The sequence below is a fragment of the Sminthopsis crassicaudata genome, chromosome 4 (assembly GCF_048593235.1).
Source record: "Sminthopsis crassicaudata isolate SCR6 chromosome 4, ASM4859323v1, whole genome shotgun sequence".
Taxonomy (NCBI): domain Eukaryota; kingdom Metazoa; phylum Chordata; class Mammalia; order Dasyuromorphia; family Dasyuridae; genus Sminthopsis; species Sminthopsis crassicaudata.
Genome location: NC_133620.1, coordinates 455,955,145 through 456,098,018, shown reverse-complemented (window position 1 = coordinate 456,098,018; position 142,874 = coordinate 455,955,145). Strand labels below are relative to the sequence as shown.

At 45.5% G+C, this 142,874-nt stretch overlaps 3 protein-coding genes and 1 long non-coding RNA gene across 7 annotated transcripts in view; 2 read left to right on the top strand and 2 right to left on the bottom strand.

The window, feature by feature from the left end:
- Nucleotides 1-6,796, bottom strand: part of RAP1GAP2 (RAP1 GTPase activating protein 2) — a 221,458-nt gene extending 214,662 nt beyond the window's left edge. Inside the window, exon 1 of the mRNA XM_074263903.1 lies at nucleotides 6,585-6,796. The gene's annotated coding sequence lies outside the window, so the exon portion shown is untranslated. The remainder of the gene's footprint in view (nucleotides 1-6,584) is intronic.
- A 41,166-nt stretch (nucleotides 6,797-47,962) lies between these two features.
- Nucleotides 47,963-91,763, bottom strand: LOC141540182 (uncharacterized). Of its 3 annotated transcripts, none has more exons than XR_012481475.1 (3): nucleotides 91,584-91,763; nucleotides 49,124-49,263; nucleotides 47,963-48,703 (listed from the first exon to the last, which is right to left on the bottom strand). It is a non-coding gene; the product is annotated as an uncharacterized LOC141540182 (long non-coding RNA). The 3 variants fall into 3 exon arrangements; XR_012481476.1 differs by having other exon boundaries at nucleotides 47,963-48,705; nucleotides 49,128-49,263; XR_012481474.1 differs by lacking the exon at nucleotides 47,963-48,703 and adding an exon at nucleotides 48,896-48,954 and having other exon boundaries at nucleotides 49,128-49,263.
- On the top strand, nucleotides 66,768-89,784 carry CCDC92B (coiled-coil domain containing 92B). Its single transcript, XM_074260584.1, has 4 exons — nucleotides 66,768-66,917; nucleotides 75,724-75,771; nucleotides 89,060-89,361; nucleotides 89,416-89,784. Exons 1-4 carry the CDS (start codon nucleotides 66,788-66,790, stop codon nucleotides 89,782-89,784), a joined length of 849 nt encoding a protein of 282 aa, XP_074116685.1. The 5' UTR covers nucleotides 66,768-66,787.
- A 19,063-nt stretch (nucleotides 91,764-110,826) lies between the features above and the next one.
- Nucleotides 110,827-138,347, top strand: CLUH (clustered mitochondria homolog). Of its 2 annotated transcripts, none has more exons than XM_074263896.1 (26): nucleotides 110,827-111,080; nucleotides 119,150-119,334; nucleotides 122,970-123,141; nucleotides 126,359-126,502; nucleotides 126,903-127,030; nucleotides 127,207-127,361; nucleotides 127,572-127,697; nucleotides 128,186-128,333; nucleotides 128,583-128,675; nucleotides 129,446-130,140; nucleotides 130,386-130,591; nucleotides 131,051-131,155; nucleotides 131,377-131,477; nucleotides 132,070-132,222; nucleotides 132,314-132,376; nucleotides 132,532-132,776; nucleotides 132,987-133,071; nucleotides 133,167-133,320; nucleotides 133,422-133,561; nucleotides 133,696-133,776; nucleotides 134,075-134,200; nucleotides 134,280-134,401; nucleotides 134,855-134,948; nucleotides 135,029-135,163; nucleotides 135,248-135,321; nucleotides 136,749-138,347. In XM_074263896.1, the coding sequence occupies exons 1-26, from the start codon at nucleotides 110,981-110,983 to the stop codon at nucleotides 136,930-136,932; spliced, it is 4,014 nt and encodes a 1,337-aa protein (XP_074119997.1). In that variant the 5' UTR covers nucleotides 110,827-110,980; the 3' UTR covers nucleotides 136,933-138,347. The 2 variants fall into 2 exon arrangements, with proteins under 2 accessions (XP_074119997.1, XP_074119996.1); XM_074263895.1 differs by having other exon boundaries at nucleotides 131,048-131,155.
- Nucleotides 138,348-142,874: the final 4,527 nt, after the last annotated feature.

The following is a 142,874-nucleotide window of genomic DNA, read 5'->3' as shown; positions in this document are numbered from 1 at the left end:
TAAGCTTTGAAATGAGGGAGCTGGATGAGATGGTTCTCAGTTACTTCCGGCTCCGTGGATAAAGCAGGGATCTCTCCAGGCATTTCTTACCTAGGTTTGATCACTGAATGGGTGCAGTCTCAGGCAAACTGAGACCTGGTAAAGACCTTAGGTCTTTCACTGCACCAGGCCCATCTCCAGTCATCCTGATCTACATCTGGCCACTGGACCCAGACGGCTCTGTAGAAAAAAAGTGAGGCTGGTGACTTTGCACAGCCCTCCCTCACTGAGATCCAATTCACTTGCAAGTCATGGTCTCACTTCACTCGTGCTGAGAATGAAGGACAAACAACAGGTATCTCTCCATTCCAGGCTGGGCGTGGCCCTTCCCAGAGCTGAAGGTCCAGGCTGAATGGTCCCTGGGGAGACAGCCTTGGGTGTCTTCGAGCTCGTCCTACTCCCCATCCCCGAGATGCAGCAGGAGGAGGAGCAGAAGATGCTGGGAAAGCTGAGGCTGAGAGAGGAAGGAACGGAAGGGAGACAAGAGCTGTTTCATGGCAACCATCCTCTGTGCAGAGGAGCATCAGCCGGTCACAGGGTGGGCCCTGGGCTTTATAGACTGAAGTCAAGCCCTAAAGCATAGAGGTGAGAAGTGGAAGAAGGGAAGGACGGAGCAGGGGTAGGGACAGACAGCAAAAGACCCTGCGTGATTTGACTCTTATGGACTTCAAAGAAAGAAAAGATAGCTCTGGCAGATGAGAAGTTCTCCACCCCATCTTTGAGTCAATGACATTCTACATTACTTCGTCCAGCATGATCTACCCTCACTCATTCTATTACCTTTTGTCCCCCTAATATTGTAGCACATACCAGACAGCCGCTAGCCTGTCGTTCCCTCCCATATTCAAAACTGGGGCAGCTTGGAAGAAGGTTCTAGTTCTAGAGCCATAGAATCTCAGAAGCCATTCAGTCCAATTCCCTCATTTTTCAGATGAGGAAACTAAGGCACAGGAAGGTTAAAGTGTTGTGATACACTGGGAGTATCTGACAGGCAGGTCATGTGACTCCAGAGCTCTCTCTATTGTGCCCGCTTGGGACCCAAACCCCCATTCCATGGCATTCAGCTGGACTTGTCTAGCAAAGCAGATCATTCAGGAACTATCTGGTATTCCCCATCCAGGCTCCTGCCCTTCCCTTCTGATCCTGCTCAAACCCCAGATCCTTTTCCAGTCCCATCTGTGCTGCTGCCGACTCTCCTCCTGGAATCCCATAAACACTCAAGCACAAATGACTTCTGCCACCTCCATCTTCAACTGCCACCCGCCCTTCTCCACTTCCTCAGTCTCTTGTTTCCCACTGACCGCCAGCCGGCCTCATGCCCACGTCCATCTGCCCGCCTCTCTCCCCACTGCCTGCCAGGGCCAAATGCCAGCTTCCTTTCCTGCTTCTCCTCCTCCTCCAAGCACCTGTTTCAAAGCTACCCCTGCCCCCTCTGCCCTCCCACCACCCCATACCCATCAATCAGATCAGCCTTGCCTCAGCGAGACTACATTTCCTATTTTTTCCTCTCTCCCCAGAAGTCAGTCATAGAATCATGAAAAATGAGGTAAAAGGGAATTCAGGAGTTCAACCTCCTTATTTTTATGATTACAAAGCTGAGGTTTAGAGAGATTGATTGATTTGCCAAAAGTCACACAGTCAGAGTGAGAGGTGAGATTCGAACTCAGGTTCCTTGATTTTGAATCTCTCTGTCTCTCTTTGTGTCTCTGTCTCTGTCTCTGTCTCCATCCTTCTCTCTCTCTCTCTTTCTCTGTGTCTCTGTGTGTGTCTCTCTGTCTCTGACTCTTCCTGAATCCCTCTCTGTCTACTGTCTATCTCTCTGTTCATATCTCTCATTCTTTCTCTCTCTCTCTCTCTCTCTCTCTCTCTCTCTCTCTCTCTCTCTCTCTCTCTGTGTGTGTGTGTGTGTGTGTGTGTGTGTCTGCGTCTGGGTCTGTCTTTGCCTGAATCTGTGTGTATGTGTCTGTCTGTCTCTGTCTCTCTCTCTCATTCCTTCCCTCCCTTCCTTTTTCCTTCCATTTCCCCCCCCCGCCTTCAGTATCACAATCACCTCTGAGGACCCACCCCTGGCTTCATTTCTCAGCTAGGAAAGTCAAGACATGATCGGGGAAGAAATACCACTTCAATGAAACACCAAGGCATCCTGAAAGAAACAGGGAGACCCAGTCTCAAAAAAGGCTAAATTTTAGAGAAGCACCTTCTTTAGATCTTCTTTGGGTCTACACTGTAGATACAAAAGATGTCAGGTTCATTGACTCAACAGCATTTGGCAACTAGTTGGAATTAAAGAATGAGGGGGAGGGAAAAGCCAAAGAGTCCTCTGAGACTTTGAGCCTAGATAAATTGGAAGGTTAGTGTTCTGATTAACAGAAACAAGGAATTTGGAAAGAGGAGCACTATTTAAGAGAGAAGAAAAGTTTTGGACAAGTTTGAGATCATCTTAGAAATATCTTTGGGACCCTTAAATGTCCAGGGACTTGTCTAGGGTCCTAAGTACACATCAGCAGAGAGACCCAGGTCTTCCTGACTCTGGTCTTGCTGTCTAGCCAACAGACCATGCTGTGTCTCTTTGCATGTTCTAGGCAAAGCTGGAATGAACAACAAAGATCATCTAATCCAACCCACTCATTTTACAGATGAGAAAACATAGAGGTTATGAGATGTACTCAAAGTCACACAGATTGTCTGTGAATCAGCTGAGAGCTGAGTGCAGTCCCATGACTACTTTCCATGGCACCGTGGGGCTTTCCATGATCAATCAATCAATAAGTATTTACTCAGATTTTGCTTCCTGTGCAGCAGGCACTGTTCTAGGTTCTGGGGACATGAAGGCAAATGCAGTCTAGGAGCCCCTGTTTTAATGGGTGTTCAAGCAGCTGGAGATTTGTATGGAACTCAAAGAAGAAATCGAGACTGGCCATATAGGAGTCATCTGCCTGGAAATGATAACTGAAGACATGAGAATAGATAAGATTTCAACTAAAAAAGAGAATAGTCTTTGTTTCAGGAGCTGGCTTTCAGTGAGGATGTGGGGAGGGGGTAAATTTGGAAATGAAGTGGATGGAAAACTAAAAGCAAGAAAAATACTTAAATGGGGCAGGGGAGAGAAAAGGACTGGGGCTAGAATTTTGGGGGAAAATCTGCCAGTAAAAAAGAACAAGGACAGTCAAGTGGAAGGAAAGAGCAGCCACACAGAAGCCAAGAAAAAGAGAAGAAAGAGGTGGCTAGCAGTGTCAAAAGCTGCAGAAAGATCGACTGTAAACTACCAAGAAAAGGTCACTGGATGTGGCAATTAAGAGATCACTGGTGACCTTTAAAAAGAAAGCAGTTTCAGGCAAGTGGGAGTGGGAGAACCAGACTGCAAGGGGTTGGGGTTGGGGAGGGCAGAGTGGATAATTAAAGTGGCTGGTTTCTTTCCAGTTTAGCACTGAAGGGGAAGAGAGGTGGCAGACAATAGCTTCAGGGTTTGGCAGGGTCAAGGAAAGTTATTAGTGGGGAAGACTGAAACAGTTTTAGGTTGCAAGAAGAAATCAGTAGAGACAAAGCAACAGAAGATCAAAAGGAGAGGATGAATGGAATGATCGATAGCATGGCATCTCAGATTGGGGGGGAGGCGTGTTACGGAACCAAGGAAACAAGCAAAGGGCTCAGCCTTGACAAAAGACAAGGCACCTTATCTTTTGAGAAAGAGAAGTTAAATGAAACTAAAAAAGATGTAGAAAATGGAAGATTTCAAAGCTCCTGTTATCTGGTGCCAGTCTTCTCGGCAAATGGGAAGTCATCTTGTCCTATTTTCCTAACTCAACCCAATTCTCTTTTCTTCATCCTTACACTGCCATTTCCTTTACCATCACTCCACCTGCATATTATCCCTAACTCTTACTTACTTCCATCCCTTTCTTAGCCTACTGTACTCTCTGGCCCACACACCTGGTTCTCTGCCCCCAGTCTCACTTACCTCATCCAGTTCTATTCCATCCCCTCTCTAATTCTCACTTCCACTCACTCTATGTATCAATTTCATCTTTCCATCATTCTTTCCTCATCTATTGGACCCTTGCTGCCATCAAAGTCAGCTTTGAACTCATAGCATTCAGTTCAACATTGAGTTGATGAAAGAGTCATGGCACGCTAGGCAAAGGCTGTGTGGCAAGGTGCATGAGCCTCTGATTCATTCAATCTGGAGCAAGCTAACCTCTCACAGCCCAGGAAACTTTAAGAAGATAACTCCATTCAAGAAACACTTTGAGCTAGGTGGCACAGTGGATAGAGCAACAGCCCTGAAATCAGGAGGACCTGAGTTCAAATGCAGTCTCAGACACTTGACACTTCCTATCTGTGTGACCCTGGGCAAGTCACTTAACCCCAATTGCCTCAGCCAAAAAAAAAAAAAAAAAAAAGCAAGAAACACTTTGTAGGCACCTATGTGCCAGTGCTGTAAATTGCAAGGGCAGATCTGTAATGATGGAGGGCTTCTCCTCAATGGAAATGCCCCAAACCGATGAAACCATGGATCCAGTCCCCCCCCAAAAAAATGCACAAGGCAACATTCTAGGGGAAGATAGAAAAATGAAAGATGAAATGATGTCTGCCCTCGACAAGTTTCCCATCTAGTAAAGGGATGACCCAAGCAAACTTAGGGCAGACATTTAGGGCAAAGGGGTGCCCTGGGGAGGAGCTATAAGGAAAAGATATTGAAACAGAATTGTCTAACACACATTAGAAGATGATTGTGTTGTCAAGCAAGTAAACTTTGAGAAAACAAAAGAGGATAGACTCATATCTAGCAAGAGACACAAGGGATGGTCATCATGAGGGACTCCATACCTGAGCTGGAACTTGAAGAAAAAGGATTGTCAGTAGATAAAGATGTAGACAGTTAAATTATATGAATGTGTATTAGAGACCTACAGTGTGCCAGGCACTGTGCTATATGTTAGGGATACTTAGAGAAAACTGTTCCCAAGGATCTTAGCTTACAGAGGATGGGAAAGGAGAAGGGAACAACACATACACAAATAAGCAGGAAGAGGTAAAGAGGGCTTCGGATCTTAAGGCCATATATAAGAGGCCATACTCCTCAGTAGCTAGGCCCAGCCCCTGGAAGGTTTGGGTCAGGGGCTAAAGGTTAGCCTTGTGTTCATCCCTCACCCGGGGGCAAGGGTTAACCCCTGTCCATGGTACCTAAAGAAAACTAGAGGCCCGATGGGCTCAAAAATGTCCTCGGGGTCTTAAGTTGGAGAAAGAACCTAAGAGGTCTGCTTCCCAGTCCTGGAGTTTATTTTTCCTCAGACTCAGGGGCCCCAACTGGGGGAAATTAGCAGGAGTAAATGACTCTGATTCAGAGCCCAAACCCTATTTGCATGCAAATGCCCTTCTTGTTAATTTTTAAAGTGGAGGAAGGGGGAGGAGGTCAGGAGAGAAATGCAGAACCCAGACTGGAGGGAAGAAGAGCGAGAGGTTGCTTCCCAAACAGGCAGACTGAGGGCAGCTCTAAGATGCCAGACAGAGCTGTGGAAGGGCCAGCCTGGCGAAAGCAAAGCTGTATCTCGGGGCCTCGGCCCGGCTCGCGCTGGGCACCATCCCCAAGGGACGGCCACAGTGTTCATTCGAGACTCGGATCCAAAATCCCCACCCCATGGAATGGGGAAGGAAGGGCTATCCCAGGCAGCAGCTGGCACAGGGGAAGCCAGCCACCAGTCCTTGAGTCTGGGCTCCACCCCACCCGGGGCCCCACAGGGAGCGAGGCACTGGCTGAGAGGCTGGCATCCCCTCCCTCGCCTCGCCGTAACCTCCCCCAGCCGCAGCCTAGAAACCAAGGAGGCCTTCACAGGAAAGGGCCAAGTGGGGACGGGAGGGGTCGGGAGTGGGGGCAACAAATGCCCTTCGAGGAAACAAAACAAAACTCACCGAACAAAGAATGGAGCGTTTTCAGGGGCCCAACGGACTTCCCTCCTTCCAAATCCCAGACAAGCCCAGTCAACTCATCTTCCCCTGCCTTGAGTGGTCTGAGCAACATTCGCGCAAACACTGAACGTAAACGTCCAGCGGCAATCCGCGATGCCCTGGCCCTCACCCTCTCAGACACCCAACGTTCATGTCGCCCCCCAGCCCCGAAAATCCACGTGCCCCCGGCACTAGGCTTCAGACACCCTCCGGCTCCCCTCGGAACCCTGGATTTCCGGAGTCTCCCTCCTTCCCCTTCCCCGCCCGCCCGGCGGCCACACGCACCGCATTTCCAGCCCAACACCGAGCATCCTAGTCACACACCCGCATACCCACGCCACGGAGAGCCCCGCTCGGCGACTAAAAGCAGCCCAGCACAAGGAAACGAAGCATTTCGCCACGATCTTACTCCCTTCACCCGCCCCCCCCAATCACAGCAACCTGTGTCCCCACACACCGAGTGTTATGATTCAGATGCAGTACCCCCCGCACCCCCCCCCCGCACACCTCTCACCCCTCCCCACACCTCCCCCCCCCCCCCCCCCCGCACACTCCCCTCCCCACACACACACCCCGCTGGTTGTCTCGGAGACACGCACCCGGGTCCTGCAGTCAGCCTTGAATCGGGGGCCGGGGGGGCTTCCGAGCGCGTTCCGTTCTCCTCCGAGGGCTGCTCCCGGCCGCGGGTGTCCCCCTGTGCGGGCGGGCTCGGTGCGCACTGTGCGGGACAGCGCACCGACGCAGACGGCGGCCAGACAGACAGCGGATGACAACAGCAGCACGGGCGGTCCCTGGACGCTCTTCCTCGCTCTCCTCCCCGGCTCCGCTACTCTGCAGCCTCCGCCAGTCCCTGCCTGCCCCTCGGCGCCGCTAGCCAACGGCGAGCCGAGGAGGCTGCGCTGCGCCCCCGCCTCCTCCCGCCCGCCCGCCCGCCCTCCCTCCGGTCCGGTCTCGGGCTGCCCGGGGCGTGCGCTCTCAGCAGCCAGCCGGGGGAGGGGGCCGGGGGAGGCGGCCCCAACTGCGGGAGGCCTGGCTGCCCCCACTGCCCGGCCCGGGGCTCCTCGGGAAGGGCCAAAGGGAGAAAGACAAGAGGAGGGGACGGCCCGGGCCCGGGCTCCCCGGGCGCCCCGACACCCCTCTGCAACACAAGGTGAGCAAGACCAGCGCGGGTGCTGGAGGGACCCGGAGTTCAAAGTTTAGTCAGACGGGCCGGGCTCCCCGCGGCTAAGTCCGTGTGACCTTGGACAAGTCATTCCGTTCCTTTGGGCCTCAGTTTCCTGATCTGTAAAACGACCACCTAATCTCCAGAGTCTCTATGGATAGTCCTGGGATCCGCCATTGACAATCGGTAAACATCAAAGTGACATCTTTAAAGCCCAGCTCCAAGCACCTGCCCCCACCCCCACCCCCTTCGCCACCCATCTGCCCCTGCTTCCACTAGATCAAAGACAGTCTTCGGCTCAGCGCTTTCAACTCTCCGGGTTTCTTCCATGTGTCTCCTTCCTACACACCCGGTCTCCTCGCTGTCCCTCGCATCACTCTGTCTCTGCGTCCTTGTCCAGGCTTGTCTCAAGACAACTCAAAAGTGGTCTTCCTCCGGCTTCTTGGGATGCCAAAGTTCCTTTAAACCTCGCCTCTTCCACGTGATCCTTCTTGATTCCCCTACACACAGCCGCCAGTGCACTCCCAGCCTGAAATTACCTCTTAGAAAACTGGGTTTTGTCGCGGGTTCTCAAAGGCCCCTGACATCACAAGGCTTGATGTCTTGGCTTTCAATGAACTGGATTTAAGTGAGGTAGACCTTCAAAAAGTCACCAGCCTCACTCTCCTCCAGGCATCAAAGTCCAAAAGCAAGATAAATCAGCTCCAATAGAGCAGTAACGAACTGAACCAGCTACACCCAGCAGGAGAACTCTGGGAGATGACTCTGAACCACTACAGAGAATTCCCAATCCCTCTATTTTTGTATACCTGCATTTTTTATTTCCTTCAGAGGCTAATTGTACACTGTTTCAAAGTCCGATTCTTTTTGTGCAGCAAAACAACTGTTTGAACATGTATACATATGTTGTATTTAATTTATACTTTAACATATTGAACATCTATGAGACTACCTGCCATCTCGGGGAGGGGATGGGGGAAGTAGGAGAAAAGTTGGAACAAAAGGTTTTGCAATTGTCAATGCTGAAAAATTATCCATGCATAGATCTTGTAAATCAAAAGCTATAATAAAAAAATTAAAAAGTCTATTAATAATAATTTTTTAAAAGTCCAGAAGCAAGCAAAAAAAAGGCAAGATGGCCTGGGATGCGGTGGATAACCTTGGTCTCTTCCAGTCTCAGTTTATCATAGGCAACACCCATTCAGTGTCTAAGGAGCAGGTAAGGATTAAGACAAAAGATGGCCTGATTTGCCACCACCACAATATCCATCTGGGAGGGGGAGGCCCTCAAAGTTTCTGGCCAAAACAGAAAATAATTTCTGTTTACACTCATTCCAAGTTATCAAAACCCAATCAATGAGCCAGAGAGGAGGCCAGAGATGGTTAAGTGCCAGAAGCAGAATTTAAACAGGTCTTCCAGCAAGCTGGCCCTTTGTCCATTGCCACAGTACCACATTTTTGCCTAAGATGTAATGTGAATGAAAAGGCACTTACTAATTACTTCTCCCCATGCCAGGAATTATGCTAAATACTGGAAAGCCATCCAAGACAATCCCTGCTTATGTTCTCATAAGGGAAGAGAGCACGTTTAAGGAAGTGGTGGCTAGAAGGATACTTTGGTTTGGGAGTCAAAGTGAGAGTGAGTAGTCTCATTCAGGGCTATTGATCAACATGTCCTTCTTAGGGATGGTGTCATTGATGTGATCACTGGAGCAGAAGGGTCCTGAGGCTCAGCATGAAGCTGCCCAGAGGGCAGGACACTGATGAACTGGGGATGAACATCAATCAGGCACCAGGTGGAAACTGGGGTACTAGGTGGAGCTGGGCAACAAAACATGAAGGGGCTGGAGAGTTGTAGGAGCTTAAGAAATATCGCTTATATTTAGTTTCATCAATAAGTGATAGGTCAGTTATGTTGCAAAATGTGATGGCCTAGATGTAGGTGCAGAAGAAGAGATCACTTGGACTGCAGGATGATCAAAAAGAGCAGGCTAGTACAGCAGCAGGAGTTCAGTGCTAATGAGAGCTCCGACTAAGTTGGAACAAAGAGGGAAGGGATGGATGTGGAAGGTCCCAGTCTGAGGGAAGGGATGGAGTGGAAGGTCCCAGTCTGAGGGAAGGGATGGATGTGGAAGGTCCCAGTCTGAGGGAAGGGATGGATGTGGAAGGTCCCAGTCTGGGTAATTGTCCATATGAGAGAAGCAAGGGAGAGAGATTCAGTAAGAAGCCTCAGTGTAAACCACAGCTTCCTAAAAACTTTGTTGTACTTAATAATTGCTACTTCTTGATCTCTACCTTTCTCCAAAGTGCTTAAGACAGGGATTCCCCAAGATTTTGTCTGCTGTTGCCTTCACTTCTTCGCCTCTTCTTGTTCTTTGGCAATCTTATTTGCTATTATGATTTCAGCTCTTAGCATATGACTCCCAATTCTGAATTTCTAGCTCCCATTATCCATCTCCAACTGTCTGAGATCCATTTGGATGTCCCGCCAACACTTCCAACTCAGTGCAGTTATCCCTTCCACATCTCCCAGTTAGGGGTATGATATCCCCTTGAGATAAATCCAAGTACAAAATTTTAGTCCTCTCTTTGGACCAGAGAAGTCTGTTGTGTTATTAAAAGGTAAAATATGTTGATATCATAGCACATTTAGATAATGCATTTCTAAGTTTCTAAACTTTTTCTGTGCTGCCTGCTGGCTTTTGCATATCATCTGCAGCTCCTGAAAAACTCCCCCAAGATCCCTATATAATTTCTTATACTGACCCACAATATATGGAAACGGAATGGACAAAATGGGAGGAATAACTGTATATCCGAGACTACCCTGCCCCCTAACCTCCCCCCCCCCTTATAACATTTCTGTTTCAGTGCGTGCATTCGTTCAGGATCTCACATTCAAAGGTTTGCTGTCAATAATATAATGTAAGTTTCTAGAGGGTAGAGGCTATTTTAAAGGCTGTAGTATAGTGCACAGAATAAGAGGTAGATGGGACCTTAAAAGGCCTATACCTCATTAGAGAGATGAAGGAACTGGTGTCCACAGGGGTGAGGCTATTTATGTTATACTGGCTGACCTGTAGTAAAGCCTTTCTAGCTCCTACTGGTCTGATCAGTCATAGTCAGACACACCTTACCGTGATCCCAACATAGTGATGTCATTTTGGTCCTCTTTGAGGAAAGGGAAAGGGAAAGGGAAAGGGAAAGGGAAAGGGAAAGGGAAAGGGAAAGGGAAAGGGAAAGGGGAGGAGAGGAGAGGAGAGGAGAGGAGAGGAGAGGAGAGGAGAGGAAAGGAAAACAACCAATAACCAAATGGTACAAGTAGAAAGTGACAGAATTATTGAATATAATAATTTTGCAATATTTACAGTTATAAGGACAATTCCTAAAGAGTTTCTAGGCAGCTTTGCTACCATTTGGTACCATTTAATCTGATTTAATTTTGATACCATTAAATAATAATTATTTATTTAAATCATTTATTTTTTATCATCATATATGTTTATTTGAATTAATTAATTTAATTAATACCTAAGATTTATAGAGCACTTTGCAAATATTATCTCATTTGAACTTCACAACAAACCATTTTATAGAAAGTAGGGAAGGTAAAAGTTAAGTGACCTGCCCAGAATCACACACCTGATAAGAATACAAGGTCAAATTTGAACTCAGGTCTTCCCAAATGCAGCTCAGGTTCACTGTACCACCTAGCTGACTCTGTGGACAACTTGTTCCTCCTCCCTTCCCAACCACAATAGAGTATAAGATGCTTGAAGGCAGAAACTGAGCCATTTTTGCATTTCTGTTCCCAGTATCTAGCACACTTAATAAATGTTCACTTAATAAATGTTTGATGATTGATTAATTGACTTTGGGCAAGTCCCAGATTCTCCGAGGCCAGCTATCATCGTTTTTAAGTTAGGAAAGTCCCTCACTTTCCTCCTTTGTAAAAAAGACAGGCTTGGGTTCCAAGGTCTCTGAGATTCCATATAGGATGGCTCTCTATCAGGAAGAGTTGGGTGGGGATACGAAGCAAAATTAGACTTTGTAAAAACAAACAATATCAATAAAATTTTTAAAGACCCTTGCTGGTCATGTGATGGGGGAAGGCGAGAGCAGAGGAATATGAACTTGAACCCATATTTCTCATCTCCTACTCACAGCATATAGATTCAGTGCTAGAAGAGGCCTCAGAGACCATCCGGTCCAAACCTCTTCTTTTTTTCAGATGAGGAAACTGAGACCCAGCAAATTAAGTGACTTGCCATGGTTCACGCAGTATAGCATCTGACAAAGCATTTGAATCCAGGTTTGCTAATTGTGCAACTAATACTCTTTCCACTATAACACTAGTGCCATCTTGTTTCCTCATCATAGTTTCTAGTCCCCTCACCTTCCCAACTCCAATCCTCAAGGCTTTCTTTGATGAGAATCTGCTCATTATAGATTAAATATGGCTGAGCTAAGTAACTTGGAATCTTTGTGCCTGGTTAAGTACCGCATGATTATGGCAAAGGGCAGGAATAGCACCTCAGCTAGGTACTTGGATGGGCTACATGGAAAAGAAACAGGGACCCCAGAATACTGCACAAGGCCACTATTGAGAATATTGACTACAAGGGAAAAACAGCTGGGAGGTCAGAGTAGGAGCTCACCTTCATTCCTATTTTAACTATTTACTAAATTGATGATAGATTCTTTCTAGTTGTTGGACTGCAGGTCTCTAAATTCAATACCCTGGTACAAAGTCCCATTTGCTCTACCTTAGGCAGATCACTGGGCAAGTGGCCAGATTGGAAGAAAAAGTGGAACAAACCTGTTAACCTCATCTGCTACTGTTTCATCTCCCAAGTTTTCAGTGGCAACTGGCTATATGAGTCACAGAGATCGGAGGATATCAGTTCTGCCAGTACAGAGGGCAAGATAAATATTTGAATAACTTATAAAGAGCATACCATGCTTGTTTCTCTGATGGTACCAACTAGCAGCAATGCAAATCAACGTCTGGCAAAGGTGCTGGAAAAACTGTATTCCAGGTTGGCAGAGAGAATGAAGGGCTCCTGGAAAGAATGGAAGGCTTGTTTCAAGGAGAAAAAGCAAAAAGGAAGAAAACTTAAAGAAGAAAAAAGAACAATAACTGGTGTCAGGAGGTGGGAGGTGAGAAAAACCCAACATGGAGGAAAAATGGCAGAAGGCCCATTAGCCACTGAAGGCAGGTCACAGGAATGTTGATCTTCCTACAGAGGGGAGGACCTGAAACCTCACTTCTACCAGGAAATGATGGTAAAAATCCACAAACAACTATAGGAAAGGAGTCACCCAGCATACATTACAAGAAGAAATTATCTACTCTCAGAGAGAGGTCTGTGGGAACAACATAGCATTTTCACTTTTTTGTGGTCATTTGCTTGCATTTTGTTTTCTTTCTCATTTTCTTCCTTTTTGAGCCGATTTTTCTTGGGCAGCAAGATAATTGTATAAATATGAATGCCTATATTGGATTTATATGTTTTTATCATGTTTAAAATATATTGCATTATTTGCCATCTAGGGGAGGGGATGGAAGGACGGGAGAGGGGAATTGGAACACAAGGTTTTGCAAGGATCAATGGTGAAAAATTATCCTTGCATATGTTTTGAAAATAAAAAAGCTTCAATCAAAAACATATCAGATTAGATCAGAAAACTCCAATAATTAAAAAGAAGAAAGGAGAAGAAAGAGAGAAAGAGAAGAAGGAGGAAGGAGGAATGTTAGGATTACTAAGTGAGAACTGAGGTTGTCTGGACAGTGACAAGGTGAGAATTCAGGTTTTCTGGACAATTACAAGGTGAGAACTCAGGTTGACTTGATAGAAGGAGCAAGCCCATTGGCTGAAGTGGTTCTTCCCAGAAGCCCTTGCATTATCCCACGCCCATTCTCTGGGAGGATAAAGAGGACAGCACTCCAGGAAGAGAAGAAGACTCTGAATTGCATCAGGCTTGACGGGGCTCTCTGCAGGAAGGGAAGTCACTTCTTTGGACAAGAGTTAACAGCAACTGCCTGGAGACAACGGTTCGTTACAGGAAGAAGAATCTGTCGGAGAGATTTGAGTAGAAGACACAGTAGATCTCTTCCCAGAGAGCGATCCAGCAGCTTCTGGAGACGATAGCTCGCTACAATTGGCGCCCAACGTGGGGCAAGGACTTTTGCTTATCCTGACAAGAGGAGCTAGACCAGACCTTCGCAATTTGGCGCCCGAACAGGGACAGACACGGTCCTGATTCCAGTGGAAAAGCCTCCCATCCAGATCTCAGTCTCTCTGACCCAGAACCGTGAGTAACGAGGAAACTTTGTTAAAGATTAAGTAAGCGTGCTAATAGATAAATAAGGAACTTAACTTGTTAAGGGATAAACCAGGAATCTCTTATAGCTGAAATGGGGCAGATGTTAGCTATATTCAATCCCTGGACCTCAGCCGACTCAACCCCAGCCCCAGAAGCAACCTCAGCTCCACCCCCATTCAGGAGTGGTACTATAGAGAGTATAATCAACATAATTGAGGAGCAGAGTTTACTTGTAACCTGGGTACAGATTGCTAAACTCTTGGCTGCATTAAGACGCACATCCCCTTGGTTCTTAGAGGAAGAAAAGATAGATGTAGATAAATGGAAGCTAGTGGGATATGAAATGAAAGAATTTCAAGCAAAAAATGGGCCTCGTTCAATTTCTGCAGAAGTATTTTATATCTACAACATAGTTCAATTAGCCTTAAACTATCAAGCAAGTTGTAGGAGAAGGAAAAGTTTTAAAAATGAACAGAGGAGGAAGTGTGAGGAAAAAAGGAAAGATCAAGATCTTGCCCTAGAGCAAGAAGATTTAAATGAGGAATTATGGTATGATTCTCTTGAAGAAGCTTCAACCCTGCCTAGAGAACAGATTGACAGGCCTACATCAACCCCACCTTCAGAGATGGAGGAAGAAAGAGGGGAAGAGGCAGAAACACAAACAGAATTGCCTGTGAAGCAGCCTAAGCCTATGACAAGATTAGAAAAAGCATTGGTTAAAGCTAAGAGAGAAGGACAGGATATAAGTGATTTTATACATGCATATCCTGTGATTGAAGAGATTGATTCTGTAGGTCATAAAATGAGAAGATATGCACCTTTAGATTTGAATAAAATTAAGGATTTGAAAAAAGGTTGTACCCTTTATGGGACTACATCAGCTTATGTCAAAATGTTACTAGATGGTTTGTCTTATGAAGTCCTAACCCCGAATGATTGGAAATCCATAGCAAGGATATGCCTGGAACCTGGAGAAAATTTATTATGGCTTTCGGAATTTCACGAATTATGTAAAATTCAAGTCAGATGCAATTTGGAAATAGGAGTTAACACACAATTCACTTTTGAGCACTTAGCTGGTGAAGGTCAATATGGAGAGAATTCGGAACAGATTAATTATACCATGACAATATATGAACAAATTGCTAAGGCTGCAATAAAAGCTTGGGGTGTCCTCCCTGGACAGAAAGATCGTGGAGAGGCTTTCACTAAAATACAGCAAGGTCCCAATGAACCTTTTGCAGATTTTGTGGGACGTTTGCAAACTGCTGTCAAAAGAACTATTGGAGAAAATTCAGCTACAGAAATAATGACCAGACATCTGGCTAAGGAAAATGCCAATGAGATTTGCAGAAGAATTATATGGGGATTAGACAAAGATGCTCCTTTAGAGGAGATCATAAGACGCTGTGCTACAGTGGGAACAAATGCTTTTTACACCCAGACAATGATGAATGTGGAAAGACAGGGTCCCTCCTGGCAAGGGCCTTCTAGAGAAACTCGGCGATGTTTTTAATGTGGAAAAATTGGACATCTAAGAGCTCAGTGTAGGTATGGAGATACAGTGAGAAGACAGGGTGAAAGAAGACCTAAAACCCCATGTCCAAAATGCAACAGAGGACTCCATTGGGCATCAGAGTGTAGAATAATTCAGGGAAATGGGATGAGGGGCCCAGGTCCAGGGCCCCAGGCAAAAAAGACTTGGGGCATGATGGCAGCTGATGTTACACCCAAAGAGCTTTTAGAAGGTCAGGACTCTGATTTGATCAACCAGCAGAAAAGCAATCACATGGCAGAAAGGGATTACCTGATAAGTGAGCCAAAAGGCAATCAGATTGCAAAAATGGATTACACTTGGGGAGAATACAGGCCTTTTAAACCAACAGGGCTGTGTTCAATGCAAAACAATTCCAATGTAATTGCCAGATGATGAGAAGAGATTTAGAAAGTGGTAAATAGAAGGTAATTAGATAGGTTAACTGCCTTGGGGAGAGGGTTTGCTTGTATTTCTTCAGCAGGAAAAGGAATCAGATGGGTGCCAACGAGTCATATTTGCCTTGTCCATCAGAGAGAGACAGAAAAAGAGAAAGACCTCAAAATAAAGGAGAAGATCTAAGAAACATCTTACACCAAAAGAGCATGGCTAATAAGAAGACTGTTAAAAAACTTTAAAAACCAGCAGAAATCATTGGACTTCCTCACACAAGATGAGACTAATGGACAATGGACTTATGGACATTTATAAATTTTCAATTTATGATTATGTTATATACTTCTAGCATGTGTTATGTTACTATGTTACTATGTGCTTATGTAATTTATGTAATTATCTGTAATACTTCCCATATTGATGGATTTATGTTTCAAGGTCATGACTGTCCTATGTTCTAAATCAAAAGAAAGGGGGAGATGTTAGGATTACTAAGTGAGAACTGAGGTTGTCTGGACAGTGACAAGGTGAGAATTCAGGTTTTCTGGACAATTACAAGGTGAGAACTCAGGTTGACTTGATAGAAGGAGCAAGCCCATTGGCTGAAGTGGTTCTTCCCAGAAGCCCTTGCATTATCCCACGCCCATTCTCTGGGAGGATAAAGAGGACAGCACTCCAGGAAGAGAAGAAGACTCTGAATTGCATCAGGCTTGACGGGGCTCTCTGCAGGAAGGGAAGTCACTTCTTTGGACAAGAGTTAACAGCAACTGCCTGGAGACAACGGTTCGTTACAGGAAGAAGAATCTGTCGGAGAGATTTGAGTAGAAGACACAGTAGATCTCTTCCCAGAGAGCGATCCAGCAGCTTCTGGAGACGATAGCTCGCTACAGAGGAAGGAAGGAAGGAAGGAAGGAAGGAAGGAAGGAAGGAAGGAAGGAAGGAAGGAAGGAAGGAAGGAAGGAAGGAAGGAAGGAAGGAAGGAAGGAAGGAAGGAAGGAAGGAAGGAAGGAAGGAAGGAGGAAGGAAGGAAGGAGGAAGGAAGGAGGAAGGAAGGAAGGAAGGAAGGAAGGAAGGAAGGAAGGAAGGAAGGAAGGAAGGAAGGAAGGAAGGAAGGAAAGAAGGAAGGAGGAAGGAAGAAGAAAGGAAGGAAGGAAGGAAGGAGGAAGGAAGAAGGAAGGAAGGAAGGAAGGAAGGAAGGAAGGAAGGAAGGAAGGAAGGAAGGAAGGAAGGAGGAAAGAAGGAGGAAGGAAGGAAGGAAGGAAGGAAGGAAGGAAGGAAGGAAGGAAGGAAGGAAGGAAGGAAGGAAGGAAGGAAGGAAGGAAGGAAGGAAGGAAGGAAGGACAAAGAAGGACGAAAACAAGAAGAACAAGAAATCAAGAATGTTGGGCACCATCTTAACTGAAAGGTTCTAATGAGATTTTATGTTAGCTTGATCTGAAACAAGGGAGGTGAGCTCTTCTGGAGATGATATCCAGAATGTGGAGGGGAATTTCCTCAGTTTGATCAGAGCGTATGACTATTACTTTCTCTACTGATTCATGCAGAATCCAGAAAGCAATGTTGGGGAGTGTGGAGGCCTGGATAAGAGACTTTGGATCACGGTGGAATTGGGATTTTTTTACTCACTTCTGCTAGATCAGGGGCTTCAGAAGAAAAAGGCAGATTTGAGAACTGAACAAATCTGGGAACAGAACACAGTACCTGAGGATGAGATTTGGATTTCTGAAGCACTGGGCTTTAAGAAAAGGAAATTACAGGCTCTTGGTCAGGACTGAAATTCATCTAAAGAGGACTAGAACATATATCCTTGCTTGGTGATTAGTGGAACTGAAGAACAGGAAGGAAAGTCACCCACATATAACTACCAAACCAGAAACTATGAAAAGTATCAGCTCAGATGACATAAGGGAAAGTCTAGAGAGACAGCTAGGTGGCACAGTGAACAGAACACTGAATCTGGAATCAGGAAGCCCTGAGTTCAAATCTTCCTCATACTCCTAGTAGCTGTCTTCTGTCGTCAATTTTTTCATCTGTAAAATTAAATATCCACCTTCTAGGGTTGTGAGGATAAAATGAGATGATATTTCTAAATTTCTTTGAAAACCTTAAAGTGTTATTTAAGTGCTATCTTAGAATTGTGGTCAAGAAATATGATGATTCTCAGCAGACTTCATCCAAAAACAAGGGCAATAATAAATAGTATAGCATGAGCTACACAAACACACAAAATATAGGTGGTAAACAAGGAAACAAGAAAAACTGGTCATTTTAACAGGGGAAAGGAAATTTAGCCTCCTAGATTTCACTGAACCTCAAAGGGGATGTGATTCAAGAGCGGAACATGGTTTTTTAAGGGCATACCTTTAAATACAGAAAGAGCTGATTGCCTGGAAGGGACAGTGCAGAAACATTGGATGTTGAGAGCACTCATTAGGAAATCCATGAATAAGAAGTAGGAAAATGATAATCAGAGCGGAGCAAAGATCAATGGAAGAAGAAATAGGCATGATAGTGCAGTAGTACTGTACACAAGAATCTCCCCAAAGTCTCCCGAGCCATTTTGAGCCATTAAAATTTAAATTGTGTATAAGTTCAGAGTACAGATCACAAATTGGAACTTTAATCATCCAAATTTCTACTGGATTTCTCTCTGCTCAAATCAGAACAGTTGATAAATTCTTGTTTTGCCTCAGTGAAAATGTCCTTCTTTAGAAGGCAGAGGAAGTAACAAAGGGAACTATTCTAAACCTAATTTTGACTAAGAAGAATTGGTTAACAAAGCAAAATTGATGGGTACCTTGGGAGGAAATGGCCACTCTGTCTCAGAACTCATAATAAGGAAGGGAAAAGCCAATATGGACTCATGGGCACATGCACACACACACACACACACACACACACACACACACACACACACACACACACACACTTTAGAGAGTGGATCTCAAAGAATTCAGCAAAAAGCTAAGTAAAATCTCATGGCATACAGAGAAAGTCACTCTAAGAAATTACAACAATCCAAGTAAAGTAATTGTAATGAGTTAGAAAAGAAAGAACAATATTAGAGATTAGTATGGATAATTTGGGGATTTATCACCAACTCAGATTATTTTTAGAATATATAGGAGATAGAAGCAAGGGCAATAATTGAGTATGAATATATTAGTAGTAGGGACCTGTGAGCAGAATATCTGGAGCACTGATGTACAAAATTAGGTACAAAATTTTTTTGGCTGAGGCAATTGGGGTTAAATGACTTGCCCAGGATCACAAAGCTAGGAATATTAAGTGTCTGAGACCAGATTCGAACTCAGGTCCTCCTGACTTCAGGGCTGGTGCACTATTCACTGTGCTACCTAGCTGCCCCCCATATATTTTTTTTTAAAACACAGGGCAAGGAGAAATGTCAAAGAAGGGATAAAACTAATGTTTAAGTTTAATGGAACAATGATAGTGGATAACGAAAAGAAGATAAAACTATTCAACTCATATTTTGTTCCTATATTTTCTACCAAGAATAATTTTTGGTCTGGGAAGCACAGAACAAGAATGGCTAATAGGGATTGTAAATTCTCAATCTTAGGAAAACTATAATCTCCTAAACTGTATTGAAAGAATGAGTGAATTTAGCTCCTGCTGGAGACCTTTGAAAAATCAAGGAAAAATGTCTTCTTGGTGTATCCTTTTCTCACCCCATCTGTTTTTTAGATAATCATAATATTTTTGTGCCCTCTGTCTATTTAGACTTCTTCCAACTGCCCTAATAATGGTAAAGATCACATGCATCATCTTCCTATATATGAATGTAAATAGTTTTTATGCTTCTCTTGAGTCTTTTGTTTGAATCTCAAAATTTCTATTCCGCTCTGGTCTTTTCATGAGGATTGCTTGAAAATCCTCCATTTCATTAACTAGCATATAGAAAAATGCTTCTTAAGTCACTAATAATTAGAGAAATGAGAAAGAAAATGACTGAGATTTCACCTCATAATCCTAAGATTGGCAAAGATGACAAAAAGAAAAATGATGAAAAATGGAGGGTCTGTGGGAAAACAAGCATACTGACATATTATGTGAAGCTGGGAACTAGTCCAACCAATTCTGGAAAGCAATTTGGAACCATGCCCAAGATGTTGCTAAACTGTGTATACCCTTTGAACCAGAGATATTAATTCTAGCCATACACCCCCAAAGAGATCAAAGAATAAGAAAAAAGGATTCCTATTTGCAAAAATTAGTTATAGCAGCTCTTTGTGGTAGTGAAAAACTGGAAGCTAAGGAGTTCTCTCTCAAATGGAAAATGAACAAATCATCATAATAAAATATTATTGCACTGTTAGAAATTATAAAAGGAATGGTTTGTGGGATACCTGGAAAATGAGATGAATAGAACCAGAAGAACAAATTATGCAATAACATTTACTTTGTAAAGATCAACTTTGAAATGCCCAAGAAATCTACTCGATCCAATCATGATTCCACAGGATTCATGATGAAATATGCTATCTCATTCCCTGACAGAGATTTGGTAGATTGAAATTGCAGAATGAGAAATACTTTTTTGACACAAAACATATGGGAATTTGTTCTGCTTGACAGCGGGTCCTTGTTTAAAAAGGTATTGTTTTTCTTTTTTCTCAGTTGGGGAAGAGAATAAGGAGGTGCTGGAAACATGACTGACAAAAAAAAAGAGGAAGAAGAAAGTAGAGAGGGCCATCAAAACATGTTTTTGAATGGTAAAGAAAAGAAGGAAGGCCAAAAAGAAGCATGGAAAAGCTGGACAATTTTGAACGCTACAGTTTGAATTTATTAGGTAAGCTAGTAAAGTTTTGCTTTAAATTTTACTAGCTTAAAGCTATGGGATACTCCATATACTTAGAAAAAGAAAAGAAAATGAAAAAGCAAGCTGCATATAACATTTGCAGTTTTGTGTACAAAACCATTGTTTTCTTTTCTCATGTGTGCTCATTTTAATGTTTGTTCTTATTTTTAAGTGCTCATTTTAATGTTAGTTAAGTTTAGAAGCTTTTTAAATGGATAGATGAAAGGAAAATCATGCACAACAGATCATATTACAAGACCAGAAATGGGCAAATGTCCTAATTTCTTCATCATTTATTTATGGCATTTAAAAAAACTTTTTTGAATTCCAAATTCTCTTCCTCATCCCACTCCTCTTCTACTCACTGAGAAGGCAAGCATGATGTTATCAATTATACATGTGAAATCATGCAAAATATATTTCCCGTATTAGCCATATTAGAAAAAAATTAAGAAAAATAAAGTGAAAAAAACTTTAACTTATCCTCAGAGTCCATTAGTTCTTTTTATGGAGGTGGATAGCAGTTTTTCATCATGAATCCTTTGGAATTATCTTGGATTCTTAAATTGATCAGACTAGCTAAATCATTCACAATGTTGATTACAATATTGCTATTAGTATATACAATAATCCATTCTGCTATTCATTTTGCATCAGTTCATAATAGCTCTTTCCACGCATTTCATTTCTTATAGCACATCACATAACAATCATGTCACAATTTGTTCAGCCATTTCCACTTGATGAGCATTCCCTCACTTTCTAATTCTTTGCTACCATAAATGAATTGCTATAAATATTTTTGTACATATGGGACCTTTTCCTTGTTCTATGATCTTTTTGAAATATGGTCCTAATGATGATATTGCCGGTCAAAGGATATGAACAGTTTTATAGTCTTCTGGGTATAGATCCAAGTTATTCTCCAGAATGCTTGGACCAGTTCACAACTCTAGAAACAGTTCATTAGTTTACTTATTTTCCCTCATCCCTTCCAGCATTTGCCATTTCTACTAGGTATAAGGTGATACTTCAGTTATTTTAATTTGCATTTCTCTAATCAATGATGATTTGGATTTTTAAAAATATGACTATAGATAGATTTGATTCCTTCTTCTGGAAACTGCCTGACAATTTATCAGTTGAGGAATGTTTCTTATTTTTATTTAATTCAGTCCCCCATATGTTTGGGAAAAAGAGACCTCTATCGGAGAAACATGGTGTAAAAAATGTTGATATTACTTTATCTGATAACTTTTGTCAAAATGGACTTGCCCTGATTATCTCTTTCAATTATGTCTATTTTACTTTTGCTTTGTGGTTTCTATCCCTGCCTCTTTTACTTTAGCTGAAGAATAACAGATCCTGCTCTACCCCCTTATTTTAACTGTGTGTTTTCTTTCATTTTCATATGTGTTTCTTGCAAACAACATATTGTTGGATTCAGGTTTCTAATTCGTTCTGCTATCTGCTTCCATTTTATGTATGAGCTCATCCCATTCATATTCACAATGATTACTATTTCCCTCCATTCTATTTTGTTCTGTTTATACTTCTGTCTCTCTTTGACATGTTCATCTTCAAAAGTCTATCTTGCTTCTAAACACAATTTCTCTTAATTTACTTTCCCTTTTATTATCCTCTTCCCTTTCTCTTATTCCTTTTCCCTCCTGTTTTCCTGTTGGGTAAGATAAATTTCCATACCCAACTGAGTATGTAGATAGATAGATAGATAAATATAGAAATAGTTATTCTTCCTTCTGAGTCAATTCTGATGAGAGTGTGGAACAACCATTGTCTACTCCTCTCTGTTTCCCTTCCACTAAAAGCTTTTTTCTTGAGTGCCTCTTTTATGGGAAATGATTTTCCCCATTCTACCTCTCCCTTCTCCCTTCTCTTAGTGCATTCTTTTCTCACTCCTTCATTTTTTTAGATAATCCCAATATAAGTGATTCACTTCTGTACCTTTTATTTAAACTCCTTCTTACTGCTCTAATAATGGTAAAGATCTTTGGAATTATATGCATCATCTTCCTAAATGTGAATGTAAACAGTTTTTATGCTTCTTTCAAGTCTTGTGTTTGAATGTCAAAATTTATATTCAGCTCTGGTCATTTAACCAGGAATGTGTGAAAGTCCTCCATTTCATTAAATGTCAATTTTTGCCCCTGAAGAATTATATTCAGTTTTATTGGGTAGGTTATTTTTTTGTTGTAATCCTAGCTTCTTTGCCATCTACAATATAATATTCCAAGCCCGCCACTCTTTTAGCATGAAAGTTGTAAAATCTTGTGTTATTCTGACTGTGATTTCTCAACATTTGATTTGTTTCTCTCTGGCTGCTTGTGATATTTGATCCTTGATGTGGCAGCTCTGGAATTTGGTTATAATATTCCTGGGAATTTTTATTTGGGGATCTCTTTCAGGAAGTGATGCTTTCTATTTCTATTTTTTTCTCTGGATTAATGATAACTGGGCAGTTTTCCTTTCTAATTTTTTGAAATATGATGTCTAAGCTCTTTTTGTGAGCACAACTTTCAAGTAGTCCAATAATTCTTAAATTCTCCTTTCTCAATATATTTTCCAGGTCAGTTTTTTCCTGAGCTGTTTCACTTTTTCTATCTTTTCATTCTTTTGGCTTTTTTTTTTCTTTATGTGTCATAGAATCATTACCTTCTGCTTGTTCAATTCTAATTTTTATGGAATTATTCTCTTCAGTGAGCTTTTGTGCTTCCTTTTCCATTAGACAAATTTGGGTGTGTTTTTAAAAGATATTTTGTTGTTGTGCTCCTTTTACCAGGCTATTAATTCTGTCTTCCTAATTTTCTTACATCACTCTCATTTCTTTTCCCAAATTTTCCTCTACTACCCATTTCTTTCTTTAACTCTTCAAGGAATTCTTGCTAGGCTTGAGTTAAATTAGCATTTTTCCTTGAGGCTTTGGCTAAAGGTATTTTCACATTGTAGTCTTCTTATGAATTTGTGTTTTAATCTTCCCTGTCACTGCTGTAGTTTTATAATGGTAAATTCATTTTTTTTTTTGTTTGCTGCCTTTTGCAGCCTATTTCTTCATTTTGAACTTTATGTTAAATTTAGGCTTTGTTCACCTGGAGGTGAGAAAACTTAAAACTTTTTTATGCTACTATTTTTTAGCTAGTCCTGGAGGTCTGAAAGTTTTTGGTGCTTCCAAGGTGGAATAATCTAAAAAGTGTATGGTTTCAGCTATCCTGCTTTGTGCTCCTCTGTTTACCCAAGAAAGGCCTCTCTCCCATACAGCTGCATGTGCTAGTATTTCTCTTATCCTTCTTTTCTCTTACAGTTGCAAATGCTAATGTTCCTCTCCATCCTGGGATTGAGACTCCAAACAATTCTGGGCTTAGAGCTCCTGAAGCTGCTACTGTCCTCCTCCAAGGCTTGCCACTGGTGCTGTCATCTGGGCCAGCCCTAGTGTCACAGATTACTCTTGCTAACTTTCTAAATTTTCTCACCATAGACTTTGTTTTGCTCTGTTACTCCAAAATTCAATTTAAGGCATGACTTTAAAGTTGTTTGGAGGGGAATATTGGAAGAGTTTGCTTGGTTGCTACCTTTAATCCACCATCTTGGCTCCCTAAATTTCTTTCTAAAAACAAATGAGTTCATTCTTCAAACTATGTTTTGGCGAGCTTCATTCAATTTCTAATAAAAGTCCAGCATATATTCTTTAAGAAGTGGCTCATCAGAAGGTTTTGCAAGGGTCAATGTTACCCATGTATATGTTTTGTAAATAAAAAGTTATAATTTTAAAAAAAGTGGCTCATGAATATATTATCCTAATGTTCCAAGCCAGTAAGTCCTTGGGTTTGAACTGCAAGATATTGGTAATCATTTACTTGAAAGAGTCACAAGATTAGAAACGTTTATTGAAAGATACACCTAATCAGTAGCTCTATGATCCATCTGTAATCCAACCAGCTGTGGCAGAGCCATTCAGCACAGATATTATTATGTCTTGGCATTTTGCCTTCTGAAACATGAATTGAGTTCCATTAGTTCAAAATAAGATATTCTCCCAATACTGACCTAGCCCATGGCTCACCTTTGGGGAGAGTTTTTTATATCCCAGAGAAAGGATGGTTAATGTAATAATAAAAATTATTATAAACTTTTATAATTACATTATATTATATTATAATCATATAATAACAATAATAATAAGAAGAAGACTTGGAAAGTCTGGTACAGGTACTTCAAGGGTAAGAGAAGTGCCCATCATATAATAAATAGGTATCTCATATACCAATAGGAATTGTGGACTTAGGCCTTATGAGACAGTTCCAGAGACTAATCTTCAATAGCATTCTACATTACATCCCTATGTCCTGGTGCCATGAAGAAGGCCAAGAGAGACAAGGACGAGAGCCATTTTCCAACAGATAAATGTTCAAGGAATATAAACAAGAACCTTTCAAAAGAAGAAATATAAAGCATCAACAAACATGAGAAAAGAATGAGCCAAATGATTGATAAGAGAAATGAAGTCAAAAATAACTTTGAGGTTTCAGCTCATGCTCATCAAATTTGAAAATGACAAAAAGATAAAATAGCAAATGTTTTAAGGCTGTAGGAAGATAGTAATAATAATGCAGGGTTATTAGAATTATAAATTGATCCAACTATCTTAGTGGAAAAATTCATAATTATTCTTGTATCTCTTGTTAGACGTATACCGTGGGGAGATCAAACATAGTGAAAAAGGCATTAAGTATACAAAAGTATTTATAGCAACACTTTTTATAGTAGCAAAGGACTGCAAGAAAAGCAGATGCCCATTGATTGGGAAATGACTGAATAAATTATGGTCTATGAATGTAATGCAATATTGTCATATTGTAAGAAATGACTAATATAGAGAATTCAGAGATATTTGGGAAGAACTGTATGAAGTGATATAGGTTGAAGTGATCAGAACCAGAAAATAGATAAATCAATGACCACAATATCTGAAAGGAAAATAACATTGAAAAACATGGGGTAATGAGGTGGTACCATAGTGCATAGAGCACCAGGTCTGGAGTCAGGAAGACTCTTCTTCACAAGTTCAAATCTGGCTTCAGACACTTACTAGTGATATGACCTAAGCAAGTTACTTAACCACTTTTTACCTCAGTTTCATCTCTCTCTATTTTTTTTTTTTTCAAAATACATGCAAAGATAATTTTCAACATTCACCATTGGAACTAATGTTCCAAATTTTTCTCTCTCTTCCCCCCCTTCTCCTAGACAACAAGTAATCCAATATGAGTTAAAGAATTCTCCTAAACCTTTCCCTCCACTTATCATGCTACACAAGAAAAATCAGATCAAAAGGGGGGAAATGAGAAAGAAAAAAACAAGCAAACAAACAATAACAAAAAGGTAAAAATACTATATTGTGATCCCCATTCAGTCCCCATAGTCCTCTCTGTGGATACAAATGACTGTCTCTATCACAAGACCATTGGACTTGGCCTGAATCATCTCATTGTTGAAAAGAGCCACGTCCATCACAGGTGGTCATCACACAATCTTGTTGCTATGTACAATGTTCTCTTAGTTCTTCTCACTTCACTCAGCATCAGTTCCTGTCTCTCCAGGCCTCTCTGAAATCATCCTGCTGTTTCTTACAGAACAATAATATTCCATAACATTCATATACCAGAACTTATTCAGCCATTCTCCAATTGATGGGCATCCACTCACTTTCCAGTTCCTTGCCACTGCAAAAAGGGCTGCCACAAACATTTTTGCACATGTGAGACCTTTTTCCTTTTTTATGAGCTCTTTGGGATACAGACCCAGTAAAGACACTGATGGATCAAAAGGTATATAACACAGATTGATAGTCCTTTGGGCATAGCTCCAAATTGTTCTCCAAATGGTTGGATCAGTTCACAACTCCACCAATAATGTATTAATGCCCCCAGTTTTCCCACATCCTCTCCAACATTTATCATTATCTTTTCCTGTCATCTTAGCCAATCTGGGAGGTGTGAAGCAGTACTTCAGAGTTGTATTAATTTGCTTTTCTCTAATCAATAATGATTTAGAGCATTTCTTATATAACTAGAAATTTGCCTCAGTTTCCTCATCTGTAAAATGAGCTGGAGAAAGAAATTATTCTATTATCTTTACCAAGAAAACCAAATAAGGTCACAAAGAGTCAGACATGACTGAAAAACAACTGAACAACAGCAAAATTCTAACCAGAACCAGTGACCCATCGGGATTCCACAGGGTTGATGATAAAGTAAAATCCCTTCCTTTCAGCAGTCAGTGGAACCTAGGGCTCCCTATGACCTCCATGATGAATCTGACATTCATTATTTTGTATTTAAGGCCTCTTATAACCTGAATCCTAAAACTTTCCCAGCTTCTTTTAATTTATTTCCCTCCATAGACTCTATGAAGGAACTGCACTACCCTCCTTTCTGTCCCTCACACATAGTGTCCCACCTTCCATTTTCATGTCTTTGTCTCTCATCCCCAGAAATGTGCTGTTTGAAGAGGGCTGGTTGTTTAATTTTCAGTGTAAGCATTTACACCTTACACTGGCAAACATTACCAGTTAAGGCTTGGTTTAGATAGACCAAACTTTAAAGTGTGTCAAGTACACTGTTCCCCCTCCTCACGACAGCCTGTTGTAAAATATTTGCCAGTATACCTCTGCCCATACTTAAAATGGGCTTCCTTCAAGACTCAACTTAAATCTAACATTCTACAGGAAGTCATCCTTGCTCCCAGTGCCCCCCTCTGAGATTACCTTCCTTTTATACAATATTCAAAAGGTATTTTTAAAATTTAGTGCCGTTTTAAGCTACTAGCTTTTTTGTTCTTTGTGTTCCAGTTCTGACCTGTAGTAAATGCTTGTTAGTCTAAGATAAGATAAATACAAATACAGCTGTGTTTTCTACAGATGGCACTTTGACCTCTTTTGCCATGTCTGTGCCTTTGATAGTCAATTCTGGTAAGAGTTTCAGATGTTAGGGGCAGCTAGGTGGCGCAGTGGGTAGAGCCCCAGCCCTGAAGTCAAGAGGACTTGAGTTCAAATCCAACCCAATTTGGGATGTCTAACAACAAATATCTGCAGTCTTGTTAATGTGTCAGGTTAAGTCATTGCCGAAGTCTGAACTGACACCTGCACACAGACCTGTCTGATAGAGGCTGCTACTGAGCCTTTGGAGAGAGAAGCAGGAATTACTAGGAGCCAACAGGGGGTCATCAAAGGCAGGTCAGAAGCTCTCTTCTTTATTTAACGAGACTACGCACAGGAGGAATGTTGTGAGTCTGATATCTCTGTATTTCAGTGAGTCATTTCATGTGATCTTGGTGAGATGGGAACTAGATGATAGTACTGTTAGCTAAAGTCTAATGACTGTACCCAAAGAGTTTTCAAAGATCATACCCATGGAAACCCAAATGGAGGTCTTTAAAGGCACAGGACCCTTGCCCTTGACCCAATTCTTCTGAAGGGTTTTATCAATGATTTGGGCAAAGGTACAAATTGCTATAACTATCACATTTGCAAATGACCCAAAGTTGGAAATAAGGTGGGGATAACTAACATGTTGGATGACCCAGTCAGGATCTAAAAAGATCTCTGCACGATAGAGCCATAGGTAAGATTTATATATATATTTAGCTGAGGCAATTGGGGTTAAGTGACTTGCCCAGGGTCACAAAGCCAGGAAATGTTAAGTGTCTGAGGTCAAATTTGAATTCAGGTCCTCCTGACTTTAGGCCTGGTGCTCTATCCACTGCTGCACTGAGCTATCCTATTTTAAAAGAATAAAAGTGAAATCTTATGCTTATTGTTTTTCAAAAATCAACTGCACAAATATAGAACAGGAAAGGCAAAGGTGGGGGGAAAAGACCTGTGGATTTTAGTGTGCTGCTGGCTCAGAAGGAGTCCTCAACAAGAAATGACAGCCAAAAAACACATCTTGGTGGTGTTAATGGAAGTATGATGTCCAAAAGGGACATTCCAGTGATTCTCTATTGCCTCTGGTTGGCATTCAAAGCCCTCTGCAATTCTTTCCAAGTTTATTATACATTACTCTTCTCCCCACACACACTGCTGTCCAGCCAAGCTGGCCTTCTTTCAGTTGCTCACATACAACATTCCCTCTCTTTCCTTTGTCGTCCATGGCTCTGGGCTCCTGATGGGCTTTGAGCCTGAGTCAGGTCCACCTGGACTTTCACACCTTCTTCGTGCCATGCTGCAACCCACCCACCATTTTCATTGGCTGTGGCATATGAAATCAATTCTACCATTCCAGTAAAAGAAGAACATGACAGCCACCTTTTCCATGTGTTCATTCCCCATCCCTGTCACTTCCCGGACCCAAACACCCTCTCCGTGGCTACCATGTTCCTTCCTCTATGTGTCATTTTAATCTACCGGAATGTAAGCTCCTTGAAGACAGGGTCTGTGTTTTTGTTTTGTTTTGTTTTTGTATTTCTATCTCAAGCACTCAATGTATAGTGCACAAGCTAAGTCCTTTGTAATTCTTTATTTTTCTTCCTTCTTTCCTTCCTTTCCTCACTCCTTCCTTCTTCCATTCCTCTCTCTTTCCTCTCTCCCTCTCTCTCTCTCTCTTTTTTCTCTCTCCCTCTCTCTTTTCTCTCTCTCTCTCTTCCCTCTTCTCTCTCTCTCCTCTCTTCTCTCTCCCCTCTCTTCTCTCTCTCTTTTCTCTCTCTTTTCTCTCTCTCTTCTCTCTCTCTCTTCTCTCTCTCTTCTCTCTCTTTCTTTTCTCTCTTCTCTCTCTCTCCTCTCTCTCCTCTCTCTTCTCTCTCTCTCCTCTCTCTCTCTTCTCTCTCTCTTCTCTCTCTCTTCTCTCTCTCCTCTCTCTTTTCTCTCTCTCTTTTCTCTCTCTCTCTTTTCTCTCTCTGTCTCTTCTCTCTCTTCTCTCTCTCTTTTCTCTCTCTCTTCTCTCTCTTTTCTCTCTCTCTTTTCTCTCTTTCTTTTCTCTCTCTTTCTTTCTTTTCTCTCTCTCTTTCTTTTCTCTCTCTCTTTCTTTCTTTTCTCTCTCTCTCTCTCTCTCTCTCTCTCTCTCTCTCTCTCTCTCTCTCTCTCTCTCTCTCTTTTCTTTCTCTCTCTCTCTCTCTCTTCCTCTCTTTCCTTCTTCTCTCTCTCAGCTCTTTCAGAAAGGGGGTCAGAGATAAAGAGGTGTCAAATTAACTGCGAAAAATAAGGTCAGGACAGGTGATCCTTTTATAAGGTGCAAATTGGTCCTCTGAGTGAATCAAAAAAAGAAGTTCAACAGGATTAAAGTGACAATCCATACCTCCAGGTCACTTTTTAAAAAGACAGTCCTCTGGGTCTGGGAGACAGACAGAGGAACCTAGCAACTGACAAGATAGATGGGAAAAAGTAAACACTCCAAAGAAAATGAACTCTGGGAGTACAACTGTCTGGGCCAATCAAAAGGAGGGCTCCAGACAGAAGCTTTTTTGCTAAATTTACCCATTCACTCCTACTAGAAACCCCAAGGTGGTAATAATGTGCCTCCCTTCAAGTCTGTTTATCTTTCTTTGTTTTTAATGTTTACTATGTCTTTATAAATTATGTTCACCACAGTGTCTAAGTGGAGCATATTTATTGGGATATAATCAGAAGTAGTAAATTAAAAGGAAGCATTCCCAGGGAAGAGAGAAAGACATAGCTAACATTTATGGGTTTGGCCAAAGCCACTGTCTGAGAGAGACTCAGAGCTAGCAACAAGATAAAGAGAATTATGGATTTTTTGATAGGACTTCACAGAGTGATTCTAGGACAGGGTGGATTGGCAAATAGAAGTCCTGAATGAACTGGATCTCTTTACCATACCCTTAATATTGCTCTTCCTAGAATGAATTTCCTCCATACTTGTCCCTTTTAGAATCTCTAGGTTCCTTCAAAGTTTAGCTCAAGTAGCATCTCCTATGGGAGACTTTTCCTGATCCTCTCTACTAAGGCTGCCTTTCCCACCCTCAGGGATCTAATTTATGTGGAACAGGATTTTGGTCTGTGCACAGGTCTCCAACATGGAGGTTTCCATGTGGGAGATGCTTCTGGGATGCATCACTTTACCACAAGGCTGAGAACAACATCTTTCCATTCAATGTGTAGCCATGAGACTGGAATCCTCTTGCTCTCTCTCTTTCCACTGAATCCAGAAGGATTCTGATCTGCCAGGCACCATGAACTAAGCTGGGAGGAAAGCTGCTTTCCTCTTCTGCTCTAAGGCCATGTTGCCCTAGTAAATAGTCCTGGGGCTTTTCATTATCTTTTCTAGGCAGAGATAGTGGGGTCTCTGGACAAAGACTAAGTCATAATGATCAAAGAGGCAGGATTCCAAGCTAGATGTTGCTTTGAGAGAAGCAAGGAAATCCTGGGGAGCCAGGATACTTGAGAATCAGGCCCAAGGGGAGCTTTGGACCATGGTGGAACTGTACTATAGAAGAACTGAGCTAAACTGTGACCTTAATCACCTTCCCCTTCAGAAAACAGCACAATGGTGGGGGAATTATCTTTGCCTATTATTGGGAAGGAATGATATTTATTTGAAGTTTTAAAGTAAATATTCCTAAAAACTTATCTATTCAATTTCGGTTAAACAGAACTAAAATTAAGTGCCCTTCTTAAAACTGGGGAAATACCACTGGTGAGGATTTATGCCAATGGGAAAGATTAAACCCCAACATCCACCCTTTAACGGAACAGGAAAAGGTGAAACGTAACATATCTTGTTCTCATGTGGGGATTGGGGGAAAGCCAGGATGGTTTTTATTATATACTTGCCATCTCTCCTGATGAAACGGAAACAAGAACTGTCTTCCCAGTGCCTTACCCAGAGAATTATAAGGAGAATTATAAGTTTCTTGCACATTTTTATTTTTGTTATTATATCCCCAGTCCCTAAGACAGAGCATATACAAATAAAATTGCTATATAACCAATTTTTCCTATCCCCAGTGCCTAGCAGAATGCATAAAATAGGAGTTTAATAATGTTTGCTGATTGATTGACTAAAAAAAAATTAATTTTATCAGATGATGATGGCCAGTCATGAGCTTCTCTGATTAAGGACCCAACTGGTCACTGAACTGCCCAAATACAATCTGTCACTGGGCCTGACTCCAGCTTTCCAAACCTGGCAAAATCTACCAGTACTTGTATTCCACAGCACAGTTTTCCAGTACCGAGGGTCACTTCCCTGCTATGATGAGATAGCAGAACTTTGACCCCACGAGACTCATCCTCAGAATGGAAGAATGGAATCTTACTATAAGCATCTGTCATATTGGATTGAGCCTCTCTGAAGACCCTTCATGTTGTGCCCAAGGCAATCCCAAACCTTGCCTGCTCCTAGGCCCCAGCAGTTCCCCTTGTCTCCTTCTGGGGAAAGGGATGACGGTGGGCAATTTTACCTGGTGGGAGACTCGAGGTCAGCTCTGCTGAGGATTCGGTGTTGCTGGGGAGTGTACAGCCACTGAAAAGCAGTCAAGGTCCTCTCCTCTATCCGGAATCGGCCTTCCCGCACGTACCTGCAGGTAACGACACAGTAAGTGGGAGGAGATGTACTCCAAAGGCTTACTTCTAGTCCTGGCTCTCCCCTCTGGCTTACAGGGGGAGGACCCAGAGACACAATGAGTGGGAGACACAGTGGATTTTTTTCTAGCATGGGCTACATCTGAGACCACATGATAAAGTGGAAAGACCACTGAATGAAGGATCATGAGATCTGGGGCTGGCTAACTCCTCTATGTGCCTCAAGCACATCTAATCTCAGTTTCTTCATCTGGGCAGGTTGAAGAAATTAGGCAAATGATTGTTCCAGGGTTCTACCAGCTCAGTGATGGTGCTCAGACTTTTTTCAGCTTCTCCAAGGAGCTTCCGAATTCCCTGAAGACAATCAGGGAGATCCATGTCCTCCATTGTGGGGAGATGGAGAAGGGATCAATGCTTGAGATATAGGTATGAATGGGGAAATTCCAAACATGATGGACAGGCCAATAGAGTATGTATTTCCTTTTCTTTTTCTTTTCTTTTCTTTCTTTCTTTTTTTTTTTTTTTTTGTTGTTGTTGTTGTTGTTGTTGTTGTTGTGCTAAGGCAATTGGGGTTAAGTGACTTGCCCAGGGTCACACGGTGAAAAGTGTGAAGTGTCTGAGGCTGGATTTGAACTCAGGTCCTCCTGACTTCAGGATGCTCTAGCCACTGCTCCACCTAGCTGCCCCAGAGTATATATTTCTAAGCCAAAAATGGCCACCTATTTCAATCTGTCTGGTCATGAAGCCTTTCCTAATTGTCCCCAACCCCTAGCACAGTGCCCTCCCCCCACTAGATTTACCTAGCTTGTATTTAGTTTACATTTTGTATCACTTAAATTTATACATTGTTGCCCTCGACAGAATGTAAACCCATCAAGGGCAGCTTCCCTTTCATTTAGTGCAGCCTTCCCTCAGTTCACAGGGATGACTATTGCATTAGCTTTCTGCTTTCTCTCTGTCTCAACTCTCCCCCATTTCAGTCCATCTTCCATTCAACAGTCAAAATAGACTTTTAAAGTGCAGCTCTGATCACCCCTAAGCCCACTCCAATAGCTCTGTATTATCTCCAGGATCAGATCTAAAATCCTTTGTTTGGCGCATAGAGAAAGGGTTATTTCTTATATCAGTAATCAGTTATCAAATTGGGGTTAAGGTTTTCCCCCTTTCTATTTCCTCCTTCAGAAGTCTGTCCTTGTGGGCTATTCAGTCAGCCTTTGAAGTGTGGAGCTGAGATGAAATCTTAGGTGAAACTTGTCCAACTGGCAAAACTTCCATCTGCTCAAAAGGTAAATAAATTTTAATGAAACTGGGTGAAATGGTGAATTCAAGAACTGGGTTTGAGTCAGACAAGTACAAGTGGAACTGGACTCCCCCTTTTGTCTAAATTGCCCTAGTCTGGGGTGATCTGGGAAGAGATAAGTCTCTGTGTCCAGGATGGGGTGACCAGAATCATGTCCCCCAAACACCTATCAGAATAAGCCCATCTCTCATTATAATATTCATTCTCTCATTAATTGTTTTGTTTTGGATTTTGTTTCTGAGGCAATTGGGGTTAAGTGACTTGCCCAGGGTCACACAGCTAGGAAGTGTTAAGTGTCTGAGAATGGATTTGAACTCAGGTCCTCTTGACTTCAGGGCCTGTGCTCTATCCACTACACCACCTAGCGGCCCTATTAATTATTAACTAATTGAGGGCAGCTAGATGGTTCAGTGGATAGAACATCCAGCTCAGACTCTTACTAGGTAAGTCATTTAACCCCAATTGCATCACACACAAAAATTTATCAACCAAAGAGTTGATTGCTGTTTTTAAGGATACTACTTTTCAAAAGGCATGTAAGTGTTAAGAGGCCTTCATGAGGAGCATTTTGCTTTATGAGAGACAGCCAAATGATCAACTTTTTATTAATTACTCACTAGTCATAATTAATAAGATGATTAATCACTACAAAATTATGCCTTTCATATATCAGAGCATTTAAAGCACTTCAACCTTCTTATCCAGCTAGGGGGTACAGTGGATAAAGTGTCCAATTTAAGAAGAACTGAGTTCAACTCCTGACCTCAAACATTTACTACCATTATTTTACAAAAGTTCAGAAAAGGCCAGTGACTTGTCCAAGCTGACAGAGGTAGAGATAAACTTAGGATCTGCTGGAGGCAGCTCAAGGCAAGAGGAAAAGCTTAAATCTCTGTGTGAGCATTTACACTTCAGAAAATGACAAACACAGCAGACCAAGCCTTGATGTATTGTTTTGTTCATTTTCCAGATTTAAGAAGGTATTAAAATGTGTTACATTTTCATACTTTCCCAACCTGGTAGATTCTGATTGTTAAACATTTACTAGCACACCTCTGTATTGCTCTGTAAACACTGAGGTCCTCAGGACTTCAAGGAATGAAGTCATCACCAGATTGGAGACTTTGGTGACTATAACAAGAATGATGGTGATTGATGAATAATTGTAAAGTTCTGTCATCTCCAGAGACAGCCGATCACTCTCTGGGAGATCTGCTGTCATTAACTGCCACCAATTCTGACTTCATGTAGAGACTCTTTCTCTCCCTTCAGAGAGCCGCTTCAAGTCTGGCCCAGACAAGACTCTCAATCTCTTGAGAGCCACCCTCTTTTATCCTCCCAGAGAATGGGCATGGGATACCGCAAGGGCTTCTGGGAAGAAATACTTCAACCAATGAACTTGCTCCTCCTAAGCATGCAAGCTCCTCCCCAGCAGTTCCAAGGGGTTAAACTCCCAGTAAAGGCTGGAACTAGAGAATTGTTAAGTACCGACTTAGCACTTAGTAAGAACCTAATATCTCATTATCTCATTAGCACTTAGTAAGAATCTAACAGATAATGATATTAACAACAAGTAATAATAAGTGACAGTAATATAGCACTTAAACTTTACAAAGTGCTTTATGTCCATGATCTCATTTGAACCTCACAACACTCCCAGAGATTCCATGATCTTTGGCTGTTGGTCTAAGGCTCTTTCAAATACACCATGTTGTCTCCTGCCCTTTGAGATAGCTAGAACAAGTATCAACATCCCTATTTCATAGATGAGAAAACTGAGGACCAGAAGGAAAACTGACTTGTCCAGAGTTACATTAGAAGAAACCCCTTCTAAACCCAAATTTTCTGACTCCAAAGCCTGCATTTTTTTTATCTGACTTCTTTAATTCTCCTCCAAGTCTCTTTCTTTATCAGTGTTTCTTATTTTCTGCTCTTTTCTCTCTCTAAATCATTCTACCTATGTCTTTGAAATATTCCTTACTTGGAAACAGTATGATGTAGTCATTGGAGAGCTGGCCCCAGAATCAGGTTAGCCTCTCACACTTAATGGATGTGTGATTCTGGGCAGGTCATTTAACCTCTTAGTGCTACAGAGAACTCTTTAAGATCATGAAGTGTGGACCTGCTTTGGTACAGGATCTTCCTCATCTAGAATCATACCAATGAAATCACAGATCCAGTTCACCCTCATTCCTGAAAAGACAGATGAGATAATGAATAAAGCACTGGATCAGGAATCCAGAAAATCTGGGTTCAAATCCTGCCTCTGTCTGACACTAATTGTATGATTTGTGAACAAGTCTTGTAATCTCTCTAGCTGAGTAACTTTTTTGGATTTATCTACTGTCAATTAATGTATAGCTAGGTGATTGGTGAAGGAATTCCCTATTTCTAAGAAATCACAAATCTTTGATATGTTGACATATCATAAGCAAACCGGGAATGGAATCACAGAAGTTAGCCCTGGAAAAAGACTATAAAAGCCTTCTACTCCAACTGTTTCATTTTGGAGAGAGAGCAACTGAGGCCTAGAAAAAAAAGAGGGAGGTGCAGCTAGTTGGTGGATAGAGCACCAGCCCAGAAGTCAGGAGGACCTGAGTTCAAATTTGACCTTGGACACTTAACATTTCCTTGCTGTGTGACCCTGGGCACTTAACTTCAACTGCCTCAGCAAAAAAAGAAAAGGAGAGAGTCTTGACCAAAGACACAGAAAAGGAGGAATAAAATCCAAGTCCCCTGAGTTCCAGTCCAGAATTCTTTCCAAGGCACCATGTTGCCTCATATGTGAGCTAGACTCAGAATCCTACATTGAGAGTCAGAAAATATCTTAGAGGAAAATTACCTCATTTTATGGATTTTATAGAAACTGAGATTCAGAGAGGACTTGACCAACATCATACCTCTAGTTTTTGAGGTGGAATTTGAACCCATTTCTTCTTGACTTTAAGTCCAATAGAGACAAGGAAAAGATCAGGCTCAGGGTAAAAAAAATATATATATACTACCCAGGCACACCCTTCTTTAATATAATGCTCCTCAAGAGCAGGAATCATTATTTGTTTTTATTTGTTTGTTTGTTGTCTTGCATTCTGAGCAGTGGGACATAGTAGGAGCTTAATAAATGCTTGTTGATTAACTGATTGGAAATTGCCCAGAAGCCAGGTTCAGTCCTGCCAGGAGTGGAGAGAAAGAAAGGGTGTACCTATTGTTTGCTAATTTATGAGTTTTGTATCCTTTTAAACAAGGAAGCAAGAGTTCAGTCCAATTAAAGAGAAATGTTGGGGCCAGAAGGACCACTAGAAAAAGGTTAATCATTTGTAGATATAGGAAAATGAACAATTAGGGATAGGGATTAGACCTGTGATGAAGGTCATTTTTCAGTTCTGTCTAACTCTTCCTGACTCCATTTGGGATTGTCTTGGCAAAGATCCTGGAGTGGTTTGTCACTTTCTTCTCCAGCTCATTTTACAGATGAGGAAACTGAGGCAAGCATGCTAAAGTGACTTGCCCAGGATCACAGAGCTAGTAAATGTCTGAGACCAGTTTTGAACTCAGAAAGTTGAGTCTTCTGTACTCCAGACCTAGCCCTCTGCACTACAGTGCCATCCAGATGCCCATTGTAGGGCTCTCAGCAAATCTTTTAATCTCGTGGGTCTCAGTTATCTCATCTGTAAAATGCAGAAGTTGGGCTGGATAACTTCTGAGCTCTGTTCCAACTCAGATCTATAATCCTAACAGAAAACTATTTCGCTGTCATTTAAAATTGTCAATTCAAAAAAAGAAAGAAAGAAAGAAAGAGAATAAAATCAAATTGCCTAAATAAATAGATAAATAGATAGATAAATAAATAAATAAATAGATAGATAGATAAATAAATGAATGGATAGATAGATAGATAGATAGATAGATAGATAGATAGATAGATAGATAGATAGATAAAAAATTGTCAATTCGAAGTAACTGCATAGAAGATGACAAGTTCCCCTTGAAACCAATGAGGCTGGATTCTTCCCTGAGCTACTGCTGGACCAGTAACCTGATACCTCAGACTGACTCTGATTTCCCAGCCTCGGGCCCAAGGAGATGTCACAGCCTGAAGTGAAGGGGGTGGGGGGGAGGGTCCTAACTGCCCTAACCCTCCTTTCCGACAGGATCACTCATCATTTCCCCACTCATATCTTCAACATAAAGAAGATCTAACTCACTTCCACTTGATCAATGATGGACAGAAACAACTACACCCAGAGAAGGAACACTGGAAAGTGAATATAAATTGTTAGCACTACTGTCTATCTACCCAGGTTACTTATACCTTCGGAATCCAATTCTTACCGTGCAACAAGAAAATTGGATTTACACACATATATTGTATCTAGGTTATACTGCAACACATGTAAAATGTATGGGATTGCCTATCATCTAGGGGAGGGAGTAGAGGGAGGGAGGGGAAAATTTGGAAAAACGAATACAAGGGATAATGTTATTTTTAAAAATTACTCATGCATATATACTGTCAAAAAAATTATAATTATAAAATTTTTTTAAAAAGAAAAGAAAAAAAAATCATTTCCCCACTCTACCCTCCTTGGGAAGTCTCTTCCATAAGAACTCTACTAAAGGAAAGATTTGGAAGTATTTTCTCCAAGTCATCAGCCTTCTTCTTCCCACCCCAAGGGAGATCTCTACCCTCATTCTCAGGATGAAGGGCTCTCCAGCTCCAACCCCACCCACTCCATCAACTCACCTAATGCCTAAAGTGTTGGGAACAAGTGCTGAGAATGTGAGGAAGGAGATGACTGAGAGCAGGGCCTCCCCTTGAACTGACCTCTGGGAGTCAGGAGCAGACATGGGCTCAGGCTATGAACCCTGACATCACCTATCAAAGGGAGGGATGGAGATAGGAGCCGGAGGGAGAGTGACCTCCACAGATCAGGTGGGGAAAGTAGAACGAGGATGAGGAGGGAAGATGAGCTGGGTTGGTCAGAACGTTCCTTCACTTCTTATAATGAAAAAGGAAATGGAATTTGGAAAGAAATTCGGGACTCTTATCTGGGCTTGGCCCTGCGCTCTACCCCGACACACAGTTGGTGAGGACGCACAGAGGCAGTAGCAGAATGGAGAGAGGCGCTCTGGGGATGTGGGGACCAACTTTGTCCAAAGGGCACGGGGGAGAGAAGGCGGGTGCAGGGCTCGGGGGAGGTGGTCTGTGGCTATGGGCAGGGAAGGTGGGGAGAAGGGGGCAGGAGAACAAAGTCCAGGCCGCAGCTTCCTGAAACCCTGAATCTAACTAAAGCATCTCCTGGTTGGGAAAGTTTGAGTTTGGGCCGGAGAGGAGGAAGCCTTCGGGGCGCTCTGCCCTTCACTTTCCCAGCCTCCCCCCTTCCCAGGGAGCATCTTCTTGGCCAAGCCGTGGCAAGGCAGGGAGCCTGCCGCCGGCGTCCCGAGCCTCCTGCCCCCTGCTCCAGCTGCCGCCACCTCCCCCGCGCCTCTGCGCTCGCCCTTCACACGCCCCACCCTCCCCACTCACCAGCGCACCAGCTCCCAGCGCTTCTCCCCGGGCTCCCTGCGGCCCGCCATGCCTCGGGCCCCCGCCTGGCCCCTCTGGGCGCCTCCTCCCTCCTCCTCCCACCCCTGTCCGGGCCGGGGCCAGCTGGAGGCGGCGGCGGCGGCGGCTCAGACTGCGGCAGGATAAGGAGAGGGCCGAGAGCGCTCTCGTAAGGGATCCCGGGCAGGACTGATGGGGGTGGGGGGTGGGGGAGGGAGAGGGCGGGGCGGAAAGTGGGGACCCTGGCTAGGCCCTCTCTGCACCCCTCTACACCTCGAGCCTCGGCTTAGGCCGCTGCTCCCCCGGAGTCCGAGTTTGGGGAGCCCACTGGGGAGGGGAGAGTTCCCAGGATACCCCCGCAACTCCCCCTCCCCCCGCTGGTCGCATGGGGCGTGCGGATGGAGCAGCGCTCCGCCCCACCCGCAGTAGTGTCATAAACTCCCAACCTTCTCAATTTACAAACAGCCCCCGAAGTCCGGGAAAGCCCGGAGGGAGGCTTTGGGTCCCCGTAGTCCAGGGCCGTCTCCCAGGAGTGGGGCCTACTTTTGGTCATTTCTGCAGGGGGCCTCGGCCAGCCTCCCCCATTCTGCGTTCCTTTTTTCTTCCTTCTCCGAGATCTAAAAACTACAAAAGGGCTGCCCCCCTAGTGCAGTGTATTAGAAGTTTGGAGTTGAGGAGGGGGCTGGGGGGAGGGGTACCTCCGTGACCTTGGCCAAGCCACTCAAAGGAGTTTTCTCCTCTGGAAAAATGAACTAATTGGTCCAGATCATCAATTCTCAAAGTGTGATCAGAGGACCCGAGGTCCCGAGAAATCAAAACTATTTTTCATAATACCACCAAGACATTTTCATTTTTATTATAAATAAATATTGATAGGCATCACACATAAAAGCTCTTTGGAGGAGCTTCCTTTTTTCTTTCTTTCTTTTTTTTTTAAGTTCGAGAACTGGACTAGATTATCCCTAATGTACGATTTAGCTCCAAATTCTATTTCTGAAACTTTGCTGACATGTTGTGTGACTCCGGATTAGGCAAACACCTCTCCGAACCTCTCCGGCTACATTGAGCAGGCAGTGTGGTGCAATGGCAAGAGCATAGAGGTTGGAATCAGAGAGTCTGGGTTTGAATTTTTCACTCCCACTCAGCCTCTTGCATAAGTTTAGGTGAGCCTTCGATGACTTGAAAGTCCATTCCCGCGGGAAATCTGTGATCCTGTGACTTGGGTCTTCTGTGAGTTTCAATTTTCTTTCCCGTAATATTGGGGTAATAATTTACCCGAAATCAGAGCCTTGCTGGAAGTTTTCCAAAGGATGATGTAAATTACCCAACAAACTTCAGACATTCAGATGTGCCTTAGATTGGGTGACCTAAGATTATGAGGGGGAAAGGATGACGGGCTGCATCAACAAAGATTACATTGCATCTTTTGCTGTAGCCTTGGCCCAGACTTTTGCCTTCCTTGTGTGTATTGTCATCTCCCATTAGAATGTAAGCTACTTGAAAGCAAAGCTTTTTTTTTTTTTCTTGAATTTGCATCCCAACATTTATGCCCAGCCCATAGGAAGAACTTCAAAAAATGCCCCTTTCCTTCCTTTTTATTACAAGGAAAGAGAAACTGGAAAGAACATAGGAAAACACAAGACATTTCTGTTTGCTCCTCTGTGAAATGGTCAAAATCAACTCTTACCACTTTCCTCACCAGGCTGCTGTGATAAAAGTGCTTTGTAAACTCTGAAGTAGCCAAAGACTGTCTATTTCACTGACCCAAACAGAAATGGAGAAAAAAAAATGTGAGAGGTACAAATACAGCTTATTTCCGGTGATCATTTAATCATAAGAAGTGTTAGGAGGAATATAAAGTGTATGGTTAGAAAAGGAAAGAGGAGATCAGTCATGGAGGGTGGGGGAAGTAAAGAATAGACCAGTGGTCCTCAAACTTTTTAAATAGGGGGCCAGTTCACTGTCCCTCAGACTGGTGGAGGGCCAGACTGTAGTAAAAACAAAAGCTCACACTCTGTCTCCGCCCCTCAGCCCATTTGCCATAACCCAGCTGGCCGCATAAATGTCCTCAGAGGCCACATCTGGCCCAAGGGCTGTAGTTTGAGAACCTCTGATTTAGATAGACAATTTAAGTGTTCCACGAATATTTACAATATACAAAAAGGCCTTGAGGAAAGCTTCCAGGACATTGTATCTTTTCATAAACCCTCAGAGAAGACCTAAGAGTAAACATGATGGATATCGTAGACAAAAGTATCACAAGATGAAAAGACAGGGATAGATTTCCATCCCCTCTGTTGTGAGGAATGCCCTTCTTAAAAATCACCCTGATGTGGTCAAAGGATATGAACAGACAATTCTCAGAAATTGAAACTATTTCTAGCTATATGAAAAGATGCTCCAAGTCATTATTAACTAGAGAAATGTAAATTAAGACAACTCTGAGATAATACTACACACCTTTCAGATTGGCTAGAATGACAGGGAAAGATAATGCGCAATGTTGGAGGGAATGTGGGAAAACTGGGACACTGATGCATTGTTGATGGAAATGTGAATACATCCAGCCATTCTGGAGAGCTATTTGAAACTATGCTCAAAAAGTTATCAAATTGTGCATACCCTTTGATCCAGCAGTATTTCTACTGGGCTTGTATCCCAAAGAGATCTTAAAGAAGGGAAAGGGACCCACATGTGCAAGAATGTTTGTGGCAGCCCTCTTTGTAGTGGCCAGAAACTAGAAACTGAGGGGATGCCCATCATTTGGAGAATGGCTGAATAAATTGTGGTATATGAATAGTATTGTTCTGTAAGAAACGACCAACAGGATGATCTCAAAAGGCCTGGAGAGACTTACATGAACTGATGCTGAGTGAAATGAGCAGGACCAGGATCTCATTATACTTCAATAACAATACTATATGATAATCAATTCTGATGGATGTGGCCATCTTCAACAATGAGATAAACCAAATCAGTTCCATTTATTCAATAATGAAGAGAACCAGCTATACTCAGCTAGAGAACTCTGGGAAATGAGTATATAGAATTCCCAATCCCTCTATTTTTGTCCACCTGCATTTTTTATTTCCTTCACAGTCTAATTGTATGCTATTTCAAAGTCTGATTCTTTTGGAACAGCAAAATAACTGTATGGACATGTATACATATGTTGTATTTAACTTATACTTTAACATATATTGGTCAATCTGCCACGTGGGGGAGGGGGAGGGAAGGAAGGGAAAAATTGGAACAAAAGGTTTGGCAATTGTCAATGCTGAAAAATCACCCATGCATATATCTTGTAAATAAAAAGCTATAATAAAAAAATGATCAGTAAGCACAATATATGACAAATAGCCTCTCAAAATGAACTTGATTATATTTCAATAGCCAGGTAATGACTAGTTATTTTTGTAGGAGACAGTCTTGAATCAGTTGTCTGTATATAGTCAGATCACCAACTTGTTTGAGAGCCAAGATCCACTTAAGAATGATAATAAAAGGATAAGAAAAAAGAAAAATGAAAATATCTGCAAATATTTATATAACGAACTCTTTCTCCAAGACAATCCCAATAGACTTTGGATAGAAAATGCCATCTGCATCCAGAAAAAGATCAACACATGCTATATTCACTTCTTTTTTCTGTTTTTTTTTTCTCCCATGGCTTTTCCCTTTTGTTCTAATTTTTTTACTCCCAACATGATTTATAAAGCAATGTGTATTAAAAATTAATTAATTTTAAAAACATCTTTCACCAAACATAATTCTAATTTGAACTCTTTCTCCTTGTTGAGTTCAATCAATAAAGTCAAAATTTCTAATCCAAAATCTTAAGAGATGATCTGGTTTATAAACTGACAGTTAAGACTTCTTCCCCTGAGAACTATCACCTGGTCTCCATTCTCCCATACCCTTCAGACACCACTTTCTATATCCAAATACACAAATCCCCTTGCAGAAATTAAAAGCCACCCATTTCATTTCTAGTCACATAAATGAAGTCCCAAAAAAGTGCTGAATGGTGAGTCTGGAAGCCTGATTCTAATCCATACTTTGTCACTGGTTACCTTTGTGAATTTGTTCAAGTAATTTTATCTGTTTGGACCTCAGCTTCATTCTTCATACAATGGAAGCTTGGTCTAAATGATATCTAAGATACTTCCCAGCTCTAATATTTTCTGATTAGAATATGACTTTAATGACTTTCCCTTGAGACTGATTTTAGAAAAGAGTTTGGTTCTATCATCCCATGATCACAAACTTCAACTCTTAGTTTTACTTGCCCTTTTCCTTCATGGAAATGGATCCTGTTGTCCACAAAGAGAATGGTGTCGTGATACAGGAACCACCAGCCAGTGGCTGCTGGAGGTCTAACTCAGACCTGTAGAATGGATCTCTTTATGTAAGAGGAGGATGATAATGAAGATGATGATGCAAGGAGACTGAGAGGCAATTACTGGTCTCTGATGTGTCCACTGAGAGGCTGTTGCATTGTTTGACCTCTCTCCTCTTCCCTCTGCCTCCAATTTATTTCATTCCCAGTCCACAAGCAACAGCTGTGTCAGCAAAGGCTGCTTTGCAACTCCTTCAAGTGTTATGATTCACAGCTTTGGAGGCTCTCAGGTAATTGATCTGCCCTTTCACTTAGGCATGGTCCATAACAGAACGGATATCTCAGAGGGCTCTAATTTCTATTGCTAGAGACACTAAACAAAATTCAAATCTTGGTGGAAAGAGTTAGAAGAATATTGGTGAATGACAATCAGCAGAGAAATCCCGCTCTGGAGCCAAGTATGTGGGAGCAGATTAGTCTCATAAGAGGCTGATGTCCTTGGTGGGTTCCTCCAAAGGAGGATTTCTCTGTCCTTCTTTCACTGGCCAGGATTGTCTTTCCCTGTAATTTGTAGAAGGCACAACTTCAGTTCAATACATTTAGGGAGCTCTGTTCAGGGGCTCCTGTTCAGAGTAGTGGTTAATCTACCACCTGGCATTTCACAATTATTGCATATTCTTTTGAGTCTTGAAGATTTGCATGTTCCACAGTACCCCATTAAAAGAACATAATCTGAAATTGTAAAATAATCCAACCATTTTGGAGAGCAATTTAGAACTATGCCCAAAGAAAGGGCTATAAAACTGCATACCCTTTGATCCAGCACTACTGAGTCTGTATCCCAAAGAGATCATAAAAGAGGGAAAAGGACCCACAAATGCAAAAATATTTGTAGCGGCTCTTTTTGCTGTGGCTAAGAACTGGAATTTTGAGTGGATGACCATCATTTGGGGAATGACTGAATAAATAATGGTATATAAATATAATGGAATACAAGAAATGATGAGCAAGCTGATTTCAGAAAAGCCTGAAAAGACGTATATCAACTAATGCTGAATGAAGTGAGCAGAACCAAGAAAACATTGTATACAGTAAAAACAAAAGTTACGTTATTATCAACTGTGATATTATCAACTGTAATGTCATTATCAACTGTGATAGACCCATGGTTGCTCTCTCGGGGAAGGGGGAGGTAAGGGGGAGGTAAGGGAGGGAGGGAGGAAAGTTTGGAATACAAAGTTTTTAAAAAATGAATGTTGAAAACTATTTTTACATTTATTTGGAAAAATGAAATACTATTAAGAAAAAAAAAAAGTAAATACTCCAAAAGAGAGTTATCAGGATGAAAAGGGATAAGATAAAAGATCTTTTCAAGGAGGATGGGGGAAAGCATCAAAAACAAGCTGCCATTTTTTCAGAGGGTTCACTCAGTTAGTAATTGTTCCTCCCACACAGATGTGTCATTTCCAGGGGTGGCCAAAGGCTCTCTCTTAGAGATGGCACTTGATCACAGTGAAGGTCAAGATGAGCAGGCAGAGGGGGAATTTCCTCTAGGAACTGATCTAGAAGAATGGTTTAATCTGGTATAGGCTAAAGAGGAACCAGACCTTGGGCCTTTCCTTCTGGAGGAGTCACATCTTTCTCTTCCTTCTCAAAATATCATGTATTTTGTCCTAAACCCAAGAGGAAAGCAACATGAAGACTTTAAATTTTTGTCTTTGATTCCACAGAATTTATGCAAGGCACAATACTTGCCTCATACATTGATGAGAGTTTGTTGAATTTTTTTTTCTTTTTTCAAAATCTTATTTAATATTTTATTTTTCTCAATTACATGTAAAAACAATTTTAACTTTTTTTTTTTTTTTCAAATTTTGAGTTCCAAATTCTTTGCCTTCCTCTCCTCCTCTCCCCCCCCCCCCCCAGGAGGCAAGCAATGACATAGGTTTATATGTGTATGTAAAAACATTTTCGTGTAAGTCAAGATAAAAAAAAAAGTATAATAATAATAAATAAAAGTTTTTTAAAAGTTGTCTAATTTAGTCCATCTTATACTATATTGAATTGAATGACACCAGGCAGAATTCTATGCCCCATAATGTTCCTGCCGCAGATTGATTCTCAGTGGACTGTCATGAAATATTTATTAAGTGAATGTTTTGAAATCAACTCTGCCCATTGCCTGTGAGCCGGACTTTACTTCTGGAACTTCTTCCTCGGCCGCTAGAGAAGCCCAAGGACAGGGCCTGGGCCTGGAAGCAGGGCCGGGCACCGGGAGGGAGGGGAGGGGGGCGGGGAGCCAGCGCTCTGGAGAGCTGTCCGTGGTGCCGACAGACACCGGCACAGTTGGGTACTCGCTCCCAGCCCAGGTCCCGAAACTGGGACTCCTCCCCCGCCCCCCGCCCATTCCCTTCCTTTTACTATCTCAGTGACCTAAAGAAGTCCTCCCTAGCTTCCCCCACCCAACCCCCACTCCTCCCACATCTCTCCCGGAGGCCTCCTATTCCCTCGCCCACCCAGCTCCCTTCTGCTGCTCTGTTCTCCAGTGACTGTGACTCCCTCAATTCGCCTTGCTGCACCACCCCCTCGCCCCCCATCCCTTCGCTTAACCTTGTACCCCGCATCAGGCTCGGGCGCAGTCAGCATCAGCCCCTCCCCGCCCCCAGTCTCCTCCCCGCCCTCTCACGGTCTATCCCAGGTCCTGGTCCCCTCCCCCTCCTCTTCTTCGTCTCTCCCCATCACCCCTCCTCCTCTTCCTCCTCCTCCTTCTCTTCTGCCCTCCCTCCGATCTCTCGCCAGTTCCGGTCACGTTGCTCGGTGTTTACGCCTTGATCCCGCCCAGAAGCCCCCCCTTGATGCCCCGGAGCACCCCTCCTTCTCCCCGGCCCCCCGCCTCCGAGCCCCCCCGGAGATCGAAGCCGGCCAGCCCGGGCACCTCCCGCCCGCGCAGCTGATGGAGCCGCAGCCCGAGCCGGCGCCACAGAGGCCGAGGAGCATCTGAGCGGGTTAGAGGAGAGGCGCCCCCCGCCCCAGCCTGGCCAGCCCCAGCCGCGGTTCTCCTCGGCCGGCCGGACCCGCCGCTCCCTCGGGTCGCGAAGGTGAGGACGGGAGGAGTGGGGAGCGGAGCGGAGGCGGGGCAGGGGGGAGGGGGGCTGGCGAGGTGAAGGGGAACCGAGCCAGACACTGCGCCTGCCTCCTGGGAAGGTTGGAAACAGGGCTGGAGGGGCCCAAACACTAAGAAGGGAGAGCGCCTCAGTTCCGCTGCCCTCAGAAGTTGTCCGCCACGGCCTGGCCCCCGGCCCCCGGCTCCTGCTGCCCGGCGTCCTTCGCGGGAACCAAGGTGGAGATGGGTGAGGGAGTCCAAGGGTGCCCAGAGCGAGACTTCTGTCCCCTTTTCCCACACTTCCCCCTCTACCTTCCTTCCCTTGCCCTCCTCCCTTCCCCCTCCCTTCTCTATTCTTCGTCCTTCCATTATCCCTCCCCCACCCCCCTGCCTTTCTCCTCTTCGCCCCTTCCCACGGGTGTTCCCATGCCCAGCAAAATCAGACCAGATCAGGAGAAATGACTGTCGAGGGATTCCCCCGTTCCCCCAGGACTCAATTAAACAAAAATCCACGAAGTATCTCCCCTGTACAAGGCACTGGGCTAGGTACCGGGCAAACACGGATAACTGAGACACGGTCCCTGCCTTCGAGGAGTTTCGCGTCCAGTAGGGGGTAACGATCTTTCTTCCGGCCCCTCCGCACTTCCTGAGCCCACCTCCCCACTTTGCGGCTCAGGGCTGGAGTTCTGTAAGCAAGAGAGCAAAGATCTGGGGGACGTGGACTTGGGAAAGAGGGGGGGAAGCACGTCCGTTTGGACGAAGACTTCCAGGCGAGGGTATTGGGGTGACAGAGGGATCTGCTGGTCTTTCCGCCTTGCAGACAAATCCAAAGAAATTCCCCTCGTTCAGTACCTGCTTTCTTTGAAAATGGGTCTTTCTTCTGAGCAGGATCGTTCACAGTGTTAGAAAATCCCACTGGAGACAGAGGGCTGGGAGAGCAGCACTTGCTTGCGGTACTCAGAGCTTTTCCCTTCTTTTCACCCCCTCCCTTCCCCATCAGATTGTGACTGATTACCCTTGGGGGAGAAAGCTGACAGAAGGGGAATGATGGAGCCCAGTAAAAGGCTTCAATGAACAGCTGGAGTCAGCCTGGAAACCACAGTATCCCTTCCCCTGCGGAGCATAACCAACTCGGAATGGGTCATCTAGTCTCTGCTGTCCCTTGGCAATTTACAACCTGCTTTTCCAGCTTCTGCTCCAAGATTTCCACTTAGGGGGAGCTCATTATCTCCTAAAGCAGGACCCTCCACTTTTGGATGGCTTCAAGTTTCAGGAAGCTTTTCCTAAAGGCAGATCTAAATCTCCCCTTCTGTAACTTCTCTCCATTATTCCTAGTTTTGGCCTCTGGGGAGACACACAGAACAAGTGCAATTCCTCTCCTGTAGAATGGGAAACATTTGGAACCAGCCATCATGTTCCCCTTAAGGTTTAGGGTTTTTTCCCCTTCTCCAGACTAAGCATCTGTATGAATTCTTTTTTATGGCATAGTCTCCAGTGCCATCATCCTCCTCTGGAACCAGGTTAGCTTGTAAGTCTCCTTTCTAGAATGTGATATCTACATATACAATATTTGAGAGTTCTGACCAGGGCCACATAAAGTGCGGTCCTGGATACTCTGTTCTTAAAAATAGCTTTCTCCCCCCTCCCCGCCCCCGCCTGCTGCTAACATACACTATTAATATTGTTCACTAAAATCCATAGGATGTTTTCAGAGAAACTATTGCCTAGATACATTTCTTTCAACTTGTACTTGTGCCATTGAATGTTTAAACCCAAGCATAGCAATCTACATTGATCTCGGGCTTCTCCCAGATTTCTTCATCAGCTATATTTATGCATAAGGCAAAGGAGCATCACTTTATATTCCAAACTTCCAAACCAAATGTTTGCTTCCATAGAAATGACAATAACATTCAAAACCATTTTACATTTATTTCACCCTTTGAACTTTTCAACTTGAGACGTCCATGAGATTGGTCCATCAGATACTATTCGCCCCATTTCATATCTGATGACACAGAGACACAAATAAGATAAATGACTTGCCTAAGCTTGTCCAATAAGTTAGGCCCTAGAATACAGGCTTCCTAACTCCTCTTCTGAACCATATAACCTAGGGTATGGTATCTCTTATGTTTCAGCAGAGTATGCTGGGAAAAGCACTTGGGGCAAGTCATAGGAGCATCATAAGATGGTCAAATTTGAGCTGGAAGGGACTGTAAAAGTTATATAGTCCCACCGCTTTCATTTTACAGATGACAAAACTGGGATTCCAAGGGGCTGATTCAATTCAATGTCACAAACATTTATTAAGTACCTACCAAGTCAAAGAGACAGGGCTATATGCTGAGTTCCACAGATCACCCAAGTTGTCAGCAGCAGAGCAGGAATTTAACAAAAATATCTGAAGTCACGCCCAGTGTGTGTCCCTTCTCTGGACCTCAGTTTCCTCCCTTGTAAAATGAGAAATTGAAAAACCCAATGAATCTATAGAGGCTATATACTTCCTACATGGGAGTATCTTGGGTAATAGATGTCATGATGAGGGTGCTAAAAAGGGTTCTAGGAGTTCTTGTCCTCCAGTGTCCTGCTCCAAGATGTGCACACCAGATTCTTCTCTTCAATCTTTTTTTTTTTTTCTCTGTTGGAAAAATCAGAATTGAGGCTGGTAAATGGGGGAAGGAAGATGGAGGTTTAGAAAGAATAGAGTCAAGGGAATCCATACTTAAGAACCTTCCAAATAAGATCAAATAGATGATATTAGAAGTAGAAAGAGAGAAAAGTAACTCCCATCTATGTAAGTGCATGCAAACAAGGAAGGGAATACCTGGGCCCTGTCTTCTGCTTCCTAGATGTATGACCTTGGGCAGGTGATGCGCTTTGGCGGCATCTGTAAAGTAGAGGGTAACGCCAACCCTATTTGAAGACCATTACCATCTCTTGAACCCTCTTCCAGGTCAGAATATCTATTATTGATAAACACTTATTTTCTAGCTATAGCTTTACTCTTAGGGGGTATCTGCTTTGAAAAAGTATAATTCCCCCTTCTCAAAGTCAACTTACAAAATGAGTCTGTCCCAAGGAGTGAGACTGGACTGGGAGCTGAGATAAGGATGATCTTGTTTGCAGAGGTCAGGAGGTCAGGGCTGTGCCAGCAGTTCCACAGTAGACAAAGTCAGGTGACTTCTGGACTTGCCATCTGAGAAAAAAGCAGAAAGAGAAAAACCTAGGAATCCAGGGGGGTGAGGTGGGAGAAGGATCCAGTAGCACACAGAACAGATGCTTCCCAACCTTAATTTCCTGCCACCCGAGGGCATGAAGCCCTGAAAGGGAGAGTCAGGCCCCAGGACTGAATTTCTAATCTGATATGTTGGCACCTCCCTGGTCCCTGCTCTTAGAGTGGATTAGGATTTCCTGAGTTAACTGCACATGGACACTCCATTTGTCCCCTTTCCCATCCCTTCCCCCCTCCTCATGGAACATTAGACTGTCTGCCAGCATCATTTGTGACCCATATCTCCTTCCTGAGAAGAGAGGGACAGCCACCGTAGCTCGTCTGGAGCCAGTTCAGGTCCTGCTGTGGAGGCTGCCGACAGCTGGGCTACTCAGTGAGCTAGTGGGAGAGGCCAAATGGGAAAGGCTTTGATTGTTTGGAAACATCAGCTTGGCAGGAGCTGGGGTAGGTGTTTTATCTCCGAAGTCAAGTCGTAGCAGGAGTACACACATACCCACAGGTAAACACCTACGGCTCCTACCTTCAGCAAGAAGCTTTTCCCAGTCCCCCTTAACACTAGTACCATCACTCTCTTGGTTATATCCTGTCTGTATTTTGTCTGTATGTAAGTGATTGCATGTTATTCTCATTAGCCTGAGGTCCATGAGAGAAGGAACTGGTTTTTGCCTTTGTATCTTCAGCACGTGGCACAGTGCCTAGCCCATGGGGGGGGGGGGGGGAGAAATGGAGGCGGCGGGGGGGGGGGGTGGAGATGGACTTTACAAATGCTAGTTGATGAACACTCCGATAGCATACCACATTTGTGGGTACTTACATCTATAGGTACACAAACTTTCAAAAGCACCACACTTTCCAACACTCCCACCCACCATACCCACCGGTATTATCCATCATGCATTTTACAAGTGTATACACACACATTCACATACAACACAGACACACACTCACACACTCACACACACACACACTCTCTCACACATACACCTTTGGGCATAACCCCCTTCAAGTACAACACCTGTATACAATTACCTACAAGTAGAAACTTCCACCATGCCTCCAAACATGCTGATACAGACTCACAGGCACATGGACACATACTGGCAAGCACATATACATGGTGTTATTCATAGTCTTTCCACACTCTTCACTCTCCCATGGAACCTATTAATTGACAAGTCTTGTGGATTCTGTGTCCACACAGCTTTTGAATCCATTCCCTTCTCCTCACTCAAAGAATAAGGAATCGCCCTCCTGTTCAGACCCTCATTCCCTGGACTATTCTACTAACTCTTAATTGGTCTCCCTGATATGGGTTAAAGATTGCTTTCTAATTCCCAGCCCCCATGAATCCCAATGGGAGATATCTGGGCTTTCCCAGCCCCAACCGGATCTGAGCTAACTTGGGCTGTCCCAGCCCCCATTCTAATGATCTCCTCAGGTTTCCCCAACCCCCACAGACAGCTTCCTCCTTATCCAAAAACCCATTGAATTCCATTCTAATTCTAACCCTGGCTGAAGCTCAAGCCAGAAGCCAACATGGGACTCCACCCACCCTCATGATTTCCAAAAGCCCCCATTATAAAAAGGGGAACCCTGGAGCCCACTCTTTGCAGGAGCCCCAAACATGGCATCCTTATGCCCGCCATGTCAGGGTTCCTGGCCCCATGGCATCTTTCTACCTTTACCCTTACTTCCAAACCCCAAATAAACCTCTTTTTTAAATCTAGGTTTTTGGGTCTGTAAATTCCTTTACAGGGGACTTTATTTAACTCTCTATCCTTGTGCCAAATCCAAAGGGGCTATAGGGGAGCTCTATTTGACTCCCTGTACCCTGAACCTGCCACTAGATGTCAATTAAACCCTAATTTCATCTAGTACCAATTACCTAACTCTCATCATCCCTACCTCATATCTGCCTGCTCCAATCGATTCTTCACACAGCTGCCCAAGTGATATTGCTAAAGCACAGGTCTGACTGCGTTGTTCCCCTAATCAATAAGCTTCAGTGGCTCCTTATGGCCTCTAGAATCAGGCTCAAGATTCTTTGCCTAGCATTGAAAGCACTTCAAAACCTTATTCCAATTTCTCTTTCTAGCCTTATTACATCCTATTCCCCTTCACTCACTCTATAGTCCACTCGAACTAGCCTTTGGACTGTTCCGTCTGCCATCCGCCATTCCCCATCCTTGGGATGTGCTTTCTTCTCACCTTCACCTGTTGGATTCCTCAAGTATTTTTAAAAGTTCAACTTAAAAATTTAAAGTTCATCTCCTGAATGAGACCTTGCTTGAAACCTCCTCCCAGCTATTAATGTCTTGCCCCCAGAAAAAAAAGATTTACTTTGCATATACAAACATGTGTATCTGTGTTTAGATTATCTCCTCCCATAGAATATAAACTACTTGAGGTCAGGAATTGCTTAATTTTTGTTTTTATATTCCCAGTGCCCAGCACAATGCTTGCTGCTTAATTTACTATGTACACATATACTTATCTTTCTTTTTTTTCTTCTTTTTCTCTTTTTCTTCTCTCTCTTTTTCCTTCCTTCTTTCTTTCTTACTTTTTCTTTCTTCCTCTCTCTCTCTCTCTCTCTCTCTCTCTCTCTCTCTCTCTCTCTCTCTCTCTCTCTCCCCCCCCCCCTTCTCTCTCCCCCCCCCAAAGATATGATAGTGCAGCTAGATGGTGAAGTGGATAGATCATTGAGTTTGGAATCAGGAAGGTTCATCTTCATGAGTTCAAATCCAGCTTTAGACACTTATTTGCTGTGTGACGCTGGGCAAATCACTTCACCCTGTTTGGCTCAGTTTCCTCATCTATGAAATGAGCTGGAGAAGGAAATGGTGAATCACTACAGCATCTTTACCAAGAAAATTCCAAATGGGGTCACAAAGAGTTAGGCATGACTGAACACAGAACATACACACTCAGACAAACATCTATACTTAAATATCAAGACCCACACTGACATCCCAAATCATGAATACACGCAGTGCACAGTGCTTGGTTTGCTGTTGTTCGTGGAAGCCTTACTGGAGGATCTGGGTTGAAATGTGATCATTCAGTAAGAATGTGCCACAGTCTGTATTTCCTGATCATTCTGCTGAGTTCCGCTGTGGTATGTTCAAAAAACAGATCTAGCCTGTGCCCTCAAGAGTTTCCAGGCTAACTGGAGGAAAGGAGAGCAGGAAGGACAGCTTTCTCTTCTTGACAAAAGACAATTCAAGGTATGGCGCAGTAATGAAGACAAGGGGCCTGTACCAATGCAGGGAAGGGGGACAGCCTCGGTAGAGAGGTAGAGGTCAGAGCAGAAGCCATGCTATGGAAATACGCTACCAATGAGGCGAGTCAGGGGGACCAGGAAGGGGCTCATTAAGTTCCTTGCTTAATGACTCTTTTCCCTTAGTCCCTCCTCACTCTAATTTCTCATCTTCTCTTATTAGAACAGGAAGAGAGAATCTTTTTTTTTTTTTTTTTTTTTTTTTTTATTTTTTTATTTTTTATGATTATTTTTTTTTATTATATATATATATATATATTTTATAATATTATCCCTTGTATTCATCCTTCCAATTTACCCCCCCTCCCTCTATTCCCTCCCCCCGACGACAGGCAATACCATACATTTTACATGTGTTACAATACAGTCTAGGTACAATACATGTGTGCGAATAGCATTTTCTTGTTGCACAATAAACATTAGAATCCGAAGGTACATGCAACCTGGGCAGACAGATTGTAGTGCTAACAATTTTCATTCCCCTCCCAGTGTTTCTTCTCTGGGTGCAGCTACCTCTGTCCATCATTGATCAACTGGAAGTGAGTTGGATCTTCTTTATGTTGAAGATTTCCACTTCCATCAGGATACATCCTCATACAGTATTGTTGTTGAAGTGTACAGTGATCTTCTGGTTCTGCTCATTTCACTCAGCATCAGTTGATTTAAGTCTCTCCAGGCCTCTCTGTATTCCTCCTGCTGGTCATTTCTTACCGAGCAATAATATTCCATAACCTTCATATACCACAATTTACCCAACCATTCTCCAACTGATGGACATCCATTCATCCTCCAGTTTCTAGCTACAACAAAAAGAGCTGCCACAAACATTTTGGCACATATATGTCTCTTTCTGCTCTTTAGTATTTCTTTGGGATATAATCCCAGTAGTAGCGCTGCTGGGTCAAAGGGTATGCACAGTTTGATAACTTTTTGGGCATAATTCCAGATTGCTCTCCAGAATGGCTGGATTCTTTCACAACTCCACCAGCAATGTATTAGTGTCCCAGTTTCCCCACATCCCCTCCAACATTTGTCATTATTTGTTCCTGTCATCTTAGCCAATCTGACAGGTGTGTAGTGGTATCTCAGAGTGGTCTTAATTTGCATTTCTCTGATCAGTAGTGATTTGGAACACTCTTTCATGTGAGTGGATATAGTTTCAATTTCTTCCTCTGAGAATTGTCTGTTCATATCCTTTGACCATTTATCAATTGGAGAATGGTTCGGTTTCTTATAAATTAGGGTCAGTTCTCTATATATTTTGGAAATGAGACCTTTGTCAGAACCTTTGTTTTTAAAAATATTTTCCCAATTTGTTACTTCCCTTCTAATCTTGTTTGCATTAGTATTATTTGTACAGAAACTTTTTAGTTTGATGTAATCAAAATCTTCTATTTTGTGATCAATAATGATCTCTAGTTCTCCTCTGGTCATAAATTCCTTCCTCCTCCACAAGTCTGAGAGGTAGATTATCCTCTGTTCCTCTAATCTATTTATTATCTCCCTCTTTATGCCTAAATCATGGACCCATTTTGATCTTATCTTGGTATATGGTGTTAAGTGTGGATCCATATCTAATTTCTGCCATACTAATTTCCAGTTTTCCCAACAGTTTTTTCCGAATAATGAATTTTTATCCTTAATGTTGGAATCTTTGGGTTTGTCAAAGATTAGATTGCTATAGATGTACCCTTTTTTGTCCTTTGTATCTAATCTGTTCCACTGATCTACCGGTCTATTTCTTAGCCAATACCAAATGGTTTTGGTGACTGCTGCTATATAATATAGCTTTAGATCAGGTACACTTAGACCACCTTCCTCTGAGTTTTTTTTCATTAGTTCCCTTGCAATTCTTGACCTTTTATTCTTCCATATGAATTTTGTTGTTATTTTTTCTAGGTCATTAAAATAGTTTCTTGGGAGTCTGATTGGTATAGCACTAAATAAATAGATTAGTTTGGGGAGTATTGTCATCTTTATTATATTCGCTCGGCCTATCCAAGAGCACTGAATGTCTTTCCAATTATTTAAATCTGATTTTATTTTTGTGGCAAGTGTTTTGTAATTTTTCTCATATAATTCCTGACTTTTCTTTGGTAGATGGATTCCCAAATATTTTATACTCTCAACATTTGTTTGGAATGGAATTTCTCTTTGTATCTAGGAAGAGAGAATCTAATGCAACCTCCTTATTATGCAAAAGAGAAAACTGAGGCTGAGAGAGAGGGAGGGACTGATTTAACAAAGAACTGAGTTTCAGAGTCAAGTCCTCTAATTGAAAATTCTGAATGTATTCACTACAATCCTTGAATTCATTTTCCTTCTTTCTATTCTCCCTATTATTGTCAACTATGGGACCTCATAGAGGGCTAGGAAAGCTAAAAAGAATAACCTCCCTTCTTACAGGGAACAGGCCAGAGGTTTGGCTGGGGTGGAAAAAGAGCTCACCAGCCTGCAGTGGGGGCAGTTAGGGTGTGAAGAGGTGATACAATTTACAAATGAGAGTTTTGCAAGAATGCCCCAATATTTAGGGCAACATATATTCATAAAGATAGATAGATGGATAGATGTTAGATAGGATAGACAGATGGATGGATAGATGATAGAGAGAATAGATAGATGGGTAGATAGATAAATAGATGATAGATTGGATGGATGGATAGATAGATGACGGTAGGATAGACGGATGAATAGATGATAGATAGATGATAGACTAGCTAGAGAGACAGGTAGATAGGTAAGGAGGTAGGTAGATGATAGATAGGGGAGACAGATGGAAGGATATATGATAGATAAATGATAGATAGATGGTTAGATAGATAGATGATAGATAGGATAGACAGATGGGTAGACAGATAGATAGATAGATAGATAGACTGATAGATAAATAGAGATAAATATACAATTATCCCTTCCATATCTCAGGGATTGGGGAACACCACCAGCATAAAAATTTTTGGCCTTACCTTCATACTATAGAAGTATGAATTATTATGGAAATAAAGGATAAAATATATTGATATTATACAATATACAATATTGACGTATACAATTTGTTTACAATACAAATACATATATTTAGTGCTTTTCTGAGTTTTAAAACATTTTCTGTGTCATTTGCTGGCCTTCGCATGTCATTTGCAGCTTCTGCAAAACTCCCCCCAAAACTTTTGTTTAATTTCTCATGCTGATATGTCGACATGTCAAAATTGTGATGGGAAAAGTTGTAGAAGGGATAACTGTTGCTATCAATATAGACTCATATAGCTAGAGAGAGAGGGTTGACCTAATATACTGAAATCTGGATCTAAAGGAAAAAAGTCAGTTGGGGGAGAGGGCAGAAGGATTCTTGGCTTTTAAACAGGATTCACCACAGGAATCCTATAAATAAGCAGCTCCCCTCATGTGCTAGCATATACTTTACAAAGACTCAATTAACAAATAGCCTTCCAGGCACATGCCTGGTAGTTGAAGCCAGTTGAATTGATGTTTTCCAAAGAACAAATGAAAAAACTGTGGATGATTAACTTGAAAAAGAGAAGACTTAAGAGAAACATAAATCTAAAAGGAACCAGAGTAGCCACAGCGTCCACTTCACTTTACAAAGGAGGAAACTGAGATCAAGAGAGGTTAAGTGCCAAGAAAACTCAGGTAGTATCAGAGCTGGTATTTGAATACAAGTCACAGAACGAGAATTGGAGAAGATCCCCAGAATCCTCTAGTCTAACCTCCTGTATTTACAGATATAAATATCCCAGAGATGTTAAGTAACTTGGCCAATGTCATACAGGTTGTACCAGAGATAGGATTTGAACTCAGGTCCTTTGATACCAAAGCTTTCTGCTGCACTACAGTAACATGATAGTGACTTTCAAATGTTTAAAGGTTGGCTGTTGCTTTCTTTGTATCACCAGTATGTAGCACATCATAAGAATTTAAGAAACATTTGGTCATTGGTTGATTCAAGTGGAAGAAGTACCAGAGCTAACTTGCCCTGTTTTGCTCCAGAGAACAGAATTAGGAATCATAAGCAGAGATTTCAGGGAGGGAGGTGTTCTCGTTTAGATAGAAGTCCCTGTAATTTGTGTGCCTCAGTGGCAAGTGTTTAACACCAGGAATTCTCTACACAGACATAAATATAGATACGACCAAAAGAAATGCTCTTTCCAGCCCTAAATCTATAAGCCTCCTTGAGCTCTCATCTGGCCCTTCCCATTTCCCATTCATGTACCTATAATGACTCCCTTAGACCAGGATGCCTCCTTGCCACTCCTCCCCACCTGGCATCCTCAGAAGGGGCAAAGATGTGCTTCAAAGCATATTTTTGTCCAAACTCAGGGAGTAACCAGGTTACCATGCTGGGAGAGGGGGAGGAAAGGACAGCAGCACCCTACCTGTATTCCCTTAGGCAGAAGCTCTTGATTGGGGTTGGTATCATTTGGTGAGGTAGAAAATCAGAGGATAAAGATAGAGAATTTGGTCTTCCCCTTAGGGGGTGATTCAGGAATAGACACTCAAGTGCCTCCTCTTAGAAACCCACTGAATATTAGGGTTCAAATCCTTCCTGTAACACTGAACTAGCTGTACAACTTTCGACAAGTCATCTAACTTCTTTGGGCCTCAACTTGCCCATCTATAAAATGAGAGATTGGATTAACTGAACTCTAAGATATCTTCTGGCTCTAACTCTATGATCCTCTGAACACTCCTCTGTTCATGCTGGCTTTGCCTAAAACCCCACACATCTATGTATTCACTGTTGCTCTGGAGAAAAATCTACCTGGTATACACTGAACAATAAAATCTGCTAAGTACTTAGATGGAAGAGAAACCAGAAGAGGTCAGAGGATCAAGGAATTTAGAGCCAGCAGGGAGGCAGAAACCATCAAGTCAAATGTCCTCGTTTTCTAGATGGGGAAATAAAGGCTCAGAGGCAAGAAGTAAGACCTAAGATTCCACAGATTAATAAACATTAAGAGCTGAGAACTGAACCAAGATCCTTGTATTCCAGATTAAGGAAACAGAACAAATGAGAAAATGAAATATTACAATTGTTTTCTTAAAACACATGTAAACACATATGTGTACGTATACATATAAATTACTATAATTTTCTTTTGGTTCAGACCTGTGATTTCTCTTTCTCTCAATAGTATTTTATTTTTCCAAATACACGTAAAAAGTGTTTTCAACATTCATTTTTGTAAGAATTTGTGTTCCAAATTTTTTCTCCCTCCCTCTCGCAACTCTCCCCTTCCCAAGACAGCAAGTAATCTGAGATAGGTTAAATATGTGCAATACTTGGAAACTTTCTTAATCAATACAGATAGTCAATGCCTTAGAATAACCGTAGAGAACTGAGCAAGTCACTAAGAGATTAGGTAACTGTCCATGGTCATGCAGTTAGAAGAAGTTAGAGGTCTCCTTCATTCCAAAGCCAGGTTTCCACTATTCTGCTATATCATTTTTACATAGCATGTATAACCCTTGCTTACAGTTTGGGAAGGAGGGTCTATCCCAATATGAAATGCTAATGTCAGCAGCTTAAATAAAAAACATCTTCGGCTATATCAGGTGGGTCTCTAAAATATAATCAATGTGTCATTTGAACTTCATGATCCCTAATGACACAGACCAAATTTACCTGGAGTGCCTCTGAGAAATCCTTTGGAGACTGTCCCCACCCAGGTTTCTCCCTGAAAATATCAGAATTTGATGTACATATTTCTTTCAAAGAACACTTTCCCTTGCAAAAACTCAGGCTAACAAGATAACAAATATAGAACAAGTTTTTTTGTTTTGTTTTGTTTTGTTTTTTTACTTAACCTGAAAGCAAATGCAAACATAAGGCATAAACATGCCTTAGCAAAATTGTTTATGTGTGTAAATTTTCCTTTTAGCCAACTATAAAAGTGTTAATGATTTTGTTAGTCTTTAATTGCTTACTTTGAGTTATTTAGGTGTTTTTGTTGAGCTATAAACCTAATAGGTTTATAATAAACATTATATAAAAAGAAAAATGCTGATATGTGAGGGATTTCGATGTTTTCTCTCCCTTGCCATTCATCCTTTTGTTTAGGGTTTAAATTTTCAAATAGACTTTTAGGGAAGAGATCACTGCTGAACTAAGGGAACTGAACTTGGGTGGGAGATGATGATGATGATGATGATGATGATGATGATGATGATGATGATGATGATGTGATTTACAAAGTACTTTCCTCACAACACTCTTAGGAGTTATTGTTTAGTGCTTTCAGGAAAGGACTGAAAGGATTTTCCATGATCCCATCTGGAGTGTTTTTTTTGGCAAAGACACTGTCATTTCCTTCTCCAGCTCATTTTACAAATGAAGAAACTGAGTTAAACAGGAATAAGTGATTTGACCAGAGTCATACAGTTGCCAAGTGTCTGAGGCTGAATTTGAACTCATGAAGATAAGTCTTATTACAAGCCCAGTGCTCTACCCACTTCACCAACTAGCTAGGTAGTATAATTATCCCCACTTAACAGATGAGAAAACTGAGGTGCAGAGAGACAAAGTTACTTGTCTATGGTCACATAACTAATTAAGTGGCAGAGCTAAGATTCAAACTCAAATCTCTTGAGATCCAAACTCAGTTCTCTAGGCTGTGAATCCAGTAACACAAGGCTCCCAGAGCATTAATTTTTTTTTTTGATGAGGCAGCATAGTATGATGGAGATAACATTGAACCTGGAATCAAAAGAACTGATTTCATATCCTGCCTTGAATGCTTATTAATTGTGTAACTGAGCAAATTGCATTCTCTTTGTGGGTGTCAGTCTCCTTATATATAAAATGAGAACAATGAGCTTATCTACAAGAGTCATTGTTAAGGAAAGCATTTTGAAGCACTATAGAAATATGGCTTAATATTATTTATTCCTTTCTTGTGGCTCTTCTCATATATTGTCTTGTATTTTGTGAATTTTTGTTCTTTTCCAACTTGTTCTCCACTAGACTGTAAGTCTCTTAAGGTCAGGCCTTTTTGTTCGTATCCATAGTATCTAAGTTTGGTATCTAACACACATAGTGTAAATTCATGGTTTTGAAACAGGATGGATGGGAGAGGCAGCTAGGTGGTGCAGTGGATAGATCACCAGCCCTGAAGTCAGGAGGACCCAAGTTCAAATTTCCTCTCAGACACTTAACATGTTCTAGCTTATCCCCAATTGCCTCAGAGAAAAAATATGATGGATGGAATATCTTTGTGGTGTGGTCTTCTTGGGAACCTTCTAATCACACCCCTTTGGGACTAGTTTGGTCTTCTGTTCTGCAAACTGCAAATGGACCTCCTAATGGCAAGCTTTCTACCACCTTCTATTAAAGATTCAATTCAGTTCCATTTCTAAGATCACTAGACCATAGAGACTGGCAGAGGACCTCAGACCTCCTCTAATCCACCCCTTTTAATTTTACAGATAGGCAAATTGAAGCACAGAAGAGAGGTTGTGAATTGCCTAAGATCTTAGGGATGGAGGTTAAGTACATTGATTAAGCATTTACTCTATGCAAGGCACTGTCCACGGTGCTGGAGACATGAATATAATTAAGTCACAGTCCCTTCATTCAAGGAACTTCCATATTAACAGAAGGGATCAGATAAGCACAAATAACCAAAATTAAAAGCAACAGGGCACAGTGGACATAAATAATCCTGCCTCTAACTACCTGTGAATTTAAACAAGGGAGTCATCTCCTTTCTCTGGGCTTCGGTTTCATCTTCCAAAGAAATGAAGAAGTAGGATGTTCAGAATTCCATTAGCCTATGATTCCAGGTCCCCAGCCTTGCGTAACATTGATCTGAAGATAATGATTAAAGAGACAGATAATTAAAGAATCTGGAAAGAATACCGTGAGGACTTGGGTTCAACTATCACCTCTGGTATGAACTCTGTGACCTGGATAAATCCCTTAACTTTCCTAGGTCTGTTTCGCCATTTGGATGGTAAAGGAATTGCACTGGGTAGCCTCTGAAATCTCTTACACCCTAAGATTATCATCCTATCTGTGGGACCTTGAACAAATTACTTTGGGTGCCTGGGATTCACTTTTCTTATCTGTAAAATGAGAGCACACTAGATGGTCTCTGAGGTCCGTTCCAACTTAAGAGTAAATCCTAAGTATCCTGACCCTACTGGGATCCCTTTTACTAACTGTGACAATAGAGAATCCACATGACCTCTTTGGATCTGTTTTGTCTTCTTTAAAATGAGGAGATTGGAATAGATGGTCTCTAAGCTATATGGCCATATCATATATACTGTGACATTGGGCTGATCTTTTCTCAGAGATTCAGTTTCCTCCTGAGCTCTTCCAAAATCTCCCTGAATCATTTAACAAGCCTCCCCCACCACTTCCCTCATTCTGCCCTCCCCATTAGTCAGGAACTGGTCACAATGATAGACGAGAAGGGCGGAGACTACTTCTTTGGTTGCTCTATCTCCCTAGTGCCCACAGCCCAGCTTTCACATATGGACTAGTATAGAAAATCTCACAATTAATTCCAAAATTCTTCAGAGAGACCTTGAGTATCTTTCTACCACTTTTCTGACCACCATGTGAATGCTTACCTTGTATGAGTTCTTCAATGGTATTTTAGACCAATATACATTCAGCATTCAACAAAATGGCCGGCCCACCTGTGTTGTGCTCTCTGAAGTAAGAATATGAATACTTCACAGTGTCTAGTACTTTACCTTACTAGTTGATCTTCAGAACCTTCCCAAGACAATTCAAGTGGAAACAGTTCAGTTTTCTGGCATGAAGATGTTAAATTATCCAGGTTTCCCAGGTGTAGAGGGCTGGAACTCTGAAAAGGTGTATTTGAATCTAAGACAGCAGAGTACTTAAGGCTAATTACCTACTCAAGGTGTGATAATGGTTCTATAAAAACATGATAATGTGCTGGCTCTCCTCACGATTGGCATTTGCTGAATGTGTTGTGATGAGGTTGGAGGGCTGAGGGAAGAGGGTCAGAAACTCTCTGCAGCACACTGAGGAGAGAGGACTTCAGGCTTCAGACTCCAGAGTCCAGGATTCATCTTTGATGAGTCCTTTGGCAACTTGCCTGCCTCCTTCACTTCTCCTTCTAAAGACCAAGGACTCTGACTGATCCTGACTCTGACTGATCCTGAGGCCCTCCAAAGAGTTAGCCCAGACATTATATCTAGGTATACCACAATGGGGTAGCATAATGATTTAGGGTGGTAGGCAGCCTTAATACCTTTTCTCTTTCACTCTTTATTTGGAGCTTCCCAAATACTGACCTAGCTCTGGCAAAATGTGCATCAATCTTATCATCTATGGCACACTCCAGGAAAATACGCTGCCAAAGTAAGTGAACTTACCCACCGCATTCAAAATTTCTCCAATGATGGATGGCATGGTGCTGGCTTCCTTGGTGTTGATTATCAGACTGAACTTAGAACAAGCAGCTGATTGATCCATATTCTGTTGCATCTTGGACTCAGAGGCTGCATTGAATGATTGCACACAAAAAGTCACATATCAACTCTCCTTCCATTTTGGTCCTGTTTTGTAGCTTTTTCATAGTTGTGGTAGCTGATCTTGATGCCATTTTTGTTCTTGCTGAACTTCATAAAACATTATACTAAAAGCACACAGACCTGCCTCACTCCAGTGGTGACTGGGAAAGAGTGAAAATATCATCCTTCATCCAGAACCCATCATGAAACTGGCATATAATGCTTTTGGACTTCTTTGGACAACCAGCTTTTGCCATGATCTCCCACAAGCCCCCACAACTTGTCTCTCTGAAGAATTTTAGTATCAATCATGAAACAGGGAGATGCTGGCACAGGACCACCAAGCATGACATCCTCTCATCAGAGAAGATGCTGTATTCCATTAGCAAAGCAAAATCACAGTAGCACAAAGGAAATGTGAGCTGTTCCAATCCAGAGCCATCTCCATACCGAATGTTCTAAGGGACAAGTTGTGCTCAACTTGTGGTGCAGCCTTCCCAACTCATATTGGAGAGATCAGCCCAACACATGGTGCCCTGACCCCAATATCACGATGTCACTGATCCTCTTCAAAAACCAAGGACAAACCACAAAATCATACAGAGGAAGCATTTAATGAATTTAACAGCCATTTAAAAAGTTTGGCTTATATGCAGTTTTATGGCCAAAATATGGATGGATAGTCCACAAAGCTGTTCCATTCATCCATTGATCTCACATGGGCTCTGTACAATAGGCGATGAGCTGGGTCCAAGATTGTGGACTTGGATGGACTGAACTGCCTCTGGAGAAATTGTCCAGTGCTTTTAATGATCCAAGGTTTTGCCTGAAGCAAATGTAATTTTTTGGCATAAATGAATGAAAAAAAAGTACTTATTAATCACTCATTACATTAACCTAACACCATGCATGGTGTATTGGATAGAGAACTGTTTTCTGAGACAGGAAAACTTTGCTTTAAATCTTGCTTCTGGCACACACAGGCCCATGTGACCCTTCACAACTCACTGAACCCCTTAGGGTCCAAGAAATCTCTCCAAGACAATAAGATTTGGAGACGTTAGCCTGACTTGGTAGAGGGAGTTCCCTCACCTGGGAGTTCTTTGTATCATTGAAATCAGAGTCCCACCCTTTATCTTGATGCTTTGTATGAACTTGCTTCCTCAAATGGGTTAGTCGTGCTCAAGAGTTCCTTCAAAGAACACTAAGAAGGAGAGATCAAATAGGTAGGAGGAAAATTGGGAGAGAGTATGGTCTTGGAACCATAAGAGAAAAGAGATTGTCTAGGAGAAGAGGTTAAGTGATAGAGCAAAGATGGGGCAGCTGGGTGGCGCAGTGGATAGAGCACCAGCCTTGAATTCAGGAGGACCCGAGTTCAAATTTGGTCTCAGACGCTTAACACTTCCTAGCTGTGTGACCCTGGGCAAGTCACTTAACCCCAGCCTCAAAAAAAAAAAAAAAAAGGTAATAGAGCAAAGATAAGGGTGACACAACTGGACAGTCAGACTTCTTTTTTATTGGTAGTTGCAGAGAAGGTGCTATGGGTAGCAAGAGTTCTGTTTGTTGTATTGTTGTTATTCAGAAATTTCAATTGTGTCTGACACTTCAGGACCCCATTTGGGATTTTTAGGGCAAAGATACCGCACTGTTTACACATTTAACAGATGAGTAAACTGGGGCAGACAGGGTTAAGCGACTTGCATAGGATCACACAACTGGTAAGTGTCTGACACTGGATTGAACTCAAAAAAATGAGTCTTCCTGACTCCAGCTTGACACTTTATCCACTTACAACACCTAGCTGCTGTAGGAACTCTATACACAGATAAAATTAGAAATCTGGTAAAAAGAAAAGATATAGCTCATGTCATGGAATATCCTGGCCTCTGAAGAACTGAAACTGGAGTGACCCAGAGGATGAAGGAGAGGAAGCTGCAGTACATTCCCAAGAAGTAATTGTGCAAGATATGTAAAACTCAAGGGATAGGAGCTGACGATAATCACTGAGCAGCCCATATGAGCTGTTGGCAGGGATGCAGTATCAAGAGAACTAGAGGAAGGCCCTCACCATCCACTGAAAGACTGGTTCAAGGACTTAGACAAAAACAAAAGCCCCACAGAATGGGTTGGCACATATGGGCTGCAATCTACATCAATGAAGGATACCATGTATCCATAGAAGTACATGACCATCAAAGCTCATGGAAACAATAGCAGGCAGTAGGGAAGCTATAAAGATAAAGAAGATGTCATGGAGCTCACAGTCTAGTAGAGGTACCACACACACACACACACACACATACACACTTATAATGTAGAATAATGTATTCTAAGAGTGGAAGATTAATATAAGGAGTCAAGTAAAAAAGAAAAACCATCATGATGGGAAGAAAGAATCAAAGGAGGAAATAATACCAGAGCTGGGCATTAAAGGATAGGATAGAATTTTCATCATAGGGAATAATGTAAGAAAATACAAGATATAGAGCCCAGTTTCTTGAATTGTGATTCGTGACCCCATATGGGGTCTTATAATTGAATGTGGAGAGTCACAGAATTATGATTTATTATGTAAATGTTTGATTTGTATATTTTTCCCTGAGGCAATTGAGGTTAAGTATCTTGCCCAGGGTCACACAGCCAAGAAGTGCTAAGTCAGATTTGAACTTGGGTCCTCCTGATTTCAGGGCTGGTACTCTTTCCACTGGGCCACCTAAACTGTCCATTGTGTATCAATTTTATATACCTATATATTCAGGGTCATGTAAAATTTTCTTGGGTGAAAAGGAGTCACAAGTGGGAAAAGTTTAAGAAACCCTGAACTATGGGGAATTATGGGAGGTAGTCTAGTATGTGTGAAGTACACCATCCCAAGTCCCTCACCCTGATACTCATTGAGCCCTGGATGACAGGGAGGCAGCCAATGTTACATGTCTTTCTGGAGGGATGAGGAGGGTGAAAGGCAGGAAAATGACCTATGGATTTGCTGGTCTTTGTATCTATGGCTGTACAGTTATTTTTCCCACCCCAATCAATAAGCATTCATTAAACACTTATCATGTGCTTAATGACGTCATGCTAGGTACTGATAGTAATGAAAATGAAATGGTCCTTATTCTCATGGAGTTTACATTTTATTGGGGGGAAAGAACATAGTCATTAATAATTATATACAGAATATGTTTCAAATAAGATCACTTGAGATAGGAGACACTAGCAGCTCGGAGCATTTGGAAAGGCTTCACATAGGTCTCAAGTAAGCTGGGTTTTTTAATTAATTAATTTAATCAATTAATTTTTACAAAAATTTTATGCATAGGTAATTTTCCAGCATTGACAATTGCAAAACCTTTTGTTCCGATTTTTCCCCTCCTTCCCTCCACCTCCTCCCCCAGATGGCAGATTGACCAATATATGCTAAAGTATAAGTTAAATACAATATATGTATACATGTCCATACAATTATTTTGCTGTACAAAAAGAATTGGACTTTGAAATAGTACATTTAGCCTGTGAAGGAAATCCAAAATGCAGGCAGACAAAATTAGAGGGATTGGGGATTCTATGTATTGGTTCATAGTCATCTCCCAGAATTCTTTTGCTGGGTGTAGCTGGTTCAGTTCATTACTGCTCTATTGGAACTGATTTAGTTATCTCACTGTTGGAGAGGGCCTCGTCCATCAGAATTGGTCATTATATAGTATTGTTGAAATATATAATGATCTCCTGGTCCTGCTCATTTCACTCAGCATAAGTTCCTGTAAGTCTCTCCAGGCCTTTCTGAAATCATTCTCTTGATCATTTCTTAACAGAACATTAATATTCCATAATATTCATATACCACAATTTATTCAGCCATTCTCCAATTGATGGGCATCCACTTAGTTTCCAGTTTCTGGCCACTACAAAAAGGGCTACCACAAACATTCTTGAACATATGGGTCCCTTTCCTTTCTTTAAGATCTCTTTGGGATATAAGCCCGGTAGTAACACTGCTGGATCAAAGGGTACGCACAGTTTAATAACTCTTTGAGAATAGTTCCAAATTTAAGCTGGGTTTTTAAGGAAGCTAAAGATTCTAAGGCAGAGACAGAAACCCAGGTGTCCTGCATGTGGAACAGGAAGAAGGTGTGGGAGGCTAGATCTTAGTGTACAGAAAGGGAAGTGATACCTTCTAAGACTGGAAAGGCAGGCTAGGGCAAGACCGAAAGGCTTTAAATACCAAACAGGATTCCAGAGGGAATGGGATCCACTGGAGTTTATTGAGAGGGGAAGGATTTAATGATGAGGATGATAACTTTTATATAAGATGCTTTGATCCTCACAACAACTTATGAATTATGTGCTATTGTCCCCATTTTATAGGTGAAGAAATTAAGGCTGACAAAGGTTAATTCATTTGCTTAGTCATATATCTAATAAATATCTGAGTTAGTATTCAAACTCATGTCCTCTGTTCCATAAAGGCTGAGGAAATCAGAAACCTGAAGGGAATCCAATGAAGGGTAGCTCAGGTCCCCAGAGAATTGTTAATGAAGCTTTAATTTGGAGACCACAGTGACCTAAAACAGGTGTGTGGAAATGGAAGGCTGAAGAATGGACCGGGGACCAAGGCTGATGGGATCAAGGAGTGTATGTGTGTGTGTGTGTGTGTCTTACCACAGTCTCCCTCCCCAGGCAGGGCCTGAGCCCAGGGTTGCGATGGAGACTACGTCCCTGGAGCACCAGATCCAGAGTGTTCAGCGGCACATTGCCTTCTTGAAGAAGGAGCAGATGGAGCTGCTGCGAGACCTGCACCTGGAGATTCTGCGCCTGCAGAAGCACTGCTCAGGTGAGGGCATCTTCCTCCCACCCACTTCCCCAAAGGCCTTACAACATACACTCATTTGCCAAGAGGCAGGGAGAGAGTCCAGTGCTCCCCCAGGAACAGATACACAGTTCAGAGAAAGAGGGAAGGATGAGAAAGAGAAATGGGAAGAAGAAAGGGGAGATAATAGAAGGGAAGAAAGGAGGAGAGGAAGAAGGAAGAGAAAAGAAAGAGAGGAAGAAAAGAGGAGGAAGAAGGAAAGATGGAAGAGAGGGGAAGACATAGAAAGGAAGAAAAGAGGAAAGAAAAGAAAGAGAGCAGAGAGGGGAGAAGATAGAAGGAAAGAGAAAAAAAGGAAAGAGAAAAAGGGAAGAGAAAGAGAAAGGAGGATTGAGAAGGGAGATGATTGGAAGAGAAGGGGATGAAAAAGGAGATGAGAGTGGAAAATAGAGAGGAAGGTAAAAGAAGCAAATCATTGATCAGATTTATAACTGGAAGAGATCTTAAAACTCAATTAATCTAACGCCTTCATTTTGCCAATGATAAATTTGAGGTTTAGGTTAGGTTTGAGGTTAATGAGCTGCCCAAAGCCACATAAATATTATGTAACAGAGGTTTGAATTCAGGTCTTCCTGGCACCAAGTCCAAAGATCTACAAGAACTTCCATAAGCATTTTTATTTATGTATTTGTTTATTTATTTTTGCTGAGGCAATTGGGGTTAAGTGACTTCCCCAGGGTCACACAGCCAAGAAATGTTAAGTGTCTGAGGCCAGATTTGAACTCAGGTCCTCCGGACTTTAGGGTTGGTGCTCTATCCACTGTACCACCTAGCTGCCCCTGCCATAATCATTTGACTAAACCATCTACCATGCAACATATGCTTGTGGGAAGGGGAAGAACAAGCAACTAAGGGAGTGATAAAATGCTTCTTGCAGAAGGTGGCTCCTGGGCTGAGTGTTTAAGAAAACCAGAGGTTCCAAGAGGAGAAAATGAGAAGGAATGAATTTGAATCATGATGGAGATGGAGTGTGGAACAGCAAAAAGGGAAGAAAGGAATAGAAATAGGGAGGGATTTGAAGGAGAAAGGGAAAGATATTCAGAAAGAGGTGAAGCAGATGGTTGGAAGGAAGAGGGAAATCACAAATAGAAGCAGGAGAACAGAAGTTGAAAGTTGACAGAATGGCCATGGATAAATAGATGGAACTAGACAGCTCTCTTCATCTCTGCTCCCAGGAAAGGAGAGACAGAGAAATACAGAAAGACAGGGGGGAGGAACAGAGGTATGGCTTCTTCTCTAAACCCCAACACTTAGAGAAACAGAAACTTTGAGCTGCTCAGAAACCTCAAGAAGAGATGTTTTCAGCCATCAAATTGAGGAGACAACTGGTATGGACAATTCTTCCATTCACAGAAGAGTCTCTGAGCATGAAAAGGTTGGATGGAATGAAATGGAATAAAAAAGAAATGGAAAGGTTTGTTCCTATGTTTCTGTGTCACATAAAGGGGCAGGGGCACGGGGAGCTAGGAAGCAAGAAAGTTTGTAGCTTGTAAATAGAAGTGAGGAAGGAGGAGCAAAACCAAGAATGGGCTAGCCAGGGATTTATTCCAGGGTGTAGACATTATCTGGAGCTAGCATTACAATCCCTCCCAGTAAAGTAAGCTTTAACTCTTTAGCAGTCTAGAGATCACCAACATCTCTAAGATTCATATTTTTCCAGGAAGTTCCAGGCTAGTTCTGGGGACTGAAGTCAAGAAAACATGAGTTCAAATCCAAATTCAGAAACTCAGAAATTTTCTAGCTATGTCACTTAATAGTTGTTTGCCTCAGTTTCCTCAATTATAAAATAGGGATAATAACAGCACTTACCTTGCTAGATTCTTATACAAATCAAATGTTAAATATTAATAAAGTATAAGCACAATGCCTGGCACATAGTAGGCACTTAGTAAATGCTTATTTCCTTCCCCTTTATCTATTTGCCTGAACCACCATGTACACTGCCACTCCCTTTCCAGGCCTTCCATAGTACTTTCAGAGCTCCATAGTACTCCTTTCCCAGGACTGACTTTTTTATCACATCCTTAGGGTAAAATCTTGACTCTCTCTGGAGCAGGAGTTCTCAAACTATGGCCCTTGGGCCAGATGTGGCCCACTGAGGACGTTTATGCGGCCCGCCAGGTTATGACAAATGGGCTGAGGGGCGGAGACAGAGTGTGAGTTTTTGTTTTTACTATAGTCCGGCCCTCCAATAGTCTGAGGGACAGTGAACTGGCCCCTATTTAAAAAGTTTGAGGACTACTGCTCTAGAGCATCACTCCCTTCTCCAGAGCTGACTGGGTAGCCAACCACTGCCAACATCCCCTTCACGTGACCATCATATTTGATACCTTCACTCCCTCTCCCTCCTCCAAAGTTTGCCCTAGGTGAAAAAAAGTCTTGAAAATTGGTGAGGAGAGGGGCAGGAAACACTATGAAGACAAAAAAAAAAAAAAAAAAAAAAAAAAAAGCAGCTCTAGCTCTATCCTCCTGAACTTATCTGATATCACCCAGGCAGTCAGTATCAACCAGAATTTGAGTCCAGAATACTGAATTATGAATTTGCAAACCCTAGGAATCTTCTGCTAAAACATCATTGATCTGAGCTGCCCAGATTTCACGGATTATCGACTTGATCTGTCATCCTGCCTTGAAAAAAAAAGAAGCCAATGAGTCCTTTCTCCAGAGCATTTAGACCCAATTCTGGATGTCTCTTTTCATTCAAAGCTGGGGCCCTTCTGGTCCTTCCCATCCAGTGTCCTGAGTCAGTACTTCTCCCTATCATCATTCTGCTAAATGAGCAACTTTAAACAATGATAGATGAACTGGTACCTCCTCTTTCCCTCCTGTAGAGAAAAGCCAAATTCCTCACAAGGTTATAAGATGATACTTCCAGGATTCACGGGTGTGGGCATACCCTCCAATCAAAGCAGAGCCCAACCCTCCAGATTTAATTATCTTCGTTGGTAGGTATAGCCAAAAAAAAAAAAAAAAAAGCAAGTAAAAAGTCATCCCTGCTGATCCCTGGTAATGACCATATCTAGACTTGTCATCAGATTTCACTGATATTTTTGTTTTGTTTTGTTTTTGATCAGAGCTCAAAGTCCTTCAAGTTTATGTAGATGTTTGCTTTCTATAATTAAGTAGCATTGCATAGTAGCTAGAGTCTATGAGTCTAGAAGAGCTAGATTCAAAGCCTACTTTGAACACATCTAGCTGTGTGACAATGGTCAAGTCACTTGACCCTTATTCCCTCAGATGACTCCCTAAGACTATAAATTGCAAAAGAAAGTGCTCACTTGTATTGGTAATGGGAATTTCCTCACCAATCAGTTCCTATATCAGTGATATCACAAAACCAGGGCCTATTCAAATTCCTATTGATCCCTGGGCATTGCAGCCCCAGTTAGTGATATACCCACTCAGATCTATCAAGATTGGTCAAGATAATAGTCATGTTCTCTGACCCCTACTTACCCCAGTTCAGAGATAACCAAAAGGTTTTTAATATTAATTGTATTTTTAGAGGTTTTGCTGAAACTTCATTTAAGTTTGAGCCATCCCAAAGTTCTTTTTCTTACAATTGGCCAGAGATGACTTGTCCTTTTTTTATTTTTTTATTTTTTTGCAAATGAATAGTGATCTTTGCATCTTGGGGATAAAAAAGAACACTTTGACATTTGACCTCTCTGGATCACAGTTTCCTTCTTCCTAAAATGAAAGGGTTAAAGTAGAAGACCATTAGGGTCCCTTTCAGTCTGTGAAACATATGGGAGATTCCAAAGCTTTCACTCCATCAGGGATATTAAAAGAAAAAAAAGGCCTTTTCCTTCATCAAAGCTATTCCTTCCTCCAGAAAGCTCTCAGGTCCCCTGTTTGAAGCAAGCATGTATTTAGAAATATAGGCTCCCAGGACCACAGCCTGAAAGAAATAAGGGATGGTCGTTGGGGAGAAAGTCAGCGTGGAAAGTGATCATACTTTCGAGACTCAACATGCCATTATGAGGCATTAGACTGACTACAATGGAGAACTCCATGACATACAGCACAGAGTTTGGTTCAAATTCAACCCTCCCTGGTCTTTCCCAGGCCTCACTGAGATCCTCAGAACAGAGTCCAGAAACCCTCTGGAAAAGAATCTCTGATAGAGCCTTTAGAAGTATGGAATGTGGGTGCTCAAAGCCCATGTGGTCTAATCTCCTCGTTACAGAGAAAGAAATTGTAGTCTAGAGAGAAGAAACATGGCCAAGATCATGGGAGTTAGATCAGAGAACCTAGGATTTGGAAGGGACTCCCGTGTCAACCTACGATCAGCAATCTACCAATTTCTACAGAGTATTCTTGACAAGAGGTTATCCAGTTTCTGCTTGAAGACCTCCAGGGAGAGAGAAGCCACCATCTTTCAAGGCATCCCATTCCATTTGGACTTGCTGACTGATGATTCCTTTTTTGATTCCTCATCACTTCTTTCAGGCTATGTTCTTATGGATCGGCATTCCTCTGTAGTGACAACACGCCTAGTTTCTCCATATGGGCTCTAGGGAGTTTTAGGGAGGAAGAAGAGATCTGAGGGATGTGGGTTCTAGGCTATAAGTTTCTCTTCCTTGAGAAGAGCTTGTCCTGGAAAAATATAAATCTATCAGTGGTCATTCAGGAACACTGGGTTAAAAAGAAAGAAAGAAAGAAAGAAAGAAAGAAAGAAAGAAAGAAAGAGAGAGAGAGAGAGAGAGAGAGAGAGAGAGAGAGAGAGAGAGAGAGAGAGAGAGAGAGAGAGAGGGAGGGAGGGAGGGAGGGAGGGAGGGAGGGGAGGGGGGAGGGAGGGGGGGAGGGAGGGAGGGAGGGAGGGAGGGAGGAAGGAAGGAAGGAAGGAAGGAAGGAAGGAAGGAAGGAAGGAAGGAAGGAAGGAAGGAAGGAAGGAAGGAAGGAAGGAAGGAAGGAAGGAAGGAAGGAAGGAAGGAAGGAAGGAAGGAAGGAAGGAAGAGAAGAAAGAAGCAAGAGCTGTCCACCATGGCTCTATCTTCCCCATGATAACTGGGCTCTCTCTCTCTCTCTCTCTCTCTGTGCCTGTCTGTCTGTCTGTCTGTCTCTCTCTCTCTCTCTCTCTCTCTCTCTCTCTCTGTCTCTCTCTCTGTCTCTGTCTCTGTCTATTTTTGTGTGTCAGTCTCTATGTCTCTGTCTCTCCCTGTATATCTTACTGTCTTTGTCTCTCTGTCTCTATCTGTCTCTCTGCTCTGTCTGTCTATGTCTGCCTTTGTCTCTGACTCTCTGTCTCTGTCTCTGACTCTCTTCGGCCCCCTGCCCCGCCTCTCTCCCTCTCTCAGCTTCTCGGCCTTTCATTTATCCATTAAGGTAAAAATAACTCTGAGTGAGGCAGGGTCAGAAGGCTGGCCTGGGAGCAGCCTCTAGCCCCAGCCTGTTGGAAAGAGCTGGGGTGAGATCATCCCAGAGTATGGGGAGTTGGTTGTCGGCAGAGAAAGACAGAAAAGGGAGAAGGGAATAACTACATAGTAAAAATCAGAGAAGAACTGAGAAGAGCTGAGGGGGAGGTGGGGAATGGAAGGATGCAGGAGAGAAAGACCTTGGAGAACATGCTGTTGTTGCTGTTGCTGCTCAGTCCTGTCTGACACTTCATGACCCCATTTGGAGTTTTTTTTGCAAAGATTCTGCTGTGGTTTGCCATTTCCTTCTCCAGCTCCTTTTAAAGATGAGGAAATTTAAGGCAAATAGGGTGATGTGACTTTCCTAAGGTCACAAAGCTAGGTAAAAGTTGAACTCAGGCCTGATGCTCTATCCACTATGCCACTAATCACACTACTTCCACTAAACTCCCTTGTCTCCAAGATAGCTTAGTCCAATGTACCCATTTTATAGATGGGATCACATCTGAAGAAGTGAAGCTTTTCCAATTATTTGCTGTCTAGGAGAGAGGGAAAAGGAAGGGAGGAAGAAAAATTTGGAACACAAATTTTGCAAGGGTGAATGTTGAGAACTATCTTTGCATATATTTGGAAAAATTAAAAGCTATGATTTTTAAAAAAGCAATAAAAGTATTTTCCAAGTGAGCTGAACTAGGACACCTATTATTTTTCCACATGATCACTGGCCCTTGCAGACACAGATGAAGGAGGCAAGGTAATCCCTAAGTCCTGGAAGAAGATGGGGAGGGATAAGTGAAGATGCCAGCCCTGGCCTATGGCCATCACTTCCCATCCTCTCTCCCTGCCATCCAGGCCGGCACAGTGCATGGCTTAGCTCTTCTGCTCCATAACCTAGCACCTGAGCTCCGCACTGTTGCATCAAGAGGCAGCTTGGAAGGTATCCAAGGCCCTAGGGCCCCTCATCTGGGAATAAGCCTCCCATAAGCAGAGAGCTATGAGGAGCATCCCAAGTGGGCACTGGGTTCAGCCAAAGGTTACGCCAGAGCCACGGTTTAAAGAATCTCCCACATCTCCTTGCGAACATTGGACCTTCTCCCCCCACACCTTGCCCCATGGAATAAAAGGCAGGAAGCACGGGCATCTCCCCTAGATTTGTTGAATGTTAGAATCGGGATGGACGGCATAATCACGGAGACCAAAGCCTTCCCTTTACAGCAGAGAAAACTGAAATCACCCGTCTATATATAGCTGGTGCCAGGCCTGTTCCTCTGACTGCCATCCCGGCTGATTCTACAACCAGGAAGTTTGTGCCAAGTCTTCAGGGCAGAAGAAAGGTGCCTTACTAATGGCAGGGAGAGTGGTTCTATAACCAGACAAAATGCATTTTCTCTGGAGCTGGGGCAAGGTTCCATGAGCCGGCTAGATTTGGGGTAGCCACTTTATCACTGCTTCATGATGGGTGGGGAGAGTAATCCCCTCCCCCAGAGGCCTTGGGACCCATTCCCAAGGGGTCCCACTCTCCTCCTGTACCACTCCCTGGGGAACACCAGGCCATGTTTGTACTATCACCAACCTCCCTTATCCCTCTTTTTTCTCCTTCTCCCCATGATTATTGACTAGAACCAGACTGACCAGGGAAACAGTGTCAGTAAGAGGGAAGCCTGTGTCCTTCTCCAGCCCCTAACATTCCCACCCCACCTTGTACCCCCAGCAACTGGGGATTGATTTTTCCTTGTTTTTCTTGCAAGTCTTCTCCCTGTGACCCCCAACCTTAACCCTTTCCAGAAGTTCCCAGCAGTAAATGGGATACACTAAATTATTTTGTTCAGCCCTGCTCCCTTCAATAAATAGGACACCTTTGGAGTATTGGAATGGGGAGATTCCAGAATGGAATAAATTAATGGGTCCACTGAAAAATGGAATATAATTCTCCTCCTCCACCCTCACATACCAACAAAACCCATCCACCTCTCTGATTATTTTTTTTTTTTAAGCATTCAGGGTAAATGACTTGGCCAGAGTCACACAGCTAGCATCGGAGGTCACAGTTGAACACGGATCCTCCTGAGTGCAGGGCCAGTGCTCTAAGTGCTGCACACCTAGCTACCCCATAATCAGCTCTTGATTACAGAGGCAGCTAGAAGATGCAGAGGATGATGGGGAAGACCTAATTGTGTCATTTAATCTGTTACCCGAATTTTCTTATCTGGAAAACAGGTTGATGAGAAGATAAATGAGATATTTCCAAAGCACTTTGCAAACCAAGTAATAGATGAATACTAGCTATCATTATGAGATTTTTCTTTCTAGGAGCTGCTGCTGCAGCCTCCTCCAAGAAGTGTTCTTCCCCGATGTCCCCAGAGGGGGGCAGTGTTCTCTGCTCTTCAATTTTCTTAGACTACTCTGTCTCAATCTTCCCTTGGCTCCTTAGCACTTTCTGTCTTTTTTCATAATTGTTTGTATACACAACTTATTTCTTCTTTTAGATTGCAAGCTCCCAGAAGGCAGAACTTTTTTTTCATATTGCTCCATTTGTCCATAACTCCAGCTCCCTGAGGAGCTGGGGGAGAGTGCTGTGTGGCTCCTGGATGCTGCATCTGGAGTCAGGGGGTCCGTGAGTTCAAACCCAGCTATTGCCACTTGCTGCCAATCGTTTCCGGGGTTTTCTGGAAAACATCCTGAATAGTATTACTTTAACTGGCATTGACTGGTTCATTCTTTCTTTCTTGATTTCTTACTTTTCCATCCTTCCTCTATTTCTATATCTCTCTCTCCTTCCTTTTTCCTTGCCTTCTTTTTTATTCCTCCCTCTTCTCCTTTTCTTTTTTCCTTCTTCCTTTCTTCTTCTCTCTTTTCTTCATTCCTTAGTTCTTTCCTTCTTTTCTTCCCTCCCTTTCTCCCTTCCTTCCTTTCAATTCCCCCTTCTTCCTTCACCCCTTCTCTCCTTTCTTCCTTCCTTGCCTTCCCTCTCAGAGAGGAGAATGATAGAATTAACATACTGCTGAAGCCTGACCCCTAGCTTTTCAGTTGAGTGATCTGATTGGGAAGTGATAGGGACCGATGTCCCCTACAATACAGAATTATGATTCTTCTCAAATGCTGAGTATTTTCAATTCTTCTTTGTCTTCCTTACCCCCACCAGCATAATATGATGCTCACAGTCCACTAAACTCTCCACCAGGTAGCACTGGTTTCCAAGTATGACTAATTCTCTCATGAGCGCCTGGGGGGCTAAGGGGTCTTAGAGATTCAGCTCATACACAGGCACCTATCTTACCTTTTCCAGTAGCCCCCTCTCAGTGGGGCTAATTTCCACTCCTAGAGATTGAGGAGTCACTCCCCAACATGTGCACAGGTCCACAAACATACAAACATACTAATAATAACTTCCTTCTCTCTCTTCTTTTCCTCAGAACTAACTCGTGACCTGGAAACCAAAGAGTCACAGTCAGACCAACAAGGTAAGAAGGCAATCCCTAAGAAGATAGCAAAAGGGGTGGGCAGAAATAAAGACCCAATTAAATCATTCATTCAACAAACTAGAAGTGATAAGAGCCTGAACCAAGATGGTGACTGTGTGAAAGGAAGAAGGGAAAGAAGGGAAGGAAGGAAGGAAGGAAAGAAGGAAGGAAGGAAGGAAGGAAGGAAGGAAGGAAGGAAGAAAGAAAGAAAGAAAGAAAGAAAGAAAGAAAGAAAGAAAGAAAGAAAGAAAGAAAGAAAGAAAGAAAGAAAGAAAGAAAGAATGGGAGGGAGGAAGGGAGAAAGAAAGAAAGAAAGAAAGAAAGAAAGAAAGAAAGAAAGAATGGGAGGGAGGAAGGGAGGAAGGAAGGGAAAGAAGAAGGGACAAGGAGAGAGAGGGAAAGAGGAAGGGAGGACAGGGGGGAGGAAAGAGGAAAGAAGGGAGGGAAAGAAGAAAAGAAAGAAGGAAAAAGAGAGATGCTATGGAGATATAATCCAGCTGACTTGGCAGCTGATTGGATATGTGAGATGAGGGAAAGGGAGGAATAAGGATGACACTAATGTTTTGAACCTGGTAGTTAGAAGCATAGTGATGTGCGCAACAGACAGGGAAGTCAGAGGAGGACTTGATTGAGTTGGAGGGAGAAGGGGAGATAATGACATATTATTACCTTTGACTTAGACATGTTGAAAATGTCCAATGAACAATTGGAATTGGTGATGAGGGACTGGAACTCAGAGGGAAAAAATACTCAAGTTGGATTAAAAAATGAGAGTGGAACTCAAGAAAAATATCCAGGTTAGACAAAAAAAAAAGCTGGGTACCATTTTTGTAGACCATAGTTGAACCCATGAGAGCTAATTGAGGTCAAATTAGAAAGAGAAAGAGAGCCCAGAATGGAACCCTGGAGAATACCAAGTTGAACTCTTTAATATCCTTTTAGCTAAGTCACACCTGCTACCATCAGTGTCGACAAGGGTGAAAATGCTGAGTTGGAGGACTGGGGAATAAGACATAGCTCACCTGGAAGAAGGGAGTAAATGCCCTGCCTAACCCTGGTCTAGTTCCTTTCTCAGACTATCTCTTTCAAAATTCCCTTTAGAAATTTATTGTTCTTAATATTTTGAGGCATCAGGTATTATACAGGGCATTATATAGAATAATAAAATAAATATAGGTTTTCTTTTCCTCCAGATGTTTTAGCATCTGGTGAAGAATTTGAATGGAAAGGCTGGGTTGAGTAGGAAGGGGGCAATCCTCTGGGATTCCCCTTACCATATTTAGTCCCTCAGGTGATAGGCCAAAATGTATCCTTTAGGAATCTAGTCAAATAGAAATCCCAAATTAATGGAGTTGGTTTTGCTACTAAAATATTCTCAATTTATAAAAGAATTCACAGAATTCACCTTTCAGTAAAGTTACAGACATTTAAGTCATTGTTTATAAACTAAATATTTAAACATCCAAAGAGAAACCTTGGGTTGAGGATAGATTTGCATTACAAAAATAATGGGTGAGAGAGAGACTCGGTCCCAGGTTTACTGATCTTTATCTGGAGGCTAGATTGGGAGAAGAACCCACTTTACATAGAGATTAAGACTGCACAGGCCATTCCTTTCATTTGTTGTTTTTCAATCCTTTCACTCTAATCCTTTGTGATCCCATTTGGGGTTTTCTTTGCATAGATACTGGAGTGATTTGCCATTTCCTTCTCAAATTCACTGTACAGATGAGGAAACTAAGGAAAACAAAGTCACATGCCTAGTCTGTGTCTGAGGCTGGCTTTGAACTCTTGAAGATGACTGGGGGAAAAAAAAAAGACTAAACAAATTGGGTAGAGATAGGGACTGAATGAATGATTCCTTTGAGAAATCCCAGAGGAAGCATGGCACCTTTTCTGCAACTTTTTGTCTTAGAAATTACTTAGAGCATGAGAAGTTATGTGATATGTCCAGGATCACACACCAAGAAAATTGGAAGCAGGACAACTAAGCATTTATTAAGAGTTTATTGTGTGCCAGGCACTGTGCTACACTAAGTAGAGAGTCAGGAGGATATGGTTCAAGTTTGATCTCTGATACAGACTTGATAGGTCTCCTATCTTCTCATTCACAACTTTTCTTTTTTCTTTAATGCTAAAACCTCCCAACATACCTTGAGATTTACCGGTAGTTTAATTTTCCTTTTTGCTGAGGCAATTGGGATTAAGTGTCTTGCCCAGGGTCACACAGCTAGGGAAGTGTTAAGCGTCAGATCACATTTGAACTCAGGTCCTCCTGACTTTAGGGCTAGTGCTCTATCCACTGCACCAACTAGCTGCCTCCTGGTAGTTTTCTTTTCTAAGGGCCAACTCTTTTTTTTTTTATTATTATTTTTTTTTTTTATAAATTTTTTGACAGTATATATGCATGAGTAATTTTTTAATAACATTATCCCTTGTATTCATTTTTCCAAATTATCCCCTCCCTTCCTCTACTCCCTCCCCTTGATGACAGGCAATCCCATACATTTTACATGTGTAAGGGCCAACTCTTAACCTCCAATCACTCTGGCTCTCCATTGGTTGAGCCCCAGGTCAAGCATTGTTTGGGTGCTGATCTACAAGAAAGAAAGTAAATAGAATTGTTTCTATTTTGGCCACAAACTCTGAGCCTTCCCCTCCCCAGACTGGATTTTTTTTTTTTCTTTTGACTAGATTTAAAAAAAAAAAAAAAAAAAAAAAAAAAAAAAAAAAAAAAGCCTTTCTTTGCCTCTTTTGTTTGTTTGTTTGTTTGTTTTGTTTACCTAGCGCTAATCACTGAATGCCTTAATCAAACAGATCAGTTAAAGATTTTAACTTTACTGCTTCTAGGACCCTCTGGAGTCCTGAGGCTCTGGAAGAGAAAGTGAAGCTGGGAACTTTGCACTCACTTAAAATCAATTCACTTGCACGTCCTGTCATCCCTTCCCAGAAGTCATTGTCCTCTTGGAGAACAAAGGACAAGTAATAACAAGCAAACACCTCGCTGCTCTAACACTAGGAGTTACAGACCCATTCTGTCTGATAAAAGGAAGATCTAGGCAAGAAAAGAAGGGACATTCATGTGGTTTTTATTTTTTACAGTTTGGGAAGTGATTGACTTCCATCCCCTTATTTATTTATTTGTTTGTTTGTTTGTTTGTTTTTATTTATTTATTTATTCATTCATTCATTCATTTATTCCTGAGGCTGGGGTTAAGTGACTTGCCCAGGGTCACACAGTTAGGAAGTGTTAAGTGTCTGAGACCAGAGCCCATCCCCTCATTTAAACTATATGACACCCTTGTGAGGTAGATGTTCAGATGTCATTACGCCTATTTTATAGATGGGTACAGAGAGGTTAAGCCAGAGACATAAGGTCACTCCTCTATTAAAAATGGCAGAGTCTGGAATATATGGACTCAGAGAACATGGGTTTGTAGACCCATATGAACAACAAGAGGTAAAAGGGTGAAGGGGGATAGGGCAGAAAGGAAGGTGGGGAACTCAGAACCAGATGTCCCCTATCCTGTCATCCCCTCTCACCTAATTCCTTGGGATGCTCCATCCATCAAGTTTATCAGAAATTTAGCCTAGGGTAAGAGCCTCTGACAGCTTCTCCAAGACTATTTCAGAAAAGCCCCAAATTCCTCTCCCCCCAGTCCATCCATCTTCTCCATCCATACCCTTCCCCCACTCCCTATTCTGAAAGGTTGATCAAATCAACTCTGACATAGCTTCAGGGAGCAGAGTGAACTATGGGTTCCACCCACTAACTCTATCACTTTCTAAACTTTCTAACCCAGACTCTCCTCGGAAGGTAAACCCCTTCAGGGTAGGGACTATCTGTGCTTTTGAATTCATATTCCCAGTTTAGTGCCAAGTTTGGCTAAATTAAGTCACTTTTGAATTTGTATTTCCAGTTTAGTTCCAAGTTTGCTTAAATGAAGTCACTTAATAAATGATTTTTTTCTATCGAGTCTTTCTCTAAAACCTCATTGTAAAGTCTAATCCTAGGGATTAAGGAAAAAAGAAATGAGGAATCCAGACTCAGTTTTGGAGCTGCTATGTGATAGATAAATGACATTTTCAGTTATGAAAGACATAACTGACATCTTCATGACCTCATTTGGGATTTTCTTGGTAAAGATACTGGAGGGGCTTACCATTTCCCTCCTTGGCTCATTTTACAATTGAGGAAACTGAGGCAAACAGAATGAAGTGATTTATCCAGATATTTACTGGGTCTGAGGATAGATTTGAACTCATGAAAATTAGTCTTCCTGATATTATGCCCAATGCTCTATCCACTGTGCCACCTAGCTATCCCAGATAGAGAGATATATAAAACATTTATTGAAATCTTACTATGTGCTAGACACAAAATGCAAGTAAATTATACTTGCTAATATATTTACACACACACACACACATACACACACACACACACACACACACACACACACACACACACACACATATATATATATATATATATATATATATATATATATATATATATATATATATATATATATAATAACACTATTAAAAGATCACATATAAAGGCACCTTTGGAAAAAGTGGGGTGCACTTAAAGAGACCTTGGGAAAGTATCATGGATATTTGGGGCCCTGAAAACTCACCTATCAGAGCCAGGGGGTCTAAGGGTGGAGTATAAGGCAGCTGAGGACAATAGAATGTTGAAAAGACTGCTTAAAAGTAATTTGGGGCAGCTAGGTGGTGCATTGGCTAGAGCACCAGACCTGAGTTCAAATGTGATCTCAAACACACTTCCTAGCTGTGTCACCTTGGGCAAGTCACTTAACCCCAATTGCCTGGAGGGGGAGAGGAAGTAGTTTGAAGGTCTGGAACTCAGCAAGCCAAGGCAACCGAATACTTATCAGATGGGGGAGGGGGGACATGGTGGTCATGTGTATCATCATCTCACCAGAGACACCCCCAGATTCCTCTCCCTAAGATAGTCCTACATACCGGTGGGAGCAAGGAAACGCCCATCCTTTGTTCCAAGGAACTTCCAAGTCAGCCTGGAGCCACATGGGAGAAAGTGGGGAAATCAGTGATTGGCGATCACAGCTCCTGGCCTGGAGTCGGGGAGATAAACTCAAATCCAGTCTCACTAATTGACTTTGTGACTTTGTGCAAATGGCTTAACCTGTTTGCTTCAGTTTCCTCATCTATAAAATGGGTACATTAATAGCAATAATATAGCAATAATTGAGAGCCACTAGGTGATACATGGATAGAGCTCTGAATCTAGAGTCAAGATTCATCTTCATACATTCAAATCCAGCCTCAGACACTTAATAGCTATATGACCCTGGATAAGTCATTAATGCTGTCTGCCTCAGTTTCCTCATCTGTCAAATGAGCTGGAGAAGGAGATGGCCAACTACTTTAGTGCCCGTGACCCCAAATGGAGTCACAAAGAATAGGACATGACTGAAATGACTGAACAACAACAATAGCTTAACTCCCAGGATTGATTATTAGGATCAAATGAGACAATAATTGTGAAGCCCTTAGCTTTTGCCATTATTACTAAGATAAACATTTATAAATAATATTTATTTTAAAATTAGTGCCTACAGTATGCGCTAGATACTAAGATCCATACAAGGAAGTAGGAGACAAGACTTTGAATTCAAAGAAAGGGCTTAGTGTGATAGTTCAGGCTCCCTGAAAGCAGAGGACTTATTTTGGTTTAGGGTTGGTTTTTATTTTTGTTTCTATTTTTGTTCTTTTGCTTCTCTTTGTATCTTCAGCTTTTAACACAGTGTCTGGTTCATAGTAGGTGATTAACTCTTTGTTTTTCTTACAAACATTGGTTTGATACAATGTCTTTTTTTTTTCTTTTTTACAAATATCAAATTCTATAAAACTTGGAGCCACTATTTATTCTCCTTTATGTGGGAAACATAATTACATCAGGGCATTTGGAGGATGCTATAAATTGTTATTTATTGTAAATTGAGTTACTTATTGTAAGTTGAGTTACTTATTGTAAGTTGCATTACTTACAAAGTTATTAATTGAGTTACTTACAAAGTATCGAGGAAGACTTTAGGCAAAATCTAAGAATTTAGTTACATTTGCTTCAATTTCCCAAGCAGCAGCAAACATGCCTTACCCCAGGAATACTGCCTGGGATCGCCTTCTTGTATCAGATCTCTAAAAAGTGATGCAGTTCAGAGAATGCTGGACTCAGGAAGACCTGAGTTCAAATGTAGCCTCAGACACTTATTAATTGTGTGACCCTGGACTTAACCTGTTTGCCTCGGTTTCTTCAAATGGAAAATGGAGATCACAGTAGCACCTTCCTCCCAGTGTTGGATTAAATGAGAAAAAAAATCATAAAGTTTAGCACATAGTAGGTACTATATAAATGTTAGCTAGAAAATGAAGCAAAGAGGGTATGTTTTAAGCAGCTGCTGTTCCTCTGTCCCTATCATTGGCTATCTAAACTGTCAGTCAGGATTAGGCCAGCTTCTTGGTCTATAACAACCAATTTAAAACCATTCCTGGCTGATTTAATGCTGATCCTTCTGTGCACCAGTCAGAGAAATGAGAGGAAAGAAAGCAGTAGGGGATTAGGCAGTTTCCTCCTTCTTTGTTTTCTGGACTCAATAATCATTTCTAGAGTTAATCTCATTTATCAGAGAGATTTTCTGCAGAGGGAGGAAGGTGTGTTCTGGCCCAAAATAACAATATTTGCTTCCCCAAGTACATCTTGTACTTTTCTGTGTCTTTGGTTCTTGCAGTTTCCTCATTTTAAAATTGGGAAATTCAGGCCCAGGAACATTAGTGACTTTTCTGAGGCCCCCCAGGTGGTAAGCAGAATGCTGCCCACTACCACCACATTGGCCCTCAATGATCTGCCACATCCCTCCCTTCTGCTGCCTACCAGATGTGGCTCATGTGCTACCTCAATCTCCAATCCCACTTTCCCCCACCAAGGGAAATGCAAACATTGCCCACCAGAAGTTCCTTATACTGAAGAGATGTCCAACTAAACACACACACACACACACACACACACACACACACAAATAAAAAACAAAAAACATGGTAGTATTTGCAATACTTACCTCCCAGGGCTGTTTTTGAAAACTGAATGGTTGTATTATTATTAGAATAATAATTAAAATTTATAGAGTAATTTTAAAGTTTGCAAAGCATTTTACAGATTATCCACAGCAACCATTGAGATAAATGCTTCCCTGCATTTTACAGATAAGGAAATTGACTGAGGAAAAGGTCAAATGACTTGCCCAGGGCCATACAGCTATGAGTTGGCTATTTTCTTGGAACTGTGGAGTCTTTCTGACAGGAGACTGGCTTCAGATTGTGATTCTATGGCGACTGGGGGTGGGGATGAAAGAGAGAGAGAGACAGACAGATGATGGGAAAAGGGATAAAGGGAGGGAGGGAAGGAGAAAAACAGAGAAACAGCAAAGGGAGGGGAAAGAGAGATAGAGGGAGGGAAGAAGAGAGAGAAAAACAGAACTGGAGAGGAGAGAAAGAGAGGGAGCAAGGGAGGAAAAGAGAAAAGAGACAAAAAGAGAAACAGAGGGGGGAGAGAGAGAGACAGAGACAAAGACATACACACAAAGAGACAGTGAGACAGAGAGAGACAGAGACAGAGAAAGGGAGAGACAGGGAGAAGGAGAGAGGGAAGAAGGGAATGTAAAAGAGAGGGAGGGAGAGAGGCTAGACCAGGAATCAGGAAGACTTGCTTTTCCACATCCTGAGACTGAGAAAGAAGAGATGACTTGCTTAGGTGTCAGAGCTGGGACTTGAACCCATTCTCCTATTCTCAACCCTTAAGGACAATCTCATCCCCCACCCAGGAGAATACAGAAATATAGGGGGGAGGGCGGAGGGAAGAAAGAGAAAACTGGAAAGATACAAGTAGGAAGGAAGTTGAGAGAATGATCAGTGAGAAAGTTCCCATAGATAAGAAACTGTAACTCAAATTTGGAGCTAGAAGGGACCTGAGAGACTTCATCTAGTCCAGTCATCTCACTTCAAGAGAAGAAAAGTGGAACAGAGAAATGACTTGCTTAAGGTCATTTGGGCTATAAGAAGAAGAGTCAGGATTCAAACTCAAGTCTTTTGAGAGTATAAAGACTACCTTCCTTATGCTGGACCTTACTGCTTCCCCAGACTAGGAGCAGGCTAGGAGGATGCTCAGGATGGGATTCCTGGGAAAGGACTGCCTGATGGAATTCTGTCATTTTAAACAAACTTATGATCCATTTAAATTGTTGCTATTACAATAAGAATAGACATCTATAAATCTCCTTAAGAGGAATAAAGTTACTCATTCTCTCGACACAGTCAGGAGAGGTAGGAAATATTAAGGAAAAGTATATATATTAAAAAAAAGTGCACTGTGAAGTGTAAAGAGGGAGATTGTTGAGGAGTAATCTAGGAAGGCTTCCTGGAAGAGGTTGAAATTGAGTTATACTTTAAAAGGATTGTACAGGTGAAGAGAGGGAAAGAAGATATTCCAAGAATAGGGATCATTTAAGAATAGGATGTGAGTTCCTTAACAGCAGGAACACTTCCTGCTTTTTATCTTTGTATCCCTAATGCCTAATTCAGTTCCTTATATACAGTATGGGTTCAATAAATGTTTGTTGAATTGATTGAATTAATAGGGTAAATTTAATTAAACAAATCTGTAAAGCACTTTGCAAAACTTTAGCTATTATTATTATTAATCTAATTCTGGCATCTTGTTGCAGCAAAATAATTTGGAACCAAAAACAGATTTTAATCTAGGTTCTTCCATTTACTTTCCCCTTTCTGGTTCTCCAGTTTCCTCCCCCATAAAAACAATGGGATCTCAATGATCTCAAAGATGTTTTTTCAGTTCAGCATCAATGATTCAGAGGCCTAGAAGTGACCCTGGATTTTCAAGGCTCTGCCAGCTGAACACAAGCTTGGGCAGGTCTCATCCTTTTGGAAAGACTTAAATTACAGACCTAGGAATAGAATGTATGTTGTGTGAGGACCAGCCTGGCTAAAAAGCTGAAATGCTCAGCACCAAGTAGACCAATTTTTCAGTCCCAACAACTCTATAAGGCCATTCTCCTGTGGTAGGGAAAGAAAGGGAAGGAAGAAAGAAAATGAAGGAAGGGAAAGAGAAAGAAAAAAGGAAAGAAAGAAAAGGAGTGAAGGAAAGAAGAAGAAAAGACAAAGAAAAGGAAGGAAGGAGGAAAGAAGGAAAGAGAAAAGAAAGGAAAGAAAGAAAAAAGAGAGGAAGGGAGGAAGCAAAGAAGGAAGGAAGGAAGGGAACGAAAGAAAAGAAAGGGAGGGAAAGAAAGAAGGAAAGAAAAAGGAGAAGAGAAAAGGAAAGAAAGAAGGGAGAGAGGGAAGGAAGGAGGAAAGAAGAAAGGAAGGGAGAGAGGAAGGGAAAGAGAGGGAAGAAAGGAAGAAAATGAAGGGAAGGAAAGAAAGAAAGAAAAGAAAGGGAGGGAAAATAAGGAAAGACAAAGAAAAGAAAGGAAGGAAAGGATGGAGGAGAAAGAAACAAGGGAGGAAGAGAAAGGAAGAAAAGAAAGAAGGGGGAGAGGGAGGCAGAGAGGAAGGAAGGAAGGAGGGAGGGAATAGAGGAAGGAAGGAGGGAGGGAAGAGGAAAAGGGAGGGATGGAGGGAGAAAAGAAGTAAGCAAGCAATTGCAGGCTCTTAAATCTAACTCAAGAAGCACCTCTGGTGTCATGTAGTCCCACCCCTCACTTGACACAGCAGGACCCTGAGCCTAGGGGAGCTAAGCCCAAGCTTACACAGATAGTAAGTACAATCATAGCTCTAGGTTAAAAGGATCTTGGGGGACATCTAGCCCAACTCCTTCATTTTACAAAGAAACTTAGTCCCAGAAAGATTAAATAACTTAAGTGACATAGGTTCTGAGTTAAAAAGCAGAAACTTGAAGCCAGGCCCTCTGCTCTCTGCAATGGCTCAGGCTGCTGCAAGAACTTGGATTTGAACATCTGGGCTATTTTCCTGCCTGTGACCTTGGGCAAGTCTCAACTCTCTGGGCCCCGGTGTCCTCATCTATAAAACGAGAAGGTTGGGCTTAGCTGAGCAGGCACTTTCCTGCATTGTATGTGAAGATCCAGAATTCCCCATCTGGCATTTATGGCCTTTCCCAAGCTGGCTCCACCCATCTCTCCCAGACTTATTGCATACACACCAGTCCCCAGAGCAGTGCACCCTGGGGGCTCAGCCAACCTGGCCTCCTAGCTATTCCCGACACACATGACAGTCTTTGCACTGGTTGCCCTTTGCCACTGAAAAACAGCCTTTTCTCATCTCTGTCTCCTTTACTCGCTAGTATCATTCAAAGCTTAGCTGCTGGTTCCCCCAACTGCTGTTGCTCCCCCCCTTGCCAACCCTCCCCCCCACAAATACACACACAATGCCTTAGCTTCATATATACTTGTGTATGTGTTGTCTCTTTGAGGGTACGGATTGTCTTTTCACTTAGCCCAGTTCCTGGCATACAGTAAGCACTTAATAAATGATCCTTGTCTCATTCTGTGAGGGTGACACAACTCCCTCCTTCACGGAAGCTTTTGTGAGCCCTGGCCTTGGAACATCTTAAAGCCGCTAGATGGGGGTGCTTCTCACCTGAGTATGATGAGATTTGTTGGCATGGAAACTCATGGTGAGGGCACTCTCTCCACCCTAGATGCCCAATCTGGCTATGATTTATCTACTATCTGCTGAAACCTTGGGAGTTGCCTAAGGCCCAGAGAGATGAAGTCATTTGCTTTCAACCCCACAGGGTCACAGGTCAGGGTTGGAGTTTGAAGCTCGTTATTAATGAGCACTTATGAGGATAACAAGCCTAGAGGTGGGTCACAGGGACTTTCCGGGAGCCAGTAGTAAGTATCCAAGATGGGGGAAATTTGAACTGAGACCTAAATGTTTATTAAAACCCCAGGACAGAAACTGTCCCAGAACCACAGACAGCAAACTGGAAGAGGCCTTAAAGAGCATCTGGCTGATCCTCATCATTTTATAAAACAGGGAACAGAGGCCAAAAAAGGGGGAATGACTTCTAAGGAAAACAGCCAGCCGAGACCTTATAATTTGTGATGTTTTCTGAGGCTTCAGCCCTTTTCTTAGAGTGGGAACTTCACTGATCTAGGGCTGGAAGGGAAGTCCAAGGGCATGAATTCCACCCTTCCCATTTTACAGATGAGGAAACTAAATCTTTTTTTTTTTTTTTAATTAATTTTTTTATTATATATATATATATATATTTTATAATATTATCCCTTGTATTCATTTTTCCAAATTACCCCCCCTCCCTCTATTCCCTCCCCCCGACGACAGGCAATACCATACATTTTACATGTGTTACAATATAGTCTAGGTACAATACATGTGTGTGAATATCATTTTCTTGTTGCACAATAAACATTAGAATCCGAAGGTACATGCAACCTGGGCAGACAGATATTAGTGCTAACAATTTACATTCACTTCCCCAGTGTTCCTTCTCTGGGTGTAGTTATTTCTGTCCATCATTGATCAACTGGAAGTGAGTTGGATCTTCTTTATGTTGAAGATTTCCACTTCCATCAGAATACATCCTCATACAGTATTGTTGTTGAAGTGTACAGCGATCTTCTGGTTCTGCTCATTTCACTCAGCATCAGTTGATTTAAGTCTCTCCAGGCCTCTCTATATTCCTCCTGCTGGTCATTTCTTACCGAGCAATAATATTCCATAACCTTCATGTACCACAATTTACCCAACCATTCTCCAACTGATGGACATCCATTCATCTTCCAGTTTCTAGCTACAACAAAAAGAGCTGCCACAAACATTTTGGCACATATATGTCTCTTTCCGCTCTTTAGTATTTCTTTGGGATATAATCCCAGTAGTAGCGCTGCTGGGTCAAAGGGTATGCACAGTTTGATAACTTTTTGGGCATAATTCCAGATTGCTCTCCAGAATGGCTGGATTCTTTCGCAACTCCACCAGCAATGTATTAGTGTCCCAATTTCCCCACATCCCCTCCAACATTTGTCATTATTTGTTCCTGTCATCTTAGCCAATCTGACAGGTGTGTAATGGTATCTCAGAGTGGTCTTAATTTGCATTTCTCTGATCAGTAGTGATTTGGAACACTCTTTCATGTGAGTGGATATAGTTTCAATTTCTTCCTCTGAGAATTGTCTGTTCATATCCTTTGACCATTTATCAATTGGAGAATGGTTCGGTTTCTTATAAATTAGGGTCAGTTCTCTATATATTTTGGAAATGAGACCTTTGTCAGAACCTTTGTTTTTAAAAATATTTTCCCAATTTGTTACTTCCCTTCTAATCTTGTTTGCATTAGTATTATTTGTACAGAAACTTTTTAGTTTGATGTAATCAAAATCTTCTATTTTGTGATCAATAATGATCTCTAGTTCGAGGAAACTAAATCTTGAAAGAGCAAAACGATTTGCACAAAATCCCACAGCTATTCAGTTAACTACAGCGAGGGCTCTTATTTTAATCCTTGTGTGTGTGTGTGTGTGTGTGTGTGTGTGTGTGTGTGTGTGTTCTGGATCCCCTTGGCAGCAGACTACTGAAACCCACGAACTCCTTGTCAAAATCATGTTTTGAAAAGCTGGAGATTAAAAACATTATTATAAAGAAAGCCGATTGTATTGAAACAGTTATCAAAATATTTTCAAAACCAAGTTCACAAGAGCCAAAGGAAGGCAAATCTAGAGGGAGAAGGGCTTCAATGGACCACCGAGCCCACCTAGAGAGACCTGGGACCGCGGAGGGCCTGACCTGCACCTGAGGTGCTAGTGATAGCACTTGTAGTAGAAGCTAGCATTTATGTAGCTGGCATACACAGTGCTTTGAGGTTTGCAAAGCCCCATATGTGGGAGTGCCATTTTTCTCCCTGTTTTAAGGACGAGGATACTGAGGTGCAGGGAAATGACTTGTCCAAGGTCACACAACCAGCAAGAGAGACAGACTTTGAGCCCAGGGCTCTGACTCCGGGCCAGGCCCCACTCAGCTGCATCTTTGCTCTCGGCTCAATCAGTATTTTAGCAGTGAGCTTACTAAATGCGCGGGTGGTGAGAGAACTGAAGGAAGGAGGGGGGGGGGGGGTAAAGGAAGGCGGGAACGGGGGTGGCTAGAAGAGAAGGGAGCCAGGCTGGGGGAGGGGCGGCGGGAACGGCCGGCCCGGGTCGGTGAGTAGCCCGGCGGGCGCCCTTCAGCTCTCCCCCCGTCCGTCCCGCAGAGGAGGCTTCGCGGCAGCTGGAGGCCAAGTGCCGGGCGCTGGAGGAGCAGCTGGCGGCGCGGGAGCGAGGCAACGGCGAGCTTCGGCGGGAGCTGCGGCAGCGGGACGCGCTCGTGTGGGCGCTGCGCTCCAGCCTGCGCAGCAAGGAGCGCCGCTTCCTGGAGGAGCTGCGCCGCCGCAGCCACCGCGCCACCGTGCTGGGCACCGAGCTGCAGAAGCAGAGCGAGGCGGCCGCCTACCTGGCCTTCCAGCTGCACGCGGCCCGGCAGAAGCTGCACGCGCCGGCCGCCGTCGGGGGCGCCGCGGCCTCCGGCGGGGCGGCGCCCGCGGGAGGGGGCCGGGACCGCGCTCCGCAGCCCGCCGACGGCCGGGCCAGGAAACGCGGCCCCCGCGGCCGCCGGCCGCCGCCGCCGCCGCCCTTGTCGCTGCTCCCCGAGCCGTGCGTCCTGGGCGGCGCCAGGGACTGGGCCGCCTGGGAGCTGGGCTGCAGGCTGGACGAGGCCGAGCCCGAGCCCATGCCCGACCCCGCCCTCTTCCTCAACGCCCGCAGACCTCCGCGCCCCAAGGCCCGGGACGGCGGCCCCCCAACCTGCGCCAGCCCCCGCAAGCCCCCGCCCCGGGAGCCCCCCGACGCCGCCGCCCCCGCCCAGCCCCGCTCCTGCAAGAGTCCGTCCGGGCGGCGGCCGGCCGCCCCCAGCCCCGACAGCACGGTGGACTTAGAGTAGGGAGGAGGCTGGGGGCAGGGGTACAGCGAGCTGGGACGGGACCCCTCCCACCCCGGGGCGGACCGGGTGGGACGTCACCCCCAGGCCGAAAGCTAGAGGCCCGGCGCAGGACTGACCGGGGAGGGGAGACACACCGGAAGCGCCTCGGGCGCCCCGCTTGGGCCCGGAGAAGTCAGAGAGGGTCTGGGCCGAGCAGAGGCTGGAAATGGGGGGGCCCTGTAACTGAGCAGGGAGGGGGGGAGCCGATGGAGGGACCTGCTTTCCTCCACCCCACCCGTCCTTTCTATTAAGTCTTCTCTGAAACGTGGCCATTTAACTCCCTCCGCTCACAAAGATGCCCCTTTGCCCTTTGGGAAGGAAACAACCAGGTCCCTCCTTGAAAGGAGGGGAGGGGGACGATGGGGAGAACAATTGCACATTTTTGTAAAAAGGAAATTATTTATCTATATTATCTTATCTATCCCCCTTCCCAGTGAGAGGGTCGAGGGAGAAGGTCCCAGGGAGTAAATTGACAATCTTGGCGGGGAGGAGAGAGGAGCAGGGGGAAGTTGCGGACAAATGGTCTTCTGGGCCTTCAGAGCCAGGGAAAAGGCTGGTGTCCAGAGAAAGGAGGACAGATCTTGCCGTCTCTGTTGTCCCTAAGACCTTGGAGCTGCCCTCTCCTCCCCCTCCTCCGCCCTGCATGGCTCCCGCGCCCCCTTCGCAGGGCAGACCTCGCCATAGTCGGTCCAGTTCTCTGGCAGAAGGGGCGGGGCCGAGGCTTCCCCTGAGAACGTGAGTATATCCCCTTTTGCATCAGCTTTGCAAACAAGCACGGAACACTTTACCCCACCCCCACCCCCTCTCGGCACCCCCCCACCCCAAGCCTAACATCCCTCAGGGGACCCAAGGAGAAGAATCCACCTAGTTGGCGTCTTTGCTGCTTGTTTCTGAGCTTGTTACTCCCAAAGGATGAGTGGGTGAGGTGCAGCTGAGGGGAGGGGAGGGCACCCTTTCCTGCAGTTTCTGCTTTTGCTGCCCTGGGCCCCCCTGGGGCCAGGTGGGGAAGTTCCGTTCTCAGACTGCTGTAGGAGGAGCTGGGAATGGGAACCGGGCAGGTTACCTCGGGAGCTTTTCTGGGGCCTGGTTCCTCGGTACTCGCTTCAGCTGCATCCCAATTAGCTGGCTTTGACCGAAGGGAGGGGTGGCTGCCGGAACCGAGAGTCATTAGTGTAGGTGTGAGGCTGGGGGAGGGAGGGGGGGGGTCCTCAAAGTTGTATTACAACACTCCTGCCCCACTGCTCCCAACTTTAAATATCCAGGAGACACCTTCCCCCGTGGGGATGCTAGATCTCCTGATGTCCATCTTGCTTATGTTAGGAACAGAGAGTTAAGAGGAAGTAAAGGATGGAGAGACACTCCCCAATGCGCACAACCTCAGCTTCCAACCCCAGCTTCTGCCTGGGGCCTGATATGTTCCCTAGCTCCGGGAACTAGGAGAAAGTGGAATTCAGGAACAGGAGGGGGCCGGAGGCAGTGGGGAGAGAAATACACAGGGTGCCTCCTTCCTGGGACACTTGGTGACTGGGTGGGAGTGGAATAGACATGAATGTAGGCAAACAGCCTATGCTGCTCAACCATGGAGTGGGTCTGGGGGCCCATTTTTGGTTCTTTAGCTACAGGCCATAACTGTCTGGATTTCTCTCCAGCTATGTCACCCCAGAACCAAGAGGGGCAATAATTTCAAATCCCTGGGAAGGTAATAGAATAATATAGGGGAAAGGCACTTTTCTCTGTTTTCCCTTGCTTCCTTTACCTACCTTGGGTTCCTCTTTCCTGCTTCCAAACAAAGGGGAGAATCCCTCTCCCCTGGGAATTCGATCAGGAAGAGCTCAGCCCCCTAGTAGATCCCATCTTGAGCCCTAAGTGCCTGTGAACAATCTTCCAGGGAGCTGGAAAAGAAGGAAGTGGGAGGAAAGAGCAGGACCTTTGCCACACATCCACAGTCCCTGACTTACGCAACAGGCCTCAGCCTATTTTCCAAAATAATTTTGATTTCTCATTCGTCTTCTTCTTGTGGGGGAGGGAACAGGAACAGGAACTGAGGATCCTGCTCCCATCTGCCCTAGAGAACCCACTTGGGTGCTGGAGAAATTGGGAGGTAGGACAGGGTCAAGGCAGGGAGTAGGAGGGGTAGAGGGGGGGGTTCAAGATAAGAAAGGGGGAAAGGACACAGGTCTGAAAAAGCTCCTTGGGCTAAGGGATGGGCAGAAGACTTATTCAAGTTGGGGAGGTAGTGTGTGTACCAGAAGGCCCCCATATTCATACCTAATTTCCTCAGGAGGGAAGTTTTGAAAAAGGTTTTTTTCCTTCATCCAAATCTGGGTTCTCTTGGAAAGCCTGGCAGCTCCCTCTCTCCTGGGGATAGGAAGTCCTGAGCAAGCAAACACCTGCCTTCAGCGCACTTATAGAAGCCCAGAGCACATGTAGAAAGTTGTTAACAGGCAGCTATCCTGATGTGACACGACCCTTTGGGGAGTCTAGCTAAGATAACCCTCTTACGGACCCTGTAAAATCACATCCCTGCTGTTGGGCCCTTGACAGTCCCTTTTTCCGCCCCAGTATGTGCTCCCCTTCCCCTGCTTTGGTAATGAAACTGCTAAGGCTTGCAACGTCACAGGCTGCTTAAGTACGGTCCTTTCCCTTCCTCCTTCTGTCTTTTCCAGGCTTTAGAGTGTGTTTTCTTTCATCTGAATCTTATTTCCATGGTCTCTCTGAGGCCCAGCCTCACTCTGCTAAGTTTTGTCACTTTCTGTGTCCTTTAGATGGGACCGGAGACAGGGGGAGAAAATGTAGGGTGTCCCTCCTTTGCCACTGACACGAGGTCTTCCATCTCCCAGATCGTACACCTGGGGAGCACAGCGTGACTTTACTAGTTTATTTTCTTCTGCAGTAGTGAGGAGAGGGCTTTCCTTATCAGCTAATAAAAGCCACAGTTCCCTCAGCCCTGTTGCAATTGCCCTTCTTCCCCTCTTCCTGACGTGGCTCCTCATCTCCAAGGTGCCAGACTTTCCAGAGAGCCTTCACCCACACACAAGCCACTTTCTAGCCTGGCCAGCCTCTCCTCAGGTGACCCCATCTGGGCTTCCTCACCTGCCTCTTCCACATGCCCTCCCCCTCCCAGCAAATGGAGATAATAACACTTAATCATTTGCAGGGTGCTTAGAGATCCCCAGATGAAAGCCTGCGGCTACTGGGAAGCTGGGGGAGGAGAGTCTTTGTGCACTCAGCTGAGGCGGAAGGAAGCAGAAGATATGGGAAAGGAATCGATCCCCACACTCTGACATACTACTGATATCACCAGCACTGAGTAGTGTCTGGCACATAGTAGGCACTTAATAAATGCAACTTAACTGAATGACCACTCCTGGGGGAGGGATGCCAAATTGACAACTTTCCAGAAACTCTACCTCCAGAGAACACTCTTAAGGGGTTGATCATAGAGGAAAGAGATCATAGGATCAGACCTCAGAGATCAGCTAGCTCGGCTCCCTCATTTTACAGAGGAGGAAACTGCATCCTGTAGAGTTTAAATGACTTACCCAGAACCACCTGGTAGTTAGCTTCAGAGGCCCTCCGACAACAAAGCAAATACGCTTTTCTGCCGTATGGGAACAGGGAGGGCCCTGATAGGATCAGTCGTAGGGTGAAAAGGGGAGATCTCCTCCCCAGCTCCCAGGCCACCAGATTCTAACTCCGTCTTTCTTGTGTCCTTATCCCTAATTCTCTCCTCCCTAGCCCTACCTTCTACCCCTAGGATGAGGAGGGGGAGAAGTGGGAGGGTGGGAAAGGCTTCCTTCACTCTGCCCTACTGAGGTTGGAAGGTCTGTTTACAGGTGCTTCCCCTTCCCCTCAGGCATGAGCATAGCACAAGCTAGAGCTATAGGAGCCTGGCAAGGTGGGGATCTGGGTAGTGCCATCCTCCTAAAGACTCCAAGGAGCAAGACCTCTTCTTGGCTTGGAGCAGGGAGCTGCGGCCCCGAGGCATCTGAGAGCACCTGCTTTTCCTCCTCTCCCTTCCCTGTCTGCTTTTGAAATGCTGCTCACATTTTATTATGAACTACAAATTGCACTTTTCATCTCTCTTTCCCATCCCATGGGGAGGACTAATTAATTAAATCCTACATTAGGCCAAGGTGTTCTCAGATGGGATGTGGGCAGGTGTCTCAGCTCAGCCCACTGTGCCCTCACCTCTCCCCAGTGGGAGGGAATGCCCATTGTAAAACCTTCCCCATGCCACACGATTTACTCTCCACCCAGTCATGATGGTGCACCTAGGTTGCCTTGATCCCCACAGAAAGTCCCTTTAGTCCTAGCATGAAGGGGAGGGGAGTCCAACTGTGTCATGTCCCCAAGTGAGCGAGGGGATCTGGGGAGTAGTTGGCTCATCTATCCAGGAGGCAAGGACTCTCATCTCCAGTACCATGCTAAGGTGTCTCCCATCCCATCCCATTCCATGCTCAGACCTGGGTAGCACCCAGGGTCTGAGATTTTCAGGCTAGAAACATGAACTCTGTCCTCTTCCTTTCTCTACTTATACAAACTCCCCTTTCTGATCAGGGATCAATAGAGACAGAAATTCCCTCCCTCCTTGGGAAACTTAACAGGTACAAAAGAGCCCACCCTCGAAAGGTACAGTTCATCTAGCTTTGGGCTGGAGGGGGAGTGGAAATAGGTCCATATCTCCCCTTGGGACGGCCCACTTGGTGAAAATAGGAAGCCATTGGGTATGGTGGGGGGCAAAATAAGCCTGGGTTTCCCCTTGGGCAGGAGGTTGATGGGAAGAGAGCCCAAGAACACAGGGCGGGGAGGTGCTGGGCTTTTTCAATCCAGTGCTTTTCAAAGTATATTCTCTTCAGATCACCCACCCACCCACAGAATTAGAGCCCTGTGCTGTAAGCGTGACTGTGGTATGCCTTATTCATAATAAAAACACAAGAAAAAACACCAGCAGTGTCTTCTCTCTGTTTTGACCTAGAGATTGGGGAGGGTTAATGGTGGGACGAGTTGGTGAGAGACTTAACTGGCTGTTCTGAGTCACAGGGAAGAGAGTGGAGGTCTGAGCGTCATCAAGTCAAGGTGCGCCAGAGACAGATGCACATGGATGGAGCCATCAGAATTCATTGGTGGGCTCGGAGATGACAAAGTAAGCCGACTGTCTTCTGGGACCCTTCTCCAAGTTCATCAGCTGTCCTCGTCACGTTGACTAACCTCAGCGAAGGTAGAAAGGAAAGGCACGGATAGGTGAACAAGAAGACATTATAGACCAGGATCAGCAAAATGAAACTCTTCTTCTGATTCCAAGTCAAATCAATAAATTAGGAAGCAAAAACAAACAAATTAGGAAGCAATTATTAACCATCTACTATATACTAGGCACTGTTATAAGTCTGTTTTATTGTTACCTGTTTTTATGTTATTATTATTATTTTAAATATGCTCCCTCTCCCCATCTTATGAAGCTTCCCTTGTAACAAAAGTATTTAAACTATGTTGGAACACAGGAGAGCCACCTGATAGTGGCTGCTGGAGATCGGACCCAGAATGGATCTCCACTTGTGAGAGGATGATATGAGGAGACCGAGGGGCAGTTGCTGTTCTCTGACTGAGAGGCCGTTGCATTGTCTGACTTCTCTCCTCTTCCCTCTACCTCCAATTGATCTCATTCCCAGTCCACAACCCCTGTGTCAGCAAAGGCGGCCCTGCAGCTCCTTCAGACGCTATGATCCACAGCTGTGGAGACTCTCGGGGAATTGACAAAACTGTATCAGCAAAATTGACATATTGATGGTGTCTGACAGCACATTCAATATTCCACACCCATATGCTCCCACAAAAGGAAAGAGCTGTATTTTCTAATGTATGTGTTCTTTAGGGTCAAGCCTCATTACTATACATAGCCTTTAGGGTCTTTTAAAAATATAATTTTATTAATGTTTTTGTTTTTACATCATTTGTAAAATGCTCTTCCGTGCTACAAAGAATTTTTCAAAGAAGAGGGAAATAGTTCAATAAGATGAACCCCTCCATCAAACGCACCCACTTCTGCAAAGAGGAGAAAGTGGCTTCTTGCGAGTCTTGTTTGGGACTAAGCTTGATGATCATTACCACTTTGCAATATTTCCTCACGATTATCTCATGGTTATTGTTCTTTCCATCCTTCATTTCCTTAACGATATTCTATTACATTCATGTATTACAATTTCTTTTTTTGTAATTTTTGATCATTGGTCATTCAGTGTATTGCTACTGTTTGTGCACACATAGGCATTTGAGATGGAACTGGGAGCATTTTATTCCAGGCTCTGGGGAGACTTCATAGATAGCAGAATGAGAACTGTTCTGTTTAAATCCCAGAGAGGAGAACTAGGAAATAGGGGACTTCTCAAAGAAGTAAATATTAAGCAAAATGTTTGAAAATGAAATGTAACCAGAAATGCAACGAGTTGCCTCAGGAGGGAGTGGGGCGGCTGCCACTGGGAGTGATTTGGTCAGTAATGTTATAAAAAATATTTTTAGTCAAGTATGAGTTGACCAAGAAAGGACCGTCTTCCTACACTGTAATTCTAGGAATTTTCTTTTCAATATAGAAAAGCCTATGAATTCTGGCATAGTGGATCGTGAGGAATCATATTTTTTAGATTGAGTTCAAATCTTCACCTCTAATACACTTGTTAGCTGCATAATCGTGGCTTGAAAATCACTTAATCACTTTTAAATCAATTTTTTAAATCACTTTTAGCCTCAGTTTCTTTATCTATAAAGTAAAAGAGAGGAACGCCATGGTTTCTAAAAATCAACTTCAGCGCTAAATCTGTGACTCTAAACTGGGATACTGGGGAGCTTGATTGGTTTTGTTTTTCCTGAGGCAACTGGAGTTAAATGACTTGCCAAAGGTCACATAGCTAGGAAGTGTTGTGTCTGAAATCAAATTTGAACTCAGGTTCTCCTTACTCAGGGCTGGTGATCTCTCCACTGCGCCACCTAGCTGCTCTTAATTGTTATGTTTTTAGTAGGAGCGTTTCCACCTTGAAAATCATCAAAATCTATAAATAAGGACTTGATTTATTGTTTTTGTTAATTTCCAAACTTAAGGAAATGTTAATAAAGCAAATCAAATTTATTTTTTTTCTTGGGATGCTTGAATTTTAAAAAAATATTTTAATAGCTTTTATTTATCAGATATCTGCATGGGTAATTTTACAACGTTGACAATTGCCAAAACTTTTGTTCTAATTTTTCCCCCTCTTTCCTCCCACCCCAGATGGCAGGTTGAGCAATACATGTTAAATATGTTAAAGTATAAATTAAATATATGTATACATGTCCAAACAGTTGTTTTGCTGTACAAAAAGAATTGGACGCAAATCAAATTTAAAAGTGCATCTTGTATTCATTTCTCTCTGCTTCTCCTGCCTCCAACCCACCAGTCAGGTGTTAAATATGTACTAGCACACCACTGATCTTAACTCAGGGATCAAACTTCTGATCATTTAAATACATCTTCCATTTATTTGCCACTGTTTTCCCTCATCACTGGGCAGAACCCTCAGATGATCCCAATCCCTCACCTGGGGCGGAGAGATGGAGAAGTAGGAAGATGAAGACTACAAAGAACCAATGCAATTGGAAAATATGGTAGGATCATAGGTTTAGAGTTGACATAAACTTTGGAATTCATCTGGTCCAATCCTCTTGTTTTATAGGTGAGGAAATGGAAGTCGGGAGAGTTCGATTATCCAAAGTCACACAGGTAAAAATGGACAGAGAAGGGATTTGCCCCCAGAGCCAAAATTCGGCATTATTATTCTTGAAGGCAATCAGGATTAAGTGACTTGCCCAGGGTCACCTAGCTAGTAGGTATCTGAAGCTGGATTTGAAATCCTGTCTTCCTAACTCAACTTCCTGACTTCAGTTTCAATCCATTGTGCCCACCTACCTGGATATGGATAGGGGTGAAGGGGGAACATATTCTAAGCATTGAGGACAGCAGGAGTGAAGTAGAGAGAAGTACATTTGCTCCCATGACTTAATCCATGAAGAAACTCAGATGCAGAAAAAGTGCGACTTGCCAAGGTAACCGGATGAGTGGTAAACATAACTGATATTGACATCTTTATTTATCAAGCACTTTGTGCATATTATTTCATTTGATTCTCACAATCGATCTATGAGTTGGTATTGTTAGTATTGTTATTACACCCATTTCACAGATGAAGAAACTGAGTCTCAAAGTGAGCAAGTAATTTGTCAATAGTCACATCTCTAATAACTATCAGAAGTGGATCATAGTCTTTGGTTTTCCTTATTTCAAAGGCAACACTCTATCTATTGTTAGCCCATTGTCCTTTGTATTATACTCCCTCCAATTCCTCAGTCATCCAGTACACAGGGTCATAAGCTCCTGCTATCCCTCCCTAGTGAATGAATATCTGGCTGACTGATGACTGTAGGAGCTAAAACATCCAGTGTTTTAGGTTGGGTGTTCTTTCCTCTTCCAGTCTCCCATCCTAATCTCACGTGCTCGGAGGAGGGAAGAAGTGACATATCTATTCCAGTAAGCTGCCCTGCAATGACCCTGGAGTTATATTTGCAATATGGGAAGAGGAGAGAGGAGTGGTTCTCAGAGTTTCATCTAAGGACCCCTGAGGGTCCCTGAGTGTCTTCTAGAAGGTCCTTTAAGTCTAAACTGTGTTTCTAGTATTATTAGGGCATTTTTATTTTGTACATGGTAAGTATCAATAGATAAAATACATATAAACAAAAAGCCTTTGGGATGGTCTTCGATCATTTTTAAGAGTATAAAGGGGTTCTGAAACCAAACAGTTTAAGAATTATTTAGACATTATGTGAGGAGAAAAGAAAAGTTAAGAAAGAGGCAATGTAGCCTCATGGAAAGAACACAAATCCAGTGTTTTATGGATTTGCCATAAGAAGACCAGAGTTTAAATCACAGTTCAATAACAGACACGGGACAATAAGATTCCAAACCTCAATTTGCTTATCTATAAAATGGGAATAATACTAGATTTCCCCTGTTTCATAGAATGAAGAAAGTGCTTCGTAATACTAAAGTCCTTCATAAGCATTAACTATATTTATCATGATTAAAGTAATAACAAAGGAAATGGAGTAGGAGAAAGGTGGAGAAGGCATCAGCTTCTGAAGTTCTCAGCCCTGTTCAGCCAGATAATATCTCTAGAGGACAATTACAGAGAGTCCTTGGCCCTGCTCTGTTTGACATTTTGAATAACAACTTGGATGAGGACATAGATGGGTTGTTAATCAAATTTCCTGTTGATGAGAATTCAAGAGAACGAATTAACTTGTTGGATGACAAAATGGGGGGCTAAAGTGATCTCAACATGCTGTAATGATGAACTGAACTGCAGACTGTGAAATTAAATGGGGAGAAATGGAAAAATCCTGTATTTGGATGAACGCCAATTACACGAGAAGAGAGACTCAGGAGCCCAGGAGTATGACAAACTGTGTCAATTAGTGATGTGGATATGGCTGCTGAAAAAAAGGGAATTCACATCAGGAATGACTTACATGTCCACAGTGATTGAATCCAGTTCTGAGATCCACGCTTTAGACTGGATATTGACAAACTAGAGCAAGACCAAGGAAGGGCAATCAGCTGAGGGGCCTTAAAATGTGATATATTCATTACTGAGAGAACTGCAGTGATTTAGCCTGGAAAGGTGTGTGTGTGTGTATGTGTGTGTGTGTGTGTGTGTGTGTGTACATATATAATACACAGATCATCATCATCAGTATGTCAAGAGAGGACAGACTGATCATTCTGGGTGACTTGAATGCTAGAGTAAATTCAGATTACCAGAGGTGGCAGGGAATCCTTGGGAGGAATAGAACTGGAAACAGCAACAGCAAGGATCATTCACTACTTGAAAGCTTATGTATCTCAAGACCTTCCCATCATCAACATGCTCTTCCATTTACCTAAAAACAATCAAACTTAAGAGCATGCAAATTCACAGCAAACACTATCATTTTTTTAAAAATTAATTTTATAATTGTAATTTTTTGACAGTACATATGCATGGATAATTTTTTTTTTTTTTAAACAACATTATCCCTTGTATTCACTTTTCCAAATTTTCCCCTCCCTCCCTCTACTCCCTCCCTTAGATGACAGGCAATCCCACAAACACTATCTTTTAATCGACTATCCAATAGGAAGGGGAAGACCCAGACAGGATGTGAGAGTGACAAGTAGCATGTAAGTAGCCTCTCCAGGCTAAATATTCATTCTGCAAAAGCTGAGGCCCACAGGCAAAGCAGCCACCCAAAGATTTAGATTAGAGCCTCTTGGAGAGAGGATGGTTTGTTGCTACTTGGAGGGATTCATGAATGAATGGCTTGTGGAAGAATATTCTTGATTCCTTAAGAGTTACCTGGGAGCTATATTTTAAATAGTCTACTGTCAGATTGGTTCAAAAGTGGAATAGGCTATTTCAGAATGCCAGAAGGACCAGTAACCAGCCCTCATAGTCTGCCATCAGAGGATGGATGACTAGAGGGAATTCAGGATTTGGAATACATAGCATTTAAGGTCCTTTACCATTCAGAACTTCTATTTAGGATTCACCAACAGCAAGATGACCCATCTAGGATTGAAGTAAATGTTCTAGACCTCTACTCATTCACTCCTCTTGTCTTGGCAGCCCATCTCAAATAAATGGAGGATGGTTGTCACTATCCAGCTGATCACATAGGCAGAACAGGGCCTCTGAAAACTGGATGGGACCCAACAGGAGAAGCTACAGCAGGTGTTTCTCTTTCTAGCTCCCTGGGAATCACAGAGAGGAAATAAGTATGGTATCTATCTGTGTTAGGGGGCAGGGAGGGGGGAAGTGGTATGGGGGTGTGTGGAAATTCTCAGCTGAGTGGGCTTAACAAACATAACAATAATTAGCCCAAGCCTTTTATCCTCAGGAGCTGGAGGCTTTAGGAAGGCTAATTAATTAAGCTTCTAACACCCAGCTGAGATAATGCTTTTACTTTATACTTACTTAGCACCTTTCTCAGAATTAGGTGAGAGAGCCAGCCTCATTATCCCCACACTGAAGATGGGGAAACTGAGATCCCCACCCCTTCTGGCAGAACAGCTCAGAATTCAGCAACCTCCCTTACTTGGAAGCAGCGACCTGACTGGGGAGAGGTTAGGGGAGCCAGCTGTCCATTCCAGCTGCTGAACTGGAGTTCACCCCATAGTTACAGGCAGCCAGTACTAGGAGAACTTTAAACTGGGGGATCAGAAAATAAATTGTGCAGCTTGAATCCTTACTTCCATGGGGACATGAAGAGAAGAACAATGTGAGAAGGGAGAGGGAAATGAGCATTTATTAAGTGTTTAGCATTGTAAAATGTCAAACATTTTACATATATTACAAAACAAAATTTCACAACAAACCTTGAAAGGGAGATATTTTTATTATTCCCATTTTATAGGTGAGGAAACTGAGGCAAATAGAATTGTCTGAGGTTGGAACTGAATTCAGATCTTCCTGACTCCAGGCCTATCACTCTATACACTCCACTACAACATGCCCATTTTGTTCTCTACCTGGGTCAGAGGAAAAATCCTGCTCCTAAAGCCACAGGTCACCCTCCTAATGTCAGGATTGATTGGTTTGTAAATCTGTACCCTCAATCTCTAGGACTGAGTTAAAAAAACTGAATAGTTCAGTCCCTTTTATCCCCCACTGCTTGGATACAGTTCAGAGCAAAGGGTTCCCCTGGTGATAGCTTTGGAAGTGAATTCAACTGAATCTTAGTATTCCCCCCCAAAAAAAAAAATAATGCACATATAGATAGCTATACATCACCACCACCATTTAGATTTCCTAATACTAACACAAACTCCATGGGTCAAAAACAAACTAATCATTCCAGGCCATCCCCCCAAAAATCTCTTCTTCTCTTCCCATTTTCCAACCTTAGTATTATCATTTTTAAAATTACCTAGGATTAAAATCTTACCATCCCCACTTCCTTCCTATCTAGGCAATTGGGGTTAAGTGACTCGATCAGGGTCACACATCTGGGAAGTGTTAAGTGTCTGAGACCAGATTGGAGCTCAGGTCCTCCTGACTTCAGGGCTGGTGCTCTATCCAATTCACCACCTAACTGTTCCCCCCCCCACACACACACACACCTCTTTCTTTCTTTGGTCTTCTCCCCCAACCTGGCACTCATAGGTTTTCTAGGGAGAACACAATTTTGGTTTCAATATAGTAAACCTACTTTAAAAACTATATAGCTAATGAGTCCCCACTGGTATATTTCTCTTAAATATTAACTAGCAAATACAATTAACTCTTAGCAAATGTATTTCTTAATGTGACATAATAACAGCACCTAAAAATATTCCCTCCATAACTTGTGGCTCACTATTCTACTGATAAATACAGCATCCTTGGAAAGCGTGGGCAAAAACTTACTTTACAATGGTAATGAGACACATTTGTAGCAAATATATATGACTACAGTTTCTCCTTACTCAGGTACTGCCTGATCTTAAAGTCCTCTCTTCTCTGTGGAGTCCTCACAAAACTCCTCCAAATGCAGAGCCTCTCCTATATGTTTTATCCAGCTGGGCTCTCAAGGTCTAATCCTTTTTGCATATCAGCTATTGCAGGGTATGGTCTTCTTTCCTGTCAGAGGTCATGCTCCTTGAAGGGGGCTCCTGGTATCTAATAACTCTGTGTGAGATTGTCTAAAGAGTCAGTCCCTACTCCTTTAATCACTCTTTTACTCTTTTAAACTGATTTTGCAGATGTTGGCTGGGATATCTTCTGGATGAGTGATTCTGTTGCCAGGTAGGGATGCTCTCAAATTCTCAAGTACTGGAAAGCTTAGCTAGAGAAAGCCTTTTATGGTCAACTTTTTAGTTTGTCCACTGACCAGGCTCTTATTCACTAAAGGGACATGTTCGAAAAAGAACTCATAAAGAAATTATCTAGAAGTGAATACTCTTATTGGTCCATTAAAAAAAAATGGATCCTAGTCTTTTAAGGCTTCTTTCCATAAGTATATAAAAATAGGGCATTTATTAAAGCTCTTATTATGTTCTGGAGATTGTACTAAGCATTGAGGTTATAAATATAAATAAGCAAGACAATTATCCTCAAGGAGCTTGCAGTTTTATGGGGGAGGGGGGAAAGCAACATATAAAGGGGTGCTAGAGAGAGGAACACAAGGAGAAAATGGGACCAAGATTGAGGACATGAGGAAGTGAAAGCAGAAAGTAAAGTGAAGATTTGGGCCTGGACAAGATAAATCAAAAGCTCACCTATCAATCAGAGTTAGGGTACTTAGAAATTAAGCCCAACACTAATGCATCGTTAGTGTAGTTGTGAACTGATCCAATTCTAAAGAGCAATTTGGAACTATTCCCAAAGGGCTATAAAACTGTGCTTACCCTGTGATCCAGCAGTGTCTCTTCTGGGCCTGTATTCCAAAGAAATCATAAAAGAGGGAAAAGGTCCCACATGTGCAAAAATGTTTGTAGCAGTTCTTTTTGTCCTACCATAGAATTGGAAAATAAATGGATGCCCACTAATTGGGAAATGGCTGAATAAGTTGTGGTATATGGAAACAATGGAATATGATTGTTCTATAAAAAATGATGAACAGGTTGATTAGAAAAGCCTGGAAAGATTTAAGTGAACTGATGATGAGGGAAGCAAGCAGATTCAGGAAAACATTGTACACAGCAACAAAATTATGACGATTAACTATGATAGATTTGGTTCTCAGAAATTCAGTCACCCAAGGCAATTCCAATAAGCTTTGGATTTTCAGCTCTTTTTTCTTGTCTGTTTTTTTTTTTTCCTTGTGGTTTTTTACTTTTGTTCTGATGTTTCTCTCCCAACATGACTCATACAGAAAAACATGTAAGAAATGAATGCATATGTATACTAAAAAAAAAAAAAAAAAGTCAAAATATTTGTACTGATACCAAATGTTCTGTTGATGACCTGATAATGTATTTATTATTCTATAGGTCTTTCTACTTCTATTTTCTGCCCTACTCATTACTACTATCCTTAATTCAATCAATCAGTCAGTAAACATTTATTTATATCTATATGTGCTGACACTGTGCTTAACCTAGGGATTAAAAAAAAAAAAAAAAAAAAAAAAAAAGGCAAAAGACAGCCCTTACCTCAGGGAACTAATTCAGTCTTTATTATTTCTCAAACTGGATTATTATAACTGCCTCCCAAGTGATCTGCTCCTTCCAAAATCCTTTTTTCTAAAGCAAATCCTCCTTCTTGTGTCTTCTTTTCTTAAAAGCTTCTCATAGCTTTCCATTGCCTGAACAAAGTCCACATTCCTTTGCCCTGTATTTAAAACTATCCCCAACCTAACCTTAAGGCACTTTTTGAAGTTTATCTACTCCAAATTCCCTCTCTCCTGCCAAGCTGATTACTCACTGTTCTTTAAATAGGCCTCTGAGTATTTGCCCACTGCATTCAGTTTACCTGAAATTCTTTCTCCCCACATATCCACTGATTAAAATCCTAGAAATTATAGAAATAGCTAAAGAGCCAGGAAGACTCGGTTCAAATCCCGACTTGAACTTTAGGCTAAAATCCATAACTAAAATTAAATTTCCTCCTATTTAACTTTGTAACAAGTTATCTGTATAGAGAGGTACATTAAAATTTTTTAAGATAGTATTTCATTCTTTTCCATTCTTTTTCCAATTCCAATTCCAATATTTTCCAATTTCTAGTTTTTCAGTTTTTTCCAATAATTTTCAATTATTCCAACTTCCAAACATTCATTCTTAAAAATGTTCTCCCAAGCCATCTGCATCTAGAAAGAGAACTATGGGATCTGAATGTGGATCATAACATAGTATTTTCACCCTTTTTGTCGTTCGCTTGCTCTTTTTTTTTTTCTCATTTTTTTCCTCTTTTGATCTGATTTTTCTTGTCCAGCATGATAAATGTGGAAATATGTATAATAGAATTGCACATGTTTAACATATATTGGATTACTTACTTCTGGGGAAGGGGTTGAGGGGAAAGGAGGGAGAAAAATTTGGATCACAAGGTTTTGCAAAGGTGCATGTTGAAAACTATCTTTGACTATAATTTTGAAAATAAAAAGCTATTTATTATTAAATAAACAAGCAAAAATCTCCCTTCCTCCTTCCCTTCCCTTCACCCTCCTTAAGACAGTAAGCAATCTTAAATAGGCTATATATGTACCTTCATGTAAAACTTATTTCTATATCAGTTATATTATGAAAGAAGAAACAGACTAAAAGGGGGGAAAAAACACATGGAAAAACAAAGTAAAAATAGCATACTTTGATCTGCATGCAGACTTCATCTTTCTTTTCTTTCTCTGGAAGTGGACAGTATTTTTCATTATGAATCTTTTGGAATTGTCAGGGATTACTGTATTGCTAAGAAAAGCCAAGTCATTCACATTCATTGTACAATATTGCTGTTAATTTTCTCTTCTCCTCTCTCTCCTCTCTCTCTCTTTTCTCTCTCTCTTCTCTCTTTTTCTTCCTCTCCTCCTCTCCCTTTCTCAATTTCTTTTTCTTCTCAAAGTGACCAGCTTGTTTTCTTTGGGGGCACAGCTGTGGAGGTAATTTCAAGTGTAAACACCTTGAAGCCAGGGATTATATCTTTTCTTTTGTATACTAGAGAGGAGAAAGTTTTTTGTGAACTGAGTTTCACTAATCCTATTTTATTTCAGTTCTTTATCTCTAGTCCCAGGGCCTTTTATATAGCAAAGATTCAATAAGTGTGTGTTTGAATAAATGAACTTGATGCAAATCATTTCTATAGGACTTAATACTTCCTGGGTTTTAAAAAATGTTTAATGTTTTTCTTTTTAAAGAAACATAATTATCAATCATATAAACTTCCTCATCTCATTCTTCTAGCAAGATAAATCAACTAGCCTTGTCTGAAAACATAATGCCTTATTCTAAACTTATTGATTACCACTTCCCTGCCACAGTGAGAGGTATGCTTCATTTGTTGGAAACTCCAAAGCACTTTCATATCTGAGTTCCTGAGGTAAGAATGGCAAGTACTATTTATTTATTATAGGACAAACAGCCACTGAAGGCTTTACCAGACTTACCTAATGCAAAGGATCCTGGGTGGAGCCAGGGCCAGAACCAGATCTCTAGCCTTCCTGTGCAGGATTCTATGCTGTATATAGGAGTGTTGCATTTGGGATGAGAGGATCTGGCTTAGAATCCTGTTTCCACCACCCAGTTAGTGCCTGTATCTTTACCTCTCTGACCCTCAGTATCTTCATCTGTGAAATAGTTGGACCAAGGCTTCTTAAACTTTTTTCCACTAGTAACCCAAGAAACTTTGACGTGACTCCTGATATATAGGTATACAAAATAGTTATACAAATCAAACATTTGGTGATAACAAATCATAATTTTGTGACCCCTCCCCCCACATTCACTAGAAGGCCCCAAATGGGATTACAAACCACAATTTAAGAAGCTAGGAACTGGAATACCCCTAAGGTTTCCAGGACTAGCTCTGGTTTGTATGTATCTGGAGGATTGGATTAGGGCTGGGAGAAAGGTAGGAGGAGCCTGTGGAGTATATCTGGGAGTGGGGGTCAGTGTCTCTTAAGATGAGGGTGTTGGGTTAGATATGTTTAAGATCCCTTCCAACTTTCAATCTGGGATGTTACAATTTGGCTCCATAAAAAAGGATGCTTCTTAACTTGGCTGTTACCCAAGAGAAGAATTTCCTCAAATTTTGAGTAAACATCTGTATGTCTCATTTCAGCCCTATCAAGGTTGCACGTCTCTGAACTGGATTCTATCATGGCCCCAGAAACTTCAGTGGGGAAATGCAAAATTTCACTAGTTTAGGTGCTCACATCTTTTCTGATCTCTTCTGTTCCCTCTGCTGGAGCAAACCTCACATTTTCAGAGGGCTTTTTTGGCCTCCCATCATCACCCACTGTGATTTTCCTCTTTTCAACAGCTTTCTAAAGTCCCTCATTCGATTTTAAGCTCTTTAAAGGTGGAGGCTACTTTTCTTTTTATATTTTCTATTTGTATCTCCAATACTTTGTACCTCTATTACCTCTGGCACTAATTATAAATTCTTCACAATTTGGGTCCCCTTTCTTCCCTTCCCCCTTCTCCCCTTATGATTTCTCCAGTCAGCTTATATATGCACTTAGGCTTTGACCAGACATATTAGAGTCCAGCTACACTGGCTCCCATTTCTGTCTTTTCAATGTCTTATCTCCTTATGCCTAGAATGCTTTTCTCCCCTCCCTCCAATTCTCTGAATTCCTGGCTTCCTTAGAGACTCACTTCAAAAGACACCTTCTTCAGGAGGTCTCTCGGAGCTCATTGGGGCCGATTCCTAGCTCTCTAGGTTACCATCAGTCTGTTCAGTAAGTATGTTGTATAATTATTTTAGGAAGGTTCTGAAGAGCACCTGGAAGGATAAGATACCAGATAATGAGGTCCTGTCTCGAACTAAACTTCCAACTCTACTGCAGAGAGCACAACTCCAATGGGCTGGCCAAAAAGCTATTTTATGGAGAACTCATACAGGGCAAGTGCTCACAAGGTGATCAGAAAAAAAAGCAGTCCAAGGGCACTCTCAAGGGCTTGTCTTAGTTCTTAGTCCAAGGAGTCCCAAAGAGTCAGACAAGACTAAGACCTTAACTTTAGAATTGATTGTATGACATGGGAGACATGGTGTGCCCTCATCAGAAAGGTACTGGGCCCTGTGAGCAAAGCAGAATCAAATTAGCTGGGAAGAAATATACAAGGTAGTGAAGCCATCTCAAATGTTCACAGGGACTATTTGTGTCCAACCTATGGCAGAGCACTCCCAGCTCATATTGTTCTGATCAGCTACAGTTGGACACAGTGTAACTTGACTCTTAACAGTGATGTCATTTTGGTCCTCTTGGAGAATGAAGGACAACAATCAACCAAGTAAATATTTTGTAGAAGATAACTACAATTATTTATCTGTGTTGACTTTCCCCAAAAGACTCTAAGCATCAAAAAAAAATTTTTTTTCTTCCTTTCCTCCATTCCTCTACCCATTGAAAAGACAAGCAATATATCAATTATACATGTGAAATCATGCAAAGCATATTTTCATATTAGTCGTGCTGCAAAAAAAAAAAAAAGAAGAAAAAGTGAAAAAAAGTTTATTTCAATTTGTATTCAGTTTATCAACTCTGTCTCTGCAAAGCATCATGAACCCTTCACAATTGTCTTGGATCATGTTATTGATCAGAGTTGTTAAGTCTGATTATCATTACAATATTACAATATGTATTATCAATACAATGTTACCATGTACAATGTTCTCTTGGTTCTGTTCAGTTCACTTTGCAACAGTTCATATAGGTCTTCTCAGGTTTTTCTGAAGTGACCCTGGTCGTTATTTCTTATAGCGCAACAGTATTCCATCACAATTACATATCATAATGTGGTCAGTGATTCCCCAATTGTTGGGTATCCCCTTGATTTCCAGTTTTTTTCCCATCATCAAAAAGAGCTGCTGTAAATATTTTTGTACATATGGTTTATTTTTTTTCCTCCTTTTTCACTGATCTTTTGAGTACAGAACCAGAAGTGGTATTTCTGGGTCAAAGAGTGTGCACAGTTTCATAGCCCTTGAGGCATAGTTCCAGATTGCTCTCCAGAATGGTTGCATCATTTCACAACTCATCAACAATGCATTAGTGTCCCAGTTTTCCCACATCCCCTCCAACATTTATCATTTTCCTGTCATTTTAGCCAATCTGAGAGGCCTGACAGGTTATCTCAGAATTGTTTTAATTTGCATTTCTCAAATCAATAGTGATTTAGAGCATTTTTTATATGACCATGGATGGCTTTCATTTCACCATCTGAAAATTGTTCAACTCCTTTGACCATTTATCAACTGGGGAATGACTTGTATTCTAATAGATTTGACCCAGTTCTTTAGATATTTTAGAAATTAGACCTTTATCAGAAACACTGGCTGTAAACAAAACTCCCCCCAGCTTTGTACTTCCCTTTTCGTCTTGCTTGTGTTGGTTTTGTTTGTGCAACAGCTTTTTTTTTTTTTTTTTAAATGTATTTTAATAGTTTTTATTTATCAGATACATACATGGGTAATTTTACAACATTGACAATTGCCAAACCTGTGCAACAACTTTTTCATTTAATGTAATCCAAGTTGTCCATGGTGCATTTTATAATAATCTCTAGTTCTCCTTTGGCCGTAACTTCCTCCGGATAAACAATCTCTTGCTCTCCTAATTTGCTAACTAGCATCCTGCCACCAGGGCGGAGATAGAATGACACGAAAGGGAATTGGCTTTAGCTGAGGGCGGGCTGTGCGGAATCCCGGGTCTCACTCTCTTCCCCAGTCACCTGGGCCACGGGCAGTTACCGACGGGAGGACGGGAGATGGCCCTGGAGGCAAAGAAAGCCCTTGGCCTTTGTAAGGTCCCTAACGGAGCTCAGTTGGACTGAAGCAACCCCCACTAGTGATTAGTGATAGCCAAAAAGGGGTCTGGAGAGAGGCTCCATCTGCATGAGATGATTGAACCGAGGGGAGCTGAGATTATCGGAGGGGGGGGAAGGTCTGCAGGACGCCCCCGAGGAGCGGAGCCCGGGCAAAGGCTCGTCCGGGGAGGGGAAGGCGTCCGCCGCGGGAGGTTCGGGGAGGCGAGATAAGCTGCGGGAGGGCCGGCGGCGCGGAGCGAGATAAAGCCAACTCCGGGAGCGCTCGCTATTACCCAAACCCTGCGCTAAGGGCTCGTCGGACACGTACCAGCGGCTGCGAAGGGTTGGCGGGTTAGAGAGCCGGGCTGGGGCCAGAAGGCAGCCCAACACTTCCCAGTCTCGGTTTCGTCTGTGAAATGGGTGCAATAACAGAGCAGAATGGTTGCGAGGACACCAGATGAACAGGGGAAGAAAACCCAGGGAAGGGAGCAAGCCGGGGAGGAAGAGGAGGGCGGCGGTGGAGGAAGGAGCACGAGGAAGGCTCCGCTGGCCGGGCCCGGCCGCTCGAGGACCGGGTCCAAGGTCCCGGCGCCGACCGGGAGAATGAGAGCGGGCGCTGGGCGGGGAGCGGAACAGGGTTGGGGAAGAAAATGGGCTTCGGGGTCGTTCTTTGTCTCCCGCGCTGGAGCACGTGCCGACGCCCAGTAGGTGCTTGATGGCTCCCGGGCGGGATTAGAGCGGAGGGGGGCGGGGGCGGCCGCGGCGGTCCGCTTCCCGCTCATCGGGTGATTTTGGACCAGAACCAGGATCCAGCGGCGGGCCGGGCTTAGCTGACCCCTCCCGCGTCCCAAGGCCCGCCTGGGCTGCCCTCGACATCCCGGGGTCCCCCAGGACGTTTCTCCGGGTATCCCCCTAAGTCTGCACCCATCCGAGCCCCGAAGGACGGTCCGGGGGCGCCCGGGCTCGTGAAGGGCAGTCAGCGGGGACCCAGATTTCGGGGGGGGGGGCGGAGCTTTTTTCACCGAAGAGACAACGGGAGCTACGGAAGGTTTTTGAGCAGGCGAGTGGGGAGGAGGATCCGAGGGGAAGACTAATCCCGTCCCTTCCCCCTCCCCGTGACCTTGGACAAACCCCTCCCCTGCCCCCCCCCCCGACTCCCTAGAGGCTCGGGTTCCCCTTCGGACACCGGAGGAAGTTACGTTAGGCCCAGAACTTCCCTTCCAGCCCCGCCTGTCCGAGTGGAAGGACGCGGATGACGCCAGGGGGAGGTTCCTCCGCTCGCCTCCAACTCAAGGTCACGCCAGATGCTCCTCCTCCAAGGTCTAGTCCCGGGCTCCCTCCGAGGAGGCGCGTGTCTCTTTAAGGCGTTAGGCAGCGCGGGCGCGCGCGGGGCATTTTGTCCCCGACGGGCCTCCGTGCGCGGGGGCGGTGTCGGGGCGGTGAGGGGGCGGGCCCGGACCCGGGGCGGGGAGCGGCGGCGGCGGGGTCAAAGGTGACGCCGCGCACCACGTGGGCGGCTGCCTGACTCCGTCCTTCCCGCAGGAGTCGCGGCGGCGCCAGGGCGCTTGGCTTGGGTTACAGGCGCGGCCCGAGCGAGCGGACGGTCCAGCCGGAGCCCAGCCCCAGCCCGAGAGCCAGCACCGGCCCGACATGGTCATCAAGACGGACGAGCTGCCGCCCGCCGCCCCCGCCGACAGCCCCCGGGAGCCCGGCCCGCAGGGCGGCGGGAAGGCCAGGCCCGGCCCGGCCGGTGAGCGGGGAAGGGACGCGGCGGGGGCGGGGCGGGGGGCTCCCCGCGGGCGCCCCGGCTTCAGGCTCGGCGGCGGCCCCGGCCCGGGACTTCTCCCCGGCTCTCCCCGAGGACCCTCCCGACGCTTCAGCCCGTCTCCCTCCGACCTTGGACCCCCCCCTCCCCCCGTGTCTTCCCTGACAGCTCGGAGCCCCAGAGCGGGGCTCTTCCCGACCCGGCTCCCCCTCCCCCGTGCACCTCCCGTCTCCCCCGCCCCCGACCTTGGGCCCCCTTACCCATCTTTCCCCGAGGACCCTCGGCTTCAGCCTCCGCGTCACCCCCTCGACCTTGGACCCCCTCTCCGGCCCTTCTGACACCCTGTCTCAGACCCCCCCCCCGTAAGTCAGCCTCCTTGTCTCCCATCCTCCCGCTGCCCCCCCATCCTAGGCCTCGTCCCCCCCACCCCTCCCCATCCTTGTCCCGGTTCTCAGACTTTCTACTTCCAAGCCCCCTCCCCTTCCCGGGCTCTCCCGGTTGTGTCCCGGGGTCCCTGGGCCCGGCCCGGGACCCTCCCGGCCCCCAGACCCTGCCCTCGGAGCGCCGGCTCTCTCGAGTGAGGAGGGGGCTGGGCCCCGGGCCGGGGGCCTCGGAGCGGGGCCTGCCGGGCTCTCCTGCTCCTCCCCCTTCCTGAAGGTCACCTTCACCACCCACCGGGCTGGACCCTTCCTCTCCCCGCGGCCGGTGACCCCCATCTCCTTCCTTGTGCTATCCCCACAGGGGATCCCCGCCCCCCCAACTCTGCACGTGGTACTCCCCTCCCGCGTTAAAGGGACCTGTCTAGACGGGCCGTGCGCCCTCCCCCTCCCGGCGGAGGGGCTGCTGCATCGGGCGGGGGGTGGGCCGCCCCGTCCGTCCCGCGCGCTCCCGTGCATTTTGGCAGCTGTCATGCGTCGCCGCCATCCTGGGAAAGGCTGTGGGGGTGGGGGGTCCTCGCTGCCTTCTCCGACCGCTCGGGCCTTGGCTGTCTGGGTGCCCCGCCCCCACTCTCCTGGTGTGGTGAGGGGCATCTCCCGGCCGAGGCCCTGCGGCTGCCGGGGCTGCCCGGCTTGCAGGTAGGCCCCCAGTGTTAGCGTGGGGAAATGCTCCTGGGCCTTCCAGCCAGCCCATCCCCCGCCCCTCCTCCCCCGGGGCCTTTAGGGGTTCACCTGCCGCGGCCCATGTGCCTTTTGCTGCCACCCTTTCCCGGGGGGTGAGTTAGGGGCGGGCTGGGGGTCAGTGCGCCCCCTCCCCATGGTTCTCGGTGGATGGCCGGGGGCTGCCCCACGCTGCGTGACCCTGAGCTGCGCTCCCAGCCCCTCCGGGGGAGGCTCGGTGACCTTCCCGGGCCGGCAACTTTGTGGAGATGGTTTTCCTCCTGGGTCAGCACGTGGGCTCCCCCGGGCAGCGAGGCCGGCGGGAGGAGCCTCCGCGCCCCCTCCCCTTCGCTGGGGGCCCGGCCTGGGGAATGTGGGAGGGGGTGGCAGCGAGGCATTTGCATCCTCCCTTGATCATTAACCCACCGGATTGCGAAAAATGGGTCTGCTCCAGAGCTGCTGTTTTTAAAGCAAAGTTCACTGGTGGCCATTCCCCACCCCCCACCCCCACGGCTCTCCTCCTTTCTCCTTCCTCCCCTCCCTCCCCACTGCCATCCCAGTGGGGCAGGTGTCAGGCAGCAGGGAGTGGCAGGGGCGGGGCGCTCGCCACTTTCTCCCGGTCCATTCAGCCGGAGAGGGGCCGGGAGTTCTGGGATGCTGTGCGGTGCCAGGCCCCGACCTCGGGGGTCAGCCCCCCTCCCCCCCTCGTTCCTGCCTCCCGCTCTCTCATTTCTCCCTTTTCCTGGAGGACGCGGTTGCACGTGGGGCAGCCTCTGCTCCCTGGGTCGCCCCCTCAAGAGTCGGACTTTCCGGGCACTTTTCTCTCCCGCCCTGATGGAGCTCCTGCGTCCAGGGTAGAAGATGAGGCTGTAACGGTGCTGATGAGCCGTGGGGGTGGGGAGCTGGAACCGCCCAGTTAGGGTCTCCTGGCTGCACCTGGTCGGGGGAGGGGCAACCACAGTAGGGATCGGAGTGGTGTCAGCCACTCATTAGAGGGGGCCTTGAATATTTACCCTGAGATAGGGGTCAGCAGTCAGGGAGAAGCGGTAGGCGAGGACCCAGAGATTTTGGGGAGGGGGATGATCTTTGAGGTCTCTTCCAGCTCAAAAATCTCTGCCCCTGCAATGACCATTTTATAGCTGAGGAACCAGAGAGGTTCAGCCCAAGGGCCTGTGACAGGTCAGGGGTCGGGGGCAGCACTGGGGTGCCCAGCTTCCCCCCGCCTCCCGTCCACCCGGTGCACTCTTGACAGGGAAGTGTCTTGTATTTGGATTATAAATGGGAAACATGAGCTGCAGCCTGGGGCTGGTGCAGGGGCTGGGCACAGAATCGGTGGCTCTCCGCCCGCTGCCTTTGCCCCGAAGGCCTGAGGCCTCCAAAGCTGTCCCTTCTGGCCAGAGCCAGCCAAGGAACGTGGGAGCCCATTTGGCCCAGCCCCCTTACTCAGAGAGGAGGAAACCGAGGGTCCACAAGTGGTGCCAGGACCCTCCTGTCTAGCAAAAAGTAACTTGTGGGGGTTGAGAGCAGGCTGGTTTTTCAAGTTCTTTCTGATGTGTTTGGTGTTCTTTCTAAGTGTCTGCCCTCCGGGCGATCACCTTAGGGAAAGAGCACGCTGTCCGGCTGTGGGGGTTTTGGGGGCGTGGGGAACAAGCGGCTGAAACTACAGGAAGGCAAGGAAGCCATGGGAGAGGGTCGGGGCCCAGCCTGTTACCCTAACTCTGACAGACCCCAAATGAGCTTCTGGTCCTGCGGGGCTCCCGGTGCCTCTGCCAGCAGCTCCCCTCCCCACCCAGGCCAGCGCCTTCCTCTTCAGCTAGGAGTGTGGGAGGAGAAGCCCAGAAGCTGTCTGGTCTCCCCTTCTGGGCGGATTCCCCGGGGCAGGGGTGTAGCTCCTCACTGGGCTGGTGCTGAAGGGAGGGCCCTGGGACCTGATCCAGGCTCAGGTAAGAGAAGCTAGGCCAGGTGTTTGATGGGAGCGGGGTGGGCGGTCAGGAGGGGGTAGGAAAGAACACGCCCATCTCTGTGTGTGTGTGTGTGTGTGTGTGTGTGTGTGTGTGTGTGTGTGTGTGTGTGTGTGTGTGTGTGTGTGTGTGTGTGACAGATCAGCATCAGCAACATTTGGGGCCTAAGATCTGTGCGAATTTAGAGACCCTATGGGGGTGGACCCCACTCAAGATCTCTTTGATCATAGATGGAGAACAGTCAGGTTATGGGCAAATGAGAGTCCGTTACTAAGAAAACTTCAGTGTTTCAGGGCCCTAGGAGAGGGAGAGCTGCGAGGCCCTTGCTACTTCTGTCTCCTCAGGACCCTTCACCTCCCAAAGAGGCTCCAAGAGAAATAATTGTCATTTTATCAGCCAGTGGGCTGGGCAGAAGGCAGAGGCCGACCTTGGGGCTGGGGGGGTGGGTGGCTGCTGGCATTTGTTTATCCTTGCTTCAGGCAGCTTGGAATGAGAGAAGGATCATTGTGCTACTGACAAGCGGTGTGACCTTGGGAAAGTGAGCTTTCCTGGGCCCACTCTGTAGAATGAAGGCTGAAGGCTAAATGACCTCAAACTCACAGCAGTTTCAAAACAAAACCAAAAAGAGGCCCTGAGGATCCTGCCTTCTCCATCCAACCCCAAGAAGAAGGAGGAAGGGGGCAGTATGTCCTGTAAGGTCCCCCTTTCTTCCCTCCTCCAGTGAAAAAATCAGATTGCAGCTTGTTTGGTCTCAGAATTGGGCTCACTGTATGGAGGGGAAGGGGGCTGCTGTTTATGTAAGGGAATTAAGTTCTGTGTGCTCACACTCCCCCCTCCTCGGGTTTCCTGGACTGGGCCACCAGCAGAATCTCCACCTGAGAGTCTGCCTAGCAGAGGGAGGGAGGGGAGAATGGTTCTAGTTTCGAAGGATGCCAAGCCCCAGGGACCGGCACTTCGCTGACCACCTCCTCTTGGCCCTTTTGGGTTAGTGGAAAAAGGGAAGGCCTTGAAGGAGGAAGATGTTTCCCCCCTGGGGCGGGAAGGCAATCCAATACCACCAAAGGCCCTCTGTCCCCATCCCTGGAAATGGGCATTTGAAGGAGTAACAGAAAACTGACCTCGCAGCCGCCGGTTCCCCATTTCCCAGATTAGCTCAAGATTGAGAGTGGGGACTTGGGGAGGGGGTCTTCTCCAGGGGACGTTGTAGGTGGAAGTCTCCTGTTAGGACATTCTGCTACATCTCTCTTCAGGTGGCCCTTGTATGGGAGCAGGAGCTGGAAGGGACCTTGGAGGCCACAGTGAGGGACTCCAAGAGTCAGAGTGGTCAGATCTGGAACATCTAGGACTAGGATATTCAGGGCCTGCGGCCTCCTGGGAGGAGATTGGAGGAAACACTGAGTATTTGGAGATCTCGGCTTCCTTCCTGGACTGATTTCTGCAGCTGGGTCTGGGCCAAGCTCACTTGTGTCCTGGGGGCTGTGGAGATCAGCAGAGGTGCTGGGGCTTTGTCCCTCCCCCTTTGACTCTGGTCAGTGGATCCCTGAGCTGTTTCACTCAGCCTCTGGGTGTCCCCCAGCCTCGGGTGGTCAGATGGCCTCACCCACCAGTACTAGGGGGCTGCTTTCCTGTAGGCCTTCTCCTATTTCTTCTTTTGGGGCCTTTACATTTTCCCTGCTGTGAGCTGGGCTTCTCCTGGGAAAATCCACAGAGAGAATAGAATTGGCTCCATTCCCCTCCCTTCTCTGAGGCTAGTATTTCTCAGGGGATGGGAGGGGGGCCAAGCTCTCTCCTTATTGGGGGCTGAGAGGCTGGGTCACGAGATTAGTAGTTACAGAGAATTCCCAGTCCCCTTTCCGCTTTCTTACCGCCCTCTTCTCTCCATAATGTGTGACTTGTAAAAGGCCAGGGCACCTGTAAGTGGGGCTCCAGACAGTCCTCTGGGGAGATAGACCTAAGAAGACTTGGGGGAAAGGTCATATCCCCCCACTCTACCATTTCCCTGAGGAGTTTCCAAGAGGATTTGGTGGCAGCTCTCTCTGGAGAAAGGACATTTTGGTGAGGCCGTCCCCAATGTCCTGGGCTGGGGTCTGTGCCAGCTGCTGTTGGCGGCTGGCAGAGGCTGTTTTGTCTGCTCCTGCCAGGGATGAGGAGAGGGCCCCTCTCCTGCCTAAGACTCCTATTCTGGAGAACCCCTTGCCAGTGCAGAGCGGGCCAAATGTTCCCTGTGGCAGGGACCCTTACCCAGATATTATTCCCAGCGACGGAGAGAGAAGGGTTCCAGACCCCCTTGGAGTAGAGACAGCTGGTGATGGAAACCTTCAGGTTTTAAAAGTGGCTTCAGATGCCTGTCCCGCTGCTGTCCTTCTAGCCGACCTTGAGCTGGCCACCAAGTGCAGGGGGTTAGCCAGCCCTCAGGCTGGTGGAGCAGAGCAGGGCCTGGTGAAACCTGAAGCTGGCAGTGCCAGCTTTAAAGAGGGCGGCTGGGCAGGGTCAGTGGGTGGGCTGGGTCTTACCAGCAAAGCCCCATTCACATATAGCAGTCATGGGTCCCTGGCTCTGGGGCCCCTATATAAGTTAGAGGCTGAGAGCCAGGATTCCCCTGGAGAGGGTGGATGGGGGGCTCCACTGTCAGACTCGGCGTGCGCTGGGAGCCTCTGTAGCCCCCAAGAAGAGCATTCCAGTCCCAAGGGCCCAGTGCCCCGTGGGGATGAGAGCCCTGGAGTGCCAGAGAAGAGGGAGGAGATGCAGCCCCCGCCACCGCCACTGTTGCTGCCTGTACCCGGGGGGCATGAAGGAGGTGGGTCTGGGGTCAGCAGGGGCCCTTGTCCTTGGGTGGCAAGGGGTAGATCAGCCCTTCTCTGCCAGCCTCTGATCTGTGTGGCTGGAACACGTGCTCCTGGTAGGTGAGGGAGGATCGGGTTTCTGTCTTGGGCTGGTCTACACAGGAAATGTGACTCTGGGCCCCTGGGAAGGCCCCCCCCCACTACCCCCAGAAGCTTGTCCTAAGGACGGCCCGAGGATCAGGAATCCCTTCACAGCCTAGACAGGGAGAGCTGTGACCCCATAGCCAAGGTAGCGTGTATGTGTGAGAGAGAGAATGCAGGGGTGCATGAATGAGTGTGCCCTGTGTGTGCAGGTGGGCTGTGTAAGGGCTGTAGGGGATATGTCTCTGTGCTATGTCTGCCAGTGTTCCCATGTGTGGGCAAGTGAGTGCGTTCCCCCCATGATTGAGCCTCGTTGTGGAGGGGATGCCGTGTTGGGGGCCGGTAGCTAGGTTTGGGGTGCCGAGGCCCTGATGGGGGAAGCTCATCTCTGTTCACTGTGTGCATGAGGAAGCTGAGGGCTCCCAAGGGGAGGGACGGGCCATAAGCAAGTGAGCCGGGACCTCCCAGGAGCCCTGTGGTGCGTTCCTGTTGGATATTCGCGTCTAAGCCGGGAAATTTGTTCTGAGTGTTACAGGAGAGCCGGCCACTGGGTCCCTGGGTGGGGGAGGGCCTCAGGACCACCGGGGCTACAAAGGTGCTGTGTCCCACCCCAGGCTAGGCAGGGACCCACATCTTGGTCATTGCTTGTGGTCTTTCATTCGGGAGGGGAGCCCAGCTGCTGCCCGTGGCCAGAGCGCCCCGACGGCCGGCCCCTCTCTAGAGGGTTGTTGGGGTGCTGCTTCTGGATTCAGCTTTAGGATTCTGCTTCTGTCTTTAGAGATGGGCCACGAGGGGATTGCCCAGGTAACCCTGAGGGTGGCAGGTGCTGCTTGGTCCTCCTGGGGGCGGTCATCCTGTCAGCCCCTATTGTGGAAGGGGGTGTTGGACTCTCTCTGTCCCTTTCTCTGCTTCTCCCCCGCCAAAGGAGATGAGTCTTTTGGCAGCACTATATGTACCGTGTGGGCCATGTAGTCCAGCCCCCCAGGGAGGAGGCCAGGGCTTAGATCTCATCTTTCTCCTCCTCTGAGGGAGCACAAATGTGACTTCTGGCCTTGGGGAGACCTGGTTGTCGTTTCTTCCAGCTCCTTGTCTGTGATTCAGGTGAGGCAGCCGAATCAGAGTGACAGATGACAGGTAGACAGGTACTGATCACAGGCTCACACCTCACTGTGCAAGATACTCTGGGTCACAAGAAGTTGACTCAGGGGAAGCAGATCGATGCCAGTCTGTCCCAGGCAGGGTGGAGGCTTCTGGCTTAGTTTAACCATCGCAGAAGGCCTGGGACCAGGCTTCTTCTCCCCTATCTGATTGCCAGCACAAACTCTAGGGAAGAAGGGATGGCCAAAACAAGGAGACTCATGGAGGCTCAGGGGCAGGGGCAGGGGCTTGAGCCCTGGGGAGATGATTAGATCAGGAGGCAGCTTGCCAGGCCCAAGGAGCCCAGGGGTGCAGAGTGTTTGTTGAGCATGGTTATGCACACGGAGGCTTGGGGTACAGAGTGTGCTGAGAGTTTGGGCTTGCTCAGGCCGGGGTGCCAGCCAGGAAGGCTGGGACTGGGGAGTCAAGGCATGGAGATGGTCCCACTTGCGAGGAATGGGCCCCATTCTGGCGCCGTCAGTCAGGCCCTCCCTCCCCTGGTCCAGGCTGGCAGGGAGAAGTTCTGTAAGTTCCTTTCCTGAGACTAGTGGTAGGTGGGACCTTCACAGTCACCTCACCCGGTCTTCTTTTACTTGTTGATTTGCTTTGAACTTCCCTTGTGCCATCACTTTTGGGTTCAACTATAAAAGGGGATTTGCAAGAAATGCACTGAACTTATGGTGGGAGGTCTCCATAACCATATGAGAGTCATGGGCTCAGGGTGGAGGGAGAGAAGGGTGGGACATATAGCTAGACTGGGGGGGTCTTTCCTCCCACCCCAATGGTTCCCATGATCCTCTTTTCTGAGGAATTCCCAATGGACTCAGGGGTATAGAGGAGGCCCAGCCCAGGATGTCTGGCCTGGGGGACCCTTGTTGACCCAAGAGGCCAACCCCAGGGTCCTGCTCTGATCTGTTCCTCTTCCCCAATCCCAGAGCTCCCAGCAGTCATGCTGCTGAATGGGGACTGTCTGGACAAGAAGAGTGAGGAGCCCAAGGAGAATGGGCATGAAGAGGCTGAAGGCGGTGACGAGAGCAGTGGGCAGGAGGTCATTGTCATCCAGGATACCGGCTTCACTGTCAAGATCTCGGTCCCTGGGATCGAGACTTTCTCATTGCAGGTGAGGGGCCTGAGTAGGGGGGCTGGAAGAAGAGGGGAGAGGAGGCCCTGAGTGCCTGTGAGGCGCATGTGCACCCGCCTCGGCAAGAATCCCATGGTCCTGCTACAGGATGATGTTCTGACCTGAGACCCCTAGGTTCTCCTCCTTTAAATGCTAATTCTTGTGCTGTCTACATAGCAAATATTGTTGCCAAAACTTTTTTCCACTTTTTTTATTCACGTTTTTGTTTCTCATCACCACCCCCTACTCCACCCCCCAGCCCCATGCCCAACTGGGAGAACATTCCAGGCCTGAGCTAAAGTCTGCAGAGACAGTAAAATAGATTGTAAAAGAAAGGAAGGAAAGTTGAGAAAAACCTACTTTGATGGCAACTCTGACAGGTGTTTCACTTTCCGCACACGTGACCCCCCCCCACCTCTGCAAAGTTGGGAGGAGGTCCCGGGTAACAGTCTGAACTGGGAGGTAGATCCGGGAATAGAATCTGAAGATTTTTTTAAACCTTAAAGTCCATGAATGAGCTGTCAGGAGGGCCTGAGCGCCATGGCCTGGGCAGGAGGCGTGGACTCCTTGTCTTCTCAGTTTTAGGCTCCCAGACACTCAGAAACAAGGGAATTTTGCCTCCTTAGAAAATGACGAAGGCCCAGAGGGAAAAAAGTGACTGAGCTCTCTGCTCCATCATCCCCAGCCCCTCGAGTGCTCCTGGCTCCAGAGCTGGGAGGGGCAAGGGCTCCTTAGGAGCTGCCCAGAGTGGGAGACATCTAGGGGTGTCACCTTGGGCAAAGACCATTTCCTGGGGTAGGGATTAAACTAGAACCTCTTCATGTTCTTACCTAGATTTGTTATGGAGGGAGGACGGAAGGAAGGTCCTGTCTCCCTCCCCCCTTGCCCTGTTCATTTTCTCCTCACCCTTTCAAAGGCTGTCTTGTCACTTGGGCTTAGGCCCTGTTCCTGAGAGGCCAGGGGACCAAGGCCACATGTTGAGTTGCTGCTGTGGGAGCACCGTGGGCCCCGGCCTGTCTCTGCAGAATTGCCTGTACTCTGGGCTCTGATCCAGGAAATTGCTTAGCTCCTGGTAGCAGCAGAAGGAGGGAGCTGACTGTCCTGGGGCCCAACCTGAGGGAGGGGGGTGTAGTTTGGGGGGGGAACACTAAGACAAATGATAAAATAATTTCCCTTCCCTCCCTCAGTCCTTTGGTCCTCACTCCTGGAGTGTAGGTACTAGGAGCATCTCTGTGTGGGCTTCCAGGAAGGAGGAGGTAGTAAGGCTCCTCCCTATCAGCAAGAAGGCCCAAGTCTTCCTCTTTGGGATCCAGCTTAGATATTCTCTTTCTCCCCCTACCCCCTCCTGACCCTTCAGTTCTGATTTCTCATAGTTACCTCACTACCTTTTACTATGATTAGTTTGTTTCATGTGTGTATTCTTCTTACCATCTTAGGATAGTCTTTGAGAGCTTTTTTCCTCATATGTAAAATGTACACATCTAATTGTGGAATTTGTGTCAAGTGAAATTATAAATTTAAATGAACAAATTTTACCCCTTAGAACCTTATTTTATTTTTTCATAATTACATATAAAAATAATTTTAACACTCAAAAAAAAATTAATTTCAAACATCCTACCTCCATCCTCCCTTTCCCATCCCTCCTTGAGATTGTATACATATAGTCATGCAAAACATTTCCATATTTGTCATGCTGAAAAAGAGAACGTAGATTTAAAAGAAAAATCTAAGAGAAATAAAGCAGAAGTATGCGTCCGTCTGCATTTAGACTCAATTCTTTTTGAGTGGATAAAAAAATGGATAGCATTTTTCATCATAAGTCTTTCAAAATTGTCTTGGGTTATTGTATCGATGACAATAGCTATTATTCAGTTGATTAGCATACAGTGTTGCTGTTACTGTGTAAAATGTTCTCCCCACTGCTCAATTCACTTTGTGCCAGTTCATAGAAATCTTTCCATGTTCTGAAACCATCCTGCTCATTTTTTATACAATAGTATTCCATCACAACCATATACCACAACTCATTCAGCTATTCCCCAATTGATGGGCAGCCCCTCAATTTTCATTTCTTTCCACTATAAAAAGAACTACTGTAAATATTTTTGTACAAATTAGTCCTTTTCTCACTCCCTTTTTAATTATTTCTTTATTAAATGCTTTTTCAGGATTTTATTTTTCCAAATACATGCAAAGATAGTTTTCAGCATTCACCCTTGTAACCTTGTAAAACTTGTCCCCAATTTTTTTCTGCTTCTCCCCCTCACTCTCCTTCCCAAGACAGCAAACAATCTGATATAGGTTAAACATGTGCAATTACTTTAAACATTTTCATAATTGTCTTGCTGTACAAGAAAAATCAGATCAAAAGTGAAAACAATCAAGAAAAAATAAAAGCACACAACATATTATGCTTTGATCCACATTCAGTCCCCATAGTCCTCTCTGGATGCAGATGGCTCTTTCCATCACAAGTCTCTTGGAATGGCCTTGAATCACCTTATTGTTGAAAAGAACCATGTCCATCACAATTGATTACATAATCTTGTTGCTGTGTATGATGTTCTCTTGTTCTGCTCAATTCACTCAGCATTGGTTCTTGAGGCCTTTCTGAAATTATCCTGCTCATCATAACGTATACAATAGTAGTATTCCCTTGCACATGTTTAACATATATTGGATTACATATATCATGTAGGGGAGGGGAAGGAAGAGAAAAACAAGATTTTGCAAGGGTGACTATTTTTGCATGTATTTTGAAAATAAAAAGCTGTTGTGTTAAAAAAAAATTCCATTATATTCACATACCATAATTTATTCATCTAGTCCCCAAATGATAGATGCCCATTCAATTTCCATTTCCTTGCCACTACAAAAAGGGCTGCTACACTTTTTGCATGTGGATCTTTTCCTTTTTTTTTTTTTTCCCCCCCCTATTATCTCTTTGGGATACAGGCCCAGTAATAATACTGCTAGATCAAAGGGTGTGCACAGTTTTATGGCTCTTTCTCCCCTTTTTAAAAATCCCTATGGGGTATGCTTGGTCAAAGGGTATGTGCAGTTTTATAACCCTTTGGGCATAGTTCCAAATTGCTCTAAAAGGGTTCAAACGGTTCATAACTCCACTAACCATTAGTGTTCTGATTTTTCCATATCCCCTCCAACATTTGTCATTTTCTTTTTCTGTCTTATTTACCATTCTGATAGGCCTCATGTAGTAACTCAGATGTTTTAATTTGTATTTCTCTAATTAATAGTTTTATATGACCATTATAGATAGCTTTGGCTTCTTCTGAAAACTCCCCTGTTAACTGTCTATTGGGAAATGACTTGTATTCTTAGAAATTTGCCTTGTTCCCTATATATTTGGAAAATGAAGCTTTAATCAGAGAAACTTGATTCAAATCTCCATAAACAGGCCCACCTTCCCTTCCTCTTCCTGGGTTTCAGGTCCTTAGCCTAGGAACCAGAGAACTGTCTGGCTCCCACCCCCCCTGTCTCCACCGAGGAAGCTTCTTGATCCTAAGTCAGAGTTGAGGGGCCAAAGGCTTCTTTTAGCCTTGGGGTTGTCTCTCCTACTCATGGTGGAGCTGGGAAGGCTCTCATGCTCAGTCCGGGCCTCTCTCGTACAGGTTTCTCCCCAGGAGATGGTTCAGGAGATTCACCAAGTGCTAATGGATCGGGAGGACACCTGCCACCGCACCTGCTTCTCTCTGCAACTGGATGGCAATGTGCTTGACAACTTCTCTGAGCTCCGGACCATTGAGGGGCTGGAGGAAGGCTCCATGTTGAGAGTGGTGGAAGGTCAGTGACTGTTCTCAGGATCTGAGAACTCTTCTGAGTTCAAATATGTGGGTGTGGGATGGTTAATGCATTCATGATCAAACCGAGATGTCCAAAGGATCAGAGTCAAGAGCAATCAAGGTAGGTGACACAAAAATCGATTTGGGTCCAAAAAATAATTTATACAAAGCAGATTGGGTTATCATGATAGATGACAGCACGTGGGGAAGACTTGGGGCTCTGCAGGAGTCGGCAGTTAGCTGGAGTAGCCACAGGCTCTTTTCTAGGGGCTTGCCTTAACCCTGAGGTCTGATTCTAGAGTGGAGATCACTCTTTTACTGGATTTCACCCTCCCAAGAAGAGTGACTTGTTCTTTGTCATCTTTACCAGGATATAGATTTGGAAATGGAATCGGGAAAAATAAGGTTTTCTTTAAGCCTTCCACCCCTCACATCTCTGGAGTTAGTCCTTTGCACTCACCTCTACATTTTTCTTTCCTAGCTCCTTTTCTTCTGCTCCCTTTCCTGAAATTAAGTTTTTTTCTCTGAGCTCTAGGAGTCAAAATTTGGACTGAGCTTTCCCACATTTGATCGGTGCCGGGTATAGTTGTTGGCTTCCTCTTTTTAAGTTCTGTGCGCTCAGACCTGGATCAGGGTCCTCGCTTGCACTTGGGCTAGGGGCTTCCCCTGAGCTGCCCAGCTTCACCTCCAACTGGCCTCTGGAAGCCTGTCTCCCTGACTGAAGACTCAGGAGAGATTGCACTGATTTTTTTTCCCTCCACCAAAACTTTCTCTGGTGCTCTGTGGTCCTGATCCATGCTTGTTGATCCAGAGCTTTTCTTGTCAGGCACCAGCGATGTCCCCCGGCCCTGTGTGTGCAGTAGTACGAAGCTGCTTAGGCTTCTTCCACTTGTGAACACTTTTCAGCTGAGAATTTTTTTTTTTTTTTTTTTTTTTTTTTTTTTACATGACCATGGGTGTGTAGGCATATAAAACAGTTGATACAAATCAAACATGCTGATAATAAATCATTATTTTGCAACCCCCACATTCTGTCGTGAGCCACAGTTTAAGAAGCCAGGTGATATGTTAGCTGTCCTCTTGTTTCCCCGGGAAGATAGATAGCACCAGATGGGAGCTTCCTTCCTTCTCATGTCTACCCCTTGAGGTTCTTTACTGTTTTTGTGGCCTTAGAATCTTGGAACAGGTAAATCTCTTTTTTTAATTTGATTTTTTTTTTTTTTTTCCTCAATAGCATTCCTTTCTTCCAAATACATGTGAAAGTAGTTCTCAACATCTGTTCCTGTGAGCCTTTGTGTTCCAAACTTTCTCCGACCCTCCCCAAGACCCATCCCCAACACTCCGATAATCGTTAGACATGTGCAGTCCTTTTCAACATATTTCTCTACTGGAACAGGTCCCTGCCAGAACTATCCTCTTGGGGCTGGCTTTGGACTAGACCTTACTGCTATCTCTCTTTGTGATCTCCCTCCCAAATCCCTTCCTTCTTTGACATCTTCAGTCTTGATTTCCTCACTGATTTCTTCCCAAATCTCTACTACATTAGAATCCCAACTTTTGCTTATCCTAAAAAGGCTTTTAGGATCCCCTCCACCCATTTTCAGTTTCCCTCCTTCCCTTTGTGGCCACACTTCTTGCAAAATTCAATCTGGTCTCTTTCCATCCTTCTCACACTGCTCGCAGGCAGACAGAACTCACCCAGTCAGTCCTAAGCCACTTTCTCTGTGCTAACCTGAGGATGGACAGCCCTCCCCTGGAGATCTCCTCCCCAGGTGCCAGTGTGGGCACAGAGCCTCTGTGAGCATTCTCCCCTTCCTCAGGTTCCCTTGAACAGGCTTCTCTGTGTGCACGGAGAGCTGCTTGTTTGGTTTGGGGACCCAGCTCCCCTCATACTGCCTGTTTTCTGAGGTCACTTGAGCCAGGCTTCTTGTTTCCCCCCTTTCCTTGACTTTTCTGCCCTCGTGCTCCCAGCATCTTCAGGCTCCTTTGCTGCAACAGAACTTGGAGTAACAATTCAATCCTTAGCTTTGGTGGCACGAGACCTGGGTTCAAACGCTCTTTCCGCCATTTCTCCCTGGGAGACTTTGGACTTGTCACTAGGCCTCTCAGGGATTGGTCCCGAGAGTCTCCAAGGGACCTTCTGGCCTAGAGCTGGGCTTCCCACCAGAGCCTCATTCGTTCATGTACCTTCAGCTCCCGCCTTTCCTCTGTCCCACTCACTTTCCCAAATAAGAGAAACGGCCTGTTTCCAGCTTTCTGTCACTCTGGAGATTGACCCATGCATCCACCTCCAGGAGTGCTTCTCGGGGTTTGGGATTCCGGCTTGTAAACACTTGTATTTAATACACAGCATGGGGAGTTTGGTGTTCCCAGGATAATTCGGCCTCGGCTTCAGCGTCCACTGTGCTGGGGCGGGCCATGAGCAAACCCCTCCGGCGGGATACCCCATGGAAGCAAACGTCAGCCGTTCTTCTTTCTGACAGTGTCAGGCCCCAGAGAAGCTGGTTCCTGGGAACCCTTTGTTTCAAGGCCGATGACAGGACAGCTTGCCTGGAATTGGGCTTAGTTGCCTAACCAGTTGTGTGACCTTAGTGGGACTAGACTCAGTTCCCCTTTTGTGAAAAGAGAGATTTGGCCTAGCTGACCTCAGAGGCCCCATCTGGTTCCCTGTGCCCTCACTAGCTTTGTGGCCAGGCTTGGGCCGGGCAGGCCTCTGTCCTTTTCTGCGCTCTGGGGCCTTTTGGCCTATGGATTCACCTCCTACTTGGGGCACTCTGGCCTTCCTCCTGCCCTGGGCCGCCCCTTAGGCCAGAAGGCTGCCCCTTTGTCTTCCCACAAACCTCAGTAATGACCTTTCCTTGGACTTGGTATAATGCTTCATTTCTGCCCTTTGGTCGTCCCTATATTACAATAAAACAGACCTTTAGGAACTGGACTAGGTGCTGCTGGGGGACTCGAGGTGTTCCTTTGGGTCTGCTTCTAGGGCCTGGGCTGTCTGTCCTCACAGAGCCAGCTGCATTCTGCACACCTGCCTCTGGTTGAACCGAGACTTGTGAGGAAGGCTCCGGCAGGCTCTAGGGCCGGGAAAGCCTGGGGGAGGTCTGCTGGGTGCCGGCTTGTGCTCGTCCCTCTGCTGAGGCCATCCCTGTGAAGCAAAGGGATATGGGTGCATCCCTTCTGAAGTGCATTTCTGCTCTGAGTCTGTGACTCCTCCCCAGAGCCCTATACTGTCCGGGAAGCCCGAATCCACGTGCGCCACATCCGAGACCTTTTGAAAAGCCTGGATCCCTCAGATGCCTTCAATGGGGTGGACTGCAACTCCTTGTCCTTCCTCAGCGTCTTCACAGATGGTGACCTAGGAGGTACCCACCCCTCCCTTCCTGGGGTCCTTAACTCCCTGCCCTCCTGCGTCCTTTACCCTCCCTGGCTTCCTGTGGTCCCTACCTCTGAACTCCTGCTAGGCTCCTTACCCTCATACCCTTCTGGGGCCCTCCTGTCTCCTGTCCTGCAGGGTTCCCGGGCTTGAGGAACCTGGGTGGAGGGTAGGACAGATGTCTTTTCCTGAGGGAATGGGGGGAGTGTCCTGTCTTTACTGGGGGCCCCACTTTGTCCTGTCCCAGGTTTCCTGGGAGACATCCTGATGATAGGATGCCAGCCTAATCTCCAGGTTGGGGATGCGAACCCGGCATGTGGCTTGCCCATGTAGGGGCTTGCAGGGATTGGGAGCCGTTTGTTTTATGGACTAGCTTTTTGCCCTTTCAGATAGCGGGAAGAGGAAGAAGAAGGGCATTGAAATGGAGCCGATTGACTGCACCCCGCCTGAGCATATCCTCCCCGGAAGCAAGGAGCGACCACTCTGCGCTCTCCAGCCTCAGAACCGGGACTGGAAGGTAAGTTGTCCCCGGACTTCAGGCCATCCAGGGAGACCCAGGCTCCTACACTGAACTGGCTCCAGGGCCCCACCAGGCCCGTGCCCACCCACCCATAGCCTAGGTCCAGCGACTTTGACTGCCACTGGTTCACACATGCACGTGCACGCACCCCCCCCCCCCTCCTGTCCCCACAGCCCCTGCAGTGTCTGAAGGTGCTCACCATGAGCGGCTGGAACCCCCCACCTGGGAACCGGAAGATGCATGGGGATCTCATGTACCTGTTTGTGATCACGGCAGAGGACCGGCATGTCAGCATCACGGCCTCCACGCGCGGTTTTTACCTGAACCAGTGAGTGTGCCCCTTGTCCGGCCTGGGCCCGAATATCCCCTCGGCCCTCGCTTGCTTACGGCTTCCTCCCCACCCCCTTCCTCTCCCTTCTCTGCCCCTGCCTCTCCCCCCCACCCCCCTGCCCAACCCTGAGCTTGGCACTATCTGGGCACGGTTTCTGGGCTCCGACCAGGACCGGCCCATGACCACTGACGTCTCGTCTCCTCACAGATCCACCGCATACAACTTTAACCCCAAACCTGCCAGCCCCCGGTTCCTGAGCCATTCCTTGGTGGAGCTGCTCAACCAGATCAGTCCGACCTTTAAGAAGAATTTTGCTCTCCTGCAGAAGAAAAGGTGAGGTCCCTTCCTGCTTGGCTGTTCCCTCCTGGCCTCTGGCCCGGGTCCTGTACGCCCCGGGGAAGACGTGGCCCAGCCCCGAGGCCTGTCTTTTTTCTCATCCTCTGCCGCTTTCTCTTCTTGGACCAGGAGCTGGGGTTCAGGGGTGGGACTTCCTACCACTGGAGAAAGGGGGGTCCTTCACACCCGGGGAGCCTGCCCGGGACCTCAGGGTCCTAAGCAGAGCCATTTTGGGAGGGGGTTCCCCAAGGAACTTCAGTCTGTATCAGACACAGGACCTGAAACCCACCGTTGGGTGCTTGTCATGTGTTGTGGCTGCTGAGTACCCCTGGTCTGGACACTTTAGGGCCTTGAGCAGGAGAGTCTGGGGGAGAAAAGGCAGTTTTGGGGAGAGGCCCCGCAGAGGAAAGGCGGGGCTATCTTGTGCTGAGCTTGGGGGAGGCCTGTTTAATGATGCCGTTGGGGGGGTGTCTCCCCAAATGTAGGGTCCAGCGCCACCCTTTCGAGAGGATCGCCACCCCGTTCCAGGTTTACAGTTGGACGGCCCCCCAGGTGGAGCACGCCATGGACTGCGTGCGGGCGGAGGATGCCTACACATCTCGGCTGGGCTATGAAGAACACATCCCTGGCCAGGTGCCCTCCCAGTCCCCCTCTCCCCTCAGCCTCCTAGGTCCTTGTCCAGAGCTTGCGACCTCCCCCCACCCCCCATGTGAAGGGAGGACAGGACGGTGGGGGGCTCGGGATTGGGACCACCTTGGCTTGTGGACTGATGTGGGTGAGGGAGAGATGCTGGGCCTGGCTGGGTCCCAGTGCCTGTCCCAAGGAGCCACAGCAGTATCCCAGAGGCCTCTAACCGCTCGCTGGGCGGGGGCCTTCTTCTAGACCCGGGACTGGAATGAGGAGCTTCAGACCACAAGGGAGCTTCCTCGCAAGAACCTTCCTGAGCGGCTGCTGCGGGAACGCGCCATCTTCAAGGTAGAGAGAGGAGCACATGCTCCATGGCCTTCTCAGGCCCTAGTTATCGGATGATGTAGGGCCCGCAGGAGGGGGCCCAGCTCTTTGTTAGAGAGGCTTGGGGAGAGAGAGAGTATGTGGCTCCTCCTTCCCTCCTCCCCCCCACTCTCCCCCGTGATCTGGCCCAGGTTGCTCTCCTATGCTGCTGACTCCGGCCGCCCTGCAGCATTAGAGCCGGGGCCTTAGACTCCAGGTCACACCTCAAGTTGTGTAAACTGAGGCCCAGAAAAGGGGAGACCCCAAGGTCACATGGTTGGTGGAGGCGGGGCTGGAGGCAGGACACCCTGTGCTCCTGCTCTCCCAAAGTTGTGACAGCCTTGCTGGCCTTTGGGGTCCAGGCTGCTCCTCCCAGTCTAGGGGGAGGCCTTTGCTGAGGCCTTCTCATCCCTCTTCCTGCAAGGTGACCCTTGGTGCTCCCTCACTGAATGTCTGGGAGAGATAGACCATTGTTAGCTTGGGATGTTCTGCCCCTCCCTCCCCAGGGGGGAGGGATAGGGACCTAGAAGAGTTGGGGGGCAGGCCTAGTAAGGACCCTAGAGAGAGGGGCTCCCTCCCAGGAAGGGGGAGAATCACACAGAACTGTGCTCTTCTGGGCACCTACGTATGGGTTTAAAAGGCTTCCTTTGAGGACGGAGCCCCAGGCCCTCTGACCCCAGAAAGACAGGCTCCCCGAGGGAGGGCAGCTGAGCAAAAGCCAGATTGCCTCGCTGAGCCGACTCTTTGCCGGCCAGGTGCACAGTGACTTCACAGCGGCAGCCACTCGGGGGGCCATGGCGGTCATCGACGGTAATGTCATGGCTATCAACCCCAGCGAGGAGACCAAGATGCAGATGTTCATCTGGAACAACATCTTCTTCAGTCTGGGCTTTGACGTCCGAGACCACTACAAGGACTTCGGGGGGGACGTGGCCGCCTACGTGGCCCCCACCAATGACCTGAATGGGGTGCGCACTTACAACGCAGTGGACGTCGAGGGCCTCTACACCCTGGGCACCGTGGTGGTGGACTACCGAGGCTACCGAGTCACGGCCCAGTCCATCATCCCCGGCATCCTTGAGCGGGAGCAGGAGCAGAGCGTTATCTATGGCTCCATCGACTTTGGGAAGACAGTGGTCTCGCACCCGCGCTACCTCGAGCTCCTGGAGAAGACCAGCCGGCCCCTGAAGATCCAGCGGCACCGGGTGCTCAACGATCGCGACGAGGAGGTGGAGCTGTGCTCCTCCGTGGAGTGCAAGGGCATCATCGGCAACGATGGCCGCCACTACATCCTGGACTTGCTGCGCACCTTCCCCCCTGACCTCAACTTCCTGCCAGTGGCTGGCGAGGAACTCCCTGAGGACTGCCGGCGGGCCGGCTTCCCCAAGCCTCACCGCCACAAGCTCTGCTGCCTGCGCCAAGAACTGGTGGATGCCTTTGTGGAGCACAGGTGAGGCTGGGCCACTGCGCCTGGCACCCGGGTGGAGCCGCCCCATGCGGCCTGAGGCTCAGGGGATTAGCCTGCAGAATGGAGCCCTCCTTCTGCAGCAGCGGGCTTCCTGGGCTGAGATATCCTGCCCAGGTTCCCCTCTAGGAGAGGGGGCACAGGGAAAGCAGGGATCGGTTCCAGGCCTCCCCTCCCTGGGGTGGGCTGGGTGCAGGGCATTGCCCTAAGACCTGGGCCTGGTCCTCCAGGTACCTCCTCTTCATGAAACTAGCGGCCATTCAGCTCATGCAGCAGAAAGCTAACAGGGCTGAGAGCCCGGGCCCACTGGAGAACGGTGCTTGTGAGGCTGGGGCCTCGGAGAGCCCAGAGGCCCTGGAGGCTGCTGAGGAAGGGGCCAGCGGCCTAGCCAAGGTGAAGGAGCTCGCGGAGACCATCGCCTCCGACAGCGGCCCAGGTGGGGCTGGGGCCAGGGGCGGGGGGAGCCCTGAGATCGGCGGGTCCTGGGTCATGTCCTCGTGTCCTGTGGGGTCCATGTCTGTCACTGCAGATGAGAGTCGAGCCCTGGGGGTGAGCGTCCGGGCCAGCTCCAGTTCCGTCTGCCTCTGCTGGGCTGGGGCTGAGGGTGCATTGCCAGCAGTGGTCCAGGCCCCAAGCTGTGCAGGCCAGGCCCTGATTTGGCAAGTGCCCCTCACTCCTCCTCACAGGCTAGATGAAGAGCAGGCATCTGAACTGGACGTGGCATGTTCTGCCTCCGAGCCCGGCCAAGCTGATGGAGAGAGGGGCTCTCCACCCCGGCCGGGCTTCCCCCAGAGAAGCCCCAACCCATGCCCTGCCCTGAGTGGGACCGCAGAGGCTCGACAAGCGGCACCCTGCTTCTTCCTCATCTCTCTGTGCCCTTCTCTTTCCCCAGCAGTGGACCCCAAGAGCCGGGAGGTGATCCAGAACGCCTGTAAGGCCGTGGGCTCCGTCAGCAGCACCTCCTTCGACATCCGCTTCAACCCTGACATCTTTTCACCAGGTGTGGAGGCGCAGGGGTGTCGGGGCTGGAAGGCCCCCGGGGGGCCCAAGGATGGGGTCAACCAAAGGGGGGGGGATGCGTTTGCCTGTTTGCATGTGTATGTGCAAGGTGTTTTGGGGGAGGGAGCTGTAGCCTGAAGGCAGCCTCTAAGTGGTTCCAGGGTGAGGGTACCCGCCCCCTTACCCCCAGATCCCGCCCCTCTCTTTCCACTCCGCTGACAGGTGTGCGATTCCCTGAGTCCTGCCAAGATGAAGTTCGAGACCAGAAGCAGCTGCTCAAAGACGCCGCGGCCTTCTTGCTCTCCTGCCAGATTCCTGGCCTGGTGAGGGCCCGAGAGCCTAGGAGATGACCCAAGTCAAACTGCCTCAGTTAGCCCAGGAGCTGCCCTGGGCTATCAGGGAGTGCTCCTTGTTCCCTAGGCCCTGTGTGGCCCTGGTCTGGCTCCCACTCTCCCCCCTCCCCCCCCACCGGCTTCCCCCAGGCCTTCCATGCTGTGCTGGGACAGAGCAGGCTTGGGCCAGTTGAGGGGAGGGAAGGAAACGCTGTAGTTTCCTTTGTATGGAGTCCCAGCTCACATCCACCTGTGCCCAGGCCTCCCTGCAGTTGGGGAGGGGCCCTGTAGGTCACCCCTCTGAACCTTAGAAGTCTTATCTGTAAAAAGGAGAGGGTTGAAGATCTCTAGAGGGAGGCTGGACGGCCCTGCACGTGTCCTGTGAGACACTGACCCTGGAAAAAGGAGTTTGGGGGAGTGAGATGACTTCTTTGGCCTCAGTACTCCTTTCCTGTTTGACTGTACTCTTCTCGGGGGGTGTCCAGGGGAGCCAGCATAAGCCCACCCAGATTAGGGTGCTGGGTTGGGTGCTTTTGGGGCTGGGGGAGCACTAGCACTATCCTGACTCCTGCCCGTACCTCAGGTGAAAGACTGCACAGATCATACAGTGCTGCCCATGGACGGCGCCACCTTGGCGGAGGCCATGCACCAGCGTGGCATCAACATCCGCTACCTGGGCAAGGTGCTGGACTTTGTGCTCAGGAGCCCGGCCCGACCTCAGCTGGACCACATCTATGTGAGTGGCGCGGCCGGGGCGGGGGGCAGCGGGGAGCAAAGGGAAGGTGCCTCCACCGCAGCTGATGTCATCTCCTCCCAACCCCTTGCAGAAAATCGGCATCAGTGAGCTCATCACCCGCTCGGCCAAGCACATCTTCAAGACATATCTTCAGGTAGCCCCAGCCCGGAGGTGGCCCGGGGCGGGGGGGGTTACATTGCACTCAGTGTGCGCTGGGCCTCGGGGCTGGCCTTGGGGTGGGCGAGGCATGGGCTGGGCCCTGGGCCTCTTGGCCGGGCCGGGTCCTGACCACTGGTGTGCTTGACCCAGGGTGTGGAACTCTCGGGCCTCTCGGCGGCCATCAGCCACTTCCTGAACTGCTTCCTCAGTTCCTTCCCCAACCCTGTTGCCCATCTCCCCGCCGATGAGCTCGTCTCCAAGAAGAAGAACAAGAGGAGGAAAAACAGGCCCCCGGGAGGGGCCGACAACACGGCCTGGGCCGTCATGACCCCCCAAGAGCTCTGGAAAGACATCTGCCAGGAGGCCAAGAGCTATTTTGACTTCCATCTTGAGTGGTGAGGGAAGGTGGAGAGGGGGTCAGAGTTAAGGGCCAAGCGTAGGGGCCGGGGAAAGGACGGGGGGAGGGGTGCTCCTGGAGCCTGAGCAGAGGCAGTCCCAGGAGAGAGCTGGAGGCAGGGCCCTGAGCTTGGCCCTTTGTGTCTGAGGGGGGGGCAGCTCTGGGCCCGGGCCCAGCTCGGAAACACTTAGCTTGTGGTGTTCCTCAGTGAGACCGTCGACCAGGCCGTGGAAACCTTTGGACTGCAGAAGATAACCCTCCTCCGAGAGATCTCCCTGAAAACCGGCATCCAGGTGGGTGCGGAGACCGCGTGCCACGGCTGACCCAGCCCCCGGGACTCGGGCTGGAGCGACCCCAGGCTCATGTCTCCCTGCCGCTGCCCCTGCAGATCTTACTCAAGGAGTACAGCTTTGACAGCAGGCACAAGCCGGCCTTCACCGAGGAGGACGTCCTCAACATCTTCCCCGTGGTCAAGCACGTCAACCCCAAGGCCTCTGACGCCTTCCACTTCTTCCAGAGCGGCCAGGCCAAAGTGCAGCAGGGTGGGTACATGGGGCCGGGCTGGGCCATGATGGGGAGGGCCGGGCTGGGCCGTGGCGGGGAGGGTGCGGACACAGGATTACAGGCCTCGCTTCCCTGCCAGGCTTCTTGAAGGAGGGCTGCGAGCTCATCACGGAGGCCCTGAACCTCTTCAACAACGTGTACGGGGCCATGCACGTGGAGATCTGCGCCTGCCTCCGCCTCCTCGCCCGGCTTCACTACATCATGGGGGACTATGCCGAGGTGGGTGCTTCTCCCCCCAGGCCTTTGTCTGTGGCCCCACAGATGGGGGAGGGGAAGGAGGTCTGCCCAGGTGGGAGAAGGCCCCAATCTGCACAGCAGCATCAGTGAGCTCTCTGTCCCTTTGTGCTTCCTAGGCCTTAAGTAACCAGCAGAAGGCAGTGCTGATGAGTGAGCGGGTGCTGGGAATCGAGCACCCCAACACCATCCAGGAATATGTGAGTGCTTTGGGGCCCCTGGGGCCTGGGCTGGGTGGCGGCTTTGGTCCTGGATGTCCTTGGGCTTAGTTTCCTCATCTGAAAATTGAGGGGGAGGAGGAGGGACAGGGAAATAGTGCCCAGGCCTTTGGGCACTTGGTGCCCTTAGAGGGGGGTGGAGGGAAGAGGCACCTGCGGGCAAGAAGTGGGGCTCCATATTTGCAGTTAGACGCCAGGGGTTGAGCCGACGTCTGAGCTCCTGGTACCTCCAGGGACAAGAGGCGTGAGCTGGGGCTGACCCTGTCCTTGGCCTCCACAGATGCACCTGGCTCTCTACTGCTTCGCCAGCAGCCAGCTGTCCACGGCCTTGAGCCTGCTCTACCGCGCCCGCTACCTCCTGCTGTTGGTTTTTGGAGAAGACCACCCGGAAATGGCCCTGCTGGATGTGAGTGTTGGGGCAGGCTCTGGGGCATGGGGGTTCGGGGGCGTGGCCTGGCCCCGCCTCACGCCTGGCTTATCCCCAGAACAACATTGGACTGGTGCTGCACGGGGTCATGGAGTATGAGCTCGCCCTGCGCTTCCTGGAGAACGCCCTGAGCATCAATGCCAAGTACCATGGGGCCAAGTCCCTCAAGGTGGCCCTCAGGTAAGCAGGCGCTCCTCCAGAGAGGAGCCTGTCGGGCCCCCTCTCCTCGGGCCAGGCCGGCCTCCCCACCCCACCCCCTCTGTCACCAGCCTCTTGAGGGCCCCCTGAAGCTTTCTCTCGGGTCTCACTCCTTCACGAGAGGCCATAGAAGGGAAGGCACTTGAGGGGAGAGGCTGCTGGTCATTGTGTCTAACCCCAGCACCTCTTGTGGTGCTGTTGAAAGCAGAAAGATCACCCTTGTTGACCAAAGTTAGAGGGACTCCCCGTGATGCGCTTGCAGACAGATTACAGGCCCGAGGACCTTCCCCCAGGGTCCCGCCCAGCAGCCTTCTCAGAGACTGTGGAGGGAGGGAGGCCCCGGGATCTGGGCAGAGTGCAGGCTGCTGCGCAGGGGCTTCCCTTGTCACCGTGGAGCGAGGGCAGAGCTCACTGGGCTCCCCTCTGTGTCCACAGTCACCACCTGGTGGCCCGGGTCTATGAGAGCAAGGCCGAGTTCCGGTCGGCCCTGCAGCACGAGAAGGAGGGCTACACCATCTATAAGAGCCAGGTGAGGTGGTGGATGGTTAGAGGGGGGAGGGGACGGCCCAGGCCCGGCATGGGGTCTCCTGATCCCGCTTCTCTCTGTAGCTCGGAGAGAGCCACGAGAAGACCAAGGAGAGCTCGGACTACCTGAAGTGCCTCACCCAGCAGGCCGTGGCCTTGCAGCGCACCATGAATGAGATCTACCGCAATGGCTCCAGCGCCAACATCGTGCCCCTCAAGGTACCCGGGCCTGCCACTCCCCAGCCAGGGCGGGAGGTGTGCCCGCAGTGCCCGGTCTCACAAGTGCCCCTTGTCCGTGCCCAGGTCACAGCCCCCAGCATGGCCAGCGTCTTGGAGCAGCTCCATATCATTAACGGCATCCTCTTCATTCCGCTCAGGTCAGTTCAGGGTCAGGGGGCAGTGGGGGAAGGACACCGGCTGGGGCGGTGCAGCTCAAAGGGCACAGCCATGCCTCCTTGCCCCCGTAACGGGCCGTGGGGCAGAGTGCGAGTTCTTCAGAGCCTGGGAGGCAGGCTGGGTCATTGGGCTTGGTGTGCTTGCCCTCTCCTCAGCAGCCTTCATAGCAGCCCTCCAGGCCCCTCCCAGCATTCTTTGCCCCTTCCTCTACCGCTGCTAGGCCCATCTCTACCCCCTTTGGTTTCTCAAACTTTGGTATTGTTTAGGCCACAAAGTTTTCTCTCCCCTTCACTTGAAAGCTGCAGAAGCGCCCACAGGCAGACCTTGGCTAGAGACGTCCTCTGTGGCCTGGGGGGAGGCTGCTCAGAGCGCTGGCATTTTTCACATGGTCCCCGCAGAAAACCTTCCGCTCCCTCACTTCCCTGTATCGGTCCCCGCCGGCCTCCCGGGGAGCCTCTGCACTGACACCCATTCCCCTTCCCAGACCCTGCCACTTACCCTGATCCTTCCCTTCCTTTCTCTCCCTTGGGATCTGAATCGAGAGAGGGCAGGAGGGCTTTTAGCTCAGCGAGTCCTCGAGGCAGGGGCGGGCAGACCCCTGAGCCTTCCTCTCGCCCTCCCTGATCCCAGCACTTGCTTCATTCACTGTGTGTCTCTCCATTTGTCTCTTTTCCCCTCACCCGCCTTCACTTTACTTTCAAAGTACTTTTTTACTTTTAAAGTACTCATTGGCAGTAAGTGACTTATCCAGGATCAGTCAGCTAGGATGTGTTTGAAGCCAGGCCTGATGCTTTATCAGCTGCGCCCCCTAGCCATTTGTCTCAATAGCCGGAACCACTGGAGATGTCCCAGCGCCATCTTCTACTCCCTTCCCCACTCCTTGAACATCTTTTAAGCCTCAGCTTCTCTCCCGAGTTCTGCCGTTGGCAGAGCTGCAGCGAGGGCCGTGGGAGCCATTGGGTCTCGCTTCCTTGAGCCATCTTTGCCTCATTTTCCCTTCTTTCACTTAATTGACCAAGTCCCTTTGTTGGCTAGAAGTCGGTTTTATTACAAGGAGGGATGGGATTGGATGCCCAGGTTTCCAGGGATGCCATTTTGGCTTTTTGAAGTTTCCTTATGGCTTCCCAGCTGTGTTCTGGATAGGGGAAATCATCCCAGGAAGGGATCTGGTTAAGTGAAGGGAGTGTCTCTGGAATTCTCCCCTTAAGCTCTTGGACTCTCCCAAGGGTGTAAAGAGATGGAAAGACCCCAGTTTCCAGGAGGCCCCAGGCTGCCACGTTGTCCATCCCCGTCTCCCGGGCCTCGAGCTGTACGGCAGCACACGTGGGGGGGTGTCAGGTCTGGACTTGGGCACCAGGTCCCTGGCCCTCTGACCGAGCGTGCACCCCTTGCCAACCTTTCTCCTCAGCCAAAAAGATCTGGAAAACCTCAAGGCCGAGGTGGTGAGGCGGCACCAACTTCAAGAAACCAGCAAGGCTGCCACGCGGGATGCCGATACCACTGCCGCCGCCACTGCTCCCGCGGGCTCTCGAGAGGAGGCAGCATCCAGCCTTTTGCCAGGGGATGACCCCCCCACCTTGAGCTCAGTATGATGTTTCTAGGGGCAGAGAGGGAGAAACTGGACACTCGCCCCCCAGTGATTGGCAGAGGGCAGGTAGATGCCATGTCCTGCTGGCCGGGGAAGGGGTCACGTCTCCTTCCTCCCGAGCACCTTGGCCCCCAACCAAAATGTTATTGCACTGGTACAATTAATACACAATGCAAAGTCCTTCTTGGAGCCCTATAATTGGATGGAGCGTGTGAGCATGTAGCCGCTGGCCAGGGACAGTGGTGCCAGGGGCAGCCTCTGTTCCCCCCCTTCTCCCCACGTATTATTGATCAGTCCATTTCTCATGTGTACATAGCCCCGGCTTATTTCCCCAAATGGACTCTGTGGAGATGAGATTGTTTCTCAGGTCATTCGTATGCTTGATGTAAGGACGCTGCTGCTACCCGTGTTGCCGCTGCCGCCTCCTCCTGAGGGTCTGCCCGCCCTCGGCCTGGGTGCCCAGGCTCCAAGCCAAAATGCGGGGCCCCCTTCGCAGAGGGGACGGAGCGCGCCCTGGCCTGGGCCCCCCACCCCCACCGTGACACCTTTTGGTCGCTAACGTTAGCTTTTCTGCTTTAGGAAAGAGCCATCGCCCCCTCTGCAGCATTGTCCCCGTGACCGTTGCCACAGGGTGGCCGGGCCTGGGGGAGGGGGCTGTCTCGGAGACATCTCCACGCCGGTCCCCTTCGCCCGCTGCCTCCCGTCCGTCTGTCCACAGTGCCTGGCGAGGTGCCGGACTGTGTCTCTGCGCCCCAGCTCAAATACGCACAGTCCCATTCCTGCCCGACCCCTCCAGAGCTTGAGCTGAGCACCTCCCCCTTCTCTAACTCCAGGTCCTCGGCTGGGACCAGGAAGGGGGGGGGGGGGAAATCCCAGGGGATTGGGGGCTTTCAACGTGAATGTATTTTTTTCTTCCTCCCCCCACCCTTTAAAGTTGTTTGAATGGTAGGGGGAAGGTGGGATTTACTGAGTGAGGGGGAGCCCCAGGAGGGAAGCAGCACGAAATCATGTGTGGACAGGTCACTCCCTCTCCCCCCAAAGGGACGTTTTTAACAGTTGTGTGACGGGGCTCAAGTCAGGGTCTTTTCTGTCTCTTGCTGATCATGTCACTACTGAGGATGTTTGTGCGGGGACAGCGGAGCTTGGGGCCACCAGGGGCAGGGGAAGGGACTGCCGCGCTGGGTGTGAGGAGGGTGACCTGCCGTGGGAAATGCCGCCTTCTCCCCTCACTTGAAGCCCTGGAGGTCCAGTCCATCCATCCGCCTTTGTTTCAAAAATCAAAGTGTCAAGAGCGCGAGTGTGAGCGAGAAAGTGAGTGTGAGCGTGTCCCCACAAGCTGATCAAGAACTTGGGTTTCTTGTTTTTAAACCATCACATCTTCGTTTCACATTGGAATAAAGTGAATTTTTGAAACCTGCTGCCCCTGTGTCGGCACTGTGCTTTTTGAATTCTGGGGGGGACCCGGGCAACAGCAGGGAAGGGGAGGGGAGCCAGGAGGCCTTCCTTGGGTGCACTTGTGGCATTGTATGCCATCGCAGCACCTGACCCCACAAGGCTGCACCTAGAATGAGCAGGGGGACACTGTCCCCCTCAAAGCCTCTGGGACGGATTTAGATTTGCTGTGGGATTTGTGTAATGGGGCGTCAGGGAGCTCCACGGGTGACTGAGAGGGTCACCCCAGCTGTACAGAAGGAGAGGGGGCAGGTTCCACAGGGAAGGGGGATAGAGGTAATTAGCAAGACACCGCGGCTAGCTGTCTCCATTGCCCACTGCCTGTTAGAAAGCCTTTCAGGTGCTTTTCAAGTCCACTTTGGGAACCTGACTGGGCACTTGAGGGCTTTTGTCAGGCACCTTGACTTCCCTTCACCCTCCCACACAGCCTCCCATCCCAAAGTGTTCCCCCCAGCCCCCACCCTGGCTCAGTGATACAGCGGATGATCTTGGCCTATTTCGCTGCTTCTAAGTTTGAGTGAATTACCCGGCACCCCTTTGGCTTTTCTGAATGGCCATCTGCTCCATTCATTTGCTTGAGTCATTACTTTCCTAACCCAATTTCAAGCATGAAGAGAACTCCCACCATGCTTTGGGGCATGTGTTCTGGTCTAAAGTGCTAAAGTTTTTTAGGTGTGGTGCACCATGCGCTGCAAAAACTAGACTTAATTCTGATCTTGGTCCAGTAATTTTAAATTAAGCCTTGCAGTTCTTCCCACAACTCCCCAGTAATCCTTGTTTTGACCCAGGATGGAGTAGATTAAGTCCAGGCCTTGCCTTCCAAGGTTTCAATGGTTAGGTTTGCACCATTTCTGCACTCATTCTCCCTCCCTCCTAATCTTAAAACAATCTGGGGATAGGACGATACTGCGTTCCAGCCAGAAGATGGCAGCAAAGAGTCAGGAAGGGCAGCTATTCCAGTGGGGGTGACGCAATCTAGTGGTTTCCTCAAATCTAGTTTTTTTTTTGTTTTTTTTTTAAAGGCTCTGGTGAGAAAGGAATATCATCCAACCCTAAGAAGCATTTCCAGGGAAAGGGGGGGAGTAAAAGCGTTGGCAAGGCAAACTAACACTATCAGGAGTCTCAATTTCTGGATTAGACACACAAAAAACCTTTTTATCTGGGAATACAAGAATGAGGAAGTAGTCAATAAGATGGGGGTGTCCCGGCTGAGACTTTAAATCCTTTTCAGAACTAAGACCTATCAAAATTCACCAGTACATCTGCCCCCTCCACCCCCCCAAACCTTCAGACACTGGGCATTCTAATGACTGCATCGTCTCTGTTGCTATAAAATTCAATGAAATTCACCTTAAAACTCTCCCAACATTCTGCACAACTGTTTTTAAAGTCTCAACGCTCTGTCTTTCTACCTTCTGCTGCTCCTTGATTTGGTATTCTTTATAACGAAGAGTGAAAAGGAAGTTACTGTGCCTTTTTAACCTGGTTAAACACAAGAGAAAAACTAGTTCAGCGGAGCTTGAGATTATATATATGGCCACTGGCCTGCAATCCCACCTGGCTTTGTTCCTTTCTTCTGGGATGCTCGTGAACGACAGGAACAAGGATCATAAGACAACAGAGGGTTCACCCCAATGACCTCAGAATAACTGGAGCCCAAGACCAATTCCTACAAAGCCCTGAAGTCCTGCTTACATTTACATTAGACACAGTATTGAGTGTGCCTAGCACACCCAACACTTCCTACATAGGGTCTTGATTAAAATCAGTTTGATGGACTGCTATGGGGAATTCCAAGAAAGAGGATTTTTAAAAAAATGTATAAGAAAACAACAACAACAAAAAAAAACACACCTAGTTTTATATGCATTTAATAGTTTACCAATTGGTACAATAAGATTTTTAATATGCAGAAAACATGAATAAATTTTGTTTTACACAGTCTGAGCGCAACAAATCTTACTGTAAAACACAGAGCAATATTATATACATTCCTTTACTGATTTTTTAAAAATGGTGTCAATATCTTCAGTCTGGGAACTGTTTTCTCCAATTAAAACCTCGCCATCGTTCTTATGAAATCAATGCTTGCCTTCATGTCAGTGTCAGGATCAACTTCTATTAGCTTGAAGATTTTTTTTTCTAACTTATCTTCAGAATGCGCTTGGGTGTCTGAAGGATAGGCAGGACAAGAAAGCAGCTACTTACATGATACAGTGGAAAGATAAAAAGGCCAGTTCAATCCAGTCGTGACTTGTAAATCCATTTACCCTCCCCTTCCACCCCCCCCACAAAAAGGTTTTCTCCCCAACAATTTTGTACACATTGGCTTCTCTACCAGGCGATTCTTCTTTGTGTCAGTTATTTTAACTCACACATTAGACTTATATACAGCTGGACAGAAAATATGTAGCCATTTTAAGTGCCTTTTTCCTTCATTCAATTCAGCAATTAAAAAAATTTTTTTTTAACTTAAGGATTATCAAGCCACCACTGTCAACAGAACAAAATATCCTTTATTTTTTTTAAATAGTTTTTAAAAAACTTATTTTTTAAAAAACTATTTAAAGAGTGATATTTACCAGGCAGTTCACATAAAATCAGAAAGAGGCAGACAGGAGAAGCAGGGTACTGACAATAAAGGAGATGGGGCTTGGTGCATCTATAGCCAAAGCTCTCAAAAACACTAGCGTGCTCCACAGCCCGGCACAACTCACTAGCGACTAGTTATTTTTAGATGAGTGCCCTGGGCACACCATTGGTCACACCACACACATACACAACAGCAGGACGGTCTTTGTCTCCTAAAGTGCAAGATGCTAAAAAAAAAGCCGTCATTTTCCAGACTGTCTAAAGCACGCGCGCTCTCTTTCTCTTTCGCACTCTCTTAAGAGACTGCCTGGGAGACTTCTCCAGCACTTCACATCAATGTGGCACAGGAATGTCTGTTCTCTTAACAAGGAGAAAGAAACTATCTGAGAACGTAACTACTGGGTTTTGTTTCTTAAATTTCTTAAATTAACAGCCAATCTGAGTAAGAAAATTGACAAAGCAGCAGTGAACCTCTAAACCTTCAGGATATTCCTCTACTTACAATCCAAACCAGTAACCTCATCATTGTACTTATCACAGGCAAGGCACAGGATTAGACAGCTAACAGAGAAAACATAGGAAACACAGTGAGAAAGTGAATCAACACAGCCTATATAAAGGAACATGGCAGGAAACCTTTGTACATCTGACTCTGGGATTGTGGATGGGAACTTCGCTTCCCCTTCCCTCCACGTTATTATTTAAACAGGGCTTATGACATTTGGATCCAGTTTGGGACCATCCCTGAGATTAAATAATTCGCTGCTTTCAAATCGGAAGAAGTTGGGAAGGGACACAGTCACGAATTACTTAAATAACAAGAGTGTTACACATTCCCAAGCATACGATTTGCTGCTTCTTCCTTTGTCCATGAAAGTCACGTTATGCTTATTATAGGGAGAGAAACCCACTGGACACAGCTTATTAATTTCCTCAGAAATTGGTACCTTTTGCTACCATTCGAATTTGTGAATGGCATGCATATTTGTGGCTTACCCTTAAGTAATTCCCATCGCTACATTCTACAGACAAATTAAAATACAGAACTACCATTTGTTTACATTTGAAGATGTACAAGACAGAGGTCAAGATGCATTTCTGTGTTATTTCTCATTCTCAAAATAGGAGAGAAAAATAGCAGCAAATCAAAACAAGTATCTTTTCCCAAAACTTTTGTAGAAAATTCCAGTCAGAACAGTTGAGGGGGGAAAGCCATACCACCTGCATTTCAGCAGGAATAGTATGAGTCAATGTTGTTCTGAAAGTCATTCTCTATTATATTTAAGGGATAAGGTTGAGTTTCCATTTTTGTTTTCCTGAAAACATATGCTAGTTTTCAACAACTTCCCTCCCAGAGACTTCTCAGAGGAAAAAGGAGAGGGGGGAAAAAAGAAAGAAAAAAGAAGCCGGACTCAAATCTGCTTCTAGTCAATATATGGACCATTCTCTGTGACTACTGGAAATTAACTCATCCTTTATCATTTTCAGTAACCTGCAGCCCAATGTTTTCCATTAAATAGTTTCTATGGGGGCAGTCTTAAAAGCTACACATTATACAAATGAATGAAATGTAGAGAGAATAAATTTATCTCTTAAAATGTCAGACTGTTAGTTCATTATACTGTTAAGTTTTCAAGTGGACTGCTAAGAGACCTCATTAGTTAGCTAAGCCAAGGGATTACTACCTATAACAGAATTTGTAAACAAAAACAGATTAAAATTCTTTAAATATATTGGTCAAAAAAAAGCAATCTTTCCAGGATATACAATTAAAACATTTCCTACACTGAGATGGCCACATAAGGAATAATCAACTTCTTTAACCGGCTGGATGGAATTTTTCTTTTGCTGGAAAAACAGATTTTCTACAGCCAGAGTCTACTGAAGAAGCTTCAAAACTGT

Bases quoted from the DNA above. Each gene is read 5' to 3' on its own strand.
- CCDC92B (XM_074260584.1), top strand. From the start codon at position 66,788: ATGGAGACTACGTCCCTGGAGCACCAGATCCAGAGTGTTCAGCGGCAC. The intron at 66,918-75,723 runs GTGAGGGCATCT...TCTTTTCCTCAG, and splicing joins CCTGCAGAAGCACTGCTCAG to AACTAACTCGTGACCTGGAA. The intron at 89,362-89,415 runs GCGGCCTCCGGC...CGCGCTCCGCAG, and splicing joins CGGCCGCCGTCGGGGGCGCC to CCCGCCGACGGCCGGGCCAG.
- CLUH (XM_074263895.1), top strand. From the start codon at position 110,981: ATGGTCATCAAGACGGACGAGCTGCCGCCCGCCGCCCCCGCCGACAGC. The intron at 130,141-130,385 runs GTGAGGCTGGGC...CTGGTCCTCCAG, and splicing joins GATGCCTTTGTGGAGCACAG to GTACCTCCTCTTCATGAAAC. The intron at 132,377-132,531 runs GTAGCCCCAGCC...TGCTTGACCCAG, and splicing joins TCTTCAAGACATATCTTCAG to GGTGTGGAACTCTCGGGCCT.